The sequence below is a fragment of the Octopus sinensis genome, linkage group LG11 (genome assembly GCF_006345805.1).
Source record: "Octopus sinensis linkage group LG11, ASM634580v1, whole genome shotgun sequence".
NCBI lineage: Eukaryota > Metazoa > Mollusca > Cephalopoda > Octopoda > Octopodidae > Octopus > Octopus sinensis.
In genome coordinates, this window is record NC_043007.1 from 48,752,866 (window position 1) to 48,890,181 (window position 137,316).

The window sequence follows — 137,316 nt, forward strand, 5'->3', positions numbered from 1 at the left end:
AGGTTATGCAGTATATTACATTCTGTGTCTTGCAGTTCATATCTGCATTTATTTTGAATATGTGACCACTTTTAAATTTCATTTCTTTGTCTCTCTATGTATTTTAGGTGGGGTTACTGCAGATCCCACATCTACCATTTCCGTACTCTTTTACAAAGAATTCAGTTTTAGTTTCTGATGAGAATTTTGCTCTTGTTAGCTGTTTCTTTAGGTTTTTGTCTTGTCGTCTACTGCTTTTTATGCAATATTTGTTTAGTGTTTTCCATTTTGGGGCTTTGTAAGACTATTGGTAGGTTTGAATGTATGATTTGGAACATGTTGGTAACTCCAGGGTTGTGTGTGTTTATGAAAGGGATAATGTTTTCTTTGTTTTTTGTTTTGGGTGTCCTGAGTTGTGTGATGTCTAGTTTCATTGCTCTTGAGATTCCATTTTTTATTAGTTTAAGGGGGTATTTTTGTTCTAGTAGGAAATTTTAAAGTTCATCTAGTCTTATTAGGCGTGTTTGTGAGTCAGTTACTATGCTGCATATGCGTCTTGCCATACTATATGGGATGTTTCTTTTTATGTGGGATGCGTGGCAGGAGTAGAAATTTAAATATTGGTGTGTGTCGTTTTTTTTGTAGTGGATGTCTGTTGTGATGATGGAGTTGTGTATCTTGATGTTGATGTCTAGAAAGGGAAGGCTGGTATCTATTGTGAAGTTGATAGATGGGTGCAGCGTGTTGAGGATGTTGTGGAATGTTCGTAGGTCTTCTGATCTGTTCCAAAAGATGAAGCCGTCATCGAGGTAGCGTTTCCACTTTTACTTGATGTCTTCTCTGAAGTCATGTTCAAAGACTTTCCCTATTTCATCGTATAGTTTGTTCTCAAGGAAACCCATCACCAGGTTGGCATATGAAGGTGCGAATTTTGTACCCATAGCCGTGCCCTTTATCTGTCGGTATGTCTTGTTGTTGAATGAGAATGTATTTTCTTCGAGTATTAATTGGGTGGCTTGGGTGATAAAGTCTGTCTTGAAACGTTCGTCTATGAGTTACCTGTATTTTTCTACCGATTGTTTTATTGCTTCCAGACTTAGGGTGTATGGTATGTTCATGTATAGGTTTGTGACATCGAAGCTTGCAAGTATGGTGTTTTTCGGAACTGTATTTGGAATGTGTGTGAGGAAGTCTATGTCATCCCTTATGTAGCTTGGTATGTGTGGGCATAAAGGTTCGAGGAGTACATCTATGAAGTGGCTTAGTTGTTGTGTTGGTACCTGGGATCCTGCCACTATTGGTCTCATTGTGAGGTCTGCAGACCTTTGTATTCTTATATAGTGGTTCCTCTGTTCCTTTGTGGCTCTCTGTATTTCAGAGCTTTTATGAATTTTAGGTAATCCATAAAAGTTGCTATCTTTGGTTCTTGAGTTGCATAGATAATCTTTCTCCTTATCTGTAAAGGAGTCCTGGTATTCATTGACTAATGTTCTAATTTTTTTTATTGTTGTTTTCTCCGGTTTTGTTGGTTCCTCTTTATAGGATGTCTGGTTGTTAAGCAACTCCAGTATCTTTTCTTTGTAGTAATCTGTATCCATCATTACTATTGCTCCACCTTTGTCAGCTTCTTGTCATTTTTTAGTTTTTGTAAGGCTTGTTTTTCTCCTCTGCGAAGGTTCTGTTTGCATTTGTGTGTGTTGAGAGGGAATTTGGAGATTGTCTCTATGTATGTGTCTAGGTGTTTGTCACTTCCCTTGTAAGGGGTGAAATGGGTTTTTTTCTTATGATTGAGTTATCTACTGTTTCTTTATTTTCAAAGAATTCCATAAGGCGGAGGTGGTGGCTGAAGTTGTCTATATCAGTTTTTAGTTCTATGAGATTTGGAGTGGGTGTGGGTGTAAATTTGAGGCCTTTTAGTAGTAGGTTCATTTCATTTTCGTTAAGTTCTCTTTTAGATAGGTTTATTATTTTGGGGTCTATGTGATTTGTGTGTTCATTCGGAATTTTTGGTGTATTGGGTCTGGAGTATGGTTGAAGTATCCTTTCCTTAAAAAAGGGGTTGTGTTGTTGCATCTCCAAATTCCATTTTCAGTTCTTAGGTTTTCTTGTAGTAGTAGGGGTGGTCTGTATGGTATGTATGTGTTGTTTTGTCTTTGGTAGTTGTTTTCTTCCCATCTTCTGTGTTTGTTGAGCCAATTTCTATTACTGGGGTTCAGGTTTCTTTGTGGGTAGGTGGATGGTTCATGTTTTGTGTTTGTATTGTATTGATAGTGGGGGTTGTTTTTTATCCATCTTGTAAATTTGTGGGGTCGCATAGGGTTGGTGTTTGTATGGTTTGGATTTCTTCAATGTTTGTTGTAGGTTGTGTGTTGATTTCTATCCACTTGTTTATTGTTCCATGTGTGTGTCCATTTAGGATGTCCAGTGTTATGTGTTGGTGGTTGTTCATATTCTGTTTGTTCTCTCCAAGTGTTATAGGTTGTTGGTTGTATGTATCATGCTCGTCTTGCTGCTTGTGTGTTTGTCTTTGTAGGGTTTTGGGTTGATGGTCGTCTTTCATATTTTGTGTGTCTGTTTATTGGGAGATTCGGCAGTGTAAGGAGCGGGTTTTTGGTTTGTATTTGGTAGGGCTTATTTGGATGTCTGGGAGTCCAATATGTTCATGATGTTGGTTTGTTTATCTTTTCATTTGTTTTGGTAGTTTTTTTGTCTTCATAATTGATTTTTCCCCATAGTTCTTTTCGTAGTTTAAAAACTACTCCTGTTGTTTGGTCCACATAATTCTGGATCTTTCCTCCTCTCATTTGGTATCCTCTTTCCATAATTGTTGTAGTTTTTCTTTGTTTTGGTTATTGTTCCTTTCTGTTATTTTGGCCATTATGACAGTATCAATTGTTTTAATTTTATCTTCCTGGTGTAAACTTTGTGTTTGTGGAAGGGAAATTTCCGTTTCTAGTCGGCAAAGGGCTAGGTTTGCATGTATTGTTGTTTCTTCTAATGTTTCACCTCTTATTTCTTTGATAAGGAATTTTCTAGGGAGTATTGGATTCTTCATGTCCCACCAGTTTTGGTATATGTTAGCTATGTTCTTACATCATATGCTTTTCCAATAAGCATGTTTACGTTGGTTTAGAAGTTTGTTCCAGTCTTGGGGGTTTTGAAGGTTTTTCTTGGTTTGTGTCAGTTTTTGTTTCGTCATTTGTTGTCCTTTGTGATTGGGGTGGTCCCGTCAAAAGATTTGTGTTGTCAGTTGTGTTTGCTTGATTATTTTTAGAGAGAATATTTTGTGTTTGGATCATATTTATTGTTAAAGCAATGTTTGCAAAGATTGTATCTCTTTATGGATCTGATATTAAACCATCCATTCTGATGTCTTGTACATCCAAATAAATATATTAGAAGGTTTGGAGGTTATATATATATACACACCCAGGCTTTTGCTACTCACTCCCCACTTCCACACACTTTAACCAAGCTTCTTTCACAATATCCTACCACTTATATTACGGCATTCGAACCTGAAGGCACTTGTCACCATCTATATCTCTCTCTTCCTTTACTCAACCATCCTATTTATATTCTGATCCCTGTCCCTTGTGAGTATGCTCAGCACTTTGCCACCATCTCTATCTTGCTGTCTCCTACTCTCTCTCTTCTTCTCCTGCACTTCCCTCAGGATGAGTAACAACATCTTTCATCTGCAGCAGTGCACTTGTTTCTGACTTCATTTCTGATCTGTCTCTCTCTCTCCCCCTCCCCCCACCCAGGCAACCTTGTATCTCCTCTACAGCAAGACACCTGTTTCTATCTCTCTGTCTCACTATAACCTTTCCGACACAATATCACCTCCTCCAATGCCCCCTCCCTCTCAAAAGAGATTTTTTTTTCTTTGTCTTGCAAGTACTTGGTGACCCTGTCAGTGCAGGTGCCACTTAAAAGCACGCAGACCATACTCTAAAGTGGTTGGTGTTTGGAAGGGCATCCAGCTGTAAAAATCCTGCCAAAAGAAGTCTGATGCAGGCTTCTACTTGGCCGGCTCTTGTCAAACTGTCCCACCCATGCCAGCATAGAAGGCAGACATTAAACAATTATGATGATATATATATATATGTGTGTGTGTGTGTGTTAAGTGCACAACTAAAGGAGACACTTAGGTTGTGCCTGTTAAATAGATGCTTGTATCTATGAGTGTGTGTGTGTGTGTGTGTGAAATAAATAAATAAATATATATATATATAAATAAAAAATATATATATATATAAATAAATAAATATATTATATATATATATATGAATAAATATATATATATATATGAATAAATAAATATATATATATATAATATATATATATATATATATATATATATATATATATTTACATATATATTTATTTATTTCACACACACACACATAGATACAAGCATTTATTTAACAGGAACAATCTAAGTGTCTCCTTTAGTTGTGCACTTAACATAAAAAGCATTTTAACAAGCACCCACAAAACAAGGAGTAGGCAGGTTGCTCTTGCAGAGTAAGCAATAACTGTCCAATAGGAGGCTGATGCAAGGTGGTAACTGACAACCCCAGATGATGGACAAACCATTATTATCAACATCAGTAGAGTGACTGGCCCCACACCATATGTTACCAGCAGTACAATCATCACAGCTAGAGATGGTGACCAATCCGGGACCAGCAACACAGAGGAGGAAACCAGGGTCCCCAGTACTACCACCTCAGACAATGACAGACGGACGGAGTGAGTGTGTGTGTGTGTGTGTGTGTTTGAAGTGATGTACAGATATTGTATATTAAGAAAAAGGAGGCAGTCAGAATTTTGGATAATTGTTTATTAGTACTTTCGTCCATTCATGGAGACTTTCTGAAGAGTTGGCCACCTTTTTCTTAAAATATATGCCGTAAATCCTCGAGTATAATCCGCCCTTGAGTATAATATGCAAGGGATTTTTAGGGAACTGTACCGCTAAAAAGCTAAACCTTGTGTATAATACGCATCCCTTCTCTAACTTGAGTCATGCGTAATTAAGCCAGCAGCACCTAGTCGAACAGACACTTCCACGCATGCATAATACATTAATGGTGATGTTCTTAACTGTTATATGGGAATGTAAATATGTTTGCAAATTGTTTTTGTTACATGTTACTCTGTGTTCTGAATATTTTTATTATAATAAATGTTGCTTACTGCAAGTTATGGATGATTCTTTTATGACTTCATTGCTTTCAGGTTTAGCTTAAAGTATTTTCATGCCTGACATCACAAAATGCGTCTGAATAAACATTGCCAGACAGCAAATAGAGACTCGGACATTACTTAGAAAATATTTTTAATTTTTAACCTCGTATATAGTATGCACTAGGGATTTTGAACTTTAAATTTTGGGAAAAAAATGCAGATTATACTCGAGGATGATTTTATATATATATATATATATATAATATATACAAATACATGCATTCATACATCTACTCAACTATTTGCTTGACTGATTGCTGGACATTTGCTAAACTGGTTGTTAGCTTTCCACTAGACTGGGTGTTCATTGGACTGGGTTTATAAGTGTTCATTAGACTGGTTTCTAGCCATTCACTAGATTGATAGTGTTCACTACATTGGTTGCTCTATGCACACATTCACGCACGCAAACTTCTACATAGTTTGTCTGAACTAATTTCATCTCAGGTACCACTCAGTGGGACTGAACTCAGAATTCCATGGCTTTGTAGTGAACTTCTTAATCACACTACCACACTTATACCCATGATAAAAAGATCAATGAATGTATCTGACATTGAAGTGTAACAGTAACATATTTTATTGGTTTTTTACAGGGATGCTGCCCATCGAATCCATCCATTGGCTGGTCAAGGAGTGAACCTTGGTTTTGCTGATGTTACTTGTCTTTCTGACAAATTACTGGAAGCAGTAAATCAAGGCAGTGATTTAGGTACCTTTGTTTCTTTCTTTTTGATCTTTTGTTCATTTATTGTGATTAGGTGCAAACATGGCTTGGTTTAGGCGTGGTTGTGGGATTAAGAAGCTTGCTTTCAGGTTCAGTCCCACTGCACATCTTGGGCAAGTGCCTTCTACTATAACCCCAAGCTGACTATATTCTTGGGAGTTAATATACATATGTGTGTGTAAAGCAGCAAGCTGGTAGAATCATTAGCATGCCAAACAAAATGCTTAGCAGTATTTTGTGTCTTTACATTCTGAGTTCAGATTCCACTGAGGTTGATTTTGCCTTTCATCCTTTATGGGTCAATAAAATAAGTACCAGTTTAACACTGGAGTTGATGTAATCAACTTACCCCTCCCCTAAAATTGCTGGCTTTGTGTCAAAATTTGAAATCAGTATGTGTGTGTGTGTTTGTATGTGTACACTCATGTCTTGACATGGATACTCACACACACAACCCATTGTCATACAAGCAATGTTGTTTGTTTCCATGAAGCATATATCTGGCCATAGGGAAATATTACTTTACTTGAAAATAGATAAGGATAAGAATAGACAGGAAGGGCATTCTGTTGTAGAAAATCTCCCTCCATCTGACCCATGTAAGCATGAAATGATGACAGTGATTTTCTATGCTAGCATGGGTTAGATGAGCATATTACTTAAGTATTCCTGTACAACTGGATACCCTTCCTATCACTAACCTTTACCTGTTCTACAAGGAAGGGATATCTCATTCTGTATTTGAAGGTGCAAAGCTAGTAAATCATGTGTTGACAAGGTAAACTACAGCAACATCATTACTTCTTACTCACTGATTTTTTGGTGAAGCACAGATATACACATACACATGTGCACATATGTACACACATATACACAAGTGTATATGTGTCAGCATCATTTTATGTCCAGTTTCCATGCCTGCATTAGGTGGATATTTTGACAGGATGCAAAAGATCAGAGGATCATATCTTGCTCTAATGTTGCTACTATTTTGGCATGATTTCTGTGGTTGGATGCGTTTCCTAATGCTAACCACTTTATACAGTGTGCTTTTGTCATGGCATCTATATTAGTGTGGTCACCAAGTAACTTGCAAGACTGAAGAACCTATTGACTGAGGGAAAGGATAGGAGATAGGATGGTCTCTTTTAGCAAGGTGATGATAGGCTTAAATATGATGGGGAGGCAGAGGGGGACATGTTTACTGTTTGTAGTGGAAATTCACGGCTACCTAATATTTTACAAGGGTGCATGGGGATGGCTGGAGCAGAGCTCAACAAGTGGTAAATAGAGTGATGATGAGGTGCCAGAACATGCACTTATTCTAACATGTCCAAAAGATGTGGAACAGAACAGTCAAGGGCAGTGGGTGTGCAAGGTTAAAAGAGCATTAGAAGAGAGTGAAGCAGATATAAACATGAGGTGGAGGAGGTCAGATGTGTTTAAGAGGTGTGAATGTAGTGACTAGTGAACTGGAGTGGGGGTGATCAAAATGAGTAGGATACTCTACGAATAAAAGATGGATGTTGATTTTGTGTGTGTGTGTTTCTATCCAAATGAGTATTCATATATTAAATAATAATAATGATGAAATTTTTGTATACAGTGCTCAGGTGCACCACAACTTGTCAGAAAGTGCATATAAAGTACATGCAGTATTGTAAAAATGTCTGGAAAGCGAACAATGTATGAGTCAGATACATGCTTGTGTGTGTATGGAGGGGAGAAAATCAGGTGTAGTGTTGGCGAATCTCAGAAAGCATGGAAGTTTTGAAGGATGCAGTGCTCCGACAACTAACAACTGATGCCGGCAGTTTGTTCCAGGCTTCAGCAACTCTCAGCGTGAAAAAATGTTTCCTGAAGTCATGGGAGCTGTGCTGTTTTCTGACTTTGTAAATATGTCCACAGGTGTTAGATGGGTGGAGTTTGAAAAGGTGCTCAGAGTTATTGTTTGTAAGATGGTTAATAATTTTATGGGTGTCTGCCAAGTCAGCTGCCAGACGTCGGAGTTTCAATGTGTCCATGCCCAGGGAAGTAAGGCGTTCAGGATATGGCAAATGCCTGATGGAGGGTATTCTTTTGGTTGCACGTCGCTGAATGGCTTCCAGACGATTGATATCCTGGGCAAGATAGGGGTTCCATACTGGTGATACAAATTCCAGGTGAGGTTTTACCATAGCTATATAAAGCCGCAGATAGATAGCCGGAGAGCGGCTCACAAAGGATTTGGTGAGTGATGCCAAGACACCCTCAGCCTTCTTGACAATTTTAGCGATGTGTTTTGTCCAACGCAAATCACTGTCGACAATAACACCCAGGTCATGTTCACACGAAGACTTTTTGAGACTAGTATTGTGGAGGGAGTAGGTGGACGCTGGGTTTCTCCTCCCAAAATGCATGGTGGTACATTTGCCCACAGCCAGCTTTAGTTGCCAGTCCATGATCCACTGCTGCATTGTGTCCAGGTCTGCTTGCAATAGGGATCTATAGTGTACAGGATTTGACCTCTTTATTTCGAGGTACAGCTTGATGTCATCTGCATATTTCAGCACTGTGGCATTCTTTAAGTTGGCATCAATGTCATTAACATATGCAACAGATAAAAGGGGTCCAAGAACAGATCCCTGTGGTACACCAGATGCCATCTCATAGGGCGAAGAGTGCTGTCCTAGAACTGTGACAACCTCTTTTCGGCCGAAAATAAAAGACTTCAACCAGTTATAGAGTTCGTCTCTTACACCCAACACAGAAAGCTTCACCATAAGTCTTTTGTGTGGCACAGAGTTAAAAGCCTTAGCAAAGTCCAGGTAAACAACATCCACCTAGGATCCGCGATCAGTGATTTGGGTAACGTCCTCAAGAAACTCGATGAGTTGATTACAGCAGCTGGAGTTAGGAATAAATCTGAATTGTGACGGCTGGATGAGGCTGTGAGACTTCCAGAAGTTCCAGAGGGTTTCTCTGAAACAGGATTCCATCAGTTTGGCAATGCAGCTTGTAAGACTGACGGGGCGATAGTTATGTCAAGCTTTGTATGGACTTTGAGACCCAATTCCAAAAATGAATTATCACACACACTCTTGAAAGTTTATAAATTCTTATGATACCTAATATATATATGTGTGTGTGTCAGACGCCATGATAGAGCGTTAGCCACTACACACATTTTTTTCTCTCCTTGTTTTTTCTGTGTACCTTTCTGTAGAAGAGCGTAGGCTCGAAACGTAAAAGACTTTTTCTATTCCTGAGCGTTATACTAATACATCTGTTTGTTTTGTACACCACCTGTCTTCGCCTTTTGTTTTTTTACGTAAACTTTCCCTATATATATATATATAAGCATTAATAAATCTCCGAACGAGATATAAACAGTAACCGCTCGACAACATAAAGTGTACTAGCCATCTGAATGTGGCTAGCCACTGGGGGTGGGGTGTTACTGACGCTTTTATCCCCAGGAGATCGACGTCTCCAGCTGGCCTTAGACACAATTTCAGTGCCCTTGTGTTATTTGCAAAGGGAGGTCATCCTCCCTCGAAAACCTAAGTGATACATATGGACTATAGTTTCAAGGTTTTTGCCTCTCGTCAACGCATGGTAAACACCGGTTTTCAATGAAGGAGACCTTTGCAAATAATATTTAACGTTGGCAAAAACCTTGAAACTATAGTCCGCATGTATCACTTAGGTTTTCGAGGGAGGATGACCTCCCTTTGCAAATAACACACGGGCACTGAAATTGTGTCTAAGGCCAGCTGGAGACGTCGATCTCCTGGGGCTAAAAGCGTCAGTAACACCCCACCCCCAGTGGCTAGCCACATTCAGATGGCTAGTACACTTTACGTTGTCGAGCGGTTACTGTTTATATCTCGTTCGGAGATTTATTAATGCTTTCAGACAGTTTTTCTAAATCAGTGACTGTGGTTGCTGGGAAAAACGTTACATATTATTTGCAAAGGTCTCCTTCATCGTAAACCGGTGTTTACCATGCGTTGACGAGAGGCAAAAACCTTGAAACTATAGTCCGTATGTATCACTTAGGTTTTCGAGGGAGGATGACCTCCCTTTGCAAATAACACAAGGGCACTGAAATTGTTTTCTAAGGCCAGCTGGAGACGTCTATCTCTTGGGGCTAAAAGCGTCAGTAACACCCCACCCCCAGTGGCTAGCCACATTCAGATGGCTAGTACACTTTACGTTATATATATATATATATATATATATATATATATATATCAAATTCGATGACAGCACCGCATGACTGGCATCCATGGTAGTGGAGCGCTAAGAGCACCATCTGAATGTGTGTGTGTGTGTGTATGTATGTATGCATGGATGCATGCATGTATATGTATGTATATATGCTTATGGCAGATGTCCTTCAGTTTGTCTACAAAATCCACTCTCAAAAAGCTGTTGCTAACTTGAAGCTTTAGTAGCAGACACTTGATCAAAGTGCCACACAGTGGGACTGAATATAAAACCACATGGTTGTGATGCAAACTTCTCAACCACACAGCCAGATTTACTAATTAATTAAATATTTATTCCAGTTGGATGATTAGTTTGATAGAATCAGTAGAGTATCAAACAAAATGCATTCCAGTGTTTAGTTCCATTCCTTCAAGTTCTAACACCAGTGATGTCCACTTTACCTCAGGTTAACCCAATAAAGTAGGCCTGTGATCACAGTCACTCCAGCCATACAATATCTTCTATGAGAGTACGTCTTGGACAACATTATCCGATGTGTCTTTTTATATAACAATAAGGTAGGGTTTACAAAAGATTCAGTTGGTATTTTTAGCAGGTTGAAAGAAGTTCCTTCATTAGTTCTTGTATGTTTGTGTATTTATATGTTGTGGTCGTGTAGCCACATACAAGCACTAGTTTGCAGTGGTACAGGTTCAATTCTTAGTGAAGCCAAGTTCATGTCATATACTTGTTACAATTTCCAAGTCATTCCATCCTGGATTCCTACCAAAATGGCTTGTAGCACTCACACAACCTCTAGAACATGTCATCCAAGAAGCTATTAATGCCAGAGCACCTGACACAATCTCATACGGTAAAACACAACATGTGTCTTCTTGGTCATACTGGTAGAGGGAAACTAGTACCAGAAATGGAGTGAAAGTGAGTGACAGTTGAAGACACTGAATGCAGGGGAACTGTAGTGGAAATTTTTCTCTGAAGTCACTGCAAATTTTATTGTAAATGATATTTACTTTAATAATTTCACATACATGCACACACATATATATAAATATATATGAAATTAAGTATTAAACACATTTATAAATCATATATATATATATAAGCTTTTACCTGGTTCAGTCATTAGACTGAGGGCTATGCTGGGGCAGCACCTTGAAAATTTTTAATTGAATGAATTAACCCATTCTTATTTTTTAAGCCTGGTGCTTATTTTCTTCTCTTTTGCTGAACTGCTAAATTACCAGGACAAACACAGACACAAAGACACACACACACATGTGTATATATATGTATACATATATATGTATAGAAATTAAATATAAAATATAAATTACAAAGTGGGACAAGAACACAAAAACACACAAAGAGACGACACAAAAAAAAAAAAACAGACGGGTCACTCGAAGCCTCTAATCTTCAGTCGGGAACCGGATCATCTTAGCAATTTCGGCTGTTTAATCTCGATATCGCTCCGAACCGGCCAGCCCCAAGGAAAAACTAAGCCACAGGCATTAGATTTCTTGGAAAGATGATCGAATGTATACGAAACAAAGACCGGATGCCACACGAATATAAATACAAGAAACAAAAAATAGAAAAAAAAACAAGAATGGTAAGCAGGCGCAGGAGTGGCTATGTGGTAAGTAGCTTGCTAACCAACCACATGGTTCCGGGTTCAGTCCCACTGCGTGGCATCTTGGGCAAGTGTCTTCTGCTATAGCCCCGGGCCGACCAATGCCTTGTGAGTGGATTTGGTAGACGGAAACTGAAAGAAGCCTGTCGTATATATGTATATATATATATGTATACATGTGTGTGTTTGTGTGTCTGTGTTTGTCCCCATAGCATTGCTTGACAACCGATGCTGGTGTGTTTATGTCCCCGTTACTTAGCGGTTCGGCAAAAGAGACCGATAGAATAAGTACTGGGCTTACAAAAGAATAAGTCCCGGGGTCGATTTGCTCGACTAAAAGGCGGTGCTCCAGCATGGCCGCAGTCAAATGACTGAAACAAGTAAAAGAGTAAAGAGGACAAAAACAGCGGGTGTCTTACGACTTTAGACAATTTTTAACTTATCTTGGCTGGCATATTTGAAAAATGCCTTTGCAGCAAACGAAAACAAACGTTAACATGGCAGCGGTCAAGCCGAAAAGACCAGTTTGAAGGCGGTCACGTGAGAGCATGGAAGAAAGAGAATGAAAAAGAAAAGCAGGGAGCAAGGAATCAAAGAGAGAGAGAAAGAAAGGGACGAAGGCACCAGGGGGGAGAGAGAGAGAGAAACAAGGAATCAAAGAGGGGAGAAGAAACAGGATTGGCTTAGCAATAGAAATGACGGTGCAAATGAGAATGGGGGAAGAATCAGAGGCAAGGAAAGAGAAAGACACAGACTATAGAGAGAGTGTGTGTAAAGACGTCGTACAAGGTAAAATGTGTATACATAGGAGATAGGGGTACGTTACGCCGCAATAATATATGTATAGAAATTAAATATAAAATATAAATTGCAAAGTGGGACAAGAACGCAAAAACACACAAAAAGACGACATGTGTGTGTGTGATATATATGTGTGTGTATATATATATATATAATTTCTGTCTGCCAAATCTACTCATAAAGCCTTGTTGAGCCCAAGGTAAGAAGTTTGCTGCTCAACCACATGGTTCTGGGTTCAGTCCTACTGCATGGCACTTTGGATAAGTGTCTTTTACTATAGCCCGAGGCAATCCAAAGCCCTGTGATTGGATTTGATGGACGGAAACTAAAAGAAGCCCATTGTATATATACTTATGTGTTTGTGTCTCTGTTTATCCTCCATCACTACTTTGTGTACATCCTCATAACTTAGTGGTTTGGCAGAGGAGACTGTTCGAATAAGTACTAGGCTTAAAATAGAAGTACTATGGTCAACTCGTACAATTATTACATGGCTGCAATCTAGTGACTGAAATAAAAGATAAAAGGTAATATATAAATATATATATTCTGTTACACATGCACACAGAGGCATAGATAGGCACCTTAAGCAAGTGTCTTCTACTATACCCCAGGTTTGATGAACACCTTGTAAGTAGATTTGATTGATGGAAACTGAAATACTGCGAGGCTCTAACAATTCTGCCTGTCCACTGTCCTTGCTACATTAATACTTACAGGGCATTTTCAAATCTCTCTCACACACACACAATGTACAATGTTTCCTGTATTTAAGTTTCCCACTAAACATGTTAGTATGCCCCAAGTTATTATTAATTACTAGATGTCCATTACTAATTAATCATCTAACCAATAGTAAAGATGACTTTCACTTGGTTCAAACTTCTTTCAATTGTTTTACATTCAGTTATTCATCCTGCCATGCTATTTGTGTCATTCTGTAGGCTCTTTAAACCATCTGTTGTCATATGAATCACAACGCCAAAGAGATGTTTTGCCTATTGTTGCCGCTATAGATGGTCTACAAAAGCTGTATGGAACACATTTCAGTCCATTAGTGGTCCTCAGAACACTTGGTTTGCAGGCAACCAATTCCAGTACATTCATCAAGGTGATTTTCTGTTTTCCCTCTTTTTAGACGTAGTCACTGTCATCTTCATCATCAATTCATCATCATCATCATTATCGTTATCATCATCATCATTGTCATCATCACTAGCAATATCATTATTACAAGTGAAATTGAGAGTAATTTCACGTGCTACAAAGAGCCACCAAATACCCCTAAAATTACAGCTTACCATCTTAGAACAGGAAGGACATGTATAGCCTGGATAATATGATCCTAGACACATTACACCTAAAAATAAAATGGGATAATTACATATTCAACACATTTGATCGGAGGTCTGCTCATTCAATACTGATGTGGGGCTAAATAACAGCAGCACAGATGAAGTTGCAGAATTGTGAGAGTGTCAGAAAAATGCCTTGCAGTAATGAGTTCAAATCCTATGAAGCTCAAGTTTGCCATTCATTCTTCCAGCCTTGTGCCTAAATTAGAAATTACTGTTGTTATTACTAGCAGAAATACTATCCCCTGCCTAGTTTTCTGCTAGTATATATATATATATATATATATATATATATATATACATACACACATATGTATAGTGACCGAGACCTTTGGAAGTATGCTGTGCGTGAGAAGACCCGGCTGGACAAGTGAGACTATAACCCATGGCCTCTACCTGGGATGCAACCAGTCCACTTATGCATACCTTTCCTTCTTGGGACACAAAACTCTACTTGCGAAGACCTGTTGAGGTAAGTGAAATCGAAATCAAAATCAATGGAAATTGTAGTTGTGATACCAATGCCGGTGGCACGTAAGAGAACCATCTGAATATGGCCGTTGCCAGCGCAGCCCCGACTGGCCTCCGTGTCGGTGGCACGTAAAAAGCACCATCCAATCATGGCCATTGCCAGCCTCATATGGCACCTGTGCCGGTGGCACGTAAAAAGCACCCACTACACTCATGGAGTGGCTGGTGTTAGGAAGGGCATCCAGCTGTAGAAACACTACCAGATCAGACTGGGCCTGGTGCAGCCTTCTGGCTTCCCAGACCCCAGTTGAACCGTCCAACCCATGCTAGCATGGAAAGCGGACGTTTAACGATGATGATGATGATATATCTTTTATTTTTAATTTGTTTCAGTAATTAGACTGCAGCCATGCTGGAGCACCACCTTGAATAAGCTCCATTTTTCCTTTCACCATTGTGAAAACAGGCACTAGTCAGAGTCTTGGCTGCTAATGTTCTTCGTCAGGGTCACCAATTGTAGGAAGTGAGGTTGGCACTGGATTGGTGCCTCACAATTCCTTACATAGTCGTGGAAAGGAAAATAACAGGAACAAGAATCTCTGAACAAATAACAATATTTATTTTTCTGTCTGTACAAGCGTTACATCTCTGGACAATCAGTAGCCAGTTCGCTGAAGTGTGGAAACAGCAGAGTCAGTTTAATCACAATTGTGAAGGCATTCTTCACAGATTCGCGAAAGTCATGGATTGCCTTCAGAATTCCAGCTCCACGGAGCTGGTCTAAGTTGGTCTAGCTGCTGCTGGTGACTGTGCATATGCATAAGGGGCTTCCGGAAGGCTCTAATCCCTGCCCATGCATGGATGAAAATCCCAAAGCAGCATTTGAAACCAGGTGTCACTACAAATTTTTAATCGAATAATTTGAACCCAGTACCTTTTTTTTAAAGCCACATACTTATTCTATCAGTCTCTTTTGCTGAATCACTAAGTTATGTGGACATAAACACACCAACAATAGTTGTCAAGTAGTGCCTCAGTTACAAATCTTCCTCCTCCTCCTCCTTCTTGTTCATTTATTTATTATTTCTTTTTTTTTTCAGGATAAATTCATCCAGACAGCAACTCATTCCTAGTGAAAACTATTTTAGAGTGATTTCAACTTCAAATATCTTGGATACTAATACTGTACTTTACTCAGAGATACTGTATTTTACCGTACTATACTCTCTTACAATGTATTCCAATGGACTGTACTCTACCATGTGGTACTCTACTACACTGCATGTTGTACTCTACCACATTTATTATGTTGACTGGAGTGCAGTATGTACCAAACAGATATTTTCTTCACAGGCAATACGTAGTACATTTTTTTCTTGTAATGTACTGTACTCTACCATATTGAATTCTGCCTTATTGTTCTGTAATGTAATGTACCCTACCATACTGTACTGTATTGATTTGTCTTCCTTAAGGCCACATGTTGATGTTGACCGATGTGTATCTCAAACACTGATGTTTTCCTCATAGTACAGTTTATAGTATTGTGCTCTACTCTACAGTAATGTATTATATTGTAGTATATATTGCAATATACCATATTATAAATTCAAATTACAATGAACGTAAACAAACAAATGAAGTTTGCTTTAGAAGCATTGAGATGTCTTAGAAAGTTAAAGAAGTGATTTTAAATTCTCAAATGCAGGATAATGCTAATAATATAGCCTGAACAGGATAAGCTACCCCTATTCTGCAAAGTACTGCACTGCACTATATTATATAATTCACTACTATACTATATGCATTTATACAGTACTCTACAAGTATTCTGCTTTATTATTAATTTGTTTGTTAATAAAAATCTACAAACAATGTTTTATCCTGATACTTATGTAAAAACTTGGAGTTTTGTTAATTGTGTATATACATCTGTGTGTCTTTGTATAAGGGTTTGTATGTATATATATATGTGTATATGTATATATGTAAATGAACAAGAATATTTGTCAATTTAAATGCTAAACTACCAACCACACAGTCATTGGATCAAGTGTAACCATAGTCAATTGGGATACATAGCTCACACTGCCTCAGTCGGTGGAGTTGGTACAAGTTTCCAACCCATCATAGTAGAGTGGTGAGTGTCAGCAAGGGCAACCAGCTGTACAAATAAGCATCAGATTATCACATTCACATGGGCATACATTCATATACACACACCTGTATGTGTACATATATATATATATAGAGAGAGAGAAACAGACAGACAGAGAAATATAGATATGCTCACATACATCTCTTTTTCCTTTTTGTTTTGATTTTTTACTTGTTTCAGTCATTAATTAGGCTGTGGCCATGCTGAGGCACCACCTTGAAGGATTTTTAGTCAAATGTATCAACCCCAGTACTCATTTTTTAAGGCCTGGTACTTATCACCACTAAGTTATGGAGATGTAAACACACCAGCACCACTTGTCTAGCAGTGGGGGGGGGGCAAACACACACACACGTATGTATATATACATGCATATATATATATATATATATATAAGTAGGTGAATGAATTATCCTAGTATTGATAATTCGGTTAACTGATACCTGGGTAGCAAATTCACGTCAGAAAACACGGTTGAAGCTACATGCCAAGGGTAGAAACTCCGTGTTCTTGTGTGGTAATTATATTCATTTTAAATATATATATATATATATAATATATAATAATAATAATAATATTAGGGAGTAAATCCAAACTTACAGGGAAAAATTAGATATAAGATTAAATCCAATTTTATAGTATAAATATATATATATATTATATTAAATTAGAGATAAAACCACTAGTTATTGGTTTATGATTTTCACTGTTTGATTTGCCTAATAGTGGTTTTATCTCCAAGTTAATATAATATATATATATATATATAATATATATATATATATATATATGACAGGCTTCTTTCAATTTCCATCAACCGATGTAGTATGGCATGTTTTGTTCTTTCTGAACAAGCAGAACATTCAGAGCAGGTGCTAGTTAACACAAAATGACATCTTCACCTATAGATTGATTAAATTTGCAACAGCTTATTCCAAATTGTGTCACCCAAACTTGTTTTCCTGAAGCTGTTCAGAGAAATGCAGAAGTTAACTAGTGACATATTCCCTCTCTCTTACTGTGCCATCTGAAATTTCAGCTAAAATAAAGTTCAGCTCTTTTAGCAATGAATGTCTTCTTGTTCCCATGAAGAAATCAATCTATAGGTGAAGATACCATTTTGGTGTTAACTGGCCACTACTCTGAATGTTCTTTTTATTCAGAAAGAACAGAACATGCCATACTGCAAATAAAAAATTGGTCACTTTCCATAACCACACTTTTCATAACTGAAGGAGTCATACCCAATGACTGGTGTAGAAGCACCATAGTCAACTGCTATAAAGGTAAAGGTGATGCTTTAGATAGAAATAACTACAGGGGTATCAAACTGCTGGATCAGTTGATGAAGGTCACGGAGAAGGTCATAGCCCAACTATGACTGGCTCCCATGCTGGTGGCATGTAATAAGCACCATTCATGTGTGGGTCAATGCCAGTGCCACCTGATTGGCTCCCTGTGCCGGTGGCATGTAAAAAGCACCATCCGAACATGGTTGATGCAGCTCCCCACCCTACCCTGACTGGCCCCTGTGCCGGTGGCATGTGAAAAAAAACCCATCTGAATGTGGCTGATGCCAGTGCTGCCTGACTGGCTCTTGTGCCAGTGGTACATAAAAAGCACCCACTACACTCTCGGAGTGGTTGACATTAGGAAGGGCATCCAGCTGTAGAAACCTTGCCAGATCAGATTGGAGCCTGGTGCAGCCTCCTGGCTTGCCAGTTCCCGGTCAAACCATCCAACCCATGCCAGCATTGAAAAAGACGTTAATCGATGATGATGATGATGACGACAATGACATTGGTTAAAGGGAGCCATATTATCAACCTTAATATTCTTCAAAAGCTACAATCAATATGTGTATGATGAACTAAATACATTAATACTTCACTCAAATTTGAGTAGAGTCACCAGTTTCAAGGAGGTTTGCAAGAATCTCTCATCTCAACATTGCAGCAATGTCTTTGAATTGTCCTGGTAACTAAATACAGAATGATTCTCCATCTTTTTCTTTTTAAAACATACTATTGTTTGAATGAAAAACTGCATTCAAATATTTAACCTAGCTTGTGTTCTAGTTTAATTCTGGCACATGACTTACATTGTCCACCTTTTTTACATTACATATCCTGTAGTCTGGCTGAATGTTGGGACACCACTGATGACTTTATAACCAGATCCCTCCACTCGTCTCTGTCTTCTGCCTCTCGCAATGCATTTCTCATCTTTAGGCCTGTCCACTCATAGGTGTTTGTTTCCCCACCTCTTCCTCTGCTACCTTTGAATGTTCCCCGAAGGACTGTCTTGGCCATCTCTGATGAGTGGGTGACGTGCCTGAACGACCTGAGCTTGTGTTTCTTTACTATGGTAAGAGGTTCCTCATAAAGCATAAATATTGCCTTTCACTATTAATACTGCCTCTATTATATATATATATATTTTTAATAATATATTATTATTAATATTAGGAAATCAATATCAAAACTCCTCAGAAAGATATACACATGTGAAGAATGATTGTTGTATTAAAAATATATAAATAAATAAATATAAATATATAATGTATATGACACTTTAAAAGTTTTGGATTAATTATTTAAAGCATCTTACAATCATTTCGCAGAAGAGTTGTCCCTATAATGAAATCCTATATTGATAAGCATTTATAGACAACTCTTCTGCCTCTGTTACGTTTATATATTTGTTTTGCAAGATTCTGACTACACTGGCAACATGACCATTCCTAAATACAACAAAATCTTCTGCCTCTATTACTAATATATATTTTTTGACATCAGTTACAGTTTGAAATTTATAGTGTCTGGTGAAGTTGTGTTGAATTGTGACTTAAGCTTCAATACTTTTACCTTGTTTCATGATGGCAATTGGAATTTTAAAAACATATTCTGCTGTTTTATGAACATCTGATCTAGAGTAACTATTGTAGTATTGTAATTGATGTAATCTGCATTATGGCTGAAGGTGAGATAAGGTCAGTAGCTAGAATGGTTCTCTGTTGAAATACAGAAAGAATATTTAGGAATGTAGTTTTCTATTTAGGAATGTAATTTTACTCTGTGTATGCCATCAAAATAGTATGAGCAAAGAAATGTTTCCATTGTTACTGTTGTATTTCACAGAATTTATTTATTGAAAATTTAGAAAATTTGATAATTATGTCTCAGAATGCACTGTGTTTAAATTTATTTAAATTATTGTTTTCAAATTTTAACTGAATAATTGCTGTAATGAGAAACAATTGCTGAGAATCAAATATATTGTTTTATTCATCTAAAAATGTTTAACTTTGGTATTCAAAGTATAAGTGTGAAAATTGTCTGCTTTTATTGTAAATAGCTGGCTGCTAGCCTTCAACCAAAATAAGGCACATGGACAGGAAATATGGTGATAGATATTTATAGACACATGCACATATTCATATGTATGTTTGTGTGTGTAAATATATATATATATATGTGTGTGTGTGTGTGTGTATGTATCCATTTCATTTTTCTGTCCATTGTTTTACATGATGGCATGAATTGGATAAATGTGTATAAGTGTGTGTGTATATATATATATATATATATATATATATATATAGGTCAGTGGTTAGAGTATTGCGCTCACAATCATGAGGTAGTGAGTTTGATCCCTGGACCAGGCTGTGTGTTGTGTTCTTCAGCATGACACTTTACTCCACATTACTCCAATTCACTCAGCTGTAGAAATGAGTTGTGACATCACTGGTGCCAAGCTGTATTAGCCTTTGCCTTTCCCTTCGTTAACATTGATGGCATGAAGAGGCTGGTATGCATGGGCAACTGCTGATCTATGAACAACCTTGCCTGGACTTGTGCCTAGGAGGGGAGCTTTCTAGAAGCAATCCTAAGGTCATTCCTGACTGAAGAGGTTCTTTACTCTTTATATATATATATATACACACACACACACACACAGAGACTTCACTGTATTTTTAAGAAGTTCACTTCTGAATCATGTGGTTTGGGGTTCAGTCCCACTGTGCTGTACCTTCTACCATACTATAACCTCCAAGCAACTAAACTCTGTTAACAAATCATCTGTTGGGTTTGCACCTTCAAAGACAGAAATGCATACATACATATGATGGGATTCCATATAGCTTATATCTATCAGATTTCACTTTGAAGATATTCATTAATCTGAGGCTACAGTAGCTTAGTGTATTTCTTCAGTCTTTATGTTCTGAATTCAAATTCCACTGAAGTTGACTTTGCCTTTCATCGCTTTTAGAGTTGATAACATAAGTACTATTTGATCAATAGGGTCAATGTAATCAACTGAACCCCTCCCCCCAAAATTTCTGGCCCTGTGCCAAAATTTGAAACCATTATAGTTGTACATCAATCAAATTAGATAAATCCAATAATGGAAAAGTAATGTTTTAGATTAGTCCAAAAATGTTTCTATGATGAAGTTTTTCAGGAAGATGTTCAATGCTTTTTAATTGCTCCCCCAAAATTTTAAGAGGTGCCCCTGTACCCCTATTTCGAAGCCAATGAGCAAGTTGTATTTTATTATGAGTTGGTTTAAAATAATTTATCCTTATTTTTCACTGTCAATGGTTTCTTATTCATGGGTTATAATTCATTTCGATCTTCACAATGGTTAAAAAGTCCCTTCATACATTAAAAAGTCCCTTCAGTCATGAATGACCTTGGGATTGCACCTAGAAGTTCCCCACCAAGGCACAAGTCTGAGTTAGGCTGTTTGTAGAAGACCAGCAATCAACCATACATACTAATCTCTCCTCTCCTTGACACAGGGTGATGTTGCAACTCATTTCTATAGCTGAGTGAACTGGAGCAACGTGAAATAAAGTGCCTTGCTCAAGAATACAACACACAGTCCAGTCTGGGAATTGAACTCACAATCACTCGATTGTAAGCCCAATGCTCTAAGCAGTGAGCCATGTGCTTCTCATACATATATAACAACTATTTGGTACAGTTCCACAAGTCACTAATCTATAGAACCATGAAAGAGTGCAGATAGGATTAGTTTTACTATCTTTGGCAACACTACATAATTTTTTACTGCCTAGTTTCACTCTGTTAGTAGCTGACTATCTTTAAGTGGTTGTGAGACTGCCTTACTAAGTTAAAACGGATTCTCAATGCAATATTCAATCATTGTTTATCTATATATTTAGGCTCATGTTCAGGAGATGTTAGGACACAGTGTAACAAACAAGTGAAGTTGTACAGCAAATGCATTTTAAGCTGAAGTTGTGCAGCAGATAGAGTGAAGCTATATAATAAATATACTTTAATTTGAAGATGTAAGGTGGTAAGCTGACAGAATTGTTAGCATGCAAAATATTTAGCAGCATTTTGTCTGTCTTTATGTTCTGTGTTCAAATTAGGCCAAGGTTGACTTTTCATCCTTTCGGTGTCCGTAAAATAAGTACCAGTTGAATATTGGGGATGTGTAATTGACTTATCCCCTCCCCTGCACTTCCTGGCCTTGTGCCAAAATATTTAAAACCAATATGAAGATATGTAACAGAGTAAAGATGTGCAATAGACAATGTGGAATTATACAGTAGATAGTGATCTTATACGTCGTGTCTGCATTAATTAATCTGAAGTTATGTTACAATGTAGGTGTGCAGCAGTCAATGGAAAATAGAATATATGACAGTAAAATTATACAGCTGTTAGAGTCAGGTTGTGCATGAGGTGCAGGAAAGATATGCAGCAGAAAATGTTATATTGTATATAGAATGAAGCAGAGCATTAGACAGTGTAAATTTGATGAGATAATGGAATTTATGTAGAAGATAGAAGGATGCTGTGCAGTAAATAGATAGAAATTTATGCAGCAGATCGTAAACTTATGCATGCAACAGACAGGAAAGTTATGTAGCAGAAAGATAAAAATATGCAACAGATGGAATAAAGTTGTGCATCAAAGAAGTTAAAGTTATGCAACATTGTCAAATTGTGCAACAGAGAGAGAGAGAAGCTGTGCAGAAGAGTAAAGTGTTGCAGTAGACATAGCAAAGTTATGCATGAAAGAGAGAGAGGAAAGCAATGCAGCAAATGAAATGAAACTGTGCAACAGGGGGATATTATGCAGCAGATTAAAGTTTTGCAGCAAACATTTTTGATGCTGCAGACAGTCAATTTTCCGATATACATGTTTCCTATTGTAACAACCCACATTATGGCTTCTTCCTCAGTTCCCTGCCCCATGACAGGCTCAAAGAAACTGCAAATATCATGGAAGCTCTCCCTGCATTTTTAAGGAGTTTGTTTACCTCATATTATAATAATAATCCTTTCTACTATAGACACAATTACATCAACTCCAGTGCATAACTGGTACTTATTTTTTCAACCCCAAAAGGATGAAAGGAAAAGTCGACCCTGGTGGAGTTTGAACTCAGAATATAAAGATGGATGAAATGCCACTAAGCATTTTGCCCGGCATGCTAATGATTCTGCCAGCTCGCTGCCTTAGTAATAATAATAATGATTATTTTTTATCTGGATACAAGGCCACATATCTTTGAGAAAAAGACAAAGTTGATAGAAAGACCAAATGTAAAATCCTAGCAAAATTTAAACCCAAATGTAATAATAATAATAATAATAATAATAGTTTCAAAGTTTGGTACAAGGCCAGCAGTTCTGAGAGAAGAGCAAGTTGATTAGATTGACCCCAGCACTCAACTGGTACTTATTTTATTGATCCAAAAAAAGATGAAAGGTTAAGTCAGCTTCAGTGGTATTTAATCTCAGAACATAAAGACAGATAAAATGCTGTTATACAGTTTACCCAGCTGGCTAATGATTCTACCAGTCAACTGCCTCAATAATAATCATAAAAATGGTTTCAAATTTTGGTACAAAGCCAGCAAGTTCCTGGGAGGTGGGTTGTTGATTACATCAATCCTCAGTACTTGACTAGTATGAGATATCAAAAAGTTCCTGGACTAGTTCTGTAGTGTGCCAACAGATAGCAGTATATGGTTGTGTATGAAGTGAGAGCTAGCTGTGACCTTCATGAAGCAGTGTGCCAAGTGACATCACTGTATTTACTTCACAAGTTGTGAAATTTGTGTTTTTGTGATCATGTGTATGTTGTAGTCTGTGCTTTTGTGACAGAGAGGAACTAAAAGCCAAAGTGAAATTTTGCATTAAACTTGAGAAATCTGCTACAGACATTGAGCATGCTTCAGTAAGCTTATGGTGATGAGGCAATGAGTTGTATGCAATGTTTCATTGGCACAGGTGCTTCAAAAATGGGAGAACGACCCTGGAAGATGATGAGCGATCTAGAAAACCTGCTATAAGCATCAACCCTGGAAATGTGGTATTGTGCATCAAGAATTCACCCCCAGGGCCAAACCATCAATTGAAATTCTCTTATCATGTTTTGAAGTGTTTGAAGGAGGACATTTGGCAAAAGCAACTGGATCTGTGGAGTGTAAAGAATTGGATTCTTTACCAAACTCTCCTCACTCATAAGTTTCTTGCCAAAAACAACATGGTATCACTTTTGCACCTGCCCTATTCGCCAGATTTAGCACCTGCTGACTTCCATCTCTTTCCAAAGATGAAAATGCAGCTCAAAGGTCACTGTTTTAAAGCTGTTGTCAGGATCCAGAGCAAATTGCAGAAGGTCCTTGACTCATTTATGGAAAATTATTTCCAGGCCGGATTCCAAAAGTGATAGGAACACTGGCACTGATGTTTTGCTGCACAAGGTGACTATTTTGAAGGAGATGATGTTAAAACTTAGGTAAATAAGTCATTTTTTTTATCAACCTTAACTAGTCTGGGAACTTTTTGTTACCAGCTTGTACTTATTTTATTGACCCCCAAAGTGCTTAGCAAAATTTAAACTCAGAACATAAAAACAGACAAAATGTTGCTAAGCATTCTGCCCAGTGTGCTAACAATTGTGCCAGCTCACTGTCTTAAATAATAATAGTAATCGTTTCTACTACAGGCACAAGGCCTGACATTTTGGAGTCGGAGATAGTCAATTACATCGATCCCAGTACTTTACTGGTACTTAATTTATTGACCCTAAAAAAATGAAAGGTCAAGTTGGCCTCAGTGAGATTTGAACTCAGAATGTAAAGACAGATGAAATGTCTCTAAGCAGTTTGTCCAGCATCCAAATGATTCTACCAGCTCACCACCTTTAATAATGATGATGATGATGATGATGATGATAATATAATAATAATAATAATAATAATAATAATAATAATAATAATAAGTTGGGGTATGATCTGGCGAGTGGTATTGGAAATCTTAACCACCTGCTATTCATGGATGATTTGAAGTTGTTCATAAAAAGTGAGACAGAATTGGACAATCTAGTCCAGTCTGTGCAGATTTTCACAACTATTAAGATGAAGTTTAGACTTTTAAAATATGCTGTAATGGTGATGAGATGAGAAGAATTTGTTAGAAAAGAAGATATATGTATGCCAAGTGGTGAAATGATGAAGACAATTAAACCTGAATTTCAATATAAATATCTGGGAATACTTGAGTCAGATGGAATTAATTGTAATGGTATGAAAGAAAAGACACCAAAAGAGTATTTGCAGTGATTGAGGAAAATATTGAATTCAAAGTTGAATGTGAGAAATATAATTTCAGCAATAAACTCACATGCAGTTGCTATGGTTTAGTATAGTGTTGGAATTCTGAAGTGGACAGAAAAGAGTCGGTAGGAAGACAAGAAAGCTCCTAACAATGCACAGAGCTCATCATCCACATGCAGACACTGATCACTTATACATGAAGAGAGAAATTGGGGGAAGGAGACTGATAAGTGTGAAAAACTGTGTGCATATTGAACTTGGGAACCTGCTAAGGTATCTATCCTACGGTGAGGAAACCTTGCTAGGGGCAGTTAGAGATGAGGGCAAAAGAAATGATCAAAACACAAAGAACATGAAGAAGCACTATGCGACAAGAGACTACACAATAAGTTCCATGTGGCCAAAACTGAAGTTGGCAGAAAACATAGGTAGGACTGGTTGAAGAGGGGAACACGGAAAAAGGAGACCAGGAGCACAATTCTGGCAGTGCAAGACCATGCTTTGGTCACAAATTGGAGGGTTAAACTTAGGAATGAGCAAGTGTCTCCACTGTGCCAAATCTGTAATAGAGTTGACAAAACCATTGCCCATATCATGAATGAATGCTCTTCACTTGCCCAAAAACCATTACAAGTTGTGGCAACACAATGAGGTAGCAAAAGTGCTACATTGAAAACTTTGTGAAAAGTGGGAGCTAGACATAGACGACATGTGGTATAAGCACAAACCACAGAGAGAAGTGGAGTCAGAGAGTTGCAAAATCCTGCGAGATTTCTCAACCCAAACAAACCTGGTGCTTGAGCACATCAAGCCAGACCTTGTGTTGGTGGCCAAGGTGGACTACATGTGCTCTATAATTGATATTGCATGCTCCTTTGACACACAATAGTTGCCACCTTAAAATAATAATGCTGTTCCAAATTTTCGCAAAGTCAGCAGTTTCAGGGTGAGAGGTTAGTAGATTACATGCACCACACTGTTCAAGTGGCACTTTTATTAACCCTTAAAGGATGAAATTAATAGTATTCTTCTATAGGCACAAGGCCTGAAATTTTGATGTTGTAGGCTAGTTGATTACTGTCCCCAGTCAAACTGTCTGATCCAAGCTAGCATGGAACATGGATGTTAAACGAAAATAATGATGATGTACAGATCATCATCATTGCTTAACATCCATTTTCCATGCAGGCATGGAACTGATGAGCCAGAGGACTGTGCCTAACTCAAATGTTTGTTTTGGCATGGTTTCAACAGCTGGACACCCTCCCTACCTGACATCAACCACTTTATAGCATGTACCAGGTGCTTTTTTTGTGTGTGTGTGTAACATTAGTACAATTTGAGTTACCAAGTAATTTGTAAGCTAAAACCCTCAACTGAGTTGGAGGTATAACATTAAGGGATAAGAACAGGTGTCTTGCTGAAGAGGAAATACATGGCTTCTCCAACTGAAAAGGGAGAGAGAGATAGTGAGAGTATACTTTCAAGGTACAAGGGTGAATAAGAAAGAGGTTTAAGAAGGTGGATGGGTGGATATGTAAGATGGATAGAGATGGGGAATTGAGCTGGATGTGTATGTATGTGTGTATCGCCATCAGTAGCAGCTTTATCTCATTTCTGAGAATTTAGTTACTTCTTTGCTGAATGCTTCCTTTATGGTATTGACGTTGATGGCTCTGTAGGCCCATTCTTGCATAGAAGAGTTGATGGCATTGACTTCATGATATTGTTGGTGGAGGACAATGTTTGATTTTGTCAAGCCTTTCTCTCCTGTCATTTAATTTCTTTATTTTCTCTTCTGATGGCTTCAAAGATTTTGATTCCCATAGTGACAGAACACTTCCACTTGGTACAGGTCTCGGGCTTGTGTTTCAAATGATTTAGGCTCAAATCCTGTGGATTTCAGGGTTGTTTTGAGTTGGTGTTTGTATATTTGAAGAGAGCAACCCCATGGTCTTTTCCCTAAAGTGAGCTTGCTGAATTAGACTTGACTCTTCAGTTATTGCTACATATCCTGACCACTGAAGACAGTGTTTCTTGATCAGTGATTTGATGTTTTAATAGTTGGACCTTCCAGGACTTTGTTGTTGGTGACATAGTGTTCCCATTTGATGCTCAAGATCGCATGAAGCTTTTGTTGGTGAAAGCGTTCTAATTTTTGAATGTTGCATCAATATACAGAGTTCAGGTTTCACAGCATATAGCAAGATTGAAATAAAAACAGCATTATAGACCCATAAATTTTGTTGTTAAGTTCAATGTAAATAAAATTTTTCTCAATGTCAACACAAGAGGGTCAAGGTTCAACAAATATGGTATAAGCTTAATGCTTTAATGGAAAGAGAAAGTATCTAACATTTCATATTTGTCCTCCATCAGAAGGAGGAGGAAAACATAAAGGAACTAAGAAAGAGGAATAGTCAGTAAGGTAGAAATCATCATCCTCATTATCATCGTCATTTTAACATCCACTTTTCCACAGTTGCATTGGTCAGTCACAGTTCATTGAGGCAGACTTTCTACAGCCTGATGCTCTTCTTGTTACCATCTCTGACTTATTTCCAAGCAAGGTAATATTTCTCCATCAGAGGTTTTCAGAGGACTGAAAACTAACAACATCACTTCTATGGCAGTCTTGCTTGTTTACAGCCAACACACGAGGTCAGTACAAGGGTACACACACACATATGTATGTGTATACATGATGGGCTTTCAGTGTCTTTCTACTATATCCATTCACAAAGCTTTGGTTGGCCAAGGGCTGTAATAGAAGACAAATTGCCCAAGGTAACATGCACCACATGGTTGGAAAGCAGCTTCTAAACCACACAGCTATGCTTGCACATATTTATCATCGTCATCATCATTATAATCATTTAACGTCCGCTTTCCATGCTGGTGTGAGTTGGACAGTTTGCCTGGAGCTGGTAAAGCCAGAGTCTGCACCAGATCCCATTGTCAGTTTTGGCATGGTTTCTACAGCCGGATGCCCTTCCTAACACCAACCACTCCATGTGTGTGCACATGCATTCATGTCAATTTATTTGTCTGTGTTTACATGTTTATAACTTTTGTTGTAAATCAGTGAGGGATGTGTACATTGGAAAACTAAGTTCATTGATTTACACAAATGCCACTGTGGATGCACTGTGAATTCTTTTGGCCTTCACCTATTGTCATGCTATTATAGTGTTGGTCACCTTCCACACCATGCCACCCTTAGCAAAATCATAAAGCATGGCTTAGACACTGCAGGCTTCTCTTCCCAACTCAAACCAGCAAGGTTAGACCAAAAGAACAGTAAAAGGCCTGATGTATGACAATTTTCCCATTCCATGGCAATGTTACTTGCTGTGACACCTTCTCCAGTGGCAACTTGGTGTATTCAGTTACCAGCCCAGGCTCCATTGCTCATCAGGCTGAGAAAAGCAACCTGTTAAAGTATTGTTTGCTCTCTGACAGGTTTATAGTTGAGCCTCAGGTAGTAGAGACCTCTGGTTTTCTCAGCCCCCAGACCATACTCCTGCTCACCGTTATCAGGGCAGAGATGGTTATCTGCAAGTGTAAGTCCCATGAGTAGCTGCTCCAGCACATCTCCCTCACTTTCCTCTGGAGCAAAAACTTTTCCACTTTGTCTGCTGGGACCATGAGGTGGTCTGAATTACAGGAAACTGGGAGAATGTAAGAATTTCGATTAAGCTTTAGGCTTGGGAATAATGTGTACTGGAGCTGATTTATTTGACTAAAATTCTTCAAGGCAGTGTCCCAACATGGCTGAAGTCTTCTGACTGAAGTAAGTAGAAAGATAAAAGATTCCTGGAATATACAATATGAATATCTACTTTCTCTTCTTGCTAAAATATGTAAATTTTACATCATAATGTAAGATACAAATGCTTCCATGACAGAAATTGTTTGATCCAGTGATTGATGTACTGGAAATCTATCATTAATGATGCTATTAATCACTAATTGTTCAACTGGAAATATGTAACTAATGATATATTGACCACAATTTGATCCAGTAATGGATCTGTGGAAAATTTATAACTAATCATGCTGTTGTCAACAAATCAGTCTTGTGATTGAGCCATTGGAAAAAATTAAATTAGCTATTTATGTTTATCTTTTACTAGCTTCAGTCATTAGACTGTAGCCATCTTGGGGCACCACCTTGAATCAACCCCAGTACATTTTTAAGCTTGATATTTATTCTGCTGGTCTCTTTTGCAAACCACTAAGTTACCAGGAAGTAAACACACCTACACTGTTTGTCAAGCGGTGAGGGAGGGGTCGAGAAGACAGACATGGACACAAAGACACACTCATATATATTTATATACTATGGGCTTCCTTCAGTTTCCATCTACCAAATCCATTCACAAGGTTTTGGTTGGCCCAAGGCTGTAGTAGAAGACACTTGCCCTAGGTGCCATGCATTGGGAATAAAAACGGTTTTGTTATTCTCTTCTGCATACCTATTACTATTCTGCAGTTTTTCTCCCTTTTTTCCTACACTGTTAGTCTTCTTCCCCACCTTTCTCCAATTTCTACAATTGTCATTTACTGTTCCTTCTTCCCCACTTATCATCCCACAACACTTGTTCTTCATTAAACTCACCCTCTCACCCATTCCCTATTTCTCACTATCTTTTACTCTTCCATACACTCTTGCAGACTCTACGCAGCTACACTTCTGGTTCTCTTGGCCCCAGTCACTTCAACTCCCTTTGTATCTTGAAGGTACACCAAGTGACTACTACTTTTATCTCTTTCCAATTCCACCCCAACCTCTCCTCTAAAATGTGAGTAGCTTGTATTTATTGTTATCATTTATCTTTTACTTGTTTCAGTCATTAGACTGTGGCCATGCTGGGGCACTGCCTTGAATTGACCCCAGTACTTTTTTAAGCCTGGTATTTATTCTCTGCAGTGAGAAATCTGTTCTATTCTGGCCCTCACTTTAATCCGACATCTCATAGCATAAAGCTGCTCACCTCTCTCCTGTAGTGCCACTCAGTCACAGGAGATCTTAGTCTTGAAGGTTGCTTGGTAACCTCACTAGTGCTGGTGGCATGAAAAAAATAAGCAGTATACTTTGTAAGTGGTTGGCATTAGGAAGGGCATCCAGCTGCAGAAACCATACCAAAGTAGACAATGGAGCATGATATAGTCTTAGAATGCATTGTATCCGGTCAGATCATTCAACCCATGCCAGCATGGAATATGAACCTTAAATAAGGATGGTGATAATATCTCATACAATTATAGTCTGTGATCCAACATTCACAAGGTGATTCATGCATATTCATGCTTTCAAATTTTGGCACAAGGCCAGAAATTTTGGAGGAAGGGGTAGGTTGATTACATTAACCCCAGTGATCAAAACCTTGAAAGGATGAAAGGTAAAGCCAACCTCAGCAGAATTTGAACTCAGAACATAAAGATGCACAAAATACTGCTATACATTTTGTCCAGTTCGCTGCCTTTGAACCATACATAATGATGTTTGTGCTCAAGGTAAGAACACTATCCATATTGCAAGGAGAAAATAACCTTCTGATACTCTCTACTTGCCCAAATTAACAGCCAAATCTTCCTCAATCCACATCCTACCATCTCAAGAAAAGACATTGGCTAATATACACCAAAAATCACTATTTCTGAAGATAAAATAAATGGGTTGATCATGATTGGAATGTCTTTGATTAGAGCACTGTTCAATTATGGCCTTTCTGCATATATCCAATAAATCATCTTGCCAATTGGTATTTACCTAGCAATATTCTTACAATCATTAAACCACTAACTGCCTGTGCTCTCTCTCTCTCTAACAACAAACTTTGTATACCCTTAAGCTTAATTACACAGAAGCACCATTAGTAATTAAATGTAGTGATTTATTATATATTTTAAAAAGTAAGTTTGGAATTCAGAGTTACTTCCAAGTATGGTGAAGTATTAGCTTAGTTAAGGAGATTTGAGAATAAATTTTAAAAACGTGTCTGGAACTCTCACATACTTAATCAAAATTATTAGAATATTAAACATTGTTTTTTTTTTCTTTACTGCATTAATATTTTTAATTTTAATTTTAATGATCACTACATTAAACTAACTTAACAACAGGTGAGCTTTTATCCAGCCGTGTAACAACGATTTATTAACCCTAAAAACTTGCTATACCAGCCCTCTGTCTTGGACACACTATATTCTCCTCTATACCATCGCCTCCTCCTCCCCTCTATCTTCGTTCAAACAGTGTCACCCTCTCCGAACACACACTAAAACTATCCGGTCTTTCCTATCCACTCCAACACACTGAAAACTCCCATCAACCTAATTCACCTCAACGATTTAGAAGGCTATGGGTACTCTCCCATCTTCTGCTCCAACAAGATAAACCAGTAGACGTGACTAAATTGCCACGTGAAACTGGATTTCTTGTGATTATTCTTAGTATTACTGTTACTCTTGTTTATATTGCTTGTACTCCCAAGACAGCAAGCTGGCAGTAGCACGCCGGGTAAAATGCTTAACAGCATTTCGTCTGAGTTCAAATGCCACCGAGGTCGATTTTGCTTTTCATCCTTTCGGGTTTGGTAAAATAAGTACCAGTTGAACACGGGGTCGATATAGCCGACTGACTCCCTCCCCCGAAGTTGCTGGCCGTGTGCCAAAATTTGAAACCAATTTCACTCGTTCTCTTGCCATTTATATTGTTTGATCCCGTTGTTTAACAGCTACTCGTTCTTGTTTAACCTCCTCTAGTCAGCTCTGATCTAAACACGCCACTTATGATCGAAGAAATACCAATCATGACCTTCCCTCATTTTTATTTCTAGGGGCAGTATACGTTGAACAACTATAATTCAATATGTATGTTTTTAAGGTAGTAAGTAGTAGTGAAAAATTTAGCTGCTGTTTCTAGTCGACCACGTAGAACTGTCACATTTGCAGTTAGAGTAAATCTTTGCATTTATCTACTTACACACAATCACAGTTACACGTCTACGAAAAATTGTAGCTCTACAACTTCGAATATATGATTTACAATATATAAACACACACCACGCATCCATTTCCAAGTAAGTTTATCTTACATATATATGTGTGTGTGTGTATATATAAGACACATAGACAGCGATAAACCTTCATAAATATATATATATATATATGCTGGGTTATCGCTGTCTATGAGTCTTGACGAAACAGCTCTGTCATATTTACAACTTACAGCCTTGTGTCTCTCACCTCCTCTTTCATTTCTTTTATCCTCTCACTCTCACTCAGTCTATATTTCATCCTTTCTTTCTCACCTCTTCTCTCTCCACCTCTCTCTATCATTCTTACACCTCTGTCTGTATCTCCTTCCACCTCTCTCTATTTCTCCCTCCCTCATTCTCTCACCTTCTCTATTTCTCCTATTTAGACATGAACAGTCACCTTCATTGTGCATTTCTCCATCTTCAACTCTCTCATCCCTAATGAATCCCCCTAAAACTGGCAAATTTCAGGAGATTTCCGCCCGTGCTGGTCATCTGGTTGCTTGCTTTGGCAATTTTATGTGTGTCTGGGGTGGCTACGAAGTCAGCGAGGTAAGACTGCTTCCATTAATTACATTTGTAGCTACCTTCATTAATCACTCTTGTAAATATTAACAACAATATTTAAACCTCCCAACTGACAATCTTCCTCCCACATTGCTTTAGGTTTTAAGGAATTGATGTCAGAAAACATAAACACGCACTTAACACATGTTTGTGCAGCAGTTAAGATGTCCATGCCTTTCTCAACATTTTCATTATACACATGCTCACACCCTCACAAGTGTGTATATATATATACATACATACACGTATGTATATCTGTGTGTAATATATAGAGAAGGAAGTATTCTTTCACATATATATAGATTTGTGTATTAAGGCTACCGTCGGTTTCATGTTAAGAAAAAATATCTTAATAACTTAATTTTTCAAACCAATCACACGAAGGAATGGTGTACGACATATATATATATATATATATATATATATATATATAGCAAAAACTGTCCGATGAACGGCAACGGGAAACTCAGAGTAACAGGTTTTGTTGAATTTTCTGCTGCTTTAAATAAAGCATATTACTCTACCACTGGTATTTGAGTACTCTTTTTTCCACCTTGTTTCACATTTATGTGTTTACTCCGGTATATATGTATATATGTATATATATATATAATATATATATATATATATATATATATATATATATTGTGTGTGTGTGTGTAGTAAACATGTCGAGTCGGTACGTAAACAACGACTTTCCACATAAAACAGAAAGGATTAACGAAGAAATGACATGCTGGAATCTTTGAATGTCTACCAATATTCTAAAGTATTGTGGTTACTGTTTATAAAATACATCATAAACAAGACTGCACTTTAGACCAAAAGCCAGTACGAGTTTCTTTTCATGATATTTACCGCAGTATAGTTTGAGTGGGGATAAATATTCTCTGTAATTAAGTCAGTTTATTTAGTCTTAAAAATCACTGGCTTCTTTATTGGCTCATAAAGTATTAATTTATACAAATGTCTACAAACTGTTGTAGATGGACTGTTTTATGTTTATAAAATAAACCATAGGAAAAAAAAAAGATAATGAACTCTAATTAATCTTTAAAGTCATTTATACAAAATGATGATTTATTTATCAATTAAGGGAAGAATATAGCTTGTGTTTAAGGATTTTGGACTGGAGGTCGTTGTTTACGTACACAAACGACAAACCAGATGGCTTCAGTCTTGCTACCGAGTAGGTGGCCGGTCAAAATTTACTCTAAATTACAGAGAACTTGCATACGTGTGTGTGTCATAGATTATAAACTCCGAGTATCGACGGAGTTGTGTTTCTACATGAAGGTATTTTAGATAGGAGTCTTCATCATGTGGATCTTTTCTGTTGGCTGTCACTTTTCAGTATCTTTACTATGGACTCTTTGATGTGTACCTGATGATTGTCAAAAACTAACGAAGGACCATTTACGTAAAGAGTGTCCATACACTATATCTTTAAGATTAAAACACTATATCTGTTTTATCATTAATCGAACCGTGTGTTGCCAAATATTTATGGAAAGCCTTTGTATTATTTCGCAATATAAAAGGCGATTGAAATGAAGGTTAAATTTTTTTGAATAAATATGTATTCTTGTGCCAGTATAGATGAAGAAAAAACAAAGTACATTTCGTTGTTTCCATTTCGAATTTTTTATGACTTCACACAATTTTTCGCAGTTTTCAGTAAGACATTAAAATAGGACATAACCAAACTGTATATCAGCTTCACCTGCCTGTCTTTTTTTTTATCCTTTTCAGGTTCTATTACATTTGTTCTATAAATATATACCACAAATAAATGGATTTGTAGTTAGTTTAATGTGTGTGTAGGTGCGTGTATACATATACAAAGAAATGCACATGCATTGATGTGTATATGTGTATGTATACGAAATACATACACATACGTTTAATATATATTTATGTAATAATAAATCTTGTTATAGAACTAGTCTATTGAATGGCAGTCATAGCAACATGATGTAGAATCCTATCTAAAATACCTTCATTTAGAAACACAACTCCATCGATCTATATGACACACACATGTATGGAATCTTTTGTTTGGCTGTACCTGTGGAAATTTTAAAATTTGGTATATTGATGTAATTTTCCACGCTGAATCTAGGGAGATATTTAACTTTTTCCAGAAAATAATTTAAAAACCGTTACAGAGGTTTAAAGTTTGATCATTTTTACCCAGTGCGAAAACTGGATTTGGAAGTTGTCATTTTGTGCGTGACAGCACGTGTTGTCAACTGTAAACAAATGTAATATTGGATGGACTACATTTTGCTTGTAAGTTTTTGGCTTGGTTTCCACTGCTGGATACCCTTCGTACTACCAACCACTTCACAGAATGTACTGGGTACTGACTCTGCAAAGGTTATCTCCTCAAGGTGCTCACAACCATACACATAGTAGAGTGTACTGGGTGTAATTTATAGTGGCACCTGCACTAGAGGGGTATAAGAGTAAGAAAAAGAGAGATAGTAGGAAGTGGATAAATGGTGAGAGTGAGTGATGGGTGTTGATACCAAATGGTCAGTGGTGGAGAGTATAGATTAGTTGTATGGTGTATATGCAGATCTGATCAGGTTCCTTAGGTACTTAACTCAAAATTGTAAGAGAGCTAGGTTGATAAGGATGAGAGAGGTGTCATGGCATCCCTAGTTACACTAGTTATATGGTGATCTAAAGAGATTTATCATTCATCATATCAGTCGTATAGTTCTTATTTCTTTATTGCCCACAAGGGACTACACACAGAGGGGACAAACAGATTAAGTTGATTATATCGACCCCAGTGCATAACTGGTACTTAATTTATCAACCCTGAAAGGATGAAAGGCAAAGTCGACCTTGGCAGAATTTGAAATCAGAACATAGCAGCAGACGAAATACTGCTAAGTATTTCGCCTGGCGTGCTAACGCTTCTGCCAGCTCACCGCCTTTATCAGTCGTATAGTTCTGTAAAGATGTGAAAGGGGAAACTAATTGAATGGGGGTGAGAGTGATAAAGGCAGGGACAAAAGAGATACAGACGACAGACACTCAGGTGAGTGATAAATGTGCTAGAGTAGTGAGAAGCTATTGACGTACATGTTCATACAAATATAAAGCTATTTTTCGGACTGCCATCCAGGCAACATTCCTAGTGCCCCCACCCTCACTGACCACCACAAAGACCACTTTCTGCATCAAATTCAAAACAACTGTATTTCACAAATAGAACTGAACCTAATTAACCCATTATTTTGTTTTTCTTTACATCCATTGCCCCCACTTTTCTTCGGCACCTGCTGGATCTTTCCACCACCCTCAGAGGAGCAGTACTGCCCACTTTAGGAACCACTGGTATAAATCTATATTTACCTATAAATACATGCTTACATATGTCTATGTGTGTATATGCCCACTTTCCATGCTGGTATGGGTTGAAAGCTCAATCTTAGAGGCCCTGAAAAAATTTACAATCATAGGTGCAGTTCTTTCCCCCACCCCCCCAACTATAATGCTAAAAAAATAAAATTTTTGTCTTTGTATTACCCTGTTCTAAAATTTGTTCTTAATTAATTACTGCTGTAATCTCATTACACCCTTAATTACCTCTGCTTGTCTTATTACATCTTCTATGTTACTGTTGTTTAGCCCAATGTTAATCCTGATAAGAACATACATTTGATCAAATGTAATCCAGCCATGACTGTCCTGCTAACAATCTTTTTAATTTTGGGCAACACTATTCAATGTATTTAAAAAAATTTTTTTTTAAGTAGTAGTGTATAGTGTGTATAACATTTGACTGCTATTCCTGGCAGAAGTCTCTCTTTGAGTCTATGATAATTATGTTAGTTCATTCAAGTGCATTAGTCCAATATACTTTCCTATATTTTACCCCCAATTCAAAACATTCATAATTTTGTTCATCTGTCATTTTGAAACTACATGTATGTACACATTTGCAATATTCAAAACATACACCATTATTCATATGCAATCTCTCCTTAACAGTAAATCATCGTATCTGCATCACTTCCCATATGTTCTATAAACAGATTATACAGTTCGGCTACAACTGAACCATATAATCAAAGATTACATTTAAACATTGAAATTACAGTTGAAACATTTGTATTTACAGTATAATAGCGAACAATACTGCAAGTCAAATGAAATATGGATGTATGACACAATCCTAAACAGATGGTATGTATTCTTTTTCTGTGTGTTATTTGTGTTATTATTGTTGTAAATGTTTATTGCTGGACTCTTCTTCACTGACCAGGTTTCTCAGTATGGCAGTGTCAACTAATAATATCCTTCCATTTCAGGTACCAATGCTGCTTCATTTCAAGCAGCTGCATCCTGAAGAAGGAGAATGATTTTACGTGCCATCAAATAGGTCTCTGTTTACTTCAGAAGACTTAGAAAGAATAGCTTTTTTAAGCTGCCATCTCACATTCCTTACTAAGGTTTTCAGCTAAACAGCTAACAACTAGTTTGTGTTTCAATTTTCCTGCATACTATGAGATGCAGACTATATATTTCTGCCACTTTAAAGTTTTTTGGAAGCCTTTAATATCCAATGTTTCCAAGGCCACAAGTTGGCAGAATCATTTGGGTACTGGGTAAATGCTTAGTGGTATTTTATCCAGCCTTACTTTCTGAGCTCAAATTTTGCTGAGGTCAACTTTGCCTTTCATCCTTTTGGGGTCAATAAAATAAATAGCTGTTGAACACTGGAGTCAATATAATCAACTTAACTCTCCCCTGAAATTGCTGGCTTTGTGCCAAAATTTGAAATTAATCTTCAGTATTTCCAGACAATCCTTTCTGCCACGAAGCAAGATAGAGATTATACACAGAAATTCTCCATTGAACTGACACCAGTAACATTGAAGCCACACTATATAGCATCAACTGAGATGGCTCAGATGTATGTGTGTGTTTGACTTGTGTCTTCCCTGTAGTATCCACTACAGCTAGTAATACCATAGTCATACTTGGGCACATAACTGAAGTAGTCATTCAGATATCAGCTGAAGAGAATGTCATCAATCATTCAGAAGAGGAAGGTGTTGCTATCTGCCATTCACATTAGTGTTTTCACTCTTGGAGGAAAACAGGAGAAACCAAACTTAGAGCTACCAAGGGAAGTGAGCAAGGAGGCATACACTTAGAGGAATATCTGAACTCTCTGACCCTGTCTGTGAGGGGAACTGTGCATCAATGAAAGGATTCACAAATGAAGATGGTCATCATTGGACAATATTACATGTATGTCTCTCATAAAATATGTATAATAGTTGTGATGTTAAGGTGTGAAATATTGACATATGATCATAAAACCTTCTTACTGCTTACTCCTTTTTCTTGACTGAACATACAAACAAATGTATCTTACTTCACTGAGAAGGATATTGTTGAATTGAAGAAATAACAAGTTCAGCAACTAGACCATCCTAACTGTGACAACAAGGAGGAATGGATGTAAAATAGTGATATAGTTCTAGAATATGAACTAACAGAAAAAAGTACAGAAAGCTATTATCCCTGCTAGTAACAAAAGACCTCTCTCCTTCAGAGTAAAAGTCAGAGTGTATGATGCTTGTGTACAAACTGCAATGCTGCATGATAGTGAAACATATCCCCTGAATGCAGAGGAGATGCAAAGACTCAAAAGAACTGAATCTAGCATGCTGCACTGGATGTGCAACATCAGTGTGCATGTTCAACAGTGCAATATGCATTAAGAGAAAAATTAGTATAAGAAGATTCAGATGTGGTGCACAGAAGAGAAGATTGCACTGGCAGGGTCATATAATACATATAGATCAGGACAATTGTATAAAAAAGTGCTCATCGTGAAATATGGATGAACTCTGTGGAACAGGGAAACCTAGGAAGAAGTTGGACAAAATAGCCAAAACCAACTTCAGGATGCTGAGCCTCAAAGGACCAAGATTATTAGTGATTTGCTGTGCTCTAAAAGCCCTCGTGGCAAAAGTAAAATCCTAAAAGCATATTGTTTATATCTATGTTCCTACACGCAGTCTATCCCTATTAAGCCTTCCCCATCTTCCTAACTTCCATCCTTCCATCGCTTTTCTAACTAAATCATTACCTACTCAGCTGCTGCAATTGTATGAGAGCAGAACTGTACATATTTCATCCAGTTAACTTCTTGGAATGACTTTCTTTTGTCACCCATCTCTCATTCTCAATATCACCCATTCCTACTTTATTTTCCACTGAACATTCCTTTCATTATCATCATCATTTAGCGTCCATTTTCCATGCTGGCATGGATTCATGGTTTGACTGTAACTGGTAAACCAAGGAGCTGTATCAGGTTCTAGTCTGTGTTGGCTTGGTTTCTACAGCTGGACACCCTTCCTAACACCAGCAACTCCACAGAGTGTACCAAGTGCATTTAACGTGTCACCGGCATGGGTGCCTTTAAGATGTCACCAGCACGGGTGCCTTTAAGATGTCACCTGCACAGCAGCCAGTCCAGAGGCACTGGCAACGACCTCGCCTGAATGTTTTTTCACATGCCACTGGCACAAGTGCCAGTAAGGTGACGCTGGTATCAATCACACTCAAATGGTGATTTTTACGTGCCACCAGCACGAAAGCCAGTCAGCTGCTCTGGCAACGATCACACTCAGATGGTGCTTTTAGTGCTTCACTAGCACAGATGCCAGTCATCGAATTTGATTTCGAATATTGTGTGTGTGTTTGTCTAGATGCAAGTATGTATAACAGATGGCTGGATGGCAGAATTACTAGTTTGCTAGACAAAAATACCTTGAGATGTTTGGTTTCTTTCCTTTATATCCTAAATGCAAATTCTGCTCAGATCTACCTTACCTTTTATTTTATCTGGACCAGTAAAATACATAATGGGGCTATGTAATGAACTATATCCCTAAAGGCAGTGCTTGAGCATTACCACAGTTTAGTGACTAAAACAAGTAAAAACATAAAAGGTGTGTGTGTGTGTGTGCATGCAGCTTTATATAATGCAACTATGCAAAGTATACTAGCCAAAAATTATTTGTAATTTTTTTTTTATGTATGTAAATGTCTTTGATCAACATAGGCTAATATATGTTAATGAGGTTGAATAAATTGAAACATTTTCACAGTTGTATCCCTTTCTCCCCTTTTAAGAGTTACTAGCAATTGTTTACCTTTGTTTAGTTTCGCCCCAGCTCAGAGTGAATTATTACATTAGAGAATGTTTTGCATTCAGTTACTCTACCGCTCAACAATCAGAAAGTCTGTTTTACTGCTAGTTATTCCAAATATTTTCATTTGATTTGATTGTTTTTCTTTTTATTATCTCAGGTACTCTTATGAAACAACGTGTGAAATACCCTTAGCTCGTTCTGGTTCAATTGCTCAACTGATAGATGACAAGTTATACGTTCATGGCGGTCACACTAAACAAGGAAACACTAACTCTATATACTGTTTAAACATTAAAACTATGGAGTGGAAAAAACTACTGTCCAATTATGAAGGGCCGTTACCCAGTCCAAGGGATAAACATTCTTCATGGGTGTACAAAAATAAGTAAGTATGTCTGTGGCTGTGAAATCCATGTAAAAACATGTCTATATTTATATCTTTTTGCTGTGTCTTGTAAATAATCTAGGGAAGGTAATTAAAAAGAAAATGGTTATCAGAATACACAGTTTGTTCTAAACTTGAGTTGTATATAAGGAAAACAATCACTATATTTATACATCTGTCTGGCACTAGTTGCTATGATAGATCGTTAGCTACTACACACATTTTTTTCTCTCCTTGTTTTTTCTGTGTCCCTTTCTGTAGAAGAGCGTAGGCTCGAAATGTAAAAGACTTTTTCTATTCCCGAGCGTTATACTAATACATCTGTTTGTTTTGTACACCACCTGTCTTCGTCTTTTGTTTTTTTCGTAATCTCTCCCTATATATATATATATATGTATATATATATATATATATATATATATATATATATATATCACTAGTATGGTTTTGTGAATCAGACGTTTGCTTCCCAACCTTATGTACCACTATATGTGTTAACTGTATTGTTTGTAAAGTGGTTTGCATTAGAAAGGACATCTTGTAGAAACCACACCGAAACCACACCAAAATGGAGTATAATGCAGTCCTACAACTCGGATTCTGTTGGATTATCCTGTTCATGTTAGCATGGAAAGTGATTGTTAATTGATGATGATGTGTCTATATATATATACATACATAAATAAATGAATTACTATATGCCAGAGAAGCAGTATTAGTTTAAAATAGCTATCTGTGCAACATGTAAATACTGCAGTTAATCTAGCTTTCCATGAGATATCTGCATTAAGTATGGTACACAGACTGCTATTTTAAGCTAATCTATCGCAACATCAGTGATTTTTTTTTTTCAATTAGTTTTCCTATATCAGTGGCAATAGATTTTGTCTTAGCATGTGGTTGCCAATGGATACTTGCTACTGATGGAGCCCCAAAGAGGCAGAAATGAACATTTAGCCATGCCACCAAAACTGCTGGACAATTTTCATCTGTAATCAATATATTTTTGCGTTTTTAACATTGTACATCCACAAGAGATACCTTCTTAGGATGAATATTACACTTAATATGGATTTTCATGATGTCTCTACATTAAGTATGATATATATATATATATATATATATATATATAAATACACAAACACACACACACACACATACATATATGTGTGTGTATGTGATGATTGTAAATAAGCATCATCATACAAGCAATGTTGTTTCCAGTTTTCCATGAAAAACATGGAATATATTAACTTACTTGGCAACAGGAAGGGCATCTGGCTATAGAAAAATCTGCCTCAACGAATTCTGTCTGGCCTGAGTAAGCATAGAAACGTGTGAGTTACACAATGATGATAATGATGTGTGTGTGAACATGCACAGATAATTATGTGTTTTATGAGCTGAATGTATGTCCTTAGTACTGTAATTTTTATGTCCAATTTGATTGTAGGCTTTATTGTTTTGGAGGGCACGGTCCTGACATAACTGACTTCTTATGTGACAGTGGTGAATATGTTGAAGACGTCAGCAGTGATATGGTTTGTATCTAGCTTTTACTCTTCTTATGTTCTCACATAACACATTTTAATATTTCAATTGGTTTTAGAGAATTCTTCATAGACTTTTGTAATGCTCCAGCATGACTTCCAACTAAAGAACCACACAATAGTATGTTTTTTTATCAGATTAGTTTCAAGAAAGTGCTGTTCCCATGGCTTTTGCAGGCCCTCTGGAACAGGTGAGATTAACATGGTTAAAATTTGTCTTGAGCAGTTGCAGACAAAAGAGAAGGAAAAAAACATTCAGGATGGGAAATACAAAGATCTGACATCCCAAAGGAAAAGGGTTCTGTTTAGTGATTAGAATGTGTTTAGTAGAGTTGGTTTGGGCTGGAACTAAGATGAGTGATGAGATGAGAGGAGAGGTGAGTGAATTGGGAATATCTGAGTAGAGAACACACAAGACCAGCTAGTTTTGAGATGCAGAGGCCACTATAGTAATAATGGAAAACAGAGAGGAGGCATGTATGTAATCCACCATGTATCATCATTTACATAACTGCATATCCACCATGGGTCATTATTATGTGAGCAGGGACATTGACAATATATTAAGAAGTCTCTAAAACTTTGTAGATTCCAACCTACAAAGGTACTTGCTTCTGGTCTCTTAATTTGCTAAAAATAGCATCCAACTGCTAAAAGCAATAGTTGGGTCAAGATAAAGATCCAGTTTTATGTTCTTGGAGGACTCCACCTTGTCTGTTTCTGTTGTAGGTGAGAATGTCAAAGATGTTGATCGCTTCACTTATCTTGGCAGTGAGATTCATAGCAGCATTAGGAATAGTGTGTGTATATAACTTTGATAAGTTTCGGCCAGTATAGGCCCAGGCCATGTCTAACTAATATATTAATGATAATATATATAAAAGGAGATAACTCCAATAACATCATCTAATGTAAATTTTTCTAAAATAAAAGGCAATACAATTAGGAATGGATCTTGCTTTTAGACCCTTTGAAAACACAGACCTTGCACTGGTTATGTAATCACCATACCTTCCTCATGCACATGGTATGATTTTACCTGCGCATCAACCTCCTTTACTCTCACTATCCCATTCTGCCATACCTGAATTCCTATACACACCTCACCCTGATCCCATTGCAGTGTAATGGATACACTCCTATACATGCATGCACCCCACACCATTTTGCTTTCCAGCTCCCACCACAGAACCCCTAACCTGCTGTGTTTCAACCCTCACTCCAAACACATTTTCTCATTTCCTCTCCTCTTTAATTTTCTTCTCTATCTTCTGATGAAAGACTAAGATTCTAAATTTCAAGACTTTCTTTTTAAGTGTTAAATTAATACATTTGTTAAAACTTGTCCCACTTATATTGTCTTCTTTCTTTTCATGTCCATTGCCTTTCTCACACACACACATATGCATGTTATGTATCTGTCTGTACGTGCAACGCATAAGTACCTATATATTTGCTATATTTCTTTATTTTTCAACAGTCTTACCCTCGTGGCTGGAACAACCAACTCCTGATATTTGACTGTGACCTACATCGTTGGTCAAATCCAAAATGCACTGTAAGTATATATATATTGCCATATTTCATTACATAACAGTTACCTCTGATGAGCACAGGGTTACATAATCGGACTGTTACCTAATACTCTGTTGAAACCCTAGTGCAAAACCGATTGGTAAGATCGGCCGTGATGGATATATAATACTTCGATTAATATATACATTTATATTTTTTACACATTTCCTAATATTTTAAATTTCTACTACATTACTCCCTGTGGGGTTTTATCTCTTGGCTAGCTTTTCATTTGTATGACTTAGTTTAGTATTACTTCTGAGCAAAACATGAATGTGACATCTTTTCAGCTCACCCCTAGAGCTTTAGTCCTTTAGCATTCAGATTGATTAACAAAGACTCTTTCCCTAACAAATGCGCTGTCTTTTAGACTATTTTATATTTACTACAATAGCTTCTACTCTCTGAACTAGCTCCCACCTCACTCAAAGAACCCATCTGGCACACTTGTTTCTCTGCTCTAGATACCCCTGTATCTCATATTATTGACCCTCGCAGATCCCACACTAATCACTTTTTATTTGCCCAGTCTTTACCTTAATGAATGTCAATACTCTGTAATTTCTGCACTTCCACCCAGTTTTACCTGCAGTTGTTTATGTTGAACATAAACTGCATCAGTCTCTCCATACTCAGAGAAAAAAAAATCATAAGAGCTGGCCCTTGCCCTTGATTAAACCCTTAAAGACATGTAAATTACTATCATTTTTATGTCTGTTTTTCCACACTTTCACCAGTTTTTCCTTGTCTTCCTCTCCCACAGGTCACTTTCATTTGAACCCTTGGTACTTCTTTACCCTGTGATCCCCCTCCATACACATCACATGTCCACACTACTTTTCATTTTATACTCAGTTTTTCCCTCAGATCATTTGTGCTCTCTTGTTCATGTACTCTAACATTACACATCCAGCAGGGCATGCTTGCCTCATTTTCTGCACATCCAGTACATTCAGTGTTCCTGTTTCATTACCATACAAAATAATACTTCATACATAAACATCATACAATCCAATCTTAACTCAGATAGAATCCCTTTGTTACCAGCCAAAGTAAAAGCTCCCTTGATTTTTTTCCCATCCTAATCTTATTTTGGCTATTCTGTTTTCAAATTACTTATCTCCATTATTGGTCATCTTGACAAAAGAAGCTTTCAATTACTTCTATGAAACCTCCCATGTTCTTATTGCCAGCTGTTTTGTGTATCTTCCTTGTCATTCTGCCAATGGTCTTAGCTGCACCTTTTGTGCACCCATAATTTACATTATGCACACTATATAGAATTCCTACTAACATATTGGCCACTTCCCAGTCAAGTTCTGTTTTCTTGCTAATCAAAATTTTTTGATCTTTGCTAGGTATACTTCGAGGCCTCTCAATTCTAGGTTTACTAACTTGTTTTTTAAATTTGTTTTGAAAACCTTCAACATTTTCAGCCTTAAGAATTAAGTCATTGGAACACAAAGACAGCTATAAAAGCAGGTAGTAATTTTACTTTGTACTTATTCTTAGTGCAAGTTTTGAAGAGTGCAGTTCGATTTTAACAGTTATTTTTTCAAAGCTATAATGGAAGTGACAAAGGAATATATTTGGCATATTTTGCTTTATGAGTTCAATAAAGGCAACAACGCAATGGAAAGTGCGAGGAGTGTTAATGTAGTATATAGGGATCAGAAAATAAGCATAAGCCAGTGTCATCAGTTGTTGCAGAAATTCTGAGCTGGAAACTACAGTCTAGAAGACGAGCCTTGTCCTGGAAGATCTTTAGAGCTCAACAAGGACATCCTGCAAACCCTGGTAGAACAACATCCCATCGTAACTGTTGAACTCGCATAGAAGCTTGGATTTGGTCATTCAACCATTCATTGACACCTGTGTGCCATCAGAAAAGTCTGTAAATTGGGTCAATGGGTTCCCCACAGACTTTCTGAGTCTAATAGCGTGCAGAGAGTGAATGTGTGCTCTTCTTTGCTGTCATGTCTCACAAAGGAACCTTTTTTGGATCAAATAGTGACTGGTGACAAGAAATGGGTTCTCTATAAAATTGTCAAGTGCCAAAGACAGTGGGTAGGGAAAGGAGAAACACTAGCACCCGAGGCTAAAGAAGGTTTTCACCCATGGGATATGAAAGGTTTAGTCCACTTTGAACTTTTAAACCCAAACCAAATGATAACAAAGGAAATCTGCGAGCAGCTTAAGTCAACACTAGAAGTAAAACAAAGGTGAAAGGTGTTCTTCCATCAGCATAATGCTTGGCCACATACAGTGAGGATGACATTTCAAAGGCTTGAGCAGTTTGAATGGGAAATGATGCCTCACCCACCATATTATCATTAGATATTGCCCCATCTGATTATCATTTATTCTGCTGTCTTCAAAACTATTTGAACAGAAAATATATGAATTCTGTAGACAAGGTCAAAATGGCACTGGAGGAATATTTTTCATCATGGACAAGTGAATTTTGGAAGAGGGGCCTTGCGAGTCTACCAGATAGATGGAAGAGCATTGTAGAAAGTGAAGGAGAGTACATTTTAGATTAAAAAAGAACTTTATCTTAACATTGAAAAGTATATAAAAACCACATTATGAGATAACCCAATACACACACACACACGCGCGCACAACTGGGTTCTTCAAATTTCAGTCTATTAAATCCACTCACAAGGGTTTGGTCTGCTGCAGCTATAGTAGTAGAGAGGCTTGCCTGAGGTGACATACAGTGAGACTAAACCTGAAACAATATGATGATTGGGATGTAAACTTAACTGCACAGCCATGTCTATGCCTATATATGCTATATCTCTGTGAATATACAAGCTGCCCCAAAACTCACCCTTCAGCATTCAGATTTCTCTCTCGAATGTAATGCTTATTTATTCAAATTGTTTTGAATTAAGCATGCATTATCCTGTAGCTTTGCGATTTCAATGATGTGATTGTTTATTATCAGAATGACATCACAGGGTAGGTGTGAGAGGCCAATCTGACTGGTTTGGACGTAGAAGCGATTGAATATTTTGGCTGGATATGGCTGGTTTAAATGCTAAAGGGTTACTAAAATTATCCATAAATATTTAGCATTAAGAAATATTTCATTTATAGTCTCTTGTGGGACATCTGATGTGATCCAACTTGTGGATAGAACATTAGTTAATAATGACATTACACTTTTATTTTCTCTAGGGTGAAGTGCCATCCCCTCGAGCAGCTCATGCTTCCACGCGTATCGGTAATAAAACCTATGTATTTGGTGGCCGACATCTCTCTAAACGCATGAATGATTTATATTGCCTTGATTTAGATACACTCCATTGGACCAAGTGAGTTTGTTTCATTTTGTTTTTTGCTTTTCTTTTGTCACTATACTGTTGTACAGTGTTGTCTAACTGTAGATCACTTCTGATTGAGCAAGCATGTGTTATATGATGTTATTTAACCCTAGTTTAGTCCTGATTCAGCAGACCTATAATTGTTGTTGGCATCCTTTTTGTCTCGGGAGACAATGGAGTTGCGCATAAAATAGTCCAGTCCGGCTTTTACATTTCATGTCCTGATACATTTCCTGCTATGGCTGTGTAGTCCTATCCTGGACAAACACTCCCTCTGGCAGGTACCGCAAATGTAGCGAAGACTGTTCCTGGCTGGTTGTAGTGTCATAGTTTCTTGTTGACGTCTTTTCTTGTCTTTCCATTTCTCCTCTCTTTCTCCATCACTCCTTTGTATTCCCTCTGCTGCTGTTGTTGCTGCCATTACTACTGCTGTTACCACTGCCTCTGCTACTGCTGATAGTGATATTGCTGCTGCTACTACAACAACCTATAATTAACCCTTTTGTTACTGCATTTCTGTTGAAATACTCTTTGATTTCAATTAATTTTGAAAACAATGAAGAATTTAGTAAAATAACTTAGTCGTTATTAATCTGGTGTTTGGAACATAAATTAACATGAAATTTTGATGAAAGGTTTTCATTTCAGTAACTTTAAATCTAGAAGTTTGTATCCTAGAACTAGGGCTAGTAGGTATTCCAAGCTTGACCATCCTGTTCTATTCTTTTAATATTTTTATATTTCTTTTTATGAACATAAAATCTCAGTGTGCATTTCCATTAGTACACTTAGAGACACAAGACAGTATGATACAGTTTGAGTGAAATGTAGATGTTATTTCTAGCACATTTTTCAATCATGTAAGAAGCTCACTCATTGATTTATGTTATACTATATTGATGATGATGATGATGCTCGCTCATATAAAGTGAAATTAAGAAGCAATGTTTCAAGTATTATTTTATTGAGAATGGCAAAAGTTGAGTACCTTGAGGTTGGCAGGTTTAGGGTAGAGGAAAGACCAAATGAAGGATGGAAGAAGACAGAAATAGGTGAGAGTTATTGATGTTTAACCCCTGGTCAGTCAGCTCTGATCATGAAGACTTATACTCAGTTATTCCAGTTATGACTATTCTGCCTCTTTGTATATCCATGGCCACATTATCAAGTATGGCTGCTATTTCTAGCAGGTTAAGTTACTGCATAAGAGTTTCCTTCTTGACTCTAATAGTGATTGTAAAAGTACTGTATAACATTCTTTTATAATCTCATCAGGGTGGAGCTGAACTTGAGAAATGAGGTTAGTTTGAAACAAGAAAGAAGCAATGGAGAAAGGATGAAAGGTGTGTTTCTAATGTTTTTGTTGGATGAGAGCATTGGGAAAATGGACATAAAATGTCTGTATAATGTTGTCATGGAGTGGGGCTATCATCTTACTTTATTATTGAGACTTGTTGAAATCTTTTGAAGTCTTTGATATTCAAGACTACTTTGAGTTCCTAATATTAAAGCCATCTGTTCTAATTCTTTTCATATGAATCCACCTTAGACCACCCCTGGTGCTATGAATCAAACTTCCTATTTTAAAGTGATTTAAATTTAAAATCTTCCTTCAACATTTCATATTATGTCCCAAACACCTGCTTAATAATCTTTAATTTGTGTGTCTTTTGACTGCAGCCATCCTTGGGTATTGCCTTGGAATTTTAGTCAAATGTATCGACATGAGTACTTATTTTTTACACTGCCAATCTCTTGTGTCAAACCACTAAGTTACAAGGATGTAAACATACCAGCACCAGTTGTCAAGCAGTGGTGGACAAACACAAAGAAACTAACACACAGAACAGGCTTCTTTCAGTTTCCATCTACCAAATCTACTTACAAGGCTTTGGTCAGCCTGGGACTATAGTAGAAGACATTTGCCCAAGGTGCCATGCAGTGGGACTGAACAAAGAACCATGTGGCTAGGAAGCTAGTTTCTTATTTCCTTGTTGCCCATGAGGGGCTAAACATAGAGGGGACAAACAAGAACATAAAAAGGAATTAAGTCGATTACATTGATGCCAGTGCGTAACTGGTACTTAATTTATCGACCCCGAAAGGGTGAAAGGCAAAGTCGACCTCGGCAGAATTTGAACTCAGAATGTAATGGCAAACAAAATACCGCTAAGCATTTCGCCCAGCGTGCTAACGATTCTGCCAGCTCCATACAGCCACACCTGCACCTAATGTCAAAGATATTTCACTAAATTTCTTATTTTTAAAATTAATTGAAACAGTCAGTGTCTTTCAAAAGAAATATGGTAACAAATGGGTTATGAATGTTGTCTAAATCAAAACCTTATTTCATAATTTTTTATGTGTCTTTTTGTTAGATTCCAAACACCAGTTTAATAATAACAAATTAATTATTTTTAGTAAGTCCTCCAAATTTTTTGTTACATTTTTATAATTAATTGACTTAATAGATGGTAATTTTATAAGAAATATCTTCTTTACAAATTCATAAATTGATGATATTATTTAAAATGTTCAAATCTTATGACATTATTATTATTATTGATGCTGTTGTTGTTCTTGTAATCCTAACTCGTAATATCTCTTGGCAGGCCTCAGATAACAGGTCATGTCCCTTGTGGCAGATCTTGGTGCTCTTTCACAGCTGTTTCTCCCACACGCATTCTTTTGTGCGGAGGTTTTACTCAGGATAATCAACCTTTAGGTAACAACACCCACCTTTTTTTATCTCTAATGATGGCATCATCTGCCTTGATAATGTCTGTGTCTGCCTGATAATATCTGTGTTTGTGCCTGTTTGATAATGTCTGTCATCATCATCATTTAACTCCATTTTCCATGGCATAGGTTGGACAGCTTGACCAGAGCTGGCAAGGACAGTGGTCACACCAGGTTCCATATTTTGTCCTTAATGGAAGAAATAGATGTAACAGTGTATCTGACAAATGACCCAGGTTACCGGGGCATCATTTGTGATAAATGTTCAGTAGGATATCTAGTGAACTGACAGGACACCTGGACTTCAGTTGTGATAGATTTTTAAGATTTTTAGTAGACTGACAGGGAAGCAAGTCTTCATCTGTGATAAACATTGATTATGATTTTAGTCCGGCTGACATAGTACAAGGGCTTTTGTCGTAATAGATATACAAGCGTAAACAATAAGAATACCTATGTAATGGAATTTATGATCTATTTAGCTCACTAGACATTGTTCTGTTACTATGGTAGCCTACTTAGTGCATTGTAGTGATGGTAAGTAGATGCAGAGATAGTAGTGCAGCTAAAGTGTGGAGGGTATAGGGATAGTTCAGAGATCTGTTGCTTCTGTAGAAAATAAAGGCTTCCTTTCTGTGTAAAAAGTAGAACCACATACTAATGAGAGATGGACATTAAATGTATTAACCTACATAAGAGGTAGTGTACGAGAGAGAGGGAGATTGGGTATTAAAAATATAAGCTGAGGTATGCAGGAAGAATGATTGTGTGGGAATGATGCATATAGCTGATAAATGAGTGTGGGCAATGTCTATTTTCTGACATTGAAGGATACCTGTAACTGGAAACCCAAGAATTAGAATTCATGGCTAGAGGTGGGGTTAAATAGATCTGAGGGTTTTGGACCTGAAAAGTTTGTGAGTTAATGCAGGCTTTAAAGGAATGTGATGTGCCGTATCACAGACTACTACACTATACCAGCATAGAAATTATCACTACCACTGTCACCACCATCATCATGATTACGTACTTTATTCTACTGGTTTTCACATGTTGAATCATTGAACTGTGCAACATATATATGCAGAACATAGACATTAATGCAGAGATGCATGGAGACAAACTCATAGATGCTCACATTGTGCGCGTGCGTGCACACACACACACACACACACACACTAACATTAGAATGATAATCACCTTCATCATAATATTTTCTAGGAGTGTTTCTCTCTCTTGCTATCCTGTGCTACTCTTCTTTATTTTTCAGCTGATATCTGGTTATTTGATGTAACTACTTTTAGCTGGATAATCTATGAGATGTCCTTCTCTATACCCCGCCTCTGGCATTCCTGTTGTGTCACTCCAGATGATGACGTCATCATATTTGGAGGTTGTTGTAGTAATATTTTGGATTATACCCAAAAAGCTGTAAGTAATAATAATTTCTTCTACCTTCTTCTGCAATGTCTTGTTGTCCTGGTGATGATGCTGTTGTGTTATGGTCTCAGAAAATTTCAGTTGGCAATACAGTTTCAAATCTTAGTTGGAGATTTACATCATTAACATTCTAAAGTGGGGCTATAATGAATGCCATAACTTCCACTTCTGCACTTATAAATAAAATGAGGTTTCTTCAGGTTCACCTGCCTGCTAAGAATGGCAGCCAAATCTTCCTGAAAAGGGGTCATTGGAAGGCAGTCTGGGGTTCACTATGCCTGAAATGAATAAATGGAATAGTTATGGTTGGAATACCATTTTTGTCATATATCTGCTCAGTTAGGGCATACCTTGGGCTTAGCTTGATGCTGACTGAGTGTTCTTTCAATCTGAATGCCCATTTTTGCTGGTTGAGTGAAATGAAGCCAACATGAAGTAAAGTGCCTTGCCTAAGGATACAATGTTTCCCAGCCTGGGAATCGAACCCATAACTTTGTGATTGAGAGTCCAGTTATCTTCTGGCTTGTAAAGCATTTCAAATGGCATCCAGACATAGAAACTATGCCAAAACATATGTTGGAGTTCAACATAGTCATGTCCTCTGGCTCATTGGATCCTGTCAAATCATCTAGCCCATGCTAGCATGGGTTACAGATGCTAAATGATAATAGAAAGGAAGACACTTGTCCAAGGTGTGAACCTTGAACCACATGGTTTGGAGGCAAACTTCTTAACAAAACAGTCATGCCTATGCCTTGTATTTGTTAATGCAGATTGTTTTCTTCGGATATTTTTGTGGAAAAATGCACCTCATAAGCAATGAAATGATAAGAAACCCTTGATCAGATGTTAGGGCCCTGATATATAGTAAGTAACTGATAAATTGGCTTAGCTGTCCAAAAGACCTGAATATCGTAATTAATTAATCCATTACTCTTCCTTCTTATCTCTATTGTGTGAAATTTTGTATCAGAAAGTATTTGTTTTTCATGTTTTTAGATCCACACAAACGAAGTAATACAATTCCGGATCAAACCAAAGTCTCTTTTGCAGTAAGTTAACTTTTTTTTTTCTACATGGTGGTTACTATCATATCCCACTGTTTTTATAACCATTCCACTGTGTCTTCAGTTATTCTACTTCACATTTGTTAGCCCTGACATTGCCTTTGTTTGTGGTCATTACTTAGGGGAGAAAAGACAACACTAGTGACCATTTTCTGAGGTCTCTAAGACTTAAGGGAAGAAATTACATCCAACCAAAGACCAGAGTGAATGATGACTTTGCTAAAGTCACCCAGTGACCAGGTAATGGTGTGAGGTTAATAGATAAACGCTACCACCCATGAACTAGAATATCTCCAACAAGCTTCCATCTAGTTTTCATCTACCAAATTTCAGTCACAAAGATTTTGCCAACTGAAGACAATACTAGAAGATACTTACCCAATGTGCCACATAATGGGATTGAACTGAAAACCAAGTAGTTGCAAAATAGTGTTCTTAATCACACAACCATGCATGTACCATTGTTTCTACTTGATTGACATGGCACTTGTTGATCTATCATTACTACTTGAAAATTATTAAGTTATCCCAACTTGTTGACCCACGAATCAACTCAACAAGGAAACCTCTGTATGGCTGTGTGACAGCACAAAAATCCCTTAAATCACTCTCTGTGTCATAGAAAAGGGACACTGGATAATGTGGTCCTTAGCTACACTGTGCCTTCAAAAGAGATGGGATAGAATGACACTGGCTATAAGATCTGCTTCATCAAGGTTGACCTGAGGCTAAACAACAACCAATCTACAATTGAAAAAGCACTTCCCCAATTAATTTTGATGGGCTGTGTGGAAAATGATGATGTTAGGAAAGTAATTGTTAGAATAGTTTCATGTTTATGGGTAGTGGCAGGGACCTCTATCTCATCACCCTAGATGTCCATTCTTCTAAAACAAATATTCAATACCTGTGCCACTGTACATGACTTTCAGAAGTAGGAGTATATGAATTTGAATTTTGAATCATAATAAATGCCAAGAGAAATTACTCATGTGCATGCAGGAATGTAAATGGGTGTCAAATGTTGTGAGTGGGGTCATCATCATCATTTAGCATCCATTTTCCATGCTAGCATGGATTAGATGGTTTGACTGGGACTGTTAAGCCAAAGAGCTGCACCAGGCTCCAGTCTGTTTTGGCTTGGTTCCTAGAGCTGGATGCCCTTCATACTACCAACCATTCCAAGAGCATAGAGGGTGCCTTTCATCTATCACTAGCACAGGTGCCTCTCGCACGCCACTGGTACAAGTGCCTCTCATACGTCACCAGCACAGGTGCCTTTTCCATGTCACTGGCACTGGCCACAACTATGATTTCACTTAGCTTGACATGTCTTTTCAAGCACAGAAAATTGCCAAAGGTCTGTATCACTTACCATTGTCTCCATGAGACTCAACAGCCAAAGACCATGCTTCACCACCTCATCCCATGTTTCCCTGGCTCTTCCTCTTCCACAGGTTCTCTCCACAGTTTGAGATCAGCACTTCTTTATGCAGCTGTCCTCATCCATATGCATCACATGACTATACCAGCACAGTCATCTTGCTTGCATACACAATTGAAGCTTCTTATGCCCAATTTTTCTCTCAAGATGCTTAAAATCTGTTATATGTGTACTCTGACATTGCACATCCAGTGAAGCATATTAACTTCATTTCTTATTTGTGTCTGATGGTGTTTAAAATATATTCAGCTAACATTAGTTGTTGAAGTTTTTCATGCTAATGATTAATCAGAAGTTTCTTATTCTGTTTTACTCTGAAACTAAAAATGTTAGCAATTCTCATTGGAATTTTTGTTGAGATTCAAGCCTTTGTTAATTAGTTCTTTTGTTTTAAATTACAACTTTTTTATTTTTTTAGACTGTCTGTTGATACACTAGTAAAATACCGTCAGAAAACAAAAGCAGAGTGGAAGTACTTGCCTCAAAGGTTATTTAAATATGCCAAATTAAAGGAGCAGGCTATTATAAATGACCCCATCAAATTCTCTTCAAATCTGGTAGTAAGTAAAAAAATTTTATTATCTTAACATCCATTTTATCAAAGCTTGCATGGATTCATTTTCTGGCCTGCACTATTATTATTATATGAAAACTCACTGCTTATTTTGCTGGGTATGATGGAAAGTGTCAGCTGTCCACAGCCAGCAGACTAAGGTGACACTTGTTTACTGGTCATGCTTCAAGAACCCTGCGAAGAATTCTTGCAGTTCCAAGCAATTCTAATTTTTGTAGGTCTTCTACCTTCACACTAGTACTGATCTTTTTCAGCCGTGTTGGTAGTTGAGTGCTGATACTTCCAAGTGCATCAAATATTTTTGGTATCACGTCTACTCTCTTCATTGACCACAACCTTTGTATTTCACACTTTAAATCATCATAGTTATTTTGTTTTTTTTCTCCTTTCACACTGACCCTGTTGTCACCGGGGCATGCTATGTCAATTATCAAATATGTTCTTTCTTTTTTTATTCACCACAACAATTTCATGTTTAAATTTTTCTTTAGTTACACAATTTTCTGTTTTGATGACACCAGCCTTCAGTTCTTCAATTACAACATTTGAATTTCCATTCTTTTCTTAACAAGCACTGATACTACGCTATTCAAGGAGTCTATATCTTCAGAAACTCTTCTTTTCCACCACGGTTGTTTATTTCGTCTTGTATCCGTTGCTGTTCTATTCTCAGTAGTTCTCAATCCCATCCTTTCTGCCACAATCCTACTAGCAGCCTTGTTAAGATTGTTTGTTTGTGTGATTTTCTTTGTTTCAATGTGTCTCAATACATTATTGACTTTACTGGTCTCTTGATTTAGTCTCCATTGGTTAGCCTTCTTAAAGTCGCACATAAATTCTGTCCTGTATTTAATAGATCCAAAATTTTGTCTATTATGAATCAGTCTTCATTGTTTGAGTAGTCACTGATCTCAATTCTTTCATAATTCACAATGTTATATTTTTGCGAACAATTGTCGATCTCTTCCACTATACCACTTTTGTTTCTCGCATGTCCAGTATCACCTGATATTTTTCTTTTAATAGCTTCTATTAACCATCTGTTAACCATCCATTCTTTTGTATTGCTCTTGCTTGGTCACATAACCTCTGTTCAGTAATTTCAAAGAGTTCCATATCCTTCTATTCACACCATTCGCATCCACTGGGGTGCTCCAGTAGTAACACTCCATAATTATCATGTTCACTTGTTTACTCCACTTACATCTTGTAGCATGGCTAGCAGTTGCTGGATTACAACCGGCCCTACTCTGCTGCACAGTGGGGCACCTGCTGAGTGTGACACCTTCACCATTGGTTCCAGTCTTGTTCACTGTTATTGTCATCTATTTTGCTTCACGTTTTCACTCACAAATGAAGTGTGTTTTTAGGTTACTAATAACCGGTATTTTTATCAAGACACCATTTCTATCAAGGTAGTCAGCCGAAGCAGCTGAGGCCTTGCTCCCCTGGTTTTGAACTCAGTATTCCTTCTCCTACCTGTTTGCCATCCAAGGCTAACAAGTACAGCCTGTCTGGAGCACTAGTTATTTGAAGATGCCAGATACTTGCCTTTTCCCACTCTTCTCCTGTTGGTTTGGCAAACGAGTCAGACTTGACTGTTAGAGGACAAGTCTTGCACAGGCCATTGGAGCATTTTATAAGTGATGGGTGCTCAAACTCCTCTCACCACCCTGGCATTAACAGAAAGTAAAAACAGAAAAAAAAACTAGTAGAAGAGAGAAAGAGAGGATTATTATTACTATTATTATTAAAGTGGTGAGCTGGCAGAATTGTTAGTATGCCGGGAAAAATGCTTGGCAGTATTTCATCCGTTTTTACGTTGAGTTTAAATGCCGTCAGAGTTGACTTTGCTGTTCGTCCTTTCAAGGTTGATAAAATAAGCACCAGTTGAACACTGGGATCAACGTAATTGCCTTAGCTCCTCCTCGAAATTTCATGGCATTGAAGGGTAGGTGTAATAAGCTGGACCTGGCTTGTTAGAACATAAAATATTTGGGCTGGATATGGCCGGTTTTAATACTAAAAGGTTAAATCTTCCACATTTTCTTTGGACTTGTACTGCCTCATCTACTCCCACTATCAGCATTCAGTAAGTTTTTTTTTACTCACCATTGTCAATTTGCATCTCATGTCTGCAAAAATGTAGTCATCATCAATGTCCAGCCACTGCCTCAGCTCATTTGGTCTATTTGACAAAAGTGATGTTGTTGTATTTGATATTAGCAAAATCTTCCACTGTATCTTATATGAAGAGGACATTCTAGTTTTATTACTGCCTAAAGTTGCTGTCAATCTTTCATTTTATGGACTGGAAGCTACCTGTTAAATCTGTTGAGTACTAATGGAGCTCCCGCACCATGCCAGAATTTATCAACTCTTGTGTACCCAATGTTTACTTATTTCCTCTCCACACTCCTTATTCTGCATTGTGTGCTTATAGAACTCTATCATCCCATAGCCTACTAGTTCTGGTGTACCCAGTGTCCAATTATATCTTCCCCACACTTCTTTTTTTTGTCCCTGAATGACCTGCTGGTACTATTTTGTTATCATACCCTACTTCTGGTATATGAACAATTTAGTGTGTGGGAGTATATAAGCATACAAGTCGTTTCTTGCATGTTATACAATTACTGCTATAATGTTTGCTATCCACTGAAAATATTGTCTCCAAGAACAAAAGAGTGCTCTAGGGAATTAGTGTTAAACAGAGTTGCATGACGTGTGGGCAGTATTTACATGCAATTTATCTAGCATTTTCTCTCTCTCACACACACATGCATGCACTTCCAACAGTTGCTGATTCTTTTGTTATCTAATTGCTATGGAGAGTGGACCATTTCTTGATCTTTCCAAACTACCCACAAGAACCAACAACAATTTGATTGCTCAGCTCCTTGCTACTACCGTTTAAATAAATTTATTGCCTTTTGGAAAATAATGCCATGAGATGAAGTGAATGATGCTATGTCAGATCATCCACTCAAACATTTACTGTTTTCTCCATATTTGCCATAATTTTACTGCGTGTAATATGTGTGTGTATGTATTAGTTTAAGAGCATTACACTAACTTAAAGTTTGTACAGCAGCTTTGATTTACCAGATTGATTCATTATGGGTTTTTTTAAGTATTATACAAATTTTGGGGGATATACTACCTGCTTTCAGCATTCCTGTGACATATGTTCATATGGTCAAGCTAACAAGGGGCCTTTATTGGTCACTAGACTGGCTAGTTATAACAGCCAAATATCTATTGACTCACACCCTATTGTCTTAAATATAGGAATATACGAGGTGTTGGCAAAGTGGTTAATGTTGACCCCTAAGGATTTTTATGTGGCTGTCCAAGGGAGTCAATAAACACATTAAATGATTTTGAGTTTTATGGGTGCTGAATAATTAAGCAAACTGAACCTTAAAGAACTCAATAATTTAAGGTTAAAAGTCACTAATTTCCAGTGAAATATGAGGGTGGGCTGAAAAGTTCATAGGCTGACAATGAAGCAGTGGTGCTAGATCTGTGAAATCTGGCAGGCACTTCTTTCAACTCTTCTTATGAAAACTTCAGAAGTAACTAATAGTGACTTCTCTTGAAAATTGACAAAATTGGGCATTGTATTGTTAGAAAAATGGTTTAGCCCTCTGATGATTCTTTTTGACCAACAGAATGAAAGCTCCTTCACCAATGGGATACATGAACTATAACACCAATGGAAAAAGTGTGTGGACCACATGGGGGACTATGTTGAAATATAAACTCTATTTGATTGTCAGTCTATGAACTTTCCAGCCAACCCTCATATCAATGCAATAAGTAGTAGTCACTAAACACAACAAACACTATGGCAAATATTGTCAATTTATGTTTCAAAGATTTTACATGGATACAGCCATCATCAATTGATGTCCAAGCATCTGCTTCATCAAATGCACTTAAGCATAAATAACCGTTATCGATGGGAGAAATCAAGTCACAAATGATAAATTTATACAGAAGTTCTTTTTTTGATTTCCCTTTATCATTAGTTGAGGTAGATAATGATGATCTAGATAACACAGAAGAAAGTGATGCTTTAACCACTGCTGGATCAAAAAAGAGCACCAATTATTCTCCATTTGTACATTTATTTGACAACAATGCAGGAATCTTATATGAATTTATGCTTGTGCCGAATGCAAAAGAAAGTGAATATTTTATGGTGAGAGTTTGTTTTTCGCTCATGAGGTACACACATTCATGCAATCCATTCATGACCATATCAATATGATATGACTGAATTTTTATCGTCTTTTATCGATTCTGTTAAATATTTTCATTAAATTTCCTTAAATAATTCTTATTAAAATGTATAACATGAGAGAGTGAAATAATAACTTTTAAATCCAGAAATTTTTATATTAATTAAACTTTTTAATTATATTGCACCCCCACTACACATGGAGGGAAGGTGATAAGATATTAAGCTTTCCATGAAGGGTCAATGATGTAAAAAAATTGCCCATTACATTAGACAAAAAGGCAGGATGGTCATGGTTGGAGCATTATTGATCATGGGACTGTTTGATCATTGCAGGCCTAGGGTTAAACATCAGTACAATACTTGTACATATACTGTGATGTAAGAATTATTTCCAGATCTCTTAATTTTTTTTTAATAATTTTTACTTTATTTTACAGAAATCAAAACACTGAGAAATGTTAAACGTGGCGCTGTTGAGAATCTGTAAACTTGAGTTTTCCCAGAAGTTAACTTGAATTAAAATTGGAGAACTGAAGTCAGTTCTGCCTTGATGACATTTGAAAATGCACAGTAAATACTCTTACAAAAAATGGCTTCATTGATGATTTTCCCCCTCATCATCATCATGTATGTCATCTCTTTGAAATGATGTCTCTGATATTTGTGGATAAAATTACAAAAACTGTTCTTGTTTCTCCCTTTTCTGTTTTATTGCAAATATACAAGAATCATTTTTATATTCACTTCAACAACAACAACAACACAGTCAAATTTGGTTCAAAAGTCACATCTATAATTTGATCTGTTTTTTGTTTGTTTTTGTTTTCTCTTTAAAAAGGGGTTCATTTTCATTAATTTTTTTAAAATAATTAATCCACAAGAAAACAATTGATTAAATGACTTCACTGAAACCTCATAACAGGCTCAGTTTTACTTAATCTCTGTATTGGAAATACCATTGTATAAAAAATAGAACATCTGTGGGGTTGTTTCTTTTGATTATCAATTAAAAATCGACTATTTACTTTTAGAATAATATTATCTCAATAACTGTTACTATATATAAGTGAAATACGGAAATAATATTTTAAAGTAGAAATAACAGCACTTAAAGCATACCAAATGTTTACGTTAATGTACAAATACACATATGTACACACGTCTTTCTGCTTTAACCTGTTGATACCAAACAGCCTGAAACTGCCCTTGGTTTTATGGATCAAGCTTCCTGTTTGAAAATGATCTGCTACTTTCTGTTAAAATGTCATGTTAATTTATATTCGTAACATCAGCTTAATAATGAAGTTTTAATATATTCTTCATAATTTTAGAATTAATTCCAAGAAAAACACTGAACAACTGTACACAGTTACATCTCTGTTAGACTGCCATCTGTATGTTTATGATTTTTAACAGAATTTAACAGAAATATGGTAACAGAAGGGACAAACAAAGTCAATAGTCTTGATTTAGTCAAATAAATTCACAATTAGTGGGGCTGGTTTTTTTTTTAGTTTAACATCCTTAACTTAAATATACAGAATTTATGGTAGCAGTGACTAGAATCTCAATGGCATGAACCAAGAAAGATTTCTGCAAATTAATCAGCACTACTTTCTACAAATATTGTTTTGGTTTCATAAAACATATCTTGCTATAATTACTCATTTAATATTATATATTTGGAGTAAAATAATGTTTGTAGCTTTACCTTTTGTTATGAATGCTATATCATCAAATAAAGTAAGAAAAGTACTGAAAAATTTTATTTAGCTCCCTTTGAGTCTATTTATTAAATTTTCAGTCCAACTCAATAAGAACTGATAGTACTTGCTTCACACATAGCACACTTTTTGTTGGTTTACATTTTTTTGTCTCTCTTGTCTTCTTATTTAATCTTAACACACATACATATAAAAACATTCACTGATACATGTATGCACACACACACATACACAGCCTGTTACAGTGTTTTGTTATTGAGCACTAAAACATGTAACCTATCTCTATGGTTACCTTAGATTGAAAATTGAAATAAACAATTCCACATGATATACCAGTGTTTTGTTGCCTTGTCATTCTTTACCTTTATGAATACATACTGAGGCCACAGTTGTGCAGGGGCCACTGAGGTCATACATATGCAGAGTCATTGCAGTACAGGAGCCACAATCATAGAGGGATCATAGATATACAGGGCTCACAAATATTTTTAAACATTTATGTCAAAGATGAAGAGAGGGAGAGTTCTCATAGCCTTTGCAAACCATCCCAGACTGGTGAAATTAGTCTGTGATGAAACCAGTGTGAGTTGCAGAACATTTTTAGGGAAGGAAGGGGTTTTTTAGAGGATCTGTATGCTGAAAAAATGTTTTATAAAATCTTTTGTCATGATTTCCTCTGATCTGTAATCAAGCAAACATTCCGGTTGTGACCATCCTATTTTTATTGAGAAAGTATCAAATACTTCATCTCTTCTCTATATATATAAAAGGCAGTTTATCTGTCAGGTTGTACCCTCACCCTGACCACGGCTTTCAACCGATTCTGAGTAAACTTGACATACACATAGCTCAATGTCATAATTCAAAACTAACGCAGCAAAAATTTTGAAAAGTTCCCCCAGTTCTGAAAAAAATCAATAAATTCGATATGGGGTCAAGAATCTAAGCTTATCATATGCAACACATTTTCCGTTGTAGTTTTCGCAACTTGCAATCGATTTTCACCAAACTCATGGTGAAGTTTAATGTTACCCTAAGGAACTTAATTCAGACGTTAGTTTTCCATGCAATACCTTACCATCAGAAAAAATCGATAAAATCATGCCATTTTGGGAAATTGCGTTCAAATTCAAGATGACATATTTTCGACATTATCTTTAACAAATTGGCAGGAATTTTTTTTGAAATTCACAGCGAGCATCATGTCTGCTCCAAGGAGCTATATGGCCCTTTTGATTCCAATAGGATACGTTATTACTGGAAAAAATCGGTTAATTACATCATATGTGGCACACATAGCAAACCGATTTTTGCTCCTGAACCCGCTTTTGCTAGACTTAAGTTAGGATTAGGTAGGGCTTAGCTGTGGTCTGAATCCAACTTGGGTTCGGGGGGTGGGGATGGCAGTGTCAAAAGGGCCGGCATGTGCAACCTTATCACCTCTGCCAGTCAAACTACCAACCCATGCATTCTCGTCGCGACACTGATCCCGCAGAACTGGGTTGGGTATGCTAAACAAAACCAGAAAATGCACTTTGACTGTCATAGATTTTCTTCATGCATGCAAGGGAACGGTGCCTTGAATGCCTTAATGCCTTTTAGGCTTCATTTTACAAAATAATGGTTCAATGAGTACAAAAAAGGTAAAGGGCATTGCTTATCGACAAAGTTTCTTACATACCCGGGCTATGCTGCTAGTTGTATAATATGTCTGTTCTTTATTTAAAACAAGTAACCACAGAGAGGTCTACTTATTGGCTCAAACTATATGCTTTTTATGTATATAATTAAATGTTCTAATTTGTTGACATGGAAGAAGAAGAGTACTAAAAACATCAGTGGATTAATTATTTAAACTGCTTCTGTTAGTCTCCTTCCATTGTGATTTTCAGACAAGAACTGTATACTTAGATATACTGGTAGTTATCATTCTCTGTATTTTCTAATATTTGGGGTTGTTTCCTCTTTACTTTTTGTGCTTTGTTGACAGGAGTATTGTTTGTTCTTGTTTTTGCTGGTTTGTTTCTGATTTATTGTTTCTATTCCCTTTTGCCTGCATGTATTTGTATGTGTATGCATATATACTCACACACTCATGTGTGTATATATTAAATATAATTACACACATACACAATAACATTTCATTAATGACCCAATATGATACCTTCAAACCATGACTAGTAACTACTAAACTATTATAAAACAGGAAACGGCTTTAGAAAAACTTCTTAGCCACACAAGTGTATCTGTGTCCTTCTTAACCACACAATCATATCTGTGCTCTTCAGAATGTGGAATGCTTCATAAATTTGTGCAATTATTGTATAGAAGCTATGTTAATAATTTCTGTATCTTTCCAATTCAGAATGTACTATTGAAGTTAGTACATATGCTAGGCCTCTCCATTGTCAAGTAAAAGACTAACTACAGTGAAGAATACAATGGCAGTGATTTTGAACTGTGAGGTTACCATAGTGTAAAACTATAAAACGTCATGAAAATACCAATGGATTGATTCCATTAATGTTAAAAACCAAAAAAAAAAGTTATCTAAGAAGTAGATAAAATCTAATTACAAGAAAAAATATCATTTGTGTTCATTTTATTTTTTAGTTTCTAATTGAATTTTCTACTTGTGTTCCTCTTACGAAAATTGTTTATGTTGGTTCAGTAATTACTTTATTCTTTGAGCAGACTACTTTCTGAAATAAATCAAAGAACTGGCATTAGAATTAGTTAATGTCTGTGATACAAATTAAAGGATTCATTTTTGACTTTGTTTAACACTCAATCAGTTTTAAATGTTTCAAGTGATCATATTCCATCTTCATTAAACATGGTTTATTATGTTTAACATTTGATTCACCAAACCAACAGAGGGCTGTCTCTATAGTTACCAGAACTACTCAATATGACACATTTTAACTAACCTGCTGTAAACAGCCCTTGTTTCTTTGATCCAAATTTCCTATTTTAAAATGACCTAAATTAAAATCTTTGATCAAAATTTTGTGCTAATTTATATTCCAAACACCAGCTTAATGACCTAGCTATTTTATTAAATTCTTCATTATTAAATTCTTCAAAATTAATTGAAATAAATGTTGTGTATTTCAACAGAAATTTGGTAACAAAAGTGTTAATTAAATTCTTTCTCTTTAAAATAGACCTGGGTTTATTAAGTTTGGTTCTCAGGACAAAATATTCCATGTTTAATGTGCCCTTTTTTTCTTTATTTCTTTCTAAGTCCACACTAAGGACTTAATTCTTTCTTCTCAAAAATGCAACCCTCTAGAACACCTACCCTTTCCATTTTTTCCCTAATGATACCAACATGTAAAAAGTTCGCAAACATTAACTTCACAAGTTGTCCTGTGGTCATGGCCACTGGCTCCACTTTATTGACTAAATTAGTGCCCTCTATCCAAGACTACCCACTCTGGAACCTATTTCACATTTGCCCACACAATCCTATTCTAATTGCAATAGATCAGAATAAACATCAATCGCATCAGTGATGCTCAGTTATTCTTAACTCCAGTCATGATAATTCTGTTGAAATATGCTTTCTTTATTTTGATATTTTTTTTTGCTTTTTAAAATAATCTTTTACTAGTTTCAGTCATTAGACTGTGGCCATGCTGGGGCACCACCTTGAAGAATTTTTAGTTAAAGAATTGACCCCAGTACTTACTTTAAAGCCTGGCACTTATTCTATTGGTCTCTTTTGCTAAACTGCTAAGTTACAGGGACAGAAACAAACCATCATCAGTTGTCAAGTGGCAGTGGAGGACAAACACACGTAGTTATATGTGATGGCTTCTTTCAGTTTCCACCTACCAGATCCTCTCACAAGGCTTTGGACACTCCAAGGCTATAGTAGAAGACATTTGACAGAGGTGCATCACAGTAGGAATGACCATGGAACCATGTGGTTGAGAAGCTAACTTCTTACCACACAGCCATACCTGAGCCTAAGGTAACTTATTATGCTAGTGTTTGGAATATAAACAAGAAATTTTGATGGAATGTTTTAATTTAAATGAAAAAGTTTGTGTCATAGAACTAAGGGCAGTCTCAGGTGGATTGACATTAAAAAGATTAAAACTGGGGAAGCAAAACTTGGAATATTTTGGAAGCATTTTTCATATATTCCTGTGCGTGAATACTAAAATATTTTCTATTTCAGGGTGGAGGTATATAGAGTTAATTTGAGCAGAAGTTCTAATCATAGGATCTAGCATGTCCACTCAAAAAACGAAGAGACAATGCATTGCAGATTTACTTTGTTCTGGGGTTGCAATTAGATGTATTGTTGAGACTGTCGGGACCTCTGTGGGCATTGCCTACTATGTTAAGAACCAAATGCTGGATATGAGAGGCATCAAGAGAAAGTAAAGAAGTGGAGGCATAAATAAAAAAACAGGTTAATACATTTCTTAAAGCTCTCTCAAAGCCAAAATTTCGAAAGATCTAACAACATCCATGAGAAAACTGTCCATGGAAGTTGATCAAAAGACCATAAGAACTGCTGTACACACTGATTTACAGTTGGAGTTATATGTGAGGATCCCAAGACACCTATTGACCCATGCAATGAAAGCTAGAAGGTATGAAAAGGCTAAAAAGTGTTGTGAAACCTGAAGCACAATGGACAAACTGTTAAAATCTTTACTGTTGATGCTATTTTAACCATAGCAATGATTAATACAGTACTAAGTCATCATCCCAAGTAAAGGCCGTCTTTAGGATCAAGCACCCAGCTCATGTCATGGTACTCGGATTCGTGGCGTCTGACAGAAAAAAGATGCCACTCCATTTTCTCAAGTCTGGGAGAAAAGGTGATGGCTGAAATTTATTATGAAGTCCTGCAGTATAGGATTTTGCCTTGGCTGAAGCTTAACTACCCCAATGGTAATTATGTGTGGGCTCAAGGTGGTGCTCCTGCTCATATGGCAAAGAAAGTGCAGAAATTCTGCAAAGACAACTTCGCCGACTTTTGACCTGCCAACTTCTGGCCTTCTTCCAGCCCAGACTTGAACACCATGAACTATGCTGTATGGGGCAACTTAAGCAAGTCTTGAGGGAAGAGTGGAACATGTCTGAATGCTTCATCATGAAGAGTTGTGATGCTTTCAGGCGGTGTGTGTAGGCTGTGGTGGACAATGAAGGCAGACATATTGAATAAATTGTCTCTTTATACTTCTATAAACTTGTGTTAAAATTATATTTATGTCAGGCTGCTGGTTGTAAAATAAACAGTTTAGTGAATTATTTATTATTTTCCAAGATTTGGTTTCCCACCCTGTAAATTAGGAAGGATCTATAGACATTGAGGGAATTTCTCTCATGAGATTAATGTAAAATGATGATTCCTTTTCATCCAACATAGATGTTATATTTCTTCAAAAATTTATATAAAGTGTTATAATTATGAAATTAGTTTACCTTTTAATCTCGGTCATTCTGTTATTTCACTACTTCTTAGTCTGCAAGAGAAAGTGCATCATTGTATTTTGCTGGGCTTCTAATCATTGGTTGGCAATAATCTACACATTAGTTAATAAAGCAAAGAGTGAAGCTCAAAGTAGTTGGGGTTGGTCTCTGACAAAGGGAAGAATCTAATGCATTAGAAGTTTTCTTGTTTTCACAGCAAACTAATTGAGTCTATTTTTGAATTGTTTATACACATTAAGTTTCTTTTAGGAAAATGTTTTAATATGGATAACTGTATTGCCATCATCATAATATTCAAGATTGTCATCATTATTGTTGCTATCACCAATCATTTTTACATCCACTTATCCATGCTTGGCATGAGCTTGAGGGATCCTTTCCAACCACAGCAACTAGCTACTTGTTGTGTTCTGCCCTATGTCTGTCTTGGTCTTCTTTTCTTATTAATTCTTTCCACTTCGAACTCCTGCCACATCTTCACCTATCTGTTATCCTCTATATGTATTACATATCTATAACAACACAATCTTTGTTCTTGCACACTACAACTGGTTCCTCTTATACCCAGTTTATCTCTGAGCTCATCTGTACAATGTCACTTGTGCATATTAATATTAAACATTCAATGGAGCATGCTTACTTCATTTCTCTTCAACCTTCACACATCCCTTGGGTTCAATGTCCATCTCTCATAACCATGTGGCATCACCCATCATACACAAGTAATATAGAATATCTACCCTTCACCTAAACTGTGTATATTTACAGACATGCTATAGTATGACCTTTACCTAAGTTGTTCTCACTAATATAAATTTGAAAGTAGGTGAAAATATGTTTAATGTTTGGGATAATAGAGATATGTGGTGAAAAAAAAAAACTTTAGTTGATGATTAAAATTATTTTATCATTGGTAGTCTAATGAGGAAACTATGATTAAATGACCTTCTAGAACTGGTGACCAAATCTCCATAAATTACACCCCACTATCTAAAAATAAGTCATGCAGGTAATGTTTCCTAAGGAACACCATCCCAGAAAAAATGCCAGTGTGATTACGGCTGGAAAAGTGTTTCATTATAATTTATCTCCTCTTTCAAGTCTGACCCAGAGCTAAATGTCAGCAACAACAATTTTAGATGTTTCAGCCTAACTAGAATCTTCAATGTCACTTGAATTCCATCACACTTCCCACCTAAGCAGTAATGATCCATTTGTGGAATAAATATAGAACTGTATATGGGCGTTCATGTATAGATCAAAGTAATAATATAAAGAAAACCTAAAATCTTTAAAAGACTGAGGAATTAGGGGACTTTAGTTTGTAAATTACCCATATTTTAGCTATATTTGATTTTTCATTGCTATTTCATATAATCAATAATTTAAAAATTTCCTTGCAACCATAAATTGTTGTAAGGAGGAAGTTTTGGCTAAAATTATATATCTGTTTTGAAGCTCTTACTTGCTCTGACTTGAATTATCAGTTTCTTCATCCTGATCAGTTTCTGATTCAACTGGAACCAGTCCAGCAGTGAATTTATTCAGAGGTTCTCCAAGTATACCATATCTTATAAGACAAAGAAGAAAAAAATAATACAAAAATAACCCTTATGATTATTTATCATATTAAAACTTCTGATATTATATAAAACAATAATATAATGGCATAATAATACACTTGGCATGTTAATTATTGTAATAGTAAACAAGCCAGGATTTCCAAATTCATTATGTATCATGTATTATTCAGGTTGTCACTGCAAATTGTGCATGAAATAGCAGAGAACTATATAATATATATCTTACATACCTTTCACATAAAAAGTCAGGACTGCTTTCTAAAGCCTTTACTTCGTCAAAAAACCTTTTGGCATGAATAGCAGCATTGTTATAACTGAAATATTGGCAACAGAAAACTTCACTTTTATGAAACACATAAAAATGCTCTCACACACACATTACTGATGGTACAGCTTTAATGAAACACACACACAACACAAACATTACTACTGATACAGCTTTAATGTAATATGCACATACTACTGCCACCCCTATATGTACCCTGATATAAGGGTGATCTGTCACCCTTATTATATCAGAATCTGTATCCTATTCTGCCACCGCTATTATGATAATCTTTCTTACCCATTTATATTATCTCTGCTACCCCAATAGTACACAGTTTGCACCCATCTATGGGTGGTTTGCCACTCCTATTAACACACTCTCTGTACCCAGTTGTGTTAGGACTGCTGCTCTTTGTTATATCACTATCTGTACATAACTATCTATGGCTTGCCACCCTGTCACCATTCTACATGTACCTATTTACGTAACAAATAAAAAGGCAGATGACTTACCTGCTCCAAGTTTCCTTCTTTCTCTTCTCAAAAAGCCATGCTGACTTCTGTTTAGGTTCTGGAAACACTGAGATTAAAGCTGGAGATCTTTGGCTGCAAACACATCATTGGGAAGTATTAGTGTGCATATCTTTCCAAGAAACAATATAAGATAAATTAGCACCTTATTTTGACAAAACAGAAAACAATAAATTTAAAGGAGGTAACGAACAGAATGTTGTCTTTCATAGCTTGCTCACCAGAAAGCAGGAAAATATGATGCTTATAATAGGGAATTTAAAGAGGCATGTTGACTTGGGCTTACAGACTGAATTTGTGAATCTCAGATGATGGTAAAATTTTATTAAGGTTTACTGTGAGAAAATCCTTCAGATCTGAGATGTATAGCCATAACATTAAAAGTTCAATCCTACAGCACAGCACCTTAGGCAAACAATTGTTTTGCCATAGATTTGATTATGAGTGAAATGGGAGAGACAAAAATCTGCCATAGATTTGACTGTAAATGCTATTGATTACATAAACATTGTGTGGAAGATTTAGAAATTAGCCTGTCCTTGATGCTGGTTGGTAAAATTAATTTGTTGCTTAGGTGCAGACCTCCACCTGGCCCTTGGCTACTTTAAATGGAATCTTTTCTGTTGGAAACATTCAGATCAAATCTGTCTGAAGACTCATCATCATCATCATCATTTAGCATCTGTTTTTCATGCTGGCATGGGTTGGACGGTTTAACCAAAGCTGGAGAGCTGCACCAAGTTCCAGTCTGATTTGGCATGGTTTCTATACCTGGATGCCCTTCATAATGCCAACCACTTTACAATATGTACTGGGAGCTTTTAAGGTGGCACTATTACATGGCACTAGCATGAGTGCTTTTTACATGACACTCGCATAGGACTCTTGCAGGCCAGTCCTCTTCAGCAGGGGGAACAGCCTTAACATTTCTGCTGCAGAGTACAGGTCTTCTTGAGTACAGCAAGATACCTGGTATCTCAGTCCTTTGTCATCTTGTTTGAAAGGTTCAGTGTCCTGAGGTCATTCTAGATTATTTTTCCATTTCCTATTCCAGCCATGGCAGACCTGTGAAAACTGTCATGATGGTGCTTCCCTACCATGAAAACAATGTTTGTGAAGTTACATTATTAGTGTTTGGAGAAAACCTTACAACAAACATAATATCAATAATACTCATTTAGATTGACTGGTCCTTCACTTAATTGACACTGAGTAGGTGAAAGGCAATGTCAACCTTGGTAATCCAAAAAGCAAAGAGCCACAAAGGCAAGGTTTGAGCTAAATTTTCACAATTAAGCAAAATAAGATGGATGAAAGTAGTTATTGAAATACTTACTTGATAAGAGCATTGATTGCTGGTCTTTTCCTAATTAAAAATAATAAAAATTTGTTTAAAATGACATGCTTTATATATATTCATATCATTTTGTGACAGGAATAAATAGGATTTCTAGCAATTATTTAGTAATTATAGTGAGGAAGATATATATTCACCATTTAAAAGTACACAAAAACTGCTAATTTAATCAAATCCCTTAGCATTCAGATTACTCTGTCTAATGTCATGCTTATTTATTTACATTGCTTTGAATTAATCATTCATTTTCTTATAGCTTCAAGATCTCAGTGATGCAACTGTTTATTTTTAGAATGACATTGAAGGGTGGGTGTGAGAAGCTAAATCTGGCAGATTTGAATGTAAAACAGGTTGAATACTTGGGCCAGATACGATCAGTTTAAATTCTAAAGGGGAAATATTTTACTTGTTTCAGTCATTAGACTGTGGTTATGCTGGGGCACTGCCTTGAAGAATTTTTAGTGAAATGAATTGACCCCAGTACTTAATTTTGTTAAGTTTGATACTTATTTTATTAGACCCTTTTGTAGAACCACTAAGTTACGGGGATTTAAACACACCAATACCAGTTGTCAAGCAGTGGTAGGGGAACAGAATCAGACACAAAAACACACACAAATATATATATAGGGACTGGGGTCAATTTGTTTGACTAAAACTTTTAAGGTGATGCTCCAGGATGGCTGCAGTTCAAGTAAAAGATAAAAGATATATATAAATTCCTGAATGACAAGGTAACAAGAATTACACAATCAACTGCAGCTGTTTCTGCTATAAAAAGCAGTGCACTCAGAGCTGAGTGCTTGTGTATGATCTTATAGCTTCCTTGAAATTATTAAAAAATATTTAATGGCTCCAAGGAAGCTTATAAGATTTTGCACAAGCACTCAGTTCTGAGTGCCCTGCTTCTTATAGCAGAAACAGCTGCAAGCTAACAGATTTGATTGTGTCATTCCAGTTATCTTGTCATTCAGTAATTTATATTACATACTAATGCTTTATTTTGAAGCATATGTATATTAAGTTTTAAACAACTAGTTATTAACATTGCTATGCCTAACTGAATTCATAATGTATGTGTGCTTGTATGTATGCATGTGAGGCATGTTTTTGTTAAAGCATGTCTCTAGAGGAAGGTTACTGTGATATAAAATCAGGTATGTAGGGAATGGCATTTAACATTTTGGGGATTCTTTGCTGATGTTTGGGATCATAGTGCTCCCACATTTATGAGCCTGCAACCCACACTGGCACTGGATATCTTGGCCTGGCTTGCTTCTGGATCATGTGAGTAGAGTGGAAAGGATCTGTGAGTATGGTGAGGTGTTGTGCAAGCCTTATTGGACCTAAAACTTTAGGCTGTGCAATCACCGACAAGGTAACTATCCAATGCACTGTTGAGTAGGAGGGTGCCACAGCAAGCATGGAAGCTGCAGATACATACCTGGGTGAAGCAGACAGCTCGTGTGATAACCTTATGCACAGGCATTGCTGGCATTTTGAATGAGCAATGGTCAGTGATGGTCTTCTTTGGTGATGAGTAGATAGCCATCATCATCACCATTATGTATCATCATCATCATTTTTTAACATCTGATGTCCATGCTAGCATGGGTTGGATGATTTGATCAGGACTAGTAAGCTGAAAGGCTGCACCAGACTCCTGTCTTATTTGGCATGGTTTCTACATTTGGATGCCTTTCCTAATGCCAACCACTCCAAGAGTGTAATGGATGCAAGTTGCATGACACCAGTATCATGGCATATTGCCAAAGGTCTTGGTCATTTGTCATTGCCTCTATAAGGCCCAATGCTTGAAAGGTGCTTTTGACATGCCACCGGCACAGGTCTAGTTACACAACAACAGCATCAGCCACATTGTCTTAGTGAGGCCCAATGCTTGAAAGGTGTTTTTCATGTGCCACCAGTATGGGTGCCAATTATGTGACACTGACATCAGCCACAGCTATAATTTCACTTGGCTTGTCAGGTCATCTCAAGCGCAGCATATCACCAAAAGTCTTGGTCACTAGTCATTGTCTCCATGAGGTCCAACAGTCAAAGATCATGCTTCACTACCTCATCCCAAGTCTTCCATGGTTTACTTCTTCTACAGGTTCCCTCCACAGTTAGAGATCAGCACTTCTTTACACAGCATACCATACCAGTGCAGTCATCTCTCTTGCACATCTGATACCTCTTATGTCTAACTTTTCTTTCGAGATGCTTACACTCTGTTGTACATACACACTGACATTGCACATCCAGCAAAGCATGCTAGCTTCATTTCTTTTGGGCCTACGCATGTCCTTGGTGGTCACAGCCTATATTTCACTGCTGTGTAACATAGCCGTTCACACACAGATATCATACAGACTGTCTTTCATCCGAGGGAGAGGACTTTGTTACCAACAGAGGAAGGCGCTCTCTCAACTTTGCTCTGCCTATTCTTATTTTTGCAGCTTCACTCTCAGGACATCCACCTCCTCTACTAACTTAGTCACTTAGGTAATGGAAGCTATCAACTACCTCTACCTTATGCCACTGGTATTTGATGGAGTCTATTTTCTGTACATTTTTAGTGTTTATTATACTTGTGCACCTTCTACACACAAAAACCATTTTCCCTGTTAACCTTTGATATTGCTGCACTTCTCATGTGTTCATAACTTGCACCAGGTACATCTTATGGAATTTCCACCTATGTCTTTCCTATAGTTTGAGCAGGGCCATCTACTTGAAGGTATTTGTGATTTGCCTGCTTTCCTACTTACTAAAACTTCAGTTTTTCCTAGGTTAACTCTAAGGCCCTTTGATTCTAGACCTTGCTTCCACACCTGTAACTTCTTCTCTAGTTCTGGTAGAGATTCAGCTATAAGAACAAGGTCATCAGCATAGAGGAGCTCTGAGGAGCAGCCTGTCTTACATTCTTCTATTATTGTCGTCTTTCCTTTTTTCATTCTTTGGGATTTCTACCAGTCCTGCCAGTATATCGCATGTGTGTGTGTGTATACGAATGTGTGTATATATATATATATCATCATCATCATCATCATCATCATTTAGCGTCCGTTTTCCATGCTAGCATGGGTTGGACGGTTCAACTGGGGTCTGGGGAGCCCGAAGGCTGCACCAGGCCAGTCAGATCTGGCAGTGTTTCTACAGCTGGATGCCCTTCCTAACCTATATATATATATACACATTTGTGTGTATGTGTATACGAATGTATATATATATATACACATTCGTATATACACACACACACACATGCAATATACTGGCAGGACTGGTAGAAATCCCAAGGAATGAAAAAAGTAAAGACGAGCTATTTATGAAAGAAAGGGTGATTTGTATTTTTTGTTGCATATAAACCTTATTGTTGTCTGTGCAATAAATGATAAAAAAAATGTCCAATAACAATCTATACAATACTTAATATACAAACCATTCATTAGCATTTAATTCTGATGAAACTGCAAGATCACTATATGATTGCATATTCCTTATTACATAGTATCTTATGATAATTACTCTACATTATATACAATTAACATACACAAAATGATATAGAGAACATACACAATGTTTTTATTAACATGTTTAGTTTCAATTCTATGGCAAATTTTAAAAAAATAACAACCATGGCTACTTTGCTAAGTTATTTCACTTTCAGTCACAATAATGAATTTATTTGATTTTAAAATTACATCTACAAAACATTTTCTCTCTCTCTCTCTCTCTCTTCACCTCTCAGTTCCACACACCACATGACACCATAGTTAGTGGAAGTGGTTATTTCTCTCACTCCTCCTCCTTCTTCTTCTTTCTCACTCCTTGGCAGAATTTGAACCCAGAATAATAAAGACTAACAGTATAGCCAGGCTTTGCTCGGGATTAAGTTAGGATTATTAAACTAATCAAGCTCTTTACTTCAAAGCAAACTAAGTAACATCGACGTCAAATTTGAGTGAAATCCATTGAAATTGGTAAACTTTTGGCTGAAATTTTGCAGACAATTTGATTGGAAAATCCCATAAGGAATCGTTTTATTGATTTTTTTCCGCTCATCGATTGCTTGTTTTTTTTTCATTTTTGGAGAACTTAAAGCATTCAAAGATCCCATGAGTCCTAAGTAATGCTGGCATCAAGTTTGAACAAAATACATCAAAATTGGTAGATGTTATGTTTGAAAAGTGTCAGATCTCTCCTTTCAAAAACATGGACAGTTTCAAAACATCGTTTACAAAATAATAGCTGATCATTTGCAAAGGAGCGTGTCTACAGTCAACACATAGGTCTTTTTCTCTGGTAACCTCTGCTCTTGCCCATGTTCACGCACGACCAGCTATATATTGCTACGAATAGAACAACAGATTCAGCTAATTTGGAAATTAGTTGTGGAGAAACGGAAAATATCGTTTATATTGTGTATATATAGATATACGGGCAACACACACACACACATTGCATACATGTGTTTTGTACGCAGACATGTTCGTGTGTGTGACTGAAGCCATTCACACATGCATACATACATAACAACACCTGTCTGTCTGTTTTTGCCTGTCAATCACTCAGTAAAAGACGAAATTTTAAAAAATCTGTTATCTCTCTCTCTCTCTCTTTACACCATCGCTAGAAGGGGACTTAACTCATGCTTGTATGAACAATGGTGAATTTCTCCGCTGTGAAAATTGTTAAGTTATAGTCGAAAATTTATTTTTACTGCTATTCGCTGGTGCCTCGGGGGAAAATAATTTGGAGAAAATACAGCTAGGGTCGTGACGAATGTCCTCCTAAAATTGGAGCAACATGTGTGCTAATTTGTGGATGTGCATAAATTAGATTCACGAACACACACACACACACACATCCTACCTTTTATATATATATACAGATGAATGAAATACTGCAAGGCATTTTGCCCAGCATGCTAATGATTCTGCCAGGTTGCCACCTTAACTTCCTAGATTTATTAACTACAAAATGTTAATCAAATTATGAAAATTAGCTATATTAATCTAATTTAATAATTACTTACAATTTTCTTTCTATTTTCATAGGTTCAAGATATGGTACATCATCTTTCATAGAAAACTGGGCTATAAAAATACACATTAAAATGAACTTCTGATAATTATCACTTTTTGGGGGGACAGACACACACACACACACACACATTTTATAAATATATAAAAAGAGAATTTTTTGAAAACTGATTAACTATTTAAAAATTTAATATAACAGAATGTCACAGGCCTTTATTCTTTTACTTGTTTCAGTCATTTGACTGTGGCTATGCTGGAGCACCACCTTTAGTCGAACAAATCAGCCCTAGGACTTATTTTTGTAAGCCTAGTACTTATACTATCAAGCTCTTTTGCCAAACCACTAAGTCATGGGGACATACACACACCAACATTAGTTGTCAAGCGATGGTAGTGGGGACAAACACAGACACACAAGCACACACACACACACACACATATATGACGGGCTTCTTTCAGTGTCCATTTACCAAATCCACTCACAACACATTGTTCAGCCTGAGGCTATAGTTGAAAACACTTGTGCAAGGTGCCATGCAGTGGGACTGAACCTGGAACCATGTCGTTGGTAGGCAAGCTACTTACCACACAGTCACTCCAACGCCTGGGGAAGAAATCTTCCTATAGAGTGTATTTTTTGTGTTAGTGATTTTGTTTGTTGTTTTCTTTCAAACAAAAGTTGTTTTTAGTAACGGTGTTGACTATTTTTGGTTTAGTTTCAGTTTTAGGATTCTTATAAAGTATTCCTCTTTTACCTTTCATAAATGATCATTTTCATCTTTTATTTTGTTAAAAGGGGATATTTTGAATTTTGCATTTGCACAATTGTCAATAGGCTTAGGAGTGGCTGGGTGATAAGTAGCTTGCTTATGAACCATATGGTTCCGGGTTCAGTCCCACTGCATGGCACCTTGGGCAAGTGTCTTCTACTATAGCCTCGGGCCAACCAAAGCCTTGAGAGTGGATTTGATAGGCAGAAACTGAAAGAAGCCCATTGTATATATGTGTGTGTATATATATATATATATGTATGTGTGTGTATATGTTTGTGTGTCTGTGTTTGTCCCCCCAACATTGCTTGACAACCGATGCTGGTGTGTTTATGTCCCCATAACTTAGTGGTTTGGCAAAAGAGACTAATAGAATAAGTACTAGGCTTACAAAGAATAAGTTCTGGGGTCAATTTGTACGACCAAAGGTGGTGCTCCAGCAAATGACTGAAACAAGTAAAAGAGTAAAAAGAGAAAGTATGCTTACCAACATAGGACATTCCTAAAAGATTAATCTTTAATTTACTGTTTATTCACATTTGCACAATTGTTTAGCTTTGTTCCTGTTTCTGCAATGTAATTCTCATTGCATTGTGGGCATGTGATGCAGTAGATGAGTTTTTTTGCTTTGCATTTCCTGTTCACATTTCAATTCTTTGCCATTCTTCAATCATTTGGTTGTTCTCTGTTCAATTATTTCACATGTCCCACAATGTAGGTCACCATTGTTTGTTACCTTCATTATTTCTTTGGTCTAATTCTCTTATTTCATTGGCTTTATCTAGTGTGATGTTGCTACTCTTAACTAGTTTCCCTCTTTTTAGGGTTACTTTGGCGCATTTTTCAAATCCAAATTTCATATCTATTTCTTTGGTAAATCCATGAACTGCCTGTAGTAGTGTTTTCAGCTGTTTGTCATTTGTAGCGTATGGTTTTAGGTCATCCTTATATAAAATGTGGCTGATCATTTTGCTGTAACATTTGTATCCACATCCAGTTCTATTTAGCATATCAGATAGAGGTGTCAGTGCCAAGCAGAAAAGTAGTGGAGAGAGCGTGTCTCCCTGGAATATTCCTCTTCTAATGGGGATGGCTTTTTTTTTCATGAGTCCCTCTTTTGTTTGGAGCTGTAGCACTGTCTGCCATTTATTCATGGAGTGTCTTATGTATTTTATAATTGTTGGTGCTACCTTGTTAATGGCTAGTGTTTCAAGGATCCACGTGTAGGGAATGCTATCAAATACCTTTCGGTAGTCAATCCAGGCCATACTGAGACCTTTTTTCTTTCTGCGGCTGTCTTCAGTTATAGGCGCAGGAGTGGCTGTGTGGTAAGTAGCTTGCTAACCAACCATATGGTTCTGGGTTCAGTCCCACTGCGTGGCATCTTGGGCAAGTGTCTTCTGCTATAGCCCCGGGCCGACCAATGCCTTGTGAGTGGATTTGGTAGACGGAAACTGAAAGAAGCCTGTCGTATATATGTATATATATATATGTATACATGTGTGTGTTTGTGTGTCTGTGTTTGTCCCCATAGCATTGCTTGACAACCGATGCTGGTGTGTTTATGTCCCCGTTACTTAGCGGTTCGGCAAAAGAGACCGATAGAATAAGTACTGGGCTTACAAAAGAATAAGTCCCGGGGTCGAGTTACTCGATTAAAGGCGGTGCTCCAGCATGGCCACAGTCATATGACTGAAACAAGTAAAAGAGTAAAAGAGAAAAAGAGAAAGAGTATAGCTTTATTGATCATTAGTTGATATTTACAGCCATATGAGCCCTTGCAGCATCCTTTCTGCTCTTCTGGGAACAGGTTGTTTTCGTCCAGGTGCTTGTTCAATCTTTGCGATATTACTGCAGTAAGGGCTTTGTACATTGTAGGGAGACAGGTTATAGGTCTGTAGTTTTGTGGTTTCGCTGTTTCATTGGATTTGGGAATTAAGATGGTTTTCCCTTTCGTGAGCTATTCAGTCATTGTCTCTGGCTCAGCCAGAATGGCGTTAAAGTTTTCAGCCAGCTTTTTGTGCATTCCTGTCAGATATTTCAACCAGAAGTTCCAGTTGCTTAGTCTTTGCAGTGCCTGAGTGACCTCTTCAGTTGTTATGGGTGTCCAGAGTTGCTCAGGTGCTAAGTTTGCTGTTTTAATAGTTCTTTTCTGTGGTTGTTCATTTGCCGACCATATTTCTTTCCAGAATTCTTCCACTTCTTCTGCTGTTGGTGCCAACTTTTTGGGGTTGGAGTTGAACTCTTGGTGCCTTCCTCTCAGATCGCTCCTTCCAAGTTAATGGTTCGCTGTCCAACGTCTCCAGTGCGAGCAGTGGTGTGCCTCAAGGTTCAGTGCTTAGGCCCTTATTGTTTTTAGTCTCCATAAATGACTTGCCCAACAACCTTACGCAACACACTCTTTTATTTGCCGATGATGTCAAACTAGTCACTCCTCGCAGTGATATAGATGATCTTCGTTGATGCCTCCACCAAGTTTGGAGATGGTCTAACGAATGGGACCTGTGTCTGAACGTGTCAAAGTGCTGTCATCTGCCTGTTGGCTCTTCTCCTGCAACTCAACTTGATTTCGAGCTGGGTCGTCTGCTGCTGGAGAAGACCGACCAGGTAAAGGACCTGGGTATCTTGGTAGATTCTTCCTTTTCGCCTTTGGCCCAGTGCGTCCATGCTGCCAACAAAGCACGCGGAGTTCTGTTTTTGATTCAACGGTCATTCGGAATGCTCACAGCAGCCATATTCCTACTGCTCTATGTCACGCTGGTGAGACCCATATTGGAGTATGGGATTCAAGCCTCTTCTCCTTATCTCCTCAAAGACATACATCATCTCGAAAGAGTCCAGAAGCTGGCTACCCGCATGGTTCTTGGTCTCAAGCATTTGTCTTATGAAGAAAGGCTGAAGATGCTCGACCTTTATTCTCTAGAAAAACGCCGCCGCCATGGTGATCTCATTCTTGCTCACAACATCATAAGCGGAAAGTGTAACCTCTCGAAAGAGCTGTTCTTCACTCCTGCTCCAGAGCGTCGGCTGCGGGGTCACTCCAAAAAGCTCTATCTGCGACGATTTCATCTCAATCGAAGGAGAGGGGCTTTCTCTGTCCGGGTTGCAGATCTGTGGAATAAGCTGCCGGACGAGATAGTGAAGATGCCAACGACCGCTCGGTTCAAAGTCTCTCTTGACCAGAAATGGCCTGAACTCTTTGCATGAACACCCTCCCTGTACATAACTCCATGTCCCCCTACATGGCCTTGCTTTTTGCTTTTTGAGCCAAAAAATTAACTTAACTTAACTTTTGTTCAAAGAAATGTTGGCGTTTCTCATACCAGCGGATCCTGTGTGATTTGGCAAGGATATCTTGCTTTAGCTTTTCTTTTATCTCAGGTAAATCTTTTTCTGTGATGTATTTGCACAGTATTTTTGTTTTCTTCTTGTTGCTTAGTAACGTTGATTGTCTGCTAATTTCGTTAAGAATCGACAGATCTTTTCTCATTTTTTGTATTTTAAGTTATTTATCCACAGGGTTTGTTTGGGTGGTGGTACTCCTGTTTGGATGGGTTTGAGGGCGTATCCAGCTTCTTTTGTGGTGGCAGTGGCTGCTGCATATATTATGTCATTTAGCTCAGTGATATTGCTATTTGTTTCAGTGGCTATTAGTTCCGTGATGGCCAGGTTTATGCTGTTTATTGTTGATGTTGTTTTGTTGTATATTTTTATTCTTGGGAGGTATGGTCGGTGGTCCATTCTGAGATCTGTGGTTTTCAGTTCTTTGATTATTCTAGTTTTTATAGTATCATAATCATTAGGTTCCCCTTCGTTCTTTCCAGGTTTTAGATGTGTTTTGTTTTCTTTCTCATTCGTATGTTTGTCTGTGATGTTTTGTATATCATTTTGCATCCCTACGGTCTGGGTTTGTTGTTTTTTGTTTACTTCATTTTCGTTGGAAACATTACGTTTGTATTCATCTTTTACTATCTCAGTGTTTATATTATTTGGTATTGTTGTGTGGCTTCTATCTCCATTTTCCTGATGTATTTTTTTCTTTTAAATGTTCTATTTCTATTTCTGATATTTTTTGCGTTGAGAATATATCTTCTTATGTTAGTTAGTTTATTAGCGTTCATTGATGTATCCAAGTCTTTATTAGGTTATTTTTCTTCCATATTTTATATATATATGTTGTTGTGTTTTCGTTGTTTGGGTAGAGCACTGCTGTAAAGTAAGCATGTAGGATTGAAATATATTCCTCACGTGTCCATTTATGCCTTTTTGGTTTTATTTGCAGGACATGAGGAACAACGTCTGTCCCTTTATTTTGACGGTCATCATTTTCATAGGGTACCGGTCTGTTCATTTCTGTTGTCACATTGTTTTGCATGTGTAGTTTTTCGTACTTTTTGTGTGACAAGTTTAAAGTACGCATTTCCCAATTGTTATTCTTGGTTGAATAATACTGGTATTATTTAATTTATTTGTAGTTTTTTTGTACATGTTGTTTGGGGCCAGAGATGGTCTGGTGTTGATGGATTGTAATGTATCAAGCATGTTTACATGTTGTGCTGTACGAGAGGTGGAGATGATATCGAGTTAAAATACATCATTTCGTTTGGAAAATAGTAATAAATTTCAATGAGTATTACTTACTCGGATATAGTCCAATCTTTTGTCAGCAATTTTTTGGCTCCATGCGATGTCTTTGTTTCCGATGTTTGTGGATAGATTTCGGAGCACTGTTTTATTGTTCTCACATGTTAAATGTCCTCCGGAGTTCTCTTTAAACATCCCCCATTGTTGTTGTTGTTATTCTTTATCTAACTTTATTGATTTACTTATATTTTCAACTCCTGGAATGCTTAAATTTACGTTTTTACAATGTCCATAAAGCTTATACTTACAGTGCAGCTAACTCCTACTCCTACCCCTAGTAGGGGCAACTATCTTAACATGCTTGAATGTTTGAATGGTGACTGGTCAACAGTGAGAACAAGTGTAGCATGTCTGTCAAATGAGCATGAAAACCTTCTTTTCAGGCACTGAATAACATCTCCCCTCCCCATGTCTCCTTATACATTCCTTTCCCTGTTTTTAGAGTTGGCAATGTCAATGTAGGCACACTGAAAGGTAGGTCTAGTGAGATTGTAGAGATGCTTGATTGGAGACAAGTTGATGTATGCTGCATAAAAGAAGTAAGGTGGAGAGGGGCTTCAGCCAGGGTCCTCAAAGGCAAAGTGCATATGTATAAAATCTTCTGGGAAGGTAACAGTGATGGAGTAGGGGTATAGGCATTCTCCTTGTGGAGAAATGGGTAGTCAGGGTATGTGATAGAGTGCTTAAGCTCAAGCTAGTCTTGCAGAATAGTATAGCTACAATTATCTCTGTCTATGCCCTACAAACGGGCCTACAAAACGATTAGAAGGACTGCTTTTATGACACCCTTCTATAAGTCACCTCAAAGATGAGTGGCAATGACCTCATCTTTGCAGCTGGGCATGTCAGATGGCAATCTGGTATCTTCCATGGTGTTCACAGGGACCATGAAATTGATTCCTGAAATGAAGAAGGAACTAGGCTACTGGAGTTCTGTGATGCATGCAAACTATTAATCTGCAACACTAACTTCAGGAATCCAGATAGCCACCTGATAACCTATCAATCAGGTGACTCTGCTAGCCAGATTGATTTCATTCTCACCAAACAGCGGGATGCAAAGTTGCTCTTAAATACAAAGACCCTCCCTGGTGAAGAATGTACCCCCCAGCATAGACTAGTTATTAGTGACTTTAGACTCGAAGCCAGAAGGATGCCAAGAAGCAGACCAATCCAGAAAAGAAGGATTTGAAAGCTAAAGAACTTTTCACATGGTCAGAGATTTAGGGTCATCCTCACTGAGAAATTTGATGAGAGGGAGGAGACTTTGGATATAAAGGGTAACTGGAAATTCCTATGGGACAGCTTATTAGGCACCACAGACCAAACCTGCAGCTGGTGCAAAGTCCCTTTCAGACCTAAAGTAACGTGGTGGTGGAATAATATGGTAGACAAGGCCATTAGAGCAAAGAAACAGGCCTGGAAAGCCTGGAACAGTGGGGCTAGCAGGGAACTGTACTAGATAGCCAGAAGGGATCTGGGTGACAGGTATACATACCCAAGGGAGAAGCAGAAAAGAAGAAGTTTGCCAATGTTTAGTGACGTTGGCAAACTGAAGTACTTCAGATTGCAAGATAGGGTGTGAGAGAAAATTGTGATATCACAAGAGAGAAATGTGTCCACATGGATGATGGTGCACATGCTTTTAATGATTCTGCAAAGAAAGAGGCTAGGAGAAGTCATTATGAAAGGCTGCTGGATGTGGAGAATGAATGGGAAGAGGAGAGCCTGCCAAATATTGACCTAGTAGAGGGACCAGCTATCTGAATAGATAGCATCCTGGTAGATAAAGCAATTAAGGATATGAAGTCAGGAAAAGCCCCAGCCCCTCAGGAATCACTGCTGAGGTGCTTACAATTTTTGGTGGTGTGGGTCATGGCCTAGTCACCCATATCGTAAATCAAGTAGTTCACGAAGGCGTCATACCCAATGACTGCCATAGCAGCATCATAGTCAACTGCTACAAAGGAAAAGGTGATGCTTTAGATAGACATAACTACAGGGGTATCAAACTGCTAGATCAGGTGATGAAGATCACAGAGAGGATCATAGCCCAACTAATTAGGGAGAGAGTCTGCTTAGATGGGATGCAGTTCAGTTTTGTGCTATATTCCTGGTACAGCAACTGCAGGAGAAAAACCTAGCCAAAGATAAACCACTCTACATAGCTTTTGTTGACTTGGAGAAAGCCTTCGACAGGGTCCCCCGATCCCTTATCTGGTGGGTGATGCAGAAACTGGGGATTGATGAGTGGGTAATAAGAGCTGTACAGGGATGCTACTAGTAAGGTAAGGGTCAGCAATGAGTATAGTGAAGAATTCAGAGTTAGAAGTAGGGGTTCACTAAGGATCAGCCCTCAGCTCCCTCTTATTCATCATAGTCCTCCAGGCAATAACAGAGGAATTCAAGACAGGCTGCCCCTGGGAACTCCTCTATGCTGATGACCTTACTCTCATAGTGGAATCACTACGAGGACTTCCACATCTGAAAGAAATTTCAGATGTGGAAGCAAGATTTAGAATCGAAGGGCCTCAGAGTCAATGTTGCAAAAACCAAAGTCCTAGTAAATAGGAAGGCAAACACATCACAAACCCCTTCAGATAGATGGCCCTGCTTGATCTGTAGTAAAGGTGCAGGTAGAAACTCCATAAAATTTACCCAGTGTAAGCTATGGACACATAAAGGGTACAGCAACATCAAAGGAAGGTTAACTGGGAAGATAGCTTTTGTGTGCAGCAGATGCACAGGGGCAATAAGCACTGCAGATGCTCAGAAAACTGATTCCATCACATGCCAGGGGGAGAAACTAGAAGTAGTTGATAGCTTCCGCTACTTAAGTGACCAAGTCTATAGTTGGAGTGGATGCTCAGAGAGCATTGCCACTAGAATAAGAATAGCCTGGGCAAAATTCAGAAAGCTCCTACCTCTACTGCAACAAAGGGCCTCTTGCTCAGAGTGAAAGGTAGATTGTATGATGCATGTGTGCAAGCTGCCATGCTACACGGCATGAAACATGGGCCATGACTGCTGAAGACATGTGTAGGCTCAAAAGAAATGAGGCTAGTATGATGCACTGGATGTGTAATGTCAGTGTGCACACATGACAGAGTGTAAACGCCCTGAGAGAAATGTTGGACATAAGAAGCATCAGATGTGATGTGCAAGAGAGACAACTGCACTGGTATGGTCATGTGCTACGTATCGATGAGGAAAGCTGCCTGAAGAAGTGTCACTCCCTAACAGCAGAAGGAACCCATGGAAGAGGGAGACCCAAGAAGACATGGGATAAGGTAGTGAAGCATAATATTCGAACGTTGGGCTTCAAAGAGACAATGACAAAAGACTGAGACCTCTAGAGATATGCTGCGATTGAGAAGACCCAGCAAGGAAAGTGAGATCACAGCCATAGCCTACACCAGTGTCACATAAGTGCATAACCAGTCCATTTAAAAAGTATCTTTGAATCGTCAGGCAACATTCAGTGCTTGAGGAGACCTATTGAGTCAAGTAAATCAAAATCAAATGGAAATTGTTGTTGTGGCTGATACCAGTGCTGGTGGCGTGCAATAAACACCATTCATTTGTGAGTTGCTGCCAGAGCCGCCTGACTGGCTCCCCGTGCTGGTGACATGTAAAAAGCATCATCCAAACTTGGTCGATACCATCCCCCACCCCCTCCCCAACTGGCTCCTGTGCCAATGGCACATAAAAAGCATCATCCAAACGTGGACAATGCCAGTGCCACCTGACTGGCTCCCATACTGGTGGCACATAACTAGCACCTACTACACTCTCAGAGTGATTGGTGTTAGGAAGGGCATCTAGCTATAGAAACATTACCAGATCAGATTGAAGCCTGGTGCGGCCTCCTGGCTTACCAGTCCCCAGTCAAACCATCCAACCCATGCCAGCATGGAAAATGGATGTTAAACGATGATGATGATAATGATGATATATATATATATATATACATACAGATAGAGAGAGAGAGAGAGAGAGTAAAGAAATAAGAATGGATAGCTCAAAACATCACTACGTATGTTTCAATAGTGTGGTTATGTATACAACAATGCATAATAATTATGTAATATTACATAGCTTCATACTGTTGTACAACATGCCATTTCATTGGGTGATATTCAGCCTTCCATCAGCAAAGTAAATCAATTATGTAGTGTTAGTAACATAAAAGAAACAACATACATGTAGTATAATGATGGAAATCACTGACACATGTAGCAACATAGAAGACACCAACAAACATGCAGTATCATGTTACAAAGCACTGCCACATGTAGCAACATAAGGGTTGCAAAACACAGGTATTGTTTTGGCAGAAACCATTGTCACATGTAACAATATAAAATGGGACAGCACAAACGAATAACATGGTGGATATCATTGCCACATACAACAATACAAGAGGGACAATAAACATAGTAACATGTAGCAAACTGTAAATAAAAGTAAAATACAAAATCAAGTGGAATATATACTTACATGTATTTTCTACTCCTTGTTCTATGAACTGAATGGTTAAATTGAAATTCTCAGACCTCATCAACCTGGAATGACAAATAGTCAAATATATTAGTGATTGTTGTTGATATTGCTGTTGTTATTGCTGTTGTTGCTGTTGCTGTTGAGCGAACGGTCTTCATCCCAGAGCTCACAAGATGGAAGAAGTCCGAAACGTGGTCCTTTGCTATTTGTAAGGCCCGCAGAAGAGAAAGCAGGTCAACCCCTGACACCGAGAGCATCGACAGATGAATGAATGTGCATCCAGGCTCAGCGGTTGCGTAGGAAGTCGGGGACAAGAAACAAGAAGAAAGAGTGAGAGAAAGTTGGGGCGAAAGAGTACAACAGGGGTCGCCACCACCCCACTGCTGGATCCTTGTGGAGCTTTAGGTGTTTTCACTCAATAAACACACACAATGCCCGGTCTGAGAATCGAAACCGTGATTCTCCCACTGCGAGTCCACTGCCCTAACCACTGTGCTATTGTGCCTCCACTGCTGTTGTTGCTTAACCACAGGCTGGCCTTAACTGGACAGATTCATGACTAAAGGTATTCCAATTAGTAACATCCTGTCATTTGAATATTACTAACTGGATTGATGTTGTTGGTGGTGGTGGTGGTTGTGGAAACAGTAGTGGTAGTAGTAGTAGTAATGGTGACAGTGGTGGTGGTAGTAATGGTGACAGTGGTGGTGGTGATGGCAGTATGTTATTATTATTAAAATTACTGTTGATGTTGAACATCTATAATCAACTTTAATGATTAAAAGTGCAAGTATAACCAGGTGCCACCCAGAACAGAGTGATTCACCCTTCTACAGAACTTCATTAGGTCTACCTCATTATTTTCCGATTATTGGTCAGAACCATCTATTCTGTATGGGATGAGTAACTAGAAAACTGAGTAAGCAGATAATGGAATAACTTGTAACATAGTAACTGGCCAATTGAGTAACTAGAAAATTGAGTAATTAGAAAACTAATTGGAGCCAATGGCTGAGCCATTTATTTATTTATTCCTTCACTTGTTTCAGTCCTTGGACTGTGGTCATTCTGGGGCACCTCCTTGAAAGGTTGAGTTGATCAAACTCATCCCAGAACTTCTTGTAAGTCAGGTACTTAATCTATCAGAGTCTTTTTGCCAAACTGCTAAGTTATGGAATGTAAACAAACTTAAGCAGACTGTGAAAGGGTAAGACATAAACGCACACACACACACACACACACACAAATCCATTGCTTACAAAAGTACTGGCGACAAGAAGAGCATCTGGTCATAAAAATCCTGCCTCAAATACCTCCTCATCTAACCCATACTAAGATGGAAAAATAGATTTAAACAAAAAAGAAAACAATATATATATTTAGAAGAGGTGCTAAAAGGGTAAAGACCCTCTTAGGTCATGAATGACCATGGGATTACTCCAAGAGTTTATGGGTAGATGGGCATATATGAGATGGTATATGCTAGTATATAGAGGATAGGGTCAAAACAACAGTAAATGCAGGTAAACCCATACAAATAAATACATATAACTATATACAATTCCATTACACATCCATGCACATGCATAGATGGACATGCATACACATGCACACATAAACACACACACATGGAAATGTAAAAACACACAGCCACATACAGACATAAGATCAATTTTCAGACAGATGCAGAATAGTCCTCGGAGCGAGAAGGGAAGTTACTAAGTCACTGAAAAATTCATGGACAGCGGCAAAAGAACTTTGACTAACAAACAAACGATTGATTGATTGTTTAACAAACACATTAAACAAATGATTGAGTAGTTAGTTGGTTAGGTATTTAACCAATTGACTAATAATAAAGAGCTGAAATTGGACGTGTATGTGCGTTATTATTATTGGCTTAATGACTCTCCCAAGACAGCAAAATTTGTTTCAACACACATATTCACATCAAAAATCTTTCAAACCAAATAGAAAAACTAAGTTATGCCAATTACTTACCGATTAATTTCTTTATTAATTATCCCTTGTTCTGCCTGTCGGTAGCTAATCCCAAGAAAGTAGGTACTAAAAATATATAATCTCTACAAAGGAACAAAAATATATATTTATTATCCAATCTAATCAATTTCTTCATGTATAAATATTGTTATTGTTGCTATAATGTTGTTTAATCTCAACTCATTGCTAATCCAATAGACCTGTGATCAAAGTCCCTCCAGTAATGACCATTTTGTTATTCACTCGAACTCAAAACATCCGGGACTACCTTATCCAATTTGTCTTCCCTTTTTTCTAAAGATGGTATGGTGTAATTTGTGAGAGATTTGATTGCTATTTCTAAGAGGCCAAAAGACCACATAAAAGCAGACTTGTTATTTTACAGAAATGTTAAAATCAATGTAATGGAATCGTAAAATTCTAAGAAGCATAGGAATAAATTGCAGAACTTTTGAATATCATGCAAAAATTTCACAACTTGCCATTAGTCAAATCAAAATTAGGAAGTCATTATGTTTTAAAATTATTATTATTAATTAAGCAGGTGGGTGAATTTGAGTGTTTAACCCCTTGCAGAGAGATTTAGTACTGACAGTCTGTGCTGTGTACCAGTATTAGGCCATTCAGTAACTACATAATTTTACATGCAAGGAATTTTACAGTGTATCTTCTCAGTGTGGTATATTTGAAAACACGGTGCTGCACAAAGTGAAATGCTGCACTGCTCACATTCAAAGTTTGTTTCTTTTCACACACTGCTCTTTGTACAAAGACCACATCTTCTGTACAGTCATGGTCTCCTCCCTGATGAGGGAATAATGGCAGGGAAATTTCTCCGTCAACCTTGCTGGACCAAGTAGAGCAGATGGTCTACCTTGTGGTGTGTACCCTTCAGGAGGGCAGTTGTTACACACTTCTTTGATCAGTGCTAGTCAAAAATCAAGAAATCGTTCCCATAACTGTCAATGCAAAGAAGGCAGTGACCAAACAAAGGTTGAGCAGATAGAAAAACATTTTCTTATACCATTTGATGGTTTTTCTATCACAGGAGTGAGATGTGGTCATTTGATTGGAAAAATCCACCTCACTCATGCCTTCATTGTAACTAAGAACACAATTTAGCTTCCTGACAATATTTCCGCGCTTATCAATTTCTGACATTTCAGCGGTATGTTGCATGGATAACATTTTTACAAGCTTTTTATCTTTCCATAACAAAGTGAGTAAACCACTTGTGATGGAATGAAAGTCAATCTCATCCTTTTATCAGGGTCAAATTCATATCCTTGGGCATGTCCTTTAGATTCAGATGAACCATTCTGATTACTTTCGTTTTCTGTTAATAGGGAAACAGAAACAACTTAGGGCTGCTGAAGCAGTTGTCCATATGAACATTATACCCTTTGCTGAGCAGATGTTCATTCAGCTCCAACACAATCTTCTGGCTCACAGGAATGTCACTCTGCTCCTGATCTGAGTATATTTTGTAATTGGATGTGCATCCTGACACAACACCTCCACTCTGGCACACTTTGAAAACTTTAATTCCGAATCGTGCCCATTTTTGGAGTTGTACTGCTTGAATTCAAGTCTACTTTTGAATTTCCAAAAAGACTCATCAGTAGCAACATCCTGGTCTGGAATATACACAGTTTTGAACTGTTCAGTCAGAATATCAATGACTGCCACAATTTGAACAGTTGGTCATTATCTTCAAAATCGTTGTCATTGAAGTGCAGATTGTGTTAAATCTGCTTGAACTGATCGCAAAGCATCATATTGTGAAAAAATGGTGCGCACAAAACTGGGTCCCTGGTTCAGTATAACTTCATATCCAGTTCGAGATGCAGGCCCATCAGTATCAAGAAAGACAAAAACAAGTCCAACCCATTGGGTGTGACATCTACCCACTTTCTGGAGTGACTTTGCTGGGTAAAGTGATGATTGGTAGCAGCGTACCAATTCCCAGTGTCATGAAAAATTTGAGAAACTGGAGTGGCATGATCAATGCATCCACATTGAAGAATGTAATTTTGGGCTGCTCCATGAATCCATATCACTTCAGGACATTGTCCTTCTTTGACCAGTGTATAGTTTTACCAGTATCGCAAGACTTCCCAGCATATGCAGCCAGTGTTTTGTCAGAATCCAAGGATGAACTACCATCTCTCACAATTTCTGCAGGCTGTAGTGGTTCATCATTGCTCTCGCTGTCGGATTCTTAGTACTTGCTCTCTGGGCTTGAGTCATAATCTGACTCACTATCATCATCATCATCATCATCATGGGAACATCCTGGTACCAGTTCTTCATGCCGCTGAACTTAATGTTTCAGAGGCATAGCGATTGCAAGAAAATTCATAAAGAGTTCAATAGCAACATCCATGCTTTTACAGATCACTTTAGTTTATGAAACTGAGCAGAAGTATTATTCACTTTTGCAAGCTTCTTAGTGGGAGTAATATTCACTTCTTCACACTAACAACAGAGATATGCATGACTACACATCAGTCACATGCATATAACCTCATCTGTGGGCATCACTTAATAATAACCCCCCAAAAAAACCCAGCTTATTCAAAATTCCAAACAGAAATGTAGGATGCAGTCATAACTGTCATCCACTGTTACCAGAAATTCTTAACAGTAAAGCAGGCTGTAGCAATAGTTGCTATGCAGCTGTACACTATTGTGGTTCCACCATCATCCAGCCATGCACACAGTGTTTCAATATAGTCAGTACCACTTCCTGTCTGCAAGGGGTTAAGTATCAGAGAAAATATCTAACGGATTCAACTCCTGCAATGTAGCCTTTGTATTTCATTGTACCTGGGTGAAATAAATTCCAGTTATATATTGAGGTTGATAGAATCAGCTGTTTCATCCCACAAAATGCATGGCTTTGCGCCTATCAAGTAACTCCTTTCCATCCTATTTTGTTTTGAATGACTAGGCTCTATTGGCGGATTTAAAAAAAATTGCTGTTCATATGACGCAGCTTGTCTCTTCATCAAGTGTCTTTGTGTTTTTTTTAGGGAATAAATGTAAAAATGAAATTAGTGAATATAGAGAGTTGAAAATTACAAGATTTGGTTTCTATATTGATAGCATCAGTGTGAAACAAGTATGAGAGCCAGGAAGAGTTATCAGTGAGGTTGATGATTGTGACTTCAAAGAGGAGTGACATATAGTTTCCTTGATATGAAAAAAGTGTGGTCGGGCAATTGGAGGACTTTGGAAAGTAGTAGAAATAACAGATGTACATTGAGGAACAACAGGGAAACTGAAGTCTTCACTAGAGGTATTCAGGTGAGAAAGGTGATGAGAGGGTGGAATATATATTTATATGGGCAAACTTCCTCTTTTGGAGTGAAATTAGAGTAAAGAAAGTAGCCTGGGCAGCAGAGATGGACTAAAGCAGTGGTTCTCAATCAGGGTCCAAATGGCCCTTAGGGGTCCACATAGGATTCCATTGTTAAAAATTTATGTGCAATAAATTGGTTATACTTCTAAAATACTCAAAATGTTTCAACAATTTTTTAATATAATTTCTAATAATATTTAATTATAAAAATATAAGAGGATTTTTAAACATTGAATAACTATGAGGGTCCATCCAAGTAAAATAGGAATCAATGGGGCCCACTGCAAAAATGGTTGGGAACCATTGGACTAAAGAAAGGGGTTAAGAGATATGTGTATAATATAGCATGATTTAGTGTGACTGTGTATAAAGGATGGTATATTATAGTTGATAGTGTATATAGTATAGCATTGTATAGTGTAGTAGTGTGGATAGTATAATATGGTATAATGTGGCAATGTGTATAGCTCAGCATATTATCTATGTGGCAGTATGCTTAGTATAATATGCTATAGTGTAACAGTGTATATAGTATGGTATGGCATAGTGTGGCAGTGTATATAGTATGGTATATTATAATGTGTATAGTAAAGTATGTATAGTATTACAGCATCATATTTCACAGTGTGACAGAGTGGTATGTCTTAGTATGGGAGTTAAGACATATCATAAGATGAATCAAATTAATCTCTACCTCGAAATTGATCCTGTCTTTACGAGTTGTTGAGACTCTTGATCTACAAGTAAAAGATTATTATATTTTAATTAAGATATAATTATTAATGGTTTGATTAAGACATTCTTATCTGAATAACTCTTAAAACCATGAAAAACCATTGTTTTAGCTGAAACAACCTCAAATTCCTGTCATATTGCTCCAAATTATTTAACTCATTTGTTGCCATATTTCTACTGAATATACCAACTTTATTTCATTTGATTATGAAAATAATAAAGAATTTAGATAAATAAGCTAATGTTCAGAAATTTTAATGCAAGATGTTAATTCAGATCATTTTAAAATTTGCATCATAAAACAAGGAAAGTCTCAAGGGAATTAGTATCAAAAGGGTTAAAGTATTTACTCAAACCATTTTTGTGTTTTATTTTCACTTTCCCTGTTTTATTCTCCAGTTTTCTTGCATCTTCTCAGCTCAGTGACTGAATACTTTTCTAATCTAATTTAGAAGATTGCATATGATTTGCTGAAACAAGCTTTTGGAGCTGTTGGTCCTTAAAATTCAACTGTTGGTGATTTATGTCTTGCAACCTGTAACAATTGAAACAATTTAAGGAGCTTTGTCAATGAAAGATGATGTTCTATGTGTAGCAGAGTCTCAGCTTTGCAGTTACCTATGATACTGATATGAAGGTTTCAAGATACATCAAAAGTGTTTAGAAGGGAATACCAGAGTTCCCTAGGTGCAATGCTTAATTGAGGAAGTCTATATCATCATCATCATCATCACCATCACCATCACCATCACCATCATCATCATCATCATCATCATCATCATTTAGCATCTGTTTTCCATGCTGGCACAGGTTGGATGGTTTGACAGGAGCTGACCAGCTGCAGGGCTGCCCAGGCTCCATGTTTGTTTTGGCATGGTTTCTATGGCTGAATGCCCTTTCTAATACCAAGAACTTCACAGAGTGTACTAGATGCTTTTACGCAGTACTGGCACAGGTGCGTTTATGTGACACTGGTATGGGTACTTTTTACATGGCACCAGCACCTATGAGCCCACAAGGTTAGGAATACTCCGTGAAGAGGATGCAGGGGACAAGCTTATATGCAAAGACGACCATGCTTTCACTTAGCTTGGCATGTCTTCTCAAGCACAGCAAACCACCAGGTGTCTTGGTCCCCTGTCATCCCTTCTATGAGTCCCAACATCTGTACATCCTATCTCACCACTTCTTTTCCACATGTTCCCTCTGCAATTAGTGATCATCACCTCTTAATGCAACTGTCTTCATTCATACACATTACATGACTGTGCCAGTGCAGTCTTCTCTCTTGCACACTACACCTAATACCTCATATACCCAGTTTTCCTCTCAAATCACTTACACTCTGTCATACATGCATACTGACTTTACTCATCCAGCAGAGCATACTGGCTTCATTTCTTTCAAGCCTTCACACATCCTCAGTAGTCACAGCCCATGTCTCATTGCCATGTAGCATAGCTGTTTGTACAGAGGCATCATACAATCTGCTTTTCACTCCGAGGAGAGGACCTTCATATCTATCAGAGGTAACAGCTCTCTGAACTTTACCCAGCCTATTCTTATTCTAGCATCTAAGCTGTAGGAACAACCTCCCCCACAACTAACTAGGTCACCTAAGTAATGGAAACTGTCCCTCATTTCTAAGGAACCCCCTTGATATTTGAGGGCATCTGTTTTTATTCATTCATTCCTAGTGTTTATGTACCTGCACATGTGCCACATGTAAAAACTACTTTCTGTTAGTCTTCGAGTGATACTGTTGCACCTATGCATCTATAACTTACACTGGGTATGCCTCATGGAGTTTCTCCTGACACCTTTTCTGCATATCAAGGAGGGCCATCTCCCTGAAGTGATCTGTAATATGCCTGTTTTCTTGCTTTGGTCTTTGCTAAATTAACTCTAAGGCCCTTTGATTCCAGTTTGTGCTTCTATACTTGAAATTTCTTCTCTAGCTCTTGTAGTGATTCAGCAATAAGAATAAGGTCATCAGCATAGAGGAGCTCCCAAGGGCAGCCAGTCTTAAATTCCTCAGTTATAGCTTGGAGGACTATGATAAACAAGAGGGGGCTAGGAACTGATCCCTGGTGGACTCCGACTTGTACACAAAACTACTTACTAAACTCATTGGTAACTCTCACCTTACCGACAACATCCTTGTACATGGTTGTACATCTCTCAGCAACACTCCTCTAACCCTAGCTTCTGCATTGCCCACCAGATAAGGAGGCAGGAGACTTCTGTCAAAGGCTTTCTGCATGTCCACAAAAGCCAGATACAGAGGTTCATTTTTGGTCAAATATTTCTCCTCCAAATATATCTTTTCAAATTATTTATTTATTTACTTATTTTTATTATCATTTTTTTAATTGTATACTTTTGTAAATTGTGATTTTTTTTTTCTATTAATAATTTTACTGAATTTATTTATTGATGATAACAATTCAAGTATGGAGTAATTACGGTGTTTGTATTTTGTTTTTTATTTTTCATTTATTTTTAACTTTTGCAAGTTTATACAAATAGTATAATGCTGGAAATTTGATATGAACATTATCAGGCTGTAGCAATATTTCTCTACAAACATTGTCAGGTTGCAACAATATTTCTCTATAAGCATCATCAGGTTGTAACTATATTTCTCTATGAACATTACCAGGGTGCACCAATATTTTACTACAGACATAAACAGGTTACAGCAATACTTTTCTACAAACATTATCAGATTGTAGCTGTATTTCTCTATGAGCAATATCAGGTTATACTAATATTTTGCTACAAATATTATCAGGTTGTAGCAGTATTTTTGTATGAACACTATCAGGTTGTAGCTATATTTTGTTTTGAGCATTATCAGGCAGTAGCAATATTTCACTCCAAACGTTATCAGGTTGTAGCAATATTTCTCAATGAACTTTATGTGGTTGTGGCAATATTTCTCTGCGAACACTATGAAGCTGTAGCAATATATTGCTATGAACAATATCAAGTTGCAGCAATATTTCAGTTTGTAACTTCTTTCAGCAACTTAACTTGGTTTTCAAAAAATTATTATGATGAGTAATGAACTAAAATACCTTTGTTGGTTAAAATGAATCTGATTGAAAGAATTGAACATATGTCATACATTAAATAAAATGTAAAATTTGATGTATTACATAGTAAAAAACAACCTCTTATATATAATAGAAGAGAAATGGAATATTGTAACATTTATGGCTTGCCAAAGGACATTAGTTATGAAGCAAAATACTACAAATAGGTATCAAAACCTGATCATCTGAGTTGACTCACCAAGAGTTATGAATTAGGTGAGTCAAAAGTTTTCAAATCAAATCAGAATTATTATATTTTAAAGTACTCACCTGCCGCATTCCATGTGATGTTGATTTTCAACTCCCAGGCCCATTATTAGGCTGCAGTATGTCTGTCCAAGGAGATTCTGAGAAATTTCTAGCTTAGCATTTGCCTTCAGTTCAGATTCATAAGAATTCACAGGGCTGAAATTACAAGTCTTTTGCTTTTTTATTAGTGAACATATGATTGTCTGTGACCACAGTTGCAGGGATCGTATTGACCAAAGTATTTATTTGAGTGTTTTACTCATTTTATCAATCTCTATTTATCAAATGGCTAAGTTATGGTTATGACATAAGGTTCACAATTTGACACACTATCTTGCATTACACACCCATGCACACACACACACACACATACACACACATGCACACGCGCGCGCGTACACACACACACACACACATACACACAAGCATTCCTCTTGTTGCAGAAACTCTGATTACACAATCCCTCACTTGCTGGAACTAAACTTGGGCTATAGCGGATAATTCCACCTTTACAGAAATTTAGGTAAATGTTAACAATTTTAAACTAAATTCACAATATGTACAGACACACACACTCACACATATGAATATAAAACAATTTCATTTAGAATTAATATATACTTAGCGTGACAATTCACTTAACCACTCTTCATCATTTTCTTCTCACAATATCATCATCATCATCATCATCATTTAATGTCAATTTTCCATGCTGGCATGTGTTGGACAGTTTGACAGAAGCTAGCAAGCTGGAGAGCTGTGCCAAGCTCCAGTTGTCTGATCCGGTATGGTTTCTATGGCTGGATGCCCTTCCTAATGCCAACTACTTTTTATATGGCACCAGCACAGGAGCTTTGTATGTGGCCCCAGCACAGGTACTTTTTACATAGCATCAGCATGGGTGCATTTTATGTGTTGCTGGCACAGATGCTTTTTACGTGACACCAGCATGAGTGCTTTTTATGTAGCACCAATATGGGTGCTTTTTATGAGGCATTTTGTATATTTTTGTTGCTTATAACCAACCAGCTCAACTCTTTGAATGATTTAATTTATTCTCCCACAGTTTATTCTTTTTCATTTGTCATTATCCTTGATCCTTTTGTTACCATATTTCTTCTGAAACACATAGACTTTGCTTCAGTTAATTTTTAAAATAATGAAGAATTTAGTAAAGCACCATTATTATTATTATTATTAAGTTGGTTTTTTAAACAAATTAGCAGTATTTTGATGACAAGTTTCAGTTTAGATCACTTTAAATCAAGAAATTTGTATCATAGAACCAGAGGTGATTTCAGGCAGGTTGCTATCAAATGAGTGGACATTCTTTTCAACATCAATCTACCCCTTCCATATAAGTCTTCTAATGACATCATTAAGGTTACTTACAAATAATTACTCTGATATTTCTTCCGTAAAGCTTCTCTCTCAAAGTAGAAATGGAAATATCGCAACAGGTTGATGAGGAACAAGTCAAACTGCGGGGAACTGAAGAAGAAATAAACAAATAAATATACAAGTTAATATAAGTTATTGATTGAACATCTTTGAACAGATATATTGCTAGATAAGTCACTCTTCCTATTAATTTTGACTAGTAGGACCTGTGAATATTTCACAGAATTAATGGTAAACCTATTGGGTTATTTCTGAAAACTTTATCCAAAAATCCTGAAAGTGTAGCCTGTATTGTGTCTGTATGGAAGAAGAGTCACCCATCTGCTACTCATTGCAAAGTGAAAGAAATTGGAATGCGATGATTACTTAATATGCACTTTATATATACACTTTATATACTTTATACACAATTTTATAGGCTTAATATGCAGCACTCATAAAATAAATGTTCACTCTTATTTTTCCATTTTCCCCATAAACAAACAAAAAGAAAATCCCATACATATGATACAACCCTTAGCTGAATTGCATATATCTGCTATGTAAACTAGCATGAATATTTCATGGAATTGCACTTAGGCGTATGTGTTAAGTGATAGAACTTAGTTCAATTAAAAGAAAAGTACTCTTTTCACTATGCAATCACCACTCTCTCTACCCCTCTCCCTCTCTTTCTCCCCTCCCTCTCTCTGCTTTTCTTTAACCTCATCATCAGAACAGCACCCCTCTGCTAAAATTATATTTCTAACTCTCTTTCTCTATATCCATACCTTCAACTAACATTTTTAACCACGTAAAAGATTTTACATTCCCCCTACCACATATTACAAATGCTTTTTTTCTCTCTCCTTCTTTCTGTCTCTCTCTTCACCCTATCCTTTTTCTCTCCCCTTTTTCTTTCTCCTCTCTTTCCCTCCAACTAATCACTTGAAAGCATTATAATTACATTCCTCTACCTCACATCATGGACACTTCTCTCTCTTTTTCTCTCTTCCACTTTTCTTTCTTCCTCTTTTTCTCTAATCCTGTGAAAGTGTTACTGATGGGCTAAGTAACATAATGACAAGCAGAATTATTATAAGATGGCGTTCTTCCATGATACTGCCAGTGAAAGCTTCTCTATACGCTACAAGAAAATGTTTTTTCTTACTGGATACAGGAGTCGGGCCTATAGCTTTTGCAGTCCCCATGAGATTGGGGAGATTGATGTGGTTAATGTTTCTTTCAAACAGTAGCAAGTCAATAACTGAAGGAAAAACATGTCCTTAGATGTAGGGTCCCATGACAACCTGAGGGAATTCCAGTTCTGTGAAGAAATGACTGGATATGGTGGTTAACAAAGGCCCTGAAGGAGCAGACAGAAGTGGTAAAAGATAGATACATGAATGAGTCAAGAGTGCCTAGTACAACACTACAATTAATGATACAAGGAGCAAGTTTAGAGTAAATTATAAATCTGATGGTTTGAATCCAGTACATTAACTAAGGTGTCCTTTCCAAGGTTTTATAAAATAATTTAAAAGAGCTTTGACTGATATTTTTAGCAGATCAAGCCACTGAATGAAGGCTCCATCATTGGTTCAAGGTGTAGATATAAAGTGAAAATGAATTTAAAAAATATGAGTATTTGGTGACCCTGTTATTGTAATCTTAATGAAGACCGTTAACAAGTTTGCATAGAGCAAAAATGAAGAAAACACTGCTATGCAGGAAAACTATCAAATGGGTTAATGAGAATAGTTTTTATATTGATTTCAAATTTTGGCACAAGGCCAGAAATTCCAGGAGAGAGGTTAAGTCGATTACATCGATCCCAGTGTCCAACAGGTACTTATTTTATTGACCCCTAAAGGATGAACAGCAAAGTCGACCTCAGTAGAATTTGAACTCAGAATGTACAGGTAGATGAAATGCCAATAAGCATTTTACCCAGTACGCTAATGGTTCTGCCAGCTCACCGGCCTCAATAGTTTTTATATTGTTGTTCAATAGTGTTCTCTATAAATAGCATCTCAATTTCTTCCAGAGACTTCAGTTGCTAAAAATAAGTTCAACATTTGAGTTCACATTAACTTGATTACCATAACAACAGACAACCAGCATTGGTGTTTCAAAATCATAGCTATCTTAAAAATGGAAATATTGTGGATAATGTAATTCTAGGTACACTGCCTGGAAACAAAAATATAAAATGGTGTGGTCATGACTGGAATGCTTTGATCAAAGATCTGCTCAATCAAGACTGTGATCTTTGGCTAAACAACAATGGCAGCAGCAATGGCATTGGTAACAACAGTGATGGCAATAACATTGGCAACGGTATTGACAACAACAGTGATGATGACAACAGCATTGATGATGATGATGACAATAATGACAGCAAAGAATTATTCACTTTTATAATTTATGATTATGTGAAAATCCTTCCTTGGCTATGAAGAAGATGTTAAATTTGTTAAGTCAGTACAAATTTTAAAAAGCAATTACTAATACGTACTGATAGATTGTGTAGAAGCTCTCGGGTGTCTTACCAAAATGATAAGAAGTGGTCTGGTCAGTAATACCTTGAAGACAATTAACAGGGGGTTAGTTTTAAAAAAAAAGAAAAGAAAGAGAAGAAAGAGGAAATGTATAGTTTTAATTATTTTCTTAAGTGAGACAATCACAATATTACTAACTGTTCAAAAATAATATCAAACTACAGATGCATTAGCAATTTACAGTTTATAGCTCACACCATAAATACAGTCAAATGTAAACGTCTTTATATACCATAGCTTAATGGACAGAAAAAAGGGAATCAGACAGACTAATTTCTGTTGTGTAACTGAGTACCCTCCTTAACTCTTTTGATACCAACCTCATCAAATTGTTCATTATTTAAAAAAATTAATTGAAACAAAGACAGTGTATTTCAATAGAAATATGTTAACAAAAAGGTTAACTACCCACAGACATGATACATATAAATTCACTGTTCTCATGTGAACTGGATGGATTAATTTGGTTATATATCATTCTCAGTCGTGAGTTTTATCAGTAAACTACTAATGTTAACAGTGTGTTTGTTTCAGTGTTGTACAATGCATAACATAGTACTGTCAGTATATGTTTAGATAACACACTATACATATATAATGTAACCACATGTGGATCGTTGGCGATTTTTTCCCTCCGTTTTCCTTTTCTCTTGAACTTTCCTCCGTCTCCTGTTTCTGATGAAGGACTTTGCTTGAAACATAAAAACTACCTTTCTTTCCTACCCTGAGCATCTGCTAATACTTTGTATGTACCGCATCCTTGCGTTGTTGTTTTTTCTTGTGTTTGCTCTTTATTTTTTGTTTGGTTTTTTTTTTTACTATATATATATATATATATATATATATATATAAGTTTGTATTGTAAAAGGTTGTTCTTTCCTAGGGATAAATTTTATTGAAACATACATCAGTTTAGCTCTATGTTGATTAACGATATTGGAAAAAAAAATTTTAAGATTATAAAGAAAAATGGAGAATACATACATAGGATAATCAATTTATTTATTATATCAAAGTCAATTCATATTGCCTACCAGGCATTTCAGTTTGTTGCTCCATCCAACTTTGCATATTTAAAGTGCATTAAAAGTTGAAAGCAAAAATCTCCTCAGGGCAAATTGTCTTCCATTTTGTCCTGAGATCGTTTTTGCTTTCAACTTAATAAGGCACTTTAAATGTACAAATTTGAATGAGCAACAAACCAAAACATTGCGTAGGCAATATGAACTGACTATGGTAATTAATAAATAATGTGATTATCCTATGTATATATTCTCCATTTTCCTTTATATTATATAATATATATATATATATATATATATATATATATATAGTCCTGTGGTTTATGTGTATTTGCATGATGCACCATGTTCATATTTCTGTTTTGAACCTCTCTTTATCTTGTTATCATTCAGCCTAGCCCCTATACATCACTTATCCCCATGTGCTTCCATTCGTCCCTAAATTGTGCCCCTTTTCCATTTGGACCCAAATTGTTTCCCTTTCATCTTCCCATCAACATGAAGGTCTCCCAGGTAGTCTCTTCTGACCTCTTGGATATCAGTTATGACTGCAAAGGTCCACTTGTTGTATATGAGCCTTGTGACATGTCTGGCCCAGCAGAATTTGTGCTTTTGGTATTCTATAATTATATCATTCACTCCACTGTGTTTTCAAATTACCTCATTTTGGATATGCTTCCAAAAAATACTGTATAGTTTTAGCAAGTCTAAAGGCTTTAACTGTGTAATGTTCATTACTATTGTTTGGCAATTCTGTTTTGGAGCTGATTAGATTTTCATGTACCCAGTAAATAAAGATTTCTTGGTGTTTGCTGTGCCTCTGAGCCTGATTATGTTTCCAAGACATTTTCTATATTACATTTTTCTTCTTTACATCATCCATTTTCATTTATGTCATACCAATTTTATCACTTTTCTCAATTATTCTACAGATTAAGACAATTCCTTGCAATTGGAAAGAAAGTTACTCTCTTGGAGAGAAAATTACACAGCTTCCTACTCTTAATTATTACTAAGAACTAAATTATAGCAACTTACATCATATTTATGTGATGACTTTATCTCTCTAATGAGATAATTAGAGTTCAAACCCTACCACAACCTCAGATAAATAGGAACTTACTTTTTAAGTGCTGCAGTGTGACAACATCAGTTGATTTATGGAAAGATGAAGATTTTTTAAATACAGGTTGTCCAGGATGTTGCTCCCAAGAAGTTTTCCTGCAGGTACAAGAGCATTAAAAAAAAACAGAAAACAGACAAAATGATTATTAAAAAAATCAGAATACAGTTTCAACAAATTTTCTAAACAAGGAAAGATTACCAAAACACAAACACATGCACACAAATAAAAACAAAGAGTGCACAACACACACACACACACACACACACACACACACACAGTATACACACACCAACATACATATACATATATATTTATTTTATGCACACACATTTAGAACAGATGAGAGAAGTGAGGTGAGAGAGTAGATGTTTATTCTATTCATTCACAGCTGTTTCATAGTCTTGTCAGTTATATAATAGATGTTACATCAATTTTAACTTACATATAAAATAGAACAATGTAATTTTAGAGGGAGAAGTTTAAAAAAAAAAAGAAATAAAAGTCAAATAACCAGAAAAATATAAACATAAATGATAAAATAAGTTTGTGAAAGATGATGTGGAAGGAATAAATTAATTTCCAAAGAGAGGTAAGTCGACCAGTCTAGTATTAATTTAGGTGAATAAATGAATAGATAAATATGTAAATAAATAAAGAAAATAAATAATGGTTTCAAATTTTGCCACAAGAGCAGCAATTTTGTGGGAAGGGTAGAGTCGCTTACATCAACCCCACTGTTCAACTGATACTTATTTTATCGACCCTGAAGGATGACAGGCAAAGTTGACCATGGCAAAATTTGAACTCAGAACATAAAGACAGACAAAATGCTGCTAAGAATTTTTCCCAGCATGCTAACAATTCTGCCTGAAAAGTCATGTGGTCAGTTGGAAGAGAGGAACATAAAGGGTGAATATAATAAGGTTTAAAAGAAAGATTAGGACAGAAAGTGGGGCATAATTTGTTGGAATTTCATGCCCTGCCAGTTTTGAGGGATGCCAGAAGAATATTAGTATGGTATCAAATACATACATATTCTGAATAATCACAAGCACATTAGCACACATGTTCATACATTCAAATGTGAGTATTAGTGCACACATACATACATACATACATACATACATACATACATACATACATACATACATACATACATACACACACACACAGACACAACCATTTCACACATATATATAGACACACACATGTATATGGACACACACATTTTTTACATATTTTATATATAGTCATAGACTGGCAATTCCATTCATCCCCAGTTTGATTCAAGTACACAATGTTGAGAAGCCACAAAAATGGCAAGATATTGGTATCCATCATTCCAGAATTCGATCAGAGGTGAGTTGTGCACCTGTAAAGATGCATCATTACTCATGTTGGTGCCAAAATCACACACTGATTTTGATTTTCATTGAGTTTCCTGTTTTGGTAGTGCATGGCTTGGAATTTTGCAGTATTAAACTGCATGTTATTTTCCTTGGCCCACCTGTATATTGTGTCCAACTCACGTTGCAGATGCACAATGTCTCCAGGGTTCTGTACCCTCTGAGAGACTTTTGTGTCATCTGCATAGCTAGCAAGAGTAGCTACTTGAGCAGCTAAGGGCATGTCAGAGAAGACCACAATGAATGGCAGTGGCCAGTGCCCTGTGGAACACCACTCATTATTTGTGTTTTCTTGGACCCCATTGACCACCACTACCTGACTTCTATTTTTTTAGAAAGTCATGTAGCCATTCTCCAAGTTTTCCAAATATGCCAAGATTTTAGAGCTTGTGACAAATCATACCATGGCTGACTTTTGCAGGGAATGCATTATCAGAATGTTCACAAGTCCATAGACAACAAATCCAGGACACTAATGTTCACCAAATTCTATTGAGCAAACAGAAACATATGGTCAGGAAACGTTTCTAATTTTTCCTTTCCTCAAACCACATGACACAAGTGAGGTTAGAAGAAGGAGAAAGAGAAACAGTTTATTAAAATGTTCAAACCTGTTTTGAATGGAAATAACAACAATGATATAATAACCAGTTAATGATGTGGATTAAAAAATATCTTTAACACATGAATATAAACAAATCACAGAAGACTCCCACCAACTGAAATAAAAACGATCAAAACCAAGATTGCTCACTCATAAAATCATTACATGTAAACCACAAGCTGAATGGTTAAAATAAAAGCAGGATCTATGCCAGTAATATCAGTACGCCTGGCAAACCATGAAGTTTAAGATGTATGCAGATTAGTCAAAACCGTATTTCAAAAATTCAGCTTGTTAGAGCCTTCTAAGAGATACAAAAAGAAGTCAGTCATTTTACTATAGTTGTCAAGAATTCAACTGTCATTTAAATACATTTCGAAATCTGATGATTACTATGAAAGTGCTAATTGAACTTTATGAACATTACAAAATTTGCTTTTTAATATTTAACACACTTCAACATCGTAAAATTTTTTTTTTAAATACCATAATAAAAAACATGAAAACTGGACCATGTTTTAACTTATTCAACTGATATATATATAGGTATAGGTATATATATATATAATATATATATATATATATATATATATATATATAATATATATATATATATATATATATATATATATATATATATATATATATATATACTAGCAGTATCGCCCGGCGTTGCTCAGGTTTGTAAGGGAAATAACTATAAAGCATTTTTAGAGAGTTATAGCCAAAAAATAGCAAAAAAATGGAAAAAAATGATGGTAAATTTTTTTTGAGAGTAAAAAAAGGTGGAGTTGCGTCCCCTAGACAGTTTGCGGTTTGTGTTTCAGATTCTCGACCCCATGTCGAATTTATCGATTTTTTTCAGAACTGGGGGAACTTTTCAAAATTTCCGCTGCGTTAGTTTTGAATTATGACATTGGGCTATGTGTGTGTCAAGTTTCATCAGAATCGGTTGAAAGCCGTGGTCAGGGTGAGGGTACAAGCAAACAGACACACAGAAACACGCACAGACAAACTGCCGTTTATATATATATATATATATATATATATATATATATATATATATATATATATATATATATCCATATAAAAATTAACAGAATGAGATAAAAACCCAAGGCTGTAGAAAACTTTCACAGCCTTGGGTTTTTTATCTCATTCTGTTAATTTTTATATATATGCATGCTAATATACTACCTACGTTGGACTCATCATTGTATCATCATCGAACCTGGCGCTTAACTAGTCTGTCCATAGCACTTCCTCAGCATTACCTGACACTTTTGGGTCTTCTTGACACCAATACCTTTCATACCCTCGATGTATATATCCATATGTATATGTGTGGTATTCCATTTTATTAATGTATATCGTAAACAAATGAAATTCAACAAAAAGAATCAGTGCAATGTCTGTATGTAGTTTTGAACTCATAACCCTCATGTCCATACCTCTGTACAATGATGTTGGGAATAGAAACACTTACAGATCAGCTAACATTGCCTCAGTTTGGTCTTTTGTTCGCATTATTTTGTCTGCTTTTTCTATAGCATCGAAAATTCTGAAAATATAATGGAGACTATTCTGGGAGGAAATTGAAAGAAGTAAAATAAAAAGCAGAATTTATGTCATGAAAGAAATAAAATAAATGAAGGAAGAATTTATCTTGATAGAGGATATTATATTAAAGCAGTATTTTGATACTGAATTCTTCATAGGAATTAATACAATTTTTCATAGGAATGAGCTGAGATCTTCAAAAGGACTTTTGACCTTTTAATTGCTTGATGAGGAGGCACTAATTTGTAACCATGGAAAAGTTTTTGTAAAGAGAACACTTCAGACTTGCCAGACTGGCAGAAGGCTTTTAAAGAAAATACTCAGAAGAAAACTGATGGCTGAGCCTCAACAGGGTTGTTTAATCAGTCAGAAATAGTAGTCAAACTAGTGATCACATAAGATTTTAAATACTCATTTGAAGAGTACAAATGGCACTACAAAGCTACTTAATTTGCTGGAAATATCAACCTAATTCCTGCAAATGACAACCTAAACTTTTAAAAATAGATTCATTAGATAATATAATCATAAATATACAAAAAGATTAGACGACTACAGCTGAACAGATTTGCATTATAGGTCTGCTCAGTCAGGGCTGACCTGGGGCTAAACAACATTATCAGCAACAACAATATCAACAACAATTACAGTTTCAAAATGTTAGTTTCTTTGTAAAAGATAAATGGTATACAATCTCTTCTTGTTCTGTTGTAATACGTTCTCATTGAGGATGCTTTATAGATATGCTTTATGGACTCTGGACAGATGGAAGATAAAGTTGGCTTCAATAGGATTTGAACTCAAGGAAGTAAAGGATCATAACTAAATACTGTGTGGAATTTTGTCTGTCACTCAACTGATTCTGCCAATCCACCACACTTAATAATAATAGGAGCCTTCCACCCTAAGAGTGACACTGATAAGCTATACTTGTCTAGAAGAAAGGGTGGGGGAGGTTTGATCAGTTGCCAGGATTGTATCAAAGCAGAGGAAAACAGCTTAGGGTGGTATGTAAAAAATGCTGTGGCACCATTGTTGAAATGTGCAAAGAAGGCTGGCATCATTAAAACTGAGAATTGTGTAAACAAAAAGAAGTAAAGAGACCAAAAAAGAAACAGCTTGGAAGGAAAAGAATGTATCACCAGTTTGTAAGAGATACAAACTCCAAGACAGATACAGAAGACCAGTGGCTATGGATGAGGAGGAGTGACCTGAAGATAGAGACAGAAGCACTTATATGCACAGCACAAGAACAAGTGTTAAGGACTAACAATGTAAAGTGCAGAATTGACAACACTACCAACAGCAACAAATGCAGAATTGGTGGGAGGGGTGAAATGGTATGACACATTGTTAGTAAATGCCTGAAATTGGCACAATGTGAATACAATAGATGATATGACAATGCAACAAGAATGATACATTGAGAGCTCTGTAGAAATCACAGCCTATGAAGAGCAAAGACGTAAGTATGAGCAAACCCAGAGGGAGTCACTTAGAATGAAAATTGCAAAATCCTGTGGGATGCAATGATTCAGTGTAATCATATGACCAGACATCATAAACCGTACATTGTCATAGTGAAAAAAAGGAAGAACATGCATGACAATAGACATAGCATGTCCTGGTGACAACAAGATCACAGAGAAAGAAGAACAAAAACTGAACAACTACGATGATTTGAAGTGGTAAATAACAAGGTTGTGATCAATGAGGAGAGTAGACATGGTACCAATAGTAACTGGCACACTTAGAAGTATCAGCATTCAACTAACAACATGGCTCAAAAAGATTGATACTAATGTAAAAGTAGAACACCTACAAAAATCAGAATTGCTTGGAACTGCATGAATTTTTCACAGGGTTCTTGAAGCATGACCAGTTAACAAGTGTCACCTTAGTCTGCTGGCTATGGACAACTGACAATTTCCATCATACACAGCAAAATAAGCTGAGAGTTTTCATCAAATAATAATAATGATGATAATAATTTTGGTACAGGGCCAGTAGTTTTTGAAGGGAGTGGGGAGTCATTTACATTGACCCCAGTACCTGACTGGTACTTATTTTATCAACCCCAAAAGAATGAAAGGCAACGTTGACCTCAGCAGAATTTGAACTCACAATGTAAAGATGAACAAAATGGTGCTAACAGTTCTGCCAGTTCACTGCTTCTTAAATAATAATAATAATATAATAATAATAATAATAATAAGGAAGGCTGGAAAGGGAGACAGAAAGTTTGTTAGTAGCTGCATAAGATCAAGCATTAAGGACTAATTGCATAAAAGCCAAGATAGACAAAAACCAAGTAGATTCCCAATGTAGGCTATGCAAAACAAAACAGGAAAGCATTACTCATATAGTAAGTGAATTCAGTATGCTGGCACAAAAAGGATACAAGAAAAAACATAACAACCTATGGAGAGTAATCTACTGGCAGTTATGTTAAAAGCTAGGATTTGAACATACTGATAAATGGTATGAACATGAACCAAGTAAAGTACTAGAAAGTCATGGGACTTTAACATTCAGAGCAACAAAGTAATAGGAGCTGGAAGGCCTGATTTAGCAGTAGTAGATAAAGAGAATAGGAAGTGTTAGATAATTGACTTTACAGTCCCAAATGATCAAAAATGAAGGGTATAGAAAAATAGAAAAGTACCAGAACCTATCCCAATAGCTATAGGTGCATTGGGAACTATCCCTAAAGATTGGAATAGATGGCAGTGCAGGACCAAGCTTTGGTCACGAACTGGAAGGTCAACCTGAGGAATGAGTAAGTGTCTCCATTGTGCCGCATCTGCAATAGAGTGGATGAAACCATATCACAAATGAATGCCTTAGACTTGCTCAAAACCACTACAAGTTGTGGCGACATGACTAGGTAGCAAAAGTGCTATATTGGAAATTGTGAAAAAAGTTGGGGCTAGAGAGAGGCAAGACGTGGTATGAGCACAAACCGCAGAGAGTGACAGAGTCGGAGACTAGCAAAATCGTCTGGGATTTTCCAATCCAAACAGATCAGGTGCTAAAGCATAACAGGCCGGACCTAGTGGTGGTGGACAAGATGCACCACATATGCTATACAGTTGATGTTGCATGCCCCTTTGATCCATGAATAGTCAAGAAAGAAGGCGTAAAGATAAATAGATACAATCCCCTCAAGTACAAAATAGCCCAGCCATGGAAAATGAAGGTGAAGATAGTGCCAATTATTGTTGGGTCCTTGGAAACAGTATCAGAAAGCATCAAGAGGAATATAAAGGAAATTGGAATAGAGTGTCCAGTAGAACTGTTACAAAAGGTTTGCCTCCTTGGTGGTGGTGGTGGTGGTGGTGATGATGATAATGATGAGGAGGAGGATGATGATGATGACAACAATAATAATGAATGTAAAGATAGAACACCTATAAAAAGCATCATTGCTTCAAACTGTAAGAATACTCTGCAGGGTTCTTGAAGCATGATCAGTAAACAAGTGTCACCTTAGTGTATTTAGCTGTGGACAGCTGACACATCTGGTCAGTTTCCTGCCATCTCACCACCATCTCGACACCCATCGCCCTGTCTGCCATTTATGTTGGGTATTTGTTATAGTTAAGTAAGAGAGTTGTGTGTAGACTTACGCGGATAATGAAATATCAGGAGTTATGTGAAATCTGGAAAGGAAAAACAAAACATTTTTATAATATTATAAAAAGATTAGGTCCATTAACGTCATCACTGTCATCCTCAACAACATCATCATCATACTCATCATCATCATACTCATCAATATCATCATCAACATCATTATCATCCTCATCATCAACATCATCATCATCAACATCATCATCAACATCATCAACATCATCATTATCATCTTCATCATCATTGTCATCACATCATCTTTATGTAACTGACACTACTCTACTATGTGGATAGCTATATTCACAAGTTCTTGAGGTGTCAGTTCATTGTTTGAGCACTTGATTCACCATCCTCTAACTCATCCCACTTCTATTCTGTAGCTGATTACAATCAGTGTTAACAATGCAGTCTACTTAGCAGGTGGGAGGTGCTGTAGTTTAGAAGTAAAACTCCATCATCTACTACTGACCCAGTGACAGGGCTGGCCTTAGGAAGTATGGGGCCCAATTGGGAACAATTTTGGTGGGCCCCAGGTTCCTAGTTAACTTGCACCAAGGTCTATACAATCATAAAAATATAAAAATGCCTATTATGCCAAACCACACAGGTGCCAGACGTAGCCCTTGGCTTGTTAGCCCCTGTCATACCATCTAACACACATATATATAGAATAGACTTTATTGAAATAATAAAATTTTCCCAAAAGTAAACATGTACAAACATATATATATTTCAATATATGTATATATATATATATATATGGCAAATGAAAGACAGAAGATAGAATATACAAGAATTTATTATTATATTATTATTATTATATATATATATATATATATATATATATATATATATATGTATATATATGTATATATATTAATTATATTCATTTTTATGTTTTGGTTTATGTTTTTCACTGTTTGATTTGCATAATAGTGGTTTTATCTCTAATTTAATTTATATTATTTAAATCTCAGAATGAGATTGAAACAGTAATCGCTCGATAATGTAAAGTATAGAAGCCATCTTATCATGGCTAACCACATTGGGGAGGGGGTGTTACTGTAGCTTTATAGCCCCAAGAGATCTTCGTCTCTAGCTGGCTGTGTCCTTGGAGTATTTGCAAAGGGAGGCCATCCCTTCCTCGCAAGCCTATATATATATATATATATATATAAAATACACTTTATTGAAATAAAAAACAATTGCAGCGTGGAAGGTGTTTATAAGCCATTTAAGAAACACACAAAAACTGTTAGATTCACTTCAACATTTAAATTTAATTTGTCAAAATATTTTTGTCAATTTGAGTCCACGACCTGTTCACTGACAAAATTCCATGCTGCACAGAATTTTGCCAGTGAACAGGTCACGGTCTCAAAGCAACGAAAATATTCTGACAAAAATAAATTTAAATGTTGAAGTGAATCTAATAGATTTTGTGTGTTTCTTAAATGTCTTATAAACACCTTCCATGCTGTAATTGTTTTCGTTCCAGCACACGATCTCAGATCAGGTCACTTGTTATGTAAGTACATCTCCGTAATTCTGAAATAAAAAAGTTTCTCCAAAATTAAACATATTTATAGAAACTGACACACACAAACATATGCACACATACATACATACAATTCACCCACACACATACTCTCACAGACACACAAATACTTTACCCAAACATCACCATAAACACTCCCAAACATTCGTATACAAACAGACATATTGACCCTTACACTAAAAATGCAATAAATTTCTTCAAATTCAGTGGCTGACCCAAGCAGTTTTGGATGAATGGATTTATCTTTTGATATCTTGTGTAGAAAGTTTTTTTTTTCTTTTCTTTTTTTTTTTGAAAGACCTTGTAGATTATTTTAAAAGACTTCAGAGAGACCACCTTTATGAAATGCTGCAGTATAGAATGTGTCCTCTTGAGTGCGCCCTCCCCCTTCGTCACAGGGCTCAATTGGGAGCAATTGGTTCAAATGGCTTAATGTCAGCCCTGCCTAGTGGTACCTAAAACACACATACACATACACATCTACTCATTATACTCACAATTCACAACATGGCATCTACCACACTTATACATATATCCAATATCTACCCCTGCTGCACCCACAATTTACCATGCAAAGTTACACCCATCACACAATTGTCAACACAACACAATGTCTACCCCAGAAATAAATACCCAGTTGCCCACTATAGAATACATTTACCCAGATTGCACCCTGTGTTTATACAAAAGTATAAAGAATGATGGCTTATATATCTTGTCCAATTGACTGTGAAGACTATTTCTCATACAGGAACAGCATCACAGGCTTTCGGTAATAACATGGTGATTAAATCGACTCCACTGCATGATTGTTATTCTATGTTTATCGATCAGGAATGATGAATCAAAATTTAAAATAAACATATTGATGGAATGAAAAAAATTTAGCACTCAGAGGTTCTGGCGAGGTTCGAACTCGCGACATTCTGCGTGTAAAGCAGACGTGATAACCACTACACCACAGAACCTCACCAAATGGATTAGTTTATTTATTATATTAATAAAGCAACTTACCTTTTAAATTCCAGATTACAAGTGTCAATGTTTAAATTCCATTTTCCTTGGTTGAGAAGTTTCTGATTATTTTTACACAGAAGAAATGAAAAGAGAAAATATAACGTATTAGAAGAGAGCCTATACTTTTACCTGACAGTAATTAATGATTACTGTATTGTAGGCTGTCATTGATAACCACATATCTTAAATTTAAATAATATTAAATTATGTCCTATTAATGACAAATCAACAACAGACGTTAGTAAAGAAACAACTCGTTATATATTGTTGAGTAAAATAAATGAAGAAAAAGTGAGAGCGAGAAAGAGGGAGAGGAAGAATATGTATGTGTGTGAGAGAGAGAGAAAGAGAAATAGAGTGCGTGTGTGTGTGTGTGTGAGAGAGAGAGAGAGAGAGAGACAGACAGACAGACAGAGAGAAAAGATTTAGCAAAATCATCACATTGCCTTTGGATTCTCTAGATTTTAATCCCTCAGACGATATACCAGAAAACAAACAAACAAGAGTGCCTTTAGTGTACTATTCGACGTGCTAGGAAAAGCAGCCAAATCTCTTTTAAATTACATCCTACCGTCTCAAAGAAAGATGGACATCTAAGATTATTTCTTCTATAAATTACTATGACAATTCTTTGGATAAATGCGTCTACTTTCACTTTCTTAATCTACAGCTTGAATCATTATCTTTGACGGTTGGCAGGTAACCTTTGCCTAAGTGATTGCACGCAAACGCATACGAATATAATTGTTGTTGTTTTATTATTTTTATCATGATATAAAAATAATTTAGAAGACAAAGACAAAATGTACCACCACCAACACTTCCAAAAACAAAAATCCGAAATATAATACAAGCGTAAAAAGTAAACAACACAAAAGAATCGGTTTGTTTTTGTTGTAAATTAGAAATACGAGTATCTTTGCTTTGACAACAGTCCCTAGCTCAAGTTACTTTTTTTTTATATATCGTCCTATATATCTATCTATCTATCTATCTATCTATCTATCTATCTATCTATCTATCTATGTAGGTACGTATGTATATATATCTGTATGCATGCATAAACACACACACACACACACACACACACATACATACATACATACATACATATTTTTGATGAAAACCAGCTCCCTCCTCAGTGGAAGATTTATAAAGATTAAAAACATTTAAGTGACATACATACACGCATACATTCGCATGTATGTATGTCTGCTTCGTTGTTTCTTATTTCCCTAGGAGCTGGGGTTTCCCTATTTTCTCTTTTGAGTGATTTTGTTTTTATTAATGTATTTTCTCAATAATGTTAATGGCAATCTTTCGTTTGTAGTAGCACGTTTCCGTCGATTTCCGTAAAAAACTTTTATTTTTTTACATATGGCCTTGCGGGAACATTTGAAGTAATGAGAGCGAAAGAGACTAAGAGGAAGCGATTTTATGACGGGGGAATTTCTTTTGAAGTTATCAAAGCATTGATGTACATGTGTGTGTGTGTGTGTGTGTTTGATGGGGTGTGGGAGACAGACAGTATGTTGTGTAAGTGAAGTGCTTCTGTTAGTGTGTGTGAAGAGACAGAGAGAGTAATGTGTGAAAGAGAGAGATAACTGAAATTTTTTACTTGGTGTATGTGTAGATACATACATAGATACATACACACACACATACATGCAGACATACATATACACATACACCGAGTAAAAAATTACACTGAATCGGTCATACATACATACACATACACATACATAGATACATACACACATACATACATACATACATTCAGACATACATATACACATACACCGAGTAAAAAATTACACTGAATCGGCCATACATACATACATACACACACACATACATAGATACATACACACATACATTCACACACACATACATAGATACATACACACACACACATACATACATATACACATACACCGAGTAAAAAATTTCAGTTATCTCTCTCTTCCACACATTAGAAATTTTTACTACCAATGGCCTAGCGTGTAGAAAATTAGTCAATAGACTATATATCCTTCATATAAATACAGTGTACATTTAAATACATTAGAGGTATCTTGTGATGGTTACTTCTTAACCTCTTATGTGTTTAAATGTACACTGTATATATATATATATCATCAACATTTAACATCCGTTTTCCATGCTGGTATGAGTTAAACAGCTTGAAAGGAATTGGCAAGGCCAAGGGCCGCACCAGGTTCCATAGTTTGTCTTTGGCTTGGCCTCTATGGCTGGATGCCTTTCCTGACACTACTTTATAATGTACTGGGTGCTTTTTGCACGGTACCATCAACAGAAATTTTTACGTGACACCTTGGTTTTAGACCCTGTGTGTGCACGTATGTAGTGGGTTTATGTCTCCATAACTTAGCGGCTCAGCAAAAGACACCAATAGAATAAGTACCAGCCTTAACAAAAAATAGTACTAAAAATTCTTCAGGGAGTACCCCAGCATGGCTGCTGTCTAATGACTGAAAGAAGTAAAAGATAAAAGATATATATATATATATACACATACATATATATATGAGAGAGTCGTCTAAGAGTCCATAAGTTAGGGAAATACACACACACGTACACACATACACATATATATATACAGGGAAAAGGAGAAAATGGAGAGTTTGAAGATAAGAGTTTATCAGTAACAAATTGATCATTATCCCTTAACAGCTGTTTCAATTATACACGGTGAAATTAATTAAATATTGAATTCATATTTCTGAGCATAATCTCTTCAGAGGGAAAAAATATACCCTTAGATGTTATGTATGTTTGCTTGTAGATTCATCACAGCAGACATGAATCTACAAACAAACACACATAACATCTAAGGGTATATTTTTCCCCACTGAAGAGATTATTTTTTTTTTTTTTTTTTTTTTTTTACTTGTTTCAGTCATTTGACTGCGGCCATGCTGGAGCACCGCCTTTAGAGTGGCGAAAGAGTACAGCAGGGATCACCACCATCTCCTGCCGGAGCCTCGTGGAGCTTTTAGGTGTTTTTCGCTCAATAAACACACACAACGCCCGGTCTGGGAATCGAAACCGCGATCCTCCGACCGCAAGTCCGCTGCCCTAACCACTGGGCCATTGCGCCTCCTTATGCTCAGAAAAATGAATTTAATATTTAATTCATTTCACTAAGTATAACTGAAACAGCTGTAAGGGATAATGATCAATTTGTTGCTAGTAATAAACTCTTATTGATTCAAATCTCCATTTTCTTTTGCATGAATATAAACTACAGTTTATATAGAAACCCCTATTATTTTAAGGAAATCCATTCCCCACAAAATATTAGGTATTGAACCAATATTTCCTTGGATGACACCATCCCTTCATGAGATTAACATAATCTCTAACTAAATTCTATATATATATCTTCTATCTGAAACAAGTAAAAGATAGATATATTTGCGTGTCTGATAAAACACGTAAGTGCTAATACTTGTAGTTTTAATTAGCTTTAAACATAGCAAGGTCTTTAATAGTTAATTACAAGTACTTTTATTAGTTCCTATTTAATAAATTAATGTGTATACTGGTAATTTAATATTATAGCTTGTAGTGGTGATATATTCATGAGTATGTAGTGTTTTTTATTAACTTTTGAATGATGAAATAATGTATTTCACTCATAATTATTATATTATTTGTTAAATTAATTTCAATCTTTTTTGTTTTGGAGAGATTTATATAAAGCTTTAACTTTTATTATAGTAGTAAAATTATGGAAGACTGGTGGGATTATTATTTATATGGACTTAAAGATTGATTGCTATTTAGTTATTGTAGGTTTATATTGAAAACCAATACAATGTACTTTGTTTCATATGTTTCTTTGTTGTAGTTTTATTAAAGTTAGTGTTTAATCCTGCCTATAAATTGATTGATTGAATGAAAGTGGTCGTTAAGCTTTCACTGTTATATTATGCTATGGAAAACGGTAGGGATTATCACTTTTTGTATGACTTAATGGATTAGTCACTTTAGTTATGTATATAGGAGTTTGTTGTAATCTACTTATTGAATTTATTTACCGATACGGTTTTACATAGGGTAAATGTGTTTGGAAGTTGTGGTTTTTTGGGTTTGTTTTTTCCCAAACAACACTTATTTTAATGCTGTTGACACTGCCGAATTGAATGGTACTGCCCAGGTGTCGAAACCAAAATGATATCCATGGGGCAGCTGATGATGGAGGTATGTTGGATTGCTAGTATGGCTGTTTTTGTATATGTGGAATAGTATTATAACACATCCTTTTGATATACATATATATATATATATGCTTCAACACACGAACTCACATAAAGAATCTTGCAGACCAAATCCCAAAACAAAGAAGTATATATATATATATTTATAGAAATTTATCTGTAAATGTAATATGTGACAATTATTCGGTAGCCAAGATAAAACTCTGAGTTTCGGATGCCGAGATGGAAATCCACACCACCATCTCTTCAGTTATCCGGCCATCGAAAAAATGCTATCGTTTTTCCGGAAAACGCCATCGTTTTTCCGATGGCCGGGTAACTGAAGAGATGGTGGTGTGGATTTCCATCTCGGCATCCGAAACTCAGAGTTTTATCTTGGCTACCGAATAATTGTCACATATTACATTTACAGATAAATTCCTCTATTTACATAATATTGATGTCTCTTTCTTTCTTTTGTTATCTTACCGTTTTTACCAATATATATATATATAATATATATATATATATATAATATATATATATATATATATATATATTGTAGTGTCTCGGGAGAGTCATTCTGTTTTAATGCCTTATTAATTAATAGACTCACTGGATCAATATCTAGTAATTTAAATATTTAATTTTTTTTCTAAAATTTTTGTTACTTCTTGCAACCTCTTCAATAGTTGTTAGTGGCTCAGCAAAAGACACCGATAAAATAAGTACCAGGCTTAACAAAAAATAAGTACTTTTATCTTTTGTTTCAGTCATTAGACAGTGGCCATGCTGGGGCGCCACCTTGAAGAATGTTTAGTCCAATGATCGACCCCAGTGTATGAGTGTGTGTGTGAGTGAGTGTGTGCGTGTGTGTGTGTATTATCTAGGCATGGTAAAATCGAAGCTTTGTCCTCTTGAAGCACATCTGCTTATTCCAGTATTACAATCCAATGTGCCTAAATTGCATAACTTTCTCTTCTCCTTTCTTTGATTTGTTCTCTTTCTTCCCCTCAACTATCCTTACGACTCTTGATTACACACTAAATATAAATGATATATATATATATATATATATATATAGGAAAATGCACACAGTTTATATAATTTTATATATTTTAATACATTTTAAATGAAAGAGTATTGTGTTTGTTGACCGGTTTCGCTTTCGCTAATTGTGACATTGAAATTATTGTAATTTCGTATTTTCTTAAGAAGATTTTAGTGCATATTCTTGTATGGGAGTTTGTGAATGAATCACCAAGTTGAAAGATCTAAGGAGAGATAACTGGTGATTATTATTAATTGAGAACAGAGGAGGTATATTTAAAGGTTCTTGTGTAGAAATTGTTTCTTTGCACTGGTATATGGGGATAACTGCGAAATTTGGTTGGATATTACCTGTACATCTCTCTATATGCTCACTCAAATGTATCTGTCTATACTTTGGGAAATGGATCTGTTCCTTATGTATTGTGGTTCTCTGCCTAAGTACCATACTTGTCTGTTCTATATAGTTATGTCCACAACCTGAACAAGTTATAGCATAAATTATATTATTTTCCAGTTCTCTCTTATACAATTGTTAAATGGATATCCATATTTTTGCAGTGACACTCCATATATGGTGAATTCAAAATATCCTATTATTAGGCTCACAAGAACAGGGGCTGTATTCGTTCACATTTTTGTCAGTAGTAGGTGTCATCAAATAGGAAATAATTGTTCTGAAGTATAAATTTTAAAGTTTCGATAATAAAACCCTGGTTTATGCGTTCCGGAAGTTCTATGGGATACTTTTCCAGCCAGAATTTTATTGCTTCTATTCAATAGTCATGTGGGATATTGGTGTAAAGATTAATAACATCGAAGGAAACCAATAATGTCTCTTCATTAGTTGTTTTTGGTAGGTGCTCAAGCATATCTAGATCATCTCTAATGAAACTTTTGATGTATTTCAGCAATGGTTTCAATAGGATGTCTAGAAAATTGCTTAGGTGGTGGGTTTCACAGCTATAATAGGTCTTAACTTTAAGTTTTCTGGTGCTAGGATATTTATGTATTTGCCTGGTGATTGTTTGTAGGCTTCATTAATTATTTTGCTCTTGTGTATTTTAGGTAAGCCGTAAAAAAATACTAGGTTTACATTTAAAGTTTGTGATATAATCTATTTCTTTTTCTGTCAGGCCTTTTCCATGTAGATGAATTAAGGATGCAAGATATTTCATTGCTTTTTGTTGTTTATAGTGATCATTTCAAAAATGCTACAGGACTTTTTTTACAACCTTTTGTGTGTGTGTGTGCATGTGAGTGTGTGTGTGTGCGTGTGCACACACATGCACATGCAAGAAGCATAAAAAGAAAAAGTCCAAAGGAAGTTCATAGTCAAATTAAATAAGTAGAAATATACTGAGGCTGAAATTGTAGCCGTGATGCCAGTGCCAGTGGCATGTAAGCGAACCATCCGAATGTGGCCATTGCCAGAGCCGCCCCGACGGGCCTCTGTGCCGGTGGCATGTAAAAAGCACCATCCGATCGTGGCTGTTGCCAGCCTCTCTTGGCCCCTGTGCCGGTGGCACGTAAAAAGCACCATCTGATCGTGGCCGTTTGCCAGCCTCGTCTGGCACCTGTGCCGGTGGCACGTAAAAGGCATCCACTACACTCATGGAGTGTTTGGCGTTAGGAAGGGCATCCAGCCGTAGAAACATTGCCAGATCAGACTGGGCCTGGTGCAGCCTTCTGGCTTCCCAGACCCCAGTTGAACTGTCCAACCCATGCTAGTATGGAAAGCGGACGCTAAATGATGAGGAGGAGGAGGATGATGATGATACTAATTCCGGTTGATGTGGTTCTTGTTTTCGTCGTTGTTGTCGTCATCATCATTTGTTCTGGTTGTCGTTTCAATATGTGCTCCAAATACCTTTCAACCTTGAGTATCACTACAATGTTCTCTTTGATGAAACTTATAACAAAAGGCGCTCTGGCCACAACTGTCTTGTCTGTTTTATTTTCTAGACAATTTTATCCAATAATTCAGACTGCCTCATGATCCCAGTAAACCAGACGAAATAGAAAGGGCCCTGACCCAGAGGATAAGGACAATTATAGAGCAAAGATATAATGTTTCGGACAGAGTGCTTCGTCGAATTCTTGAGGGAAGTCCAAGAGAAACTGGGAAGAGTGATAAGGAGATAAAAAAGCAGAAGAGAGCTATAACATTTATTGCAAGTATACAGATAAGAAATTTGGTTTGTTCAATTTTATTTTGAAGCAATAAATAGTTTCTTTTGGAAATTCATATTCATTTCATTTTTTTAAGTGTCCAGATATTCGACAAAAGTTAAATTGTAATTATTATATGTATGCCATATTAGCCACGCTGGCAAAATAAATTTCCAGAGTTACTTGTCATATGATGGGTAACACTCTAGTTCATACATAATTCATGATGTAAATATGTTATCTTTATATTAATATGATTCTCTGTGTATTTAGTTGTCTATCTGTCTACCTACCTGACTCTCGCACTCTTCTCTCTCTCTTTCTTTCTTTTTTTGTCTGTCTATCTATTTATCTATCCTGACCTGCTGACAGATAGAGGCAAACACAGATAGTTGTTTTTTAACCTCTATGCCAAACTCAGCTGAGCAGACGTTAAGAAAGCCATTCAAGCCTCTACAACACTGTCAATCTCATCCAGAGCGACATTATTCAATGTGCCTGTTCCTTTTCAAGATGGTTGGGTATAATTTGAGGGAGGTTTCAGCTATTTCTAGCAGTTCGAGAGAAAAGCCTAGAGACCCCAACACGACATATATTTATACACACGCACGTATACACATGTACAAATGCATACATACATACACACACACACATACATACATACATACATACATACATACATACATACATACATACACATACATACATACATACATAAATGCATGCTCAGTCATACACCCACAATAATACGTACACATATACATCATGAAAGCATTTGGGCGGCTTTTCTCACGTGACATTTTTTAAATTCTAATTCTTCACGCGATGATGATGATGATGATGATGACATGCAGGTGACAGATAAACCCCTTCTCTCCCATTTGCACACATAGATCTTCGTTAATTTTCAACAAACTCATAAATTATTGAGTGAAGAATTTAATTTTAACCCTTTAGCATTCAGATTACTCTGTCAAATATTTTAATGCTTATTTATTCTCGTTCTTTTGAATTAATCATGCATTATCTCATAACTTCGAGATTTCAATGATGTGATACTTTATTTTTAGAATGACATTGTAAGATAGGTATGAGGGGGCATTTGGCCAATTTGAACGTAGAACAGATAGAATATTTGGGCCTTATTTGGCCTGTTTAAAGGCTTAAAAGGATCAAGGAAAGTGGTGGTGATGTTGATGATGACGATGATACAATAAAATCTTTTTCTACATACCGAATCCATGAGGCAATAGGAAGTTCCACGAAAAATTTTATCTCTGCAAATAAATGACAGTGTTTAAGCCGTTGTCATGGCGACCGTATATCAAACAGATCGTTCCGGTTCACGGCATTGTTGATCAACACACGTGTACTTAACACACATGTAATTAACATGTTAATTAATAAACACAGCAGAAACGATGTTAACATGTTCAGCGCTTTACTGTTAATAATAATTTCTTCGGTGTTATAAAATAAATAAAGTCCCAGACAACTACTGACTGAGATCGATAGAATATATTGTTCTTTGTTGTGCCTATTGTAATTGATAATTTTTGTGGGTGTATGTGTGTAAGTCTTCACGCGCGCACGCGCGCACACATAGATAGATAGATAGATAGATAGATTGATTGACTGCTTGTTAGATGTGTATGTATGTTTGTATTCATGCATATATGTATACAACCTGTTAATGGCTGGCAAGCCGAAATTTTTTAAAATATATAATTTCACATGAAAGCAAACATTAATACGTACGAACAAGAATAATACATGTGAGTCTCTATAAATGAGCATGTGTGCGTGCGTGTGCATGTACGTATATGCATGCGCGCGCGTGCGTGTGTGTTGTCAGTATATGTGTATTTTTGTACCTAAATGAAATTTTAATTTTTCTTGAGGCATGGGGGTGTGGTTAAGAAACTCACTTTGCAAACATGCGGTTTCGGATTCAGTCCCACTGTACATCACTGTGGGGAAGGGCCTTTTACTATTAGCCCGACCTATTAATACCCTGTGAGTGAATTTGGTAGGCGGAAAGTGTGTAGAAGCCCTTCATAAATATATGTGTATGTCTGTATTTGTGTTTATCCTCCCCACTGCTGCTTGACAACCAGTGTTGATTTGTAACTTAGCACTTCGGTAAAAGAGACTGATAGAATAATAATCATCAGCATCATTATCGTTTAACGTCCACTTTCCATGCAGGCATGGGTTGAAGAGTTTGACTGAGGACTAGTGAGGTAGAAGCTGCACCAGGCTCAATCTGATCTGACAAAGTTTCTACAGCTGGATGCCCTTCTTAACGCCAACCACTCTGAGAGTGTAGTGGGTGCTTTTACGTGACACTGGCACGGGGACCAGTCCAGCGGCACTGGCAATGACCACACTCAAATGTTGTTTTTCACATGCCACTGCACATGTGCCGGGATGTCAACGCTGGCAACAATCATGCTCAAATGGTGCTTTCACATGCCACTGGCACGGGAGTCAATCCTTGGCCCTGGCAATGATCACACTCAGATGTGCTTTTAATGTTCCACTGTACGAGTGCCAATCAGGCGGTACTGTTATCAGCCACGTCAGTGATTTTGATTTGTTTTCACTTGCCTCAATAGGTCTTCGCAAGCAAAGTTCAATGTCCAATGAATGAGGGGTACTCATAAGTGGGCCGGTTACACCCCTCGTTCAGATGTGCTTTTAACATTCCACTAGCACAAATGTCAATCAGGCGATACTGTCATTGGCCATGTCAGCAATTTTGATTTTCATTTCACTTGCCTCCATAGGTCCTCGCAAGCAAAGTTTATTGTCCAATGAATGAAGAGTATTCATAAATGGGCTGGTTGCACCCACTGACATAAGCCATGGGCCATGGTCTCACTTGGCTTGTTGGGTCTTCTCAGCACAGCATATCTCCAAAGGTCGGTCACTAGTCATTGCCTCAGTAAAGCCCAATGTTCAAAGTCCGTGCTTCACCACCTCATCCCAGGTCTTCATGGGTCTATCTCTTCCACAAGTTCCTTCAACTGCTAGTATGTTACACTTTTTCACACAGCTGTCCTCATTTATTCGCAACACATGACCATACCAGTGCAGTGTTCTCTCTTGCACACCACATCTGATGCTTCTTAAATCCAACTAAGTACTTACAAAATGAGTACTAATCTGACTTGTACGAGTAAACCCTTCAACGCAGTGCCCCAACATTGCTGCAGCCCAATAACTGAAACAAGTAAGAGGTTAAAGATAAAAGATAAATCGTTTACATGTATTTTTCTTGTAAACCTAAAATGTTAACCATTTTAGCCAACTTTTATTGCGACCAGATTCAGCTGTTTTTCACCAAATCCTTTGCATGACTGGGATGGTGAGGGTGGGCCTGATTAAGAAGTTCACTTTGCAACTACATAGTTTCAGTTTTGATCTTACATTGCTTCATCTTGTGTAAACATTTACTATAATCTTGGGTGGCCAGTGCTTTGTAAGAGAAATTAAGTAAAAGGGAAGTGTTCAAAAGCCACTATACGCCAGGACAGAACTTAGGGGAGAGGAAGAGAGCCCATCGCACCATGGTACATCAATGGTGTTTTTAAAGCCAAAGTTCTTTACAATTTCAGCTGCAATGGAGACCTCTGGTATTCTTGGCTTCTGGACCATATCCCTGCTCACTACTACCGGGGCAGAGATGGCTATCCACAAATGTGAGCCCTGTGAATCAGAGTGGCTGTTCCAGCGCATCTCCTTCGCCAATCTTCTGGGGCAACACCTTTTCCATTTTGTCTGTTGGGACCATAAGGCAGCCTGAATTACAAGAAATTGAGAGAATTTAAGAATATTGTAGCTTACTACACCAAAAGACTAAACTGGTCAACATATGAATAGCTGAGCCTATTATAACATTTGATAGCATAAAAGACACACAGGCTTCTTAAACACACCCCAGTTTCAGCAAAGCATATTTAGGAAAAATGTTTTATTGCATTAAAGCATGTAATATAGGCCCAATTTTGCATATTGGACCTGGTGGGGATTTTTTGAGACATTTTTTTGAAAAACTAGTACATCATATATGTCATCAAATTCAGTAATTCCTATTGTAGCACTCACACTCATTATTTGGAGTAATAACAACATAAATTTAAGAAGTATATCTTAAAAAGAAAAATGGGGTTGCTTTGCTTAATCATGTCAGATTGCTCTTGAATGCTACTGGTAACATGTAACCCAATACAACCTGTTGCATGGTCAGGTCATCAGCGACTAAACTGGCAACTCTATCAAGCTTGCTTGGTGAGGAAGGTGCTTGTTGGGCACCTTGTGGGATGAAAATTAAGACCCATCAAAGGGATAAAGGACTACTGTATAGTTAACAGCCAATTCAACAAGTACCTTGTCATGGTGAAGTGCCTGTATGCTCCATTTTCCCAAAGAGCTACACTGGAGGGAGAGGTCTTCAGGCAGATTTTACCAAGCCAGACAGGTCGAAGGGTAGGAGACAGACAAAACCTTAATGACAATAAATCGAAGCGTCAGCAGCAGAGGATGGATTTAGTTATTGGCAGGACCTAACAGATCAGATTCCTGGCTTTGAACTAGCAGGATGTTATGCAGAGGATCTTGAATACAAAACAATGGATGAGACCCTAATATTCCTAGTTAGATGGAAACCTTGGGACCACATGGAGCAGTGCCCTGTGACTCCTATAGTATGCACAAAGGAAACCCCTAAAAGGGACATCCTATGGGACGATCTAAGTGAGATGAGATGGGATGCTTAATCATACAGAGGTCTTAATCAGAGTCTGAGATGTATGGAGTGCAATTCTTCATAGCAGCCTGTACGCCACCTTTTATAGGCACAGGCATGGCTGTGTGGTAAGAAGCTTGCTTCTTACCACACAAGGCGGTGAGCTGGAAGAAGCATTAGCACGCCGGGCGAAATGCTTAGTGGTATTTCGTCTGCCTCTACGTTCTGAGTTCGAATTCTGCTGAGGTCCACTTTGCCTTTCATCCTTTCGGGATCGATTAAATAAGTACCAGATACACACAGGGGTCGATATAATTGACTTAATCCATTTGTCTGTCCTTGTTTGTCCCCTTTGTGTGTAACCCCTTGTGGGCAGTAAAGAAATAAGAAGCTTGCTTCCCAACCTCATGGTTCTGGGTTCAGTCTCATTGCATATCTTCTTGTGAGTGAATTTGGTAGACAGAAACTGAAAGAAGCCTATTGTATATATATATATATATATATATATATATATATGTGTGTGTATGTGTTCTTGTTGTGTTAGTGTTTGCCCCACCACTGCTTGACAGCCAGTGTTAGATTTTTATGTCTCCATAACTTAGCGGTTTGAAAGAAAAGGGACCGATAGGATAAGCACCTGGTTTAAAAAAAGAAAAAGTACTGGGATCAATTCATTTGACTAAAAGTTCTTCAAGACAGTTTAATGATTAGCCTCAGTCTAACAACCGAAACAGATGAAAAAAGTGATATATTTTGGTTGATTTGCGACTATTTTTGGTTTATTTTTCTATGAATAATTTTGAGCTACATTTCAAAATTGTATTTATTTTTCCTCAATGATGTAAACACGGGAAGAACATTAAAAGTTTTTATTTCTGGTTTCCCTCTTGTTTAATGTTGAGTAAAGCAGGCCTCACTTAAGCGCTCAAACATAATTAGAACAATGAATTTTGCTTTCTCACATCTTTTAGGCCAGTAGAAAGTGCAATACCTCACTTTTTCCAAATAGCTACTCTAAAATTTGGGGTAACACTTGGTATACACAAATGAAACAGCATTAAATTAAAATCACCATCTGTGTATCATATTAAATGTATAAACACAGACTTTATGCTGTTATAAGCAAGTCCCAAACAAAGCAAGAAGCCACTTAGTATAAGGGACTGTGAAGAAGGGGAATTAAGATGAAAGGAATGGATTTACTTTAGACTTGAAAGAGCTCAAGTCATAAGAAGGAGGAAAACAATGAGATAGATGGGAGAACCAAAGTTGGGCTGTTCAAGGGAAAAAGCTACAACTGTAAAAGACTTCCTTATTTGTGGAAACACAACAACATTTGGATGAAGACAATGTGAGTTCTGAGTCAGGCAAAGCAGCACAAAGTATTCTAAAACTAAGAGAGAAAGTTCATCACAACATTTTCTGCAGCAATAATAATAGAAAAAACTAAAACTGGTGATGTCATGTCAATTGTGTTTTTAACCCAACAAATCTTTGAAGAGATTTTATCTCAGATAATTCCACATTTTGCCCTCTAACAGTATGCATACATTTAGTATGATACACTGATATCAATTGGGAAAATTTTTGTCTCCATATGGAATGGTAAACTTGAGTTCCTCAGTCTCAAAAATTTGAACGTTTTGAGTAATTTTCCAGAAGCATCTGACAATCCAAAACTTTTTTTCACAAAGTTCAAAACTGTCTTTATCAAGGCTGTAAAACAGTGCAAGGTTGATGGGATAATCATTCACTCACTACAAGTTACTTAGAGTGAACCAATGAATTTGTTGTTACTCCAAGGAATTTATAATTATTTCTTAAATAGACTGACTCAAACAATGGACTAAATTCTATTACAAAAGGAAGGCCAGGTTTGGCTTTAATACATTCCCAATCAACTAATGTTATCTTTAAACTTGTGACAATTGAGAAAATTGTTTCCAAAGAATAACAAACTTTTCTGCGTTTGCTGTATATTCAGAGCCTATAAGGGGTGGGTGGAGGTTAGCTAGGACATTAATTTGGGAACTCAAAGGAAAGATCTTTCAAGTATATTTGGGCATCATGCTTGTAAAAAAAACAAAACAAACAAAAAAGTACGCAGCAGCCTTGAACATAGAGAGGATACCCATTCTGAGTTTGGATTGAAGTAAAAGGAGTCTTGTTTGCCTTGTAAAGTTTTTCTTGGTAGCCCTTTGCATATATTGTTAGTTTCATGTTAAATAATCCTTAATCTATTTGAAATCAAACTGCTTAAGACTACCTCTGCTTGTATGTACCAAATTCTTGTTTGAAAGTGATCTAATCTAACAGGTACCATCAAAATTTTGTTAGCTTATGTTTCAACTCTAATTTAATAAAATAAGTTATTTTTACTAAATTTTTCATTATTTTCAAAATTATGTGAAACAAAGCCAACAGAAATATGGTAGCATAAGGTAGTTTGGGACAATGTTCGAGACTTTTCTCTAAGGTATTTGTTATGAAAGATGTTGCTTTTATTAAAATCAAATCCTAGTCCACAAAAAATAAAAATAAACAAATCTTGAATCCCCTACAGATAAATCATTCTTCCAGTATGTTATGGAGACTATCAATACTTACTTAGTTTTTCTGTTGCAGCTAATCCTACATCATTAACTTTTTTTCCCCACCAGAGATTTTTTTCAACCAAATCACCTTTCTAGTAGAATATTCCATTCTTCTCACAAGTTTCATTTGAGCTTCAAATGATTCTTGACTGCTTAAAACATTACCACAAAGAGATTTTAAATTACAAGCAGTGCATCATGAAAGCCAATGAAAGTAGTGCATCATGGAAGTCAATTAAAGAATTTTATTACAAAACCATGAAAATAAAAGTTAAAATTTGGTTTTGCCTCACTCTTTGTATCAGCTGTTGGATTTTGATCATCAGCTGCATTTTCCCAAAGTTTCAGTATGCTATCATATGTATTAACTAATTGACATCATTTTGGAAACTCAGTCGAATTTCAGATTTGTATTTGATAACCATTGATATGTCATCCTTCTGGAGGGAGTGTTAGTGTGTGCATAAAATTGAGTGAGAGTTAAAATGGGTAAAAGCAGAGAAATAAGACCTGATACTGCACAACATAGATACTGAAATTGTGAAACAAAGTTTTGTTTATATTTTTAAACAGAAATTATTTTATCAAATATAAGTGCATATTTTATGTTGTTTAGAAATATAAATGTAAGTTTACATTTCAATTTTAGATCAACCAACAATAAACTGATATTTTAAATTGTTTTATTAGAATAAAATGATCAATAAAATGGAGTAAAAAATTGTAAATTGATTTCATGAATTCATTCTTTTATTTTCACATTTTATGTACCTTACATACAGGCCTCACATAGTCTTCATGTTATGACCATCTTCACATACATAACATTCACATTTTGACCATCCTCACAAAATCTTCCAATTTTGTATACTTCATACAATTTTCCCAGTTCATCTATCTCACATACTTTTTACACTTTGATCAGTTTTACACATGTTGACCATCCTTACACAGTGTCTCACATTTTGTCTACTTCACATACAATCTTTATATTCTAACACTCCTCACATTTGGCCCTTATACACAGTCTTCATATTGTCCCCATCTTCCCATTCATCCTGGCTTCACACACACTAATTCCTTTAAAATTTGTCCATATTTCAGTTGTATACTTTTGATGCAAACAATTTCTGTACTTTTCCTGAACTTGAGAGTCTCTTCATAGAGTCTGTCTTTATATTGTATAAAACCTCCTGTATACTATTATATCAGTCTAATGGACTGCATTCACTTCCTTGCTGTGTTTATTCATTTCATTAAACATTTCTTGGTAAGTTTTTTTAATGCTTCGATTATGTTTTCGAACTTCAGCTTCACAAAGTTTGATGTAACGCTTAATGGCTAGGTCTGAAGAGTAAGAAAGAAACAGAGAATATAAGAATTATTGATGATGAGAATACAGAATTACCAAAATGCTTGATGTACAAAATACTGTTAGGTTTGATAGTGATGTCTGAAGAGTAAGATAGAATCAGAGAATATAGGAATTAATGATGATGAGAATAAAGGATTAGTAAGCTGGCTGACATACAGAATATTGTTATATTAGGTTGAATGAAATGATAAAATAATAAATTAAATGAATTTATACTGTTTTAGTTGTTCTACTATTTTTCATTGTTTGTCTTTGTCAATAATTGATAGACCAATAGCTATGTGCTGTCATAGTTGTTGCAGGTTACATGGTTGATACACAAAAGACTTGGATAAAAAATGTGGATTGTTTATAGGGGGAAGTGAGGTATCTAGAAAGTATGAGTTTGTAATAAAAAAATTGGTTAATGTTAAATGCTTTTAAGTAAAGCTTATAGTTTTAGTCATTATGTCCTTTATGGAGTAACTTTTGGTGCTAAACCTAATCCATCAGTTAAATACTTCTATAACCAAGTACTTGAATGCCTTTAGCAGACTCCATCCACTCTATTGCAAGTATTCAAACTAGATCTCTGAATCTATTAGTCACTGTTTCTTCTCCTCTTACTCCCACAAGTCTTGAAAAGCCCTGAAAAAAGATTAATGGTACTGCCCTTAAAAACAAACTTTATAAAAATACATCCCCTGAATGTGATTGATATAAAGTTATGAGAGATATAATTCACCTTCAGGATGTTTGTGTGAGAGAGACTGTAAATCTTCCAAAGCTTCTTCATATTTTTTCATGTGATAGAGAGCCATGCATTTTCTAAAAGCTGCCTTTAAGTTTTCAGGATAAATAGCCAACACCAAGTCACAGTACTCTATGATGCGATCATAGTTGGTATCTTCCTTATGAAGCAGACATGCTACAGGTAAAATGACAAAAAAGAGTAAACTAATTGTATTGAAAGTTACAAGTAGAGCAATAACAAGATTTTCAATAAGCCTTAAAAATGTATTCACATTTAATAAGTTTTGTTAGAAGTATTTTTATAGTCAAATCAAAATAAATGCAATGTTGTTCATTAACCATTTTTGTTACTGTATTTCTGCTGGAATAAATGGCTTTTGTTTCAGTGAGATCCAGGAAGATGTGGGATGAAGTGGTGAGAAAAGATCTTCAGATGTTGGGCCTCATAAACGGATGACAAGAGACCAAAACTTCAGGCAGTTTGCTGTGCTTGAAAAGACACATCAATCTAAGCAAATACATGGTTGTCCCTGCATACAGGCATGTCCCCTGCATCCCTCTTCAGCTGAACTTTCCTAATCTTGCAGGCTCATGAGTACCAGCGCCACGTAAAAGTGTCCATGCTGGTGCCCCAAGAAAAGCACCTGTGTCAGTGCTGTGTAAAAAAAGCACCCAGTACACTCTGTAAAGTGGTTTGTGTTAGGAAGGGCATCCAGTTGTAGAACCCATGCCAAAACAGACATGGAGCCTGGGCAGCTCACCAGCTGATCAGCTCCTATCATAACCACCCAACCCATGCCAGGTATGATGATAATGATGGGCCTCACAGAGATAATGACCAAGACCTTTGGCATTATGTCGTGCTTGAGAAGAAGACTCATCAAACTGAGCAAAATTGTGGCAGAAACTGATGTCATGAAAATTGGCACCCAGGCTGGTGGCACATAAAAGCACCCCATTTGTCATGCAAATGGCACCCATGCCAGTGGCACGTAAAAGCACCCATTATGCTCTTGGAGTGGTTGCTGTTAGGAAGGGCATCCAGCTGCAGAAAACCATGTCAAATCAGACTGGAATCTGGTGCAGCCTTCCAGTGTACCAGCCTGGTCAAACCATTCCAACCCATGCCAGCATGGACAATAGATGTTAAATAATGATGATACATACATACACACACACACAAACAGGCTTCTTTCAGATTTCATCTACAAAATCCACTTACAAGGCTTTGGTTAGGATGAGGCTATAGTAAAAGACACTCAATAGCAACAGTGGACTGAAGCTAAAACTATGTGGTTGGGAAGTGAACCTCATAACCACACAGCCCTACCTATGCATATACTGTAAATATATACTACACACGTACAGACATCTCTATGTATCTATCTGCATATGAAAAAAAAATGTCCAAGGAATTCTTGGAGTAAAATGGAAAACTGAAGATAAGGAGATGTTGAAAAAGTGATAGCTGCAATGGAGTGGTAACCTCTATCCTTCCATGACTCATAATAATTCTCTTCCCAGACACACAAACACACACTTTCACACTCAGCTCTCTGTAATAATGCTGTACAAATGGGACACATTGGAAAGCTGAAGTTATTAAAATTACTAATTTATAATTATATCTGTGAAACATTAGTATGCAGTTTCAAATACCATGGAAGGTAGAACACACACACACATACATGACAGAAGTAAATAGACACCCTCATAATCATTAAAATTTAGTTAAATCTGAAATTATACATTCAAATTATTTATTAATTGCTATAATGTGAATATTTAATATTTAGTAGACATGCCCTTTGCATTTTTCAATGCAAGGACCCTATTAGGCATGCTACTGATCAAATGACAAATATTCTCTTGCAAAATTTCATGCAGTAATCTCAAAAGACCTGGCATTGAAAACGCTTTCTTGTTGAATTTATGAAGTGTCTTGTCCATTACGTCCCAGAGGTGTGTAATAGGCTTCACATCTGGTGACTGGCTTGGCCATGGAATCTTTTTAATGCCATTCTCATCCATCAAATCTTGGGTCATTGTAGCCGTGTGACAAGGAGCCCCATCTATAAATACTCTTCTTTAATCATTTCACCACTGGGGAATATTCGAAGGAGTCCTTTCTGCAATATGGACACATATTTATCTGAGTTTATGTTTCCCTTCAACTCCACCAGCTCTGATCAACCATTGCTTCAAATTGCTACGCAGACCATCACAGAACAGCTGCCGTGTTTCATTGTTGGCTGCAATCTTTTCACATCAAATTCTTGATCACAGTCTCCAGACCCACACTCAACCACTATCAGCAAATACAGCAAATCTGGACTCATCAGAGAATATGACAGTGTCCCAAAATGCTAGTGGCCTCTCCACCATCTCACTGGCCCAATCTTTTCTCTGCTTGAGGTTAGCTGGTTGAAGAAGTGGCTTCCATCTTGCTGCTCTGCCATAGTAACCAAGTTTGTGAAGTTACCTGACAGCTGTTCTGGGACTGACATCAACCTGTTCTGCTATGTCAGAACCCTTGCTACGAGGATTATCCGACACATTTCTCTTAACAAAGAGAAGGGTCCTGTCAAAGGGCCCTGGTTGATCTGGGCGAGGTAGTGTGGATTCCTGCCTCGCTCTGGTAAATTGCAAAATCACTCTATTAACTGTAGAAAGCAGGATCCCAAGGTTTTCAGCAATTTTACGATTTTACGACTCACAATACGGCCTCTTTGAAATTCAAACAGTCCCAAGGCTTCTTTTCTACATGGCATGATCAAACAGTCATATATAAAACCCGAAACATAAAAATGTCGATTAATAAAAAATATAAATCTTTAGAAGTTAGAATAAACATAAAACGGTGTTTTGTGGGGTATCTGTTTACGTGTGTGTGTAAATATATGCTATCTATATAACATTCATATAATATATATCTTATACTATGAATTATGTGTGTTAAATTATATATAAAATATATATTACATATTTTAATTGCATATATAACACACACATGATATATATATATATATATATAATGGTTGAAGTCGGTTACTTTTCCATACCCGAACAAACGGAAATCTTCAATCGGTGAACTAGCAAAGAACAAAGAAAGGTTTAATGTGTGTGTTTATATGTATATTTATCAAAAAATAGTACAAACCAGCCAAATTATTGTAGCAATCGGCCTGAATAGCTGAAATGGTTTGACGATAATCTACTGGGACGTTGTAAGAAGGAAATGAGTCTGGTGACTGTTGGAGACAGTCGGTGAGAGGACGACAAACGTTGTCCATATTCAGCTTCAGCTGAAGTAATGCTCGGTGATATTTGCCAGTCGCCTGTCTGTACTTCTTCTCTTTATAAAATTCGTTACCTTCATTCTTCAAAGTCTTTGCAGTTTCAATGCGTTCGTCAATATTCTGTTTATATTTCATATCAATTAGCGAACTATCAGAGTTGGCCATCTTCCCTAACCGGTGTCAGGTGAAATATAATGTCTTTGAAATAAAATTTCACTAATTTTTATGGATTGTATTTGCCATTGCCATCAAAGGCATTTTTCACCTAATAGTTTTATCCTTGTATAAAATTTGTAGGAGTCTACGTAGGGGAGGATAGTGCCCATCATCTTTGTTTGCTTATGGTGCTTTTTCACGATGATGTTCAGCCTGAATAGCTACAGGTAAAACGTTCTGGGAATGGAACCAAGTAATAGTTGATCTGTATGTTTGTAACAAAATATTCTGTCAAAGACATCCAAGACCGACACTAAATAATAATTGCTAGAGTAATTTAGAGGGCGTTCACATAAAGTAAGTTTGCACTATGCTATTGGTCTACTATGCAGATGATATACCTGAGCTATTCTCCTCGAGCTTTATATTGCTTTGCCCAACCAATTATATACCTCCACATCCTTGTGTATACACAACTATTTTCCTGTGGCTATTTATCTTGGAGACGCATGAATTATTCTTCCCTAAATAATTTTAAAAAAAAATAAGTTCAAAGATCTCATTGTGTCTTTCTCTTCTCAACTTTACTCACTATGTATTTTAATTGATTGGGACTTTCGTATCTGAATGTGATAGTTCAGTTTCAGCAGGTCATATCCTTAGTTGTTATATGTCGGATTCTGCTGCATTATGTGCAAAACAAATAACGGTTTCAAAATACTGAATGTTTATATCTACCAAATTTATTATTATTCGTTCACAGTCACACGGCTTCAGCTTCAACAAATCTACACAAATACTCAATTACTAGAATATGTTTTTCAATCAGCTGCATTCAAAATCATTGTTGTTTCCGATTAGTTATCAATCATTTTTTTTTTTGCCTTTAAAAACTAAATAAAACAACTAGGGACTTAAAGAACACCAATGAACTCATTTACAACTCTACAAGGCAATTATCTCCGATAATCTGTTTTCAAGTGAACTGCCTTTTAATTTTTAATACTATGTGCATATATTTTTATACAAACTACCTATAAGTAAAGAAATAACAGAGTGTAAGACATTGGGAATAATACCAAACCTAGTGTATCGATATACCTACGATCTAAACGTTTAAATGTCGATCCGCTCAACAAAGAACTATAGAATTAATTTTATTTCGATTTGTCGCCCTTGCCTTAGTTTGGTTTTCTATGACTTTGTTCAACGTGGTGTTCCTCACCTGTGGGCTGTGATGGCCGCGATTAATTAAAATTATCGTACACACTCTCATATAGTGAGAGTTATCTTGCTCAATGCTTTCATAATCAAAACGATTTTGCACTCTCTAGTGCAAAACAAAAGCATTATAGCATATTAATAGAATTAAGCTAAGGAAACTAAATTAACGTGTTACAGTAAATAAATATATGAAATAGAATTCTTAAAAAATAACAAGTCTCGGTCCCTAAAGGTGATGTTTAATCATATTCAAGTGTTGATGTAACATTTATGTAGTGTTCTTTTAGTTGTTACATATATAAATATGTAATGGTTGAACAATAATTGATAAACAAGGGGATGGAACGTCGGAGTCTTCACCAACTGTAACGGTTGTTGTTAAGGTGTTGGTTACCAGTATGCAAGTTGGAAGAAGAACAGCGATTGAAGTTGTAAAGAGATATTTATTTACCGTTACTTTAATATATACCACACCACAATGGGTAGGCTGGTGAAATAGTATAACACAGTTTGTAAAGCATGTAAAGTAAAAAGAGTTAATTTCGGCCTGTATATGCGTGTACATGATCTCATAGTAGTATATATAGAGAGATATGGTAATGTTGCAGAGAAAAGAAATTGAGTTGATAAAAGTGAGAGTGTAGGATGAGACAGCATCTACGTTGGTTAATTCCATAGTTGTCACTCTGTGAAGTTACATCAGTCGAAATAGCATTTCGCTTGAGCCATTCAGTCACTCACTAACTGATTTTAGCTTACGGAGTTCTTGTTTTTATAACTATCCAAAACTAGTTAGAAAGATGGACATATTGTTGAGAACAATAGATTTCTGGTACCTGCTATCTCAATTGTAACTTTTGGTAAAATAGAACAGGTTGGAAGGGTCAAGTGGCGAACATATTATTCTGCTTAGTGAAGGCATCTGGTAAATATAACTGCTGTCACTCACAAATATACTATATATGTGTATATATATATATATACATATATATATGCATATATATATGTATATATATATATATATATGTATGTATGTGTATATATATATATATATATAATATATATATATATACACACATATATATATATTTATATATATAATATATATATATATATATATATATATATATATATATATATATATATATATATATATATATATATATATATATTGGTAAAACGGTAAGATAATAAAAGAAAGAAAGAGACCTCAATATTATGTAAATAGAGGAAATTTATCTATACAATAATGTTACATTACTTGACTATCGAGCAATGTAACATATTATTGTATATATATATATATATATATATATATACACACATATACATATATACATATATATATGTATATATACAAAACTGGTCGCTGTCCTAAAATAGAACGTTGCCCGGCAAATCACATCTGTCATCTATGCACAAAACTCGAAAATTCCTTCCGAAATAGATGGGTTGAATGCAGTAAAGGTCGTGTTTCGATCTGCTTTCAATGTGCCACAAACTTTCAGAAGATCCCAGGTCAAAAGAAAGGACACCATACTTCTATGATGGATAAACTCTGGGAAATGGTCCAGCTACCAAACTGGTCGTTTCAGTGCCTGACTTGTGTGTCCCCTGCCACCATTGCTGCTGAACACCAAAAACCAACTACTTTGTCTCCCCAAACCAGTCTTGTTGATAAAGAACAACAGCAAAAACTGAAGCCGCCCGTGTCTTCCTCCCCTGTCACTCTTCAACAACAGCAACAGAAATCGGCCATTCATGTTGAAGAACATCAACAAAAACAGAAACTTAAGCCCCCTGAGTCTTCCTCCCCTATTGCTCTTCGACAACAAAAATTGATCATTCCAGCTTAAGTACATCAGCAAGAACAAAAACCAACCATGCCGTCCTCTCCTGATGCTTCTCAACTAAAGCAGAAATCGACCATCAGCACAGAAGTTGCAGAAATTAGATGAATGATTTCTGTTTTGAGTCGGGAAGTAGCAGGACTCAGAGCCAGTGTCTGTCCGAAAACTCACAGTGAAGGGTCATATCGGAGTGCTTTGCTCAGCAATTTACCTGTAGCTCGTACAGAACCTCAACGCATCGAGGGAGTTGCTGAACCAGCCACTCATGAATTAATAGCCATCGGAGTGCCAGAAGATGTGGTAGATCTGCAGGCATTCATTGGAAACACAGCTAGGGATCTCAGCTGTGTCCCTCCAAAAAGTGCTTCCCGCCTTGGCCGACCGGGATCCAGGCTGATCAGGCTGTTGTTTACGGGCTTTACTGAGGTGCGGACATTCCATCTGGTTGCTGATAGAGCTCGACGTGACGACATAATCAACTTTAGAACACGTCCTGGCCTACCACCCGATGTACGCCCAAAGCTAAGATCTGTAGCTTCCCTAAATCGCAACTCTGTGCCACAGGAGAGTTTTAGCCTCCGCGATGATGGGCAAATCTGGAAATTCTGGTGAGTCGTGGATAAGGGATGCTAGTTGGACTGAGCAGACTACACCCGCAACAACAACTGGCAATACAAAAATCTTGGGAAACTAACCAAGAACAATCAGCTATCCCCTGTATATCATCATCTGAAATCCAGATATAAACTGCTGTCTTTGAATGCCCGTAGTTTATGCAACAAGGTGCATCTTTTTGACTCCTACGTCAAAAGTATCAACCCAGATTTCATCACAGTCATGGAAACATGGGCACACTCTGCACTCTGTGATGGAGTTTTCAGCATAGCCGGCTACAACCTGTTCCGCAAAGACCGCATTAATCGCCGCGGAGGGGGTGTGATGATTTATGTTCGATCAAATCTATCAGCAATCCCCTGTGATGATTTGAACCAATCTCAGCAGGAAGTATTTTTCTGCAATATACACATGACCATGTCAACACTTCTGCTCGGAGTCGTTTACCCCCCCCCCCCTAATTATCGTCAAGACGCACAGCTTTTTGATATCTTCAGAGCTGCTGCCATGAAAACAGCCACGTATGTGTATATTGCGGGTGACTTCAATTTCCCTGAGATTGACTGGGAGGCCTTCCGTTGGCCGCAAAGTGCAGACGATTTCCTTGAACTGGTGCTGAATTCAAATTGGTCCCAAGTTGTTACCTCCCCCACAAGGGGTAACAACACTTTGGATCTGCTACTTACCGTTTCTCCTGAAACAATCATTAGTGTCACTACCGAAGAACTTTTAGGTGACTCTGATCATTCCATGATCATGGTCGACTTGTCTCTGATTGGTTGTAACAAAAAACACAACCATCTTCAGACTGCCCGCTTTGACTGGAATAAAGCAAACTGGAGCTCTTATTGTATTGAGCTGCAACGCCCAAACTGGCTCGAATTTTATGCCTCTGGAGATGTGGACACTATACTCCAGAACATTCTGAATTCAATATGGGCAGCATGTGAAGCATCAGTACCACGCAAGCACAAAAAACCACCCAATAGTGCAATTTGGGAGACTGCAGCAATCCGACTTGCCAGGAAAGAACGCCGTAATGCTGAACAGGAATACAAATTGCACAAATCAGAGAGCAACAGGAAAAAGCGCAATAGGTCAGACAACCACTTCAAGCAGGTGACAAAAAAGGCAGTGCTCGAATTTGAACAACGCATTGCAGCTAACCCTGACAGCAAAGTGTTCTGGAAGTATGTGCACTCAAAGCAGAGACCCCACTCTCCAGTTGGTCCCCTTCGCAATCCCCACACAGGACAGATTACTGGCAATCCTGAAGAATGTGCAGAAATCATTGCTGGATGCTATGCCGGCATCTTTACTGTCGAAGACCAAAATGTTCCGTCTTCATCACCACTGACATCGGACTCCATATCTACTATGCAATTTACACCAGCAATGCTACAACGCCACCTTAAGAATAAACGCAACTATGCCTCTTCTGGTCTCAATGGTGTTACATACCTACTTCTCAAATGCGGTGGGTACTTTCTTCTAAGCCAACTTTCTCTATTCTTCCAATTCTGTCTTAACAATGGTGTTACTCCAGAACAGTGGAAAACTGCCAGTGTCATCCCTCTGTTCAAAAAAGGCAACCGCACATCGCCTGTCAACTATCGCCCCGTTAGTCTTACTAGCTGCATCGTCAAACTGATGGAATCCTGTATCAGAGAAACCCTCTGGAACTTCTGGAAGTCTCACAGCCTCATCCAGCCGTCACAATTCGGATTTATTCCTAACTCCAGCTGCTGTAATCAACTTATCGAGTTTCTTGAGGACGTTACCCAAATCACTGATCGCGGATCCAGCGTGGATGTTGTTTACCTGGACTTTGCTAAGGCCTTTAACTCTGTGCCACACAAAAGACTTATGGTGAAGTTTTCTGCGTTGGGTGTAAGAGACGAACTCTATAACTGGTTTAAGTCCTTTATTTTCGGCTGAAAAGAGGTTGTCACAGTTCTAGGACAGCACTCTTCGCCCTATGAGATGACATCTGGTGTACCACAGGGATCTGTTCTTGGCCCCCTTTTATTTGTTGCATATGTTAATGACATAGATGCCAGCTGTACCTTGAAATAAAGAGGTCAGACCCTATACACTATAGATCTCTATTGCAAGCAGACCTGGACACAATGCAGCAGTGGATCATGGACTGGCAACTCAAGCTGGCTGTGGACAAATGTACCACCATGCATTTTGGGAGGAGAAACCCAGCGTCCACCTACTCCCTCCACAACACTAGTCTCAAAAAGTCTTCATGTGAACGTGACCTGGGTGTTATTGTCGACAGTGATTTGCGTTGGACAAAACACATCGCTAAAATTGTCAAGAAGGCTGAGGGTGTCTTGGCATCACTCACCACCTTTGTGAGCCACTCTCCGACTATCTATCTGCGGCTTTATATAGCTATGGTAAGACCTCACCTGGAATTTGCATCACCGCTCTGGAACCCCTATCTTGCCCAGGATATCAATCGTCTGGAAGCTGTTCAGCGACGTGCAACCAAAAGAATACCCTCCATCAGGCATTTGCCATATCCTGAACGCCTTACTTCTCTGGGCATGGACACATTGAAACTCCGACGTCTGGCAGCTGACTTAGCAGACACACATAAAATTATCAACCATCGAACAAACAATAACTCTGAGCACCTTTTCAAACTCCACCTGTCTAACACCCGTGGACATATTTACAAAGTCAGAAAACAGCACAGCTCCTATGACTTCAGGAAACATTTTTTCACGCTGAGAGTTGCTGAAGCATGGAACAAACTGCCGGCATCAGTTGTTAGTTGTCGGAGCACTGCATCCTTCAAAACTTCCATGCTTTCTGAGATTTGCCAACACTACACCTGATTTTCTCAAAACTTCCATGCTTTCTGAGATTCGCCAACACTACACCTGATTTTCTCCCCTCCATACATACACAAGCACGTATCTGATTCATGCATTGTTTGCTTTCCAGACATTTGTACATTACTGCATATACTCTGACAAGTTGTGGTGCACCTGAGCACTGTATACAATAATTTCATTATTATTATATATATACATACATATATATATATATATATATATATATATATATATATATGTAGGTCCCGGGTTGATCCGGGGTTAACCACAGTAAGTAAGGTACTCAATATAGCAGAGTAAAATTAATTTATTATATAGAAGGAGCTTCTACAGGACTAGTACTGTTTCATTCAAGAGAAATCTTGGAAGCTATTTAACAAGAATTGTATTAGCATTTATACATTTAGGCAGGTTAAAGGAGTGGTGGTGGGGGACTTTTTGGGGGTAGGCATAGCGCAAAATATCATACTTGGGGGAGTGGTCAAGGAGTCAGTGGTAAGTTAGATGAAAGAATAGATAAATAAAAAAATAAAAAATAAAAAATAAAAAATAAAATATAAAATATAAAAAATAAAAAAATAAAATGTGTGCACATACATACATAAACACATATACATACACACACACATACGTACACATGTGTGCCTATACATACCTACACATACACACATACACATACATATATATATACATATATATACATATACATATATATATATACATATATATATATATATATATACATATATATACACAATCCAATACAGGCCCATTCCCTAATTTTAATTTTATTATCTTCATTTATTACTTTTGTTATCTTTGATCGCTAGAGCTAAGGATCCTGGCGATGGCAGCA

The 137,316-nt window shown here is 36.8% G+C and overlaps 4 protein-coding genes and 1 non-coding gene across 7 annotated transcripts in view; 2 read left to right on the forward strand and 3 right to left on the reverse strand.

The window, feature by feature from the left end:
• Positions 1-16,330, forward strand: part of LOC115217341 (ubiquinone biosynthesis monooxygenase COQ6, mitochondrial) — a 46,051-nt gene extending 29,721 nt beyond the window's left edge. Inside the window, exons 10-12 of one of the 2 annotated variants that reach the window (XM_029787002.2) lie at positions 5,832-5,947; positions 13,559-13,725; positions 15,541-16,330. In XM_029787002.2, the coding sequence (XP_029642862.1) occupies positions 5,832-5,947; positions 13,559-13,725; positions 15,541-15,573 (316 nt within the window). In that variant the 3' untranslated portion in view covers positions 15,574-16,330. The remainder of the gene's footprint in view (positions 1-5,831; positions 5,948-13,558; positions 13,726-15,540) is intronic. The other variant, XM_036507474.1, reaches the window with a different exon arrangement.
• Positions 16,331-32,278: 15,948 nt separating this feature from the next.
• On the forward strand, positions 32,279-60,424 carry LOC115217378 (kelch domain-containing protein 2). The gene is made up of 12 exons (XM_029787053.2): positions 32,279-32,297; positions 32,642-32,807; positions 36,961-37,025; positions 40,173-40,400; positions 41,854-41,941; positions 43,431-43,508; positions 46,712-46,848; positions 49,470-49,582; positions 50,867-51,027; positions 52,036-52,088; positions 53,966-54,107; positions 58,808-60,424. The coding sequence occupies exons 2-12, from the start codon at positions 32,697-32,699 to the stop codon at positions 58,820-58,822; spliced, it is 1,191 nt and encodes a 396-aa protein (XP_029642913.1). The 5' UTR covers positions 32,279-32,297; positions 32,642-32,696; the 3' UTR covers positions 58,823-60,424.
• Positions 60,425-62,679: 2,255 nt separating this feature from the next.
• Positions 62,680-118,441, reverse strand: LOC115217563 (protein phosphatase 1 regulatory subunit 36-like). 2 transcript variants are annotated; one of them, XM_036507475.1, is made up of 18 exons: positions 118,248-118,441; positions 109,566-109,627; positions 106,990-107,022; positions 103,287-103,361; positions 99,788-99,885; positions 97,600-97,666; positions 95,094-95,192; positions 93,723-93,857; positions 90,314-90,356; positions 86,256-86,338; positions 84,252-84,316; positions 74,331-74,391; positions 69,269-69,298; positions 67,915-68,007; positions 67,365-67,448; positions 67,017-67,121; positions 65,543-65,583; positions 62,680-62,792 (listed from the first exon to the last, which is right to left on the reverse strand). In XM_036507475.1, the coding sequence occupies exons 1-17, from the start codon at positions 118,254-118,256 to the stop codon at positions 65,556-65,558; spliced, it is 1,170 nt and encodes a 389-aa protein (XP_036363368.1). In that variant the 5' UTR covers positions 118,257-118,441; the 3' UTR covers positions 62,680-62,792; positions 65,543-65,555. The 2 variants fall into 2 exon arrangements, with proteins under 2 accessions (XP_036363368.1, XP_029643161.1); XM_029787301.2 differs by having other exon boundaries at positions 62,680-62,796; positions 118,248-118,438.
• Positions 109,447-109,519, reverse strand: Trnav-uac. The gene has a single exon. It is a non-coding gene; the product is annotated as a tRNA-Val (tRNA).
• Positions 118,442-125,023: 6,582 nt separating the features above from the next.
• On the reverse strand, positions 125,024-131,038 carry LOC115217509 (tetratricopeptide repeat protein 9C). The gene is made up of 3 exons (XM_029787228.2): positions 129,625-131,038; positions 126,457-126,639; positions 125,024-125,704 (listed from the first exon to the last, which is right to left on the reverse strand). The coding sequence occupies exons 1-3, from the start codon at positions 129,926-129,928 to the stop codon at positions 125,571-125,573; spliced, it is 621 nt and encodes a 206-aa protein (XP_029643088.1). The 5' UTR covers positions 129,929-131,038; the 3' UTR covers positions 125,024-125,570.
• Between the last annotated feature and the right edge of the window lie 6,278 nt (positions 131,039-137,316).

Excerpts from the sequence above, each read along its gene's own strand:
- LOC115217563 (XM_036507475.1), bottom strand. Across the intron at positions 99,886-103,286 it reads GAGGCAATGTTAGCTGATCT|GAAAACTTCTTGGGAGCAAC; the intron begins GTAAGTGTTTCT and ends TTGTACCTGCAG. Across the intron at positions 86,339-90,313 it reads AAGACAGGATCAATTTCGAG|AGATTATATATTTTTAGTAC; the intron begins GTAGAGATTAAT and ends GTTCCTTTGTAG.
- LOC115217378 (XM_029787053.2), top strand. The coding sequence starts at position 32,697 with ATGAATCCCCCTAAAACTGGCAAATTTCAGGAGATTTCCGCCCGTGCT. Across the intron at positions 32,808-36,960 it reads GTGGCTACGAAGTCAGCGAG|TATAATAGCGAACAATACTG; the intron begins GTAAGACTGCTT and ends TTGTATTTACAG. Across the intron at positions 41,942-43,430 it reads AAGACGTCAGCAGTGATATG|TCTTACCCTCGTGGCTGGAA; the intron begins GTTTGTATCTAG and ends ATTTTTCAACAG.
- LOC115217509 (XM_029787228.2), bottom strand. The coding sequence starts at position 129,928 with ATGGCCAACTCTGATAGTTCGCTAATTGATATGAAATATAAACAGAAT. Across the intron at positions 126,640-129,624 it reads TTGCTACAATAATTTGGCTG|CATGTCTGCTTCATAAGGAA; the intron begins GTTTGTACTATT and ends TTTTACCTGTAG. Across the intron at positions 125,705-126,456 it reads CTCACACAAACATCCTGAAG|ACCTAGCCATTAAGCGTTAC; the intron begins GTGAATTATATC and ends CTTACTCTTCAG.